The sequence below is a fragment of the Myiozetetes cayanensis genome, unplaced genomic scaffold, assembly GCF_022539395.1.
Source record: "Myiozetetes cayanensis isolate MyiCay16 unplaced genomic scaffold, myiCay2020 scf2-11, whole genome shotgun sequence".
Lineage (NCBI taxonomy): Eukaryota > Metazoa > Chordata > Aves > Passeriformes > Tyrannidae > Myiozetetes > Myiozetetes cayanensis.
The window spans coordinates 91,455,962-91,599,744 of NW_026087411.1; the positions used below are offsets into that span (position 1 = coordinate 91,455,962).

At 42.3% G+C, this 143,783-nt stretch overlaps 3 protein-coding genes, 1 long non-coding RNA gene and 1 other non-coding gene across 6 annotated transcripts in view; 4 read left to right on the top strand and 1 right to left on the bottom strand.

Annotated features, from left to right (window-relative positions):
* Positions 1–8,199: 8,199 nt before the first annotated feature.
* On the top strand, positions 8,200–44,692 carry GCLC (glutamate-cysteine ligase catalytic subunit). Its single transcript, XM_050315300.1, has 16 exons — positions 8,200–8,391; positions 22,824–22,936; positions 24,276–24,458; positions 27,026–27,139; positions 27,901–27,959; positions 28,051–28,187; positions 33,579–33,653; positions 34,557–34,673; positions 35,509–35,647; positions 36,170–36,282; positions 36,957–37,049; positions 37,784–37,888; positions 39,927–40,008; positions 40,105–40,208; positions 40,301–40,421; positions 42,984–44,692. The coding sequence occupies exons 1-16, from the start codon at positions 8,242–8,244 to the stop codon at positions 43,187–43,189; spliced, it is 1,911 nt and encodes a 636-aa protein (XP_050171257.1). The 5' UTR covers positions 8,200–8,241; the 3' UTR covers positions 43,190–44,692.
* Positions 44,693–76,740: 32,048 nt separating this feature from the next.
* Positions 76,741–116,150, top strand: ELOVL5 (ELOVL fatty acid elongase 5). Of its 2 annotated transcripts, none has more exons than XM_050316104.1 (8): positions 76,741–76,812; positions 99,554–99,619; positions 101,583–101,770; positions 108,256–108,333; positions 108,975–109,146; positions 110,680–110,804; positions 112,634–112,768; positions 114,239–116,150. In XM_050316104.1, the coding sequence occupies exons 2-8, from the start codon at positions 99,562–99,564 to the stop codon at positions 114,368–114,370; spliced, it is 888 nt and encodes a 295-aa protein (XP_050172061.1). In that variant the 5' UTR covers positions 76,741–76,812; positions 99,554–99,561; the 3' UTR covers positions 114,371–116,150. The 2 variants fall into 2 exon arrangements, with proteins under 2 accessions (XP_050172061.1, XP_050172062.1); XM_050316105.1 differs by lacking the exon at positions 76,741–76,812 and adding an exon at positions 91,092–91,322.
* Positions 111,641–122,095, bottom strand: LOC126640366 (uncharacterized). Its single transcript, XR_007629011.1, has 3 exons — positions 121,952–122,095; positions 112,551–112,949; positions 111,641–111,968 (listed from the first exon to the last, which is right to left on the bottom strand). It is a non-coding gene; the product is annotated as an uncharacterized LOC126640366 (long non-coding RNA).
* Positions 122,096–131,755: 9,660 nt separating this feature from the next.
* On the top strand, positions 131,756–131,828 carry TRNAD-GUC (transfer RNA aspartic acid (anticodon GUC)). Its single transcript has one exon. It is a non-coding gene; the product is annotated as a tRNA-Asp (tRNA).
* Positions 131,829–137,053: 5,225 nt separating this feature from the next.
* GCM1 (glial cells missing transcription factor 1) overlaps positions 137,054–143,783 on the top strand; it is a 7,919-nt gene continuing 1,189 nt past the window's right edge. Inside the window, exons 1-4 of the mRNA XM_050315724.1 lie at positions 137,054–137,155; positions 138,897–139,149; positions 140,064–140,176; positions 141,171–141,299. Of these exons, the coding sequence (XP_050171681.1) occupies positions 137,054–137,155; positions 138,897–139,149; positions 140,064–140,176; positions 141,171–141,299 (597 nt within the window). The remainder of the gene's footprint in view (positions 137,156–138,896; positions 139,150–140,063; positions 140,177–141,170; positions 141,300–143,783) is intronic.

A 143,783-nucleotide genomic window follows, 5' to 3' on the forward strand; every position in this document is an offset into this window, starting at 1 on the left:
CACACACTTTTTCTACCTCTCCTCTGACCTTCTGTAAAGGAAGATAAGTAGGTCACCATACCTCTCTGAGTCCAGCATCATGGGTTTGCTAGGGAATATACAGCTTGGACCCTCACTAGGTCTGACCTTTTCACAACAGTCCTCTTTGACCCAGTGCTTTCCCCTGCACTTCTCAGTCACTGGTGCTTCTGTATTAAACACCTTTCTGAGTTAGAGCCCACCAAAGACAAAGTTTCATGAGTGCTTAAAGGCTGGCATAGGACAGGGATGCCACTAATCAATTCCTGGCTCTTGTTAGTTACACAGATGTATGCAGAGGGATGAGAGAGAGCAGGACAAGAATACGTGCCTGATGAACCACTGCCCAGTTCACTGCCTGGGGTCCCTGCGGGAAGTGGGGAACAGCAGCAGGTCCCAGCATGGAGGGGAGGTGTGTGCCCTGCCTCCAAAGCACTCTGTATCGCACAGGATGCTGCTCCTCACAGGTAGGCTTGTCACTTTCCACTGTTGGCCTCCATGGCAGGCTGTCACTACTCTGTGGAATTATATATATTATATATCTCACATGAAATTATACAGTAATTCCATGGTAGACTTTATGAGAAACTGAGGCTCTTACCCGAAAGTAACTGTATCAGGGCCTAAAGTGGGGGGTCTACAGGTAAGGTAGGTAATAACTGTTCTAGATACTTAAATTAAACCTTCTGTATCCCACCCAAAGGAGCCTGACATCTCTGATCCTCTGCTGTACACAAGACCTCTTGTTAGTTCCTCAGCAGCACTATAAACAACAACACAAAAGTGCTGTAAGTACCAGACCAGCTTCTAAAATTGTATCAATTAGTCCACCTAGAGAAATTTCACAAGAGGCATTTTCAGTATCTTACATTTAATTTCTCTTTCAAATGGAGTCTCCAAAACATTTCTAACTTGCCTCTAGAAGAGAGACCCTGAGAAGTGCTGACATGGTGGAAACACCTACAAGGTATGACTGGTGATAACAGTTACCTACAAAGAGTATGCCATAGCAAATATTGATTGTCTCTCTAAATGTTCTCTTTTGTCAAGATTTCTTCTTACTATTTTGATTTGCCACTCATCTCTGTCTAAAGTCTTTTGAAAATCAGCAAACAACCAATTTCATTCAGAGACAAGAGGAATGCATTTCCAATAATTTTTAAGTTTTCAGTATGCATTTCCAATAGTTTTCAAGTTTTCAGTGGAACTTTATATTCCATATAAAATTGATTATACACAATATGAAATAGATGAGATGAAAATACTTTGTAATTAAAGATTTGGAGATAAACTTTTAACTGAGGAAGACATAATTGATCTCTGGAGACTGTTCACTGTGTGCTAGTGGACTGTTTTCTCCACTCTGGATATTTAATGCATCCTATTGATTCATCATATAACCCCCCCCCCCCAAAAATAATTTGGTGTCATATTAGCTCTGCAAATAGATTAGTCTTCACTAGCTATCAAAAGCCAGAGGAACTAAGGTGTGGCACTCAGAAATCTGAGATGGCTTTTCACTAGTTTTATAATGGCTATTGCTAACTTGTACTATTAAAGGCCTGTAAGTTATTATTTTTCTTGACATGTGAAGTGTGGGTTAGTTTTAAGGAAAATGATGTTGTGGTTTTTAGAAAAATACCAAAAGTTATTTGCTGACTGCCTCAGTCTTTCTAACTAGATACAGTTCTTGAGGCTAAGCTACTGCTTGGGACTTTGTATTTTAGACAAAAAATTCAATATAAGGAAACTTATATGTAATCTTTTTGTGACCATCCCTGCTTCAAATTGACAAAAAGATTAGGTGTTAAAATCAAGTAAGTTTTTGAGACTCTGGATTTATTTAGGGGATTGCAAAGCTTTCACTATAAGAGTTTTAAAAACTCATCAAATCCTACTCTGCTATCTCATTTTCTTCATGAAGGTTGTTAGCTGCTATGGTTTCATCTAATGTACAAACCCTGTACATATGGACCTTTAAAATGCAAGAGGATTACTCCCATTTGGTTCATTGTTACCTGACCAAAAGCCTACACAATGAGCAATCTTGTAAATGTTGACTACTCCCACCAGGAATTATAACTTGCACTGCAATTCCAATATTGAAGGATGAAAGGAGGCAGAACTGCAACACACAAAAAGCTGCCAGGCAATGACCAAATACACCAAGGAGGTGGGAACAGGTCCTGTCTTGGTATTCCCAACTTTGCAGATTTAATACTGTGGTAGTTTAGTATCTTGACCTGGGCCTGACCTGAAGGTGTGTGGGTATGGAAGAATCAAATTCATATGGGGTATCTACACAGCTATCAGACATCTGCTTTCTCTGACAGGGAGATTTCACTACATTATGGCACATCAAAGTGCTCCCAGAATGGGAAAAGCTTACGGCTCTAGGTTGCTGCCTGGCAGAGGAACATGCCTCCAAGTGGGACCATGAAGCCCAGGCCACCTGCCCTGGTCCACCCCAAGGCAGGAGCACAGGACAGTGCTACGGCCCCTCTGCCTTTCAGTGGCCTGGGGTGTACCTGGCAGATCAGCTCACTGGCTCTGCTTTTATTTCCCAGTCTCAAAACACTCAATGCTGAAGACTGGTGTTAAAAAATATATATAAACTGCTACTAATGTATTTTACTTCGGAAATCTGCTACTTTTTTTACTATTGATCTGTATCTTATTCTTAGCTGCTAAATTTCTCTATGTGAAAAAATATGCTACACCTTGACTGTGGCAAGAAAGATGAGACAGTTGCCAAAGAGAAAAATACGATTTATTTATTCTGCTTTTCAACTAACTTTTGAATGCTCTAACCAATATCCAACTAACATTTGGGGGGTTTATGGATTCTTTTCAGGAGATACTGATGATGAGGACTTTTCAGTGCAAGAAAAGCACACACAGCTACACACCTGCCTGTGGTGGGAAGTCAAGTAACTAAGGAATTCAGTCACTTACTTAAGCTGCACATGTCTGAATTCAGGCCTCGGTAAAGCCTAGTTGTCAACAAAGTCTTTGGAAGGACTTTGCACACAGCCCCTGTTTAAGGTAGTGCCTCTATTATGTTATCTTACCTTATATCTAGAAAGGAATTTCACTGCTTCTGATACTCACAATGAATAAAATGTTGCATTAAAGAAACCAACTCGGCATGTGGACAGGATGAGAAGGTAGTCAGTCTTCTGTTTTGTTATTGAGCACCTGACATTGTTTTATTTTATATTACACAGTTGATATCTACATCCCACAGGTCAGCCTGTGGAAAAGAATATAAAGATAATTCTATAATAAAAGCTCTACAGTTTAGAAGACGCTGGAAAGAAAATAAACTGGGAAATAATTTGGAAGTTCTTATTTTCTTTGGAAGTACTTTGTATCTTGTGGACATCATCAAAGAGCCTCTTTAGGAGATTCAGACACAGTGACAGGTAAATTTGTAGGAGAGGGCACCTCCAGGGAAACTGGTAGTGGCAGGAGAAAAGGTGAACAGGATGCAATGGGTTTCAGTCACCACACCAGACCGCTCTGAGAGGCAGCATCTCAGCAATTTGCAGACAGAATAACTCACACACCACAACCTCTGCTGTTACCTTCACCATTCACGACATGATTAGATATACCAGACTCAATCAAGGCACCATAATCAGGCCCACAGATGCAGCAAAAGATATGTGGGCTACTAAGAAATGAGAAATTCAAGTTCTTTGCAAAAGAAACATGCTCAAGGGTTGGACTTGATGATCTCGGAGATCTCTTCCAACCCAGTTAATTCTATGATTCTATGATTCATACAGACCAAAGTGGTGAAAAAATGTGATGATATTCACTTTTTACATTAACACGTGAAACTATAGACTGAAATGCACAATTCATCCTTACTGAAGTAAGTAAAAAACTCTGATCCTCAAAACCATCTATCAGTGAGAAATTCACAAAAAGAAAATTCTAGAAATACACCACTTAGACTCATGACATTACTTAATTCTACTACAGTCATTTCCACATCAGGTGACAGCAAGAAAATGAAACTTTAAAGCAATACTGACAAGCCACAACAGTGTCTTTCATACACTAATTGAGAAGTTATCAGGACATAACATTATAATTTAGACTGGAATAAGTCTCTGTTAGTCAAATTCCTCACTGCAAAGCAGGAAGATTTGAACTTGAAGATACATCAGAAGATCCTTCATTTGAATCTTTTCAGTGTCCTGACTTCCTTCTCCCCTCAAACAGATTATTCAATCCAAGCTGCTAATCAGCAAGACTTTCTGCATCAAGATCTGTCCAGTGGCTCAGGAAATGCCTGAAGGCCTCCTCACTCAAAAGGAAGCAGTTATTGCATCTGCTGCTCACCTGTGTCAATTGTACTGGGCACAAGTGCACATCACAAATTATAGACCTGGAAGCATAAAGATGTGATCAAAAAAATTATAATGATCTTTTTTTCTACCAAACACGTAATTCCAAAACTTTGAAAGTGGATTGGTTAATCTGAAGTTCTTTTCATTTTACTCAGAGAATAATATAATATTCAGTAATTCCAGCTCAACAGTCACTTTGAACAAAGTTGCTTTAAAATTTTTTTTGCAGATGATTCATGAAGTAAAACAAATCTTTCTTTCTTTCTTCCTTGTAATAACAGCCTCATCACGAGACATCTGCTTTTTACTTATTACTTCTAATGACAGCCAGTAAAAGGATTCTGTAGGAGTGGCCTCACCTATGAGTCTACATATCTTTCATCTCTCCCAGTGTGTATATTCTCAAAGTGCCAAGCTATTCTATTTAGATTTAGTGGCAGCTGATTTGAAGAGCTTTGCAGCTACACAAAACACAAAGTGAGTTATCCTCTGTGGAGAAAGGCAGGAACATGAGAAACAGCTCCTTGCTGTGCAGCTTCCAAGTCACATATTCTCCTCCCACCAATTTACTGTCTCTAAATTAAAAGTACATCAGCCTTTTCCCTTGACTATTCCAACTGTAAAGCATTTCCAGATCCCTACTCACCTTCATCTAAAATCTAACAGCTGATGTCTTTCTAATGGTTTTCAAGGCAAGGATCAGTAATCTCCTTTGATTTTGTAACTTTAGTATATCTTTATTTTTTATAGTATTTTTGTTTCATAGCACAGACATTTCTGGGCACTGTCATGCTGCATCAACACTATCATAAAAAAATAGCTGAATCTCACATGGAAACATTTTTTTCTATCTCTGTAAAAAATAAATAGCATTTGCTTTTTACAACTTGATGCAGAAAATTTGTGTTCCTTTTCATGCAGGGCAAGGCTTCTCCATTAAGGTTCTGTTCTAAAACACAGAAGGGAGGAGAACAAAAAACAAAAGCTTAATTTTTCTTTAGACTGTACAGAGAAACTAGTCAAGTCTTGGGGATGGGAATGTGGGTGTAGAGTAAAGTAATAACATCATCCAAAAAGTAAAGTAATAACAACATCCATACTGCCTGTATGTTTAGAAAAGCTTTTTTTTTTTTTTTCATATTAAGTGTATTGGAAGTAATATATCATTGCACATGATACTCACTGTACTGGAAATAATTATACAACATTATGCATGTAGGCAGATATTATACAATGATGGTTTGTCTTGAAGTCATATTTTGGGTGATGTGCAAATAAATGTTTCTGCAATGATGCTGTCAGCTTTAGAATGGCTTAGTCTCCCCTGTTCCACAGTTTCCTGCAAAGGAAAAAGACTATGGATCACCCCACACCAACGGAACACATTAATTGGAACTGAAGAGAAAAAAAGCTTCAGCTGAAGGTAGTGAACACCTCAGCTTATTTGTCACACTGTTACACTAGAGATTACAATGTAAGAAAAGCGTTTATATCTTGATCAGTTTTACTGGTGCAAAAGGAAAATATTTTGAGTTTCTGTTATAAACAATGTATTAGCTCTATAGTTGATAAGACTAAGCACACAGGACTGGAAACAGAGCAGATATTGGCACTAAAATAACACAAAAATGAGCTGAGTTGAGAATGACGCTTGAGAAAGACACTGAAAATGTGCTGTTGAATTTCAGGTCAAAGAGTAGCATTAGTGGTCAGCTGAAGAGTGCAGACTACATAATAGCAGCCTGCATTACAATAGTAAAGCTGATCTGAGTTTCAATCTTAGTTTCAAAATTTTGTGTATGTCGCTGGAAATGTTTGCAGTCCATTATACATATCAGCACACTCAAAGCAGCTGGGATCATACCAAATACCCAGGTTTTCAAAAAACTTTCTCAGCAACACAGTGCTCTCGCTATCAGCCAAGTGAACTGGGAATATGGATCCTAAATAACCCAGACAGGTTTGCCTGGATTCATAAGACAACAATGTTAAGTTTGATCTGATATAATAAAGTTTGCTCCAAAACCAGGCTCCACTGCCCCAAGAGCAGGAATGGGGCTAACACAGCTGTTAGCTGTGCTCCTTGCTGCTACTTGTCACTGCAGGGGCTCCTCAGGTGCTTCAGCTCTGACTTAAAGCTGTGGAAAACCAGAGGCTGGGTGACAGCACAGTGGCACCATCGTGGAATCTTGATCTTTTGGTGCAACTGCTCAACATGCAACATGCAGGGCAGTGGATGAAGTCTCAGGTCTGAAATAAAATATAGCTTGGCTTTTGCAGCAGTGATACCCCTCACCAGATTCCCATTCCCAAGTATGAGACTTTTGACCTCCTGACTTTTCAAAAATAAAAAAGCTGAGGGATTTTTTCAACTAGAAGAAAAGATTTTCTTCTCCTTCAAACTAACCCAACCAGCCATCTCCAGATCTACAATAGTACCAACAACAACATTGCTTTCAATTAGATCAGCCTTTACAATTTCAGCCCAAACCATGATACTTTTTAAAAAGTCATGAGCCCTTAAGAACAGCACAGTATAAATTAAATGTTTGTCATTTTAATTTTAATGGTCACTGCTTGTTCTTGTTCTGTCAATGCTGCCCTTTCTGTAGAAACTTAGATAATTAAAAAAATATTTTTGAGTGGTTTTACTTTAATATTTGATGTCTTCCACTAATGTGTTTTAGATATATTATTCTAATGTGTTGGGAGCTTTGAGGCACCTCATATTCTGGAAGAAAGACAATTAGGCAGTTCTTGTCAGTATAGTCATTCAGTTAATGAAATATCTAATAATACAGTTCATCCATTAGTGGGCTATACCACAATTTAAACACCTTACTAATTCCCAAAGCTTTAGTTTATCCTAGCCATGCTTGTCCCTGAGGTCTATGAAGAGCTCTGCAAATACAAAATGACAGTCCAGGAGTAATGAATTTTTGCTGCTCAGCAGTGAGAGCCTTTCCCTTCACATTATTGTTCAATGCCTTTTGTCTCTTCATTTTATTAAGAGATAGCACTGATAAGCCTCCCATCTATTTTGTGTGAACACCTTGACATGCTCCTGCATCCTCTTTCCTGAGACAGTGCCATTCTGATCCACTCCAGGACAATTCCCAGGTAACAAACTCATTTTCAGCAACTTCACGAGGCGGGCCTGTGCTTGGCACCACGGGATGTGGGCTCGGCAACCCAAGAATGCAGAGGAGGAGATCTCTGGGAGATGAGGTGTTACCTCTCTGGATGTCACTCCATCCACTCCAATCATAATTTTCTTTGCGATGTGTGCTCTGATCTATACTAAATACACAGCAGCGTTCACACACTGTCCGTGCTTTCACTCAGGATCTTTATTTAGCCGCTTTCAGTGACACAACAGTCTCTTTCCATTCGGACCCCAGCCCTGCCCTGCCCTGCCCTGCCCTGTGCTGCCCGGCCGGGCCGCGCACCCCTCCCGCCGCCATGTCGCCTTGCGCACGAGGGCGACGCCTCCTTCCCCGTGCCCGGGGCGTGCGCGGAGAGAGCGGGGCAGCGGCGCTCGCCAGCGCTGCCGTTCCCCGCATTCGCCGTCCCGAGGGCTCTCCCTCCGCTGCTCCCGCGGCAGCCCCGCACTGAGGGCTCGCCGGGGCCGCCAGGCCGCGCTCAGCCCGCGCTCAGCCCGCGGGGGCGGTGCCTGCCGGCGGAAAGTGCTGAGTCACGGCCTGACGCGCGGCCGCCGTCACGTGCGGCGCCGGGGTTGGGGCGGCCGCGCCGCGGCTCGGAGCGCAGAGCGCACCCGCGGCTCGGAGCGCACCCGCTCCGCTCGCTGCCGCTCCGCTCGCCTGCCCGGCCTCCCCCGCTCCCTCCCTCGCTCCCTGCCGGCATGGGGCTGCTGTCGCAGGGCTCGCCGCTGAGCTGGGAGGAGACGCGGCGGCACGCGGAGCACGTGCGGCGGCACGGCATCCTCCAGTTTCTCCACATCTACCGCGCCCTGCGCGACCGCCACAAGGACGTGCTCAAGTGGGGCGACGAGGTGGGTGAGACCCCGGCCGGGCGCGGCCTCCGCCGCGGCCTCCGCCGCTCGCGCAGGTGGCGGTGGGTGCGGGCCGGGCCGTGCCCGCCGCGGTGCCCGGCAGGGCCCGCCCTCGGCCGCGGCGGCTCTGCGGGAGGGGACGGTGCGGGGCTGCCCGGCGGGGCTTTGTTTACCCCGCACACACACACGCTCGCCGCCTGTCGTTGCGCAGCGCGGCTGCCCCCGTGTTAGCGCTCGTTACCAGCACGGCTGCCCCACTGTTACCCGCCTTTCCGAAACGCTAACACAACTTCCAGTGTTCCCGCCTGGCAACGGTCGGCTGGCCTGGGCAGCCCCTCGGGAGGTGTGCTCCCGGGGCGGCGATGCCCGGCAGCGCTGGCTTCTTCCTCGTTATGTTCTCTGGAGCGAGGTGTGAGTGAAGCATGTGTGTGCCGAGACTCCGCGGCAGCGCCAGCTCAGCCTCTGACTCGGTTTTTAGGAGGCGAGCGAGGGAAGCAGGACCGACGATGTGCGAGTGGCTCTGCAGTGACAGCCCGCTCGCCCCGCAATGTCCCTCCTGGATCCCCGTGGAAAAGGACCTGCTGAGCCTTGTTTTACCCCAGAGTCTCCTGGGCGTCCTGTGCGTGTCAGCCTGCCTTCCGAACAAGGATCAGGATGATTACTTGGGTCATCACTTGAACTTTGTTATAGGTGCTTTGTGCTCAAGCACCGTAACTTTAGCCACAGGTCTTAAAAGTATTGCCTTGTAAACCTGTGCTGAATTGTGCCACAGCCTGACACCACTCTGCAAGGAGCAGAGTCTGCTCTATTGATCCGTAGGATTGGCCGAGGGACCCAGCTTTCCCTGGAGATAGGGAGCAGCGTCACATGTGCTGCACTACAGGCTATCCTTCATCGCAGTGTTGGTGAGGTCCAGCCTTGGTCACTTAGAGGTGTCTGTGATGTGACTGCAGGGAAGTTGGAAGAGCAGAGTAGGATGCAAACAACGTGGGGACTTGGCTATTGCATCTCTGTGTCATGCACAATTCACTTTCTGAAAGGCAAAGGCATTGTGAGAAAACTTTATCCAGGTGGTACCAGTAGCTGTTCACAGACGCTCTTTGCCAGAGGAAAATGCTGTTTGCCATGAGCACCTTGAGTGAACTTGGCTCTTAAAATCTGTACTTCTTTTAAGGAATCCCTGTCACTGTTCACATAACAGCAGGAACTGCTGCTGTGAATGAATGGGGCTTGGCTACTAAAATCTGTTCAGTGAAAGTACGTCTTGTCTACACCACAGGGTTTTGCAGCCTGAGTGGCGTGGACTCAGGAAATTTAAATATACTTCTGTCTCTCCCTGACTGACATCTCTGTGTTCCTACATGTCTTATATGACTGAAATTATGATAACAAAAAAGCCTCACAGCCTTGAGTCCAGAAATATAGGCAGTCTGCACATTGCTCTGAGACTTCGCTTGAGGGGTTTCTCATTAATCTTTAAGATAGGATACTCATTTTTCAATGGGTGTTAGATTTTAGTTGTCTTCTCTTTCTCAGAGTGAGATTTCACAAGATAGCTAAGGCTCATCCATTAGCAAGCTGGTTCAGCTTCCCTCCCAGGCTCCAGGCTTGTGTTTCTGCTGCCTGCCTTGTGTTTTCCGAGTTCAAAAAGTTAACCCAGCGGAAAACTCTTCTCCCATTCAGTTTTTAAGATGGTTTGTTTTCTCAGCAGAGCTTCAGCTCTTTCACTGCTAGATCCAACAAATTCTGCTAATGTGAGGAAAGTAGCAGGAGCACGTGGAGGAAAGGGTCATGCAGAACTGGCCTCTGCAGCACCTGCAGATGGTCCTTTGGTAACCTTAGCTGTATGGTGACACTGGACTCTGGCATCCTCTTTCTTCCTTCAGCTGGCGAACCATACTGAACAAAGTATTTATGCTCAGTAAATAAATAGTGGTGCATTATGTTTAAGGAGATTCACAGTTTTCTTCTGTCATGCCCAGCATGGCAAGAGGCAGAATTTTAAGAGCAGTATCACTAAAGCCATGGTTTTGATGAGAGATAAGAGCCATTTTTATAATGCTTGTGAACATTCAGAGAAGGTCAGGCAACCTCGTTCATTGACTACCTCTTCATTTTAGCAAATGGTAATAAACTCAGGTGTGGCAACTTACCTTTGTTCTACTGTGTTATGCAATTATATATTTTTATGTAACACAGCATTTGGGAGTGTGTTAATGGACCAGGGACTTGTAGCCAGTTTGCTCTTATTGTGCAAACACAAAATCATACCTCTGCCCATAACTTACTTGAGCTGTGCTGTAGATAGGCTAGTGCAGAAAGCAGTAAATTTGTTTTCCATTTTTCCTCTCAAATATCCAATTATTAGAAAGTGGCGCCTCATTTACATGCAGCTTAGATGAATCAACTGACTAATTGGACAGTTTTCATAAAAAGCCTTTTGTGCACTTTGACCTTCATGTATAAAGTCATAGCCTGAGGATGTTTAATTGTTTTAAAAACTGCTTGAAGATAGAAATCAAGAATGTAATGGTAGAGATAAAATTAAAAAAAAAAATTACTTTTGTGTTTAAGAGATGTTTCTGGACAGTGTTTGATGAAAATGTATTTTCTAATTTTTTTTAAGGAATGCTCATTGAGGAAAAAAGCCAGCTTTGTTAGTACATACTGAGTTTGTCTGTCAGGGCATACATGTGAATACTTCAAAGGTTGTCCCTGTCTAGGTGATGCCATTGTGTTGGCTCAGTAGTATAGAGCTAACCTTTACTTTGCTTTTGTTTTCAATAGGACTCCACTTTTCAGTGTGTGTTGTAAAACTCATAAAACTGTGGTGGTCCTTTGGGATCACAGAATATCCTGAGTTGGAAGGGACCCACAAGGATCAGCAAGACCAACTCTTAAGTGAGTGACCCATACAGGGATTAAACCCACAACCCTCGTGTTAGTAGCACCATGCTCTAACCAACTGAGCTTATCTCAAGGATGCTTGTAACCTCCTAGGGCCTCCATTCCCTGACATTCCAGGGGAATGAAACTGGGGAATCATCTTGTACTTTCTGTTTCTTGGGTGCCAGACTAAAGTGTTGAGGCTAAGTGCTAGTGGCTGGTGGCATCTGTTTTGAAGGGAGCAAGACAGCATCACAACTTGCACTGCAGGGTAGCATTCCCTAGTTCTCTCATCTTCTCCTCAGTAAAGAGCTGAAAAGGTCAAAACACTTTCTGCTGCCTCTTGAGAAGTCAGCCCTCTTACTGCTTGCAGGGTTCATAGAACCAAGAGCTGTTATCTCTTTTGAGGTAAGTTCTTTTTTACTCTGTTTTCTGCAACCATGGAGTCTTTGCAATGGTAGAAAAAAAAGCCTACAAAATATGAGTGTAACAGAATAAGACTTGCTTTAAAAAAAGCTTTCTGAAGGTTTCCTTGAGTCTGCATTTGCAGGTAAAGGTCTTTTGCCTCTTAATCATCCTTCTGCCTCATTTAAAACTGACAGTTGGCCTCCCTGTTTATGCTTGACTTCTCCTGACTGTGGGGAATACAAAACGTTGAACTATCTCATTATCCCTCATCAAACCCCACTTTAGTATCCGTGCCTTAATGCTCACAAAAGTTGGGCAACAATTAGATATGCCGAGGAGAGCCTGTCACACTAACAAGTTCGATCTCCTTGTGTTTTTGTCTTCCTCTTCCACGCAATAATGTATTCTAAACTTTGGGTTTGCAGAGTCATGATCATTAAGTTTTATTTCATTTGTTGGTTTTTTTTTCCAGAATCAAAAACCTGCAACTTTTCAGTACTGTGTGTTAGAACTCCAGTAGAGTTAGCAGATACTATGTGAAACAATTAGTTTGTGCAGCTTGGCAGATCTTAGTGGTTTAAACTAGAAGAGTTTAAAGGGTTTTAGACAGTAAGGCAAAGCCTATTCTGCTAATTCCCAGCTTTTGTCCCCAAAAGCTCTCTTCTGTGCTGTTTCGTGCCACTTGTTTGCTGATTGCATTCCTCTAAGTGATGGACATCACTTAAATTTCTCTTTGCAGCTTTATGCAGACACTGGGGTCAGACAAGTGGAATGGCTGGCCCTTGGTTGGGCTCGCTGCTGCTTTGTGCTGCGTGTGCACACAAGTATAGGAGTCTCAGCAGCTCATCCTTAACTACAGATACATGTGTGTTCATACCTGCATGTAGTACTTAGTCTTTGCAGACCATGGAAGACAAGGAGGAGCTGCTTCATCATATGAAAATTTCAAGAAAGGTGTGCTGGAGGGAGATCCCCTCAGAAGGAGGGGATGTAAGAAGCAAGCACGGGCAAAACACGACAATTTTGTTTTAAAGTATATGTGAATCAAATGGGAATCTGACTTGCTCAGCCTTGTTTAGTGAAATTGGACATAATGACCCTTTTGTTGTGTATGAGTCTTGTTCCTGTCAGTGTTTGGACCCAGCACACAATAAACATCTTCAGCTTTTAAAAGCTTGTTTTCTTAATGGAAACTTGAAGTGAAACTTGGAGGCCTTTTAATATGTTTGATAATGATGTGTATGAGGCAGCACGAAAAATGTGCCATTGCACTGCTTGCAAGTTGAAATCTTACTGAGTTAATTCTAGTTTGGTTTTGGGTTTGGTTGTTCGTTTTGTTTTCTTCCTGTTACTTCTTTCTCAGCCCTTTTTAAGCGTCCTTTGGTCTTTCTTCTTTGGTACATTTGATTTATTCCCCTCTTTATCCTTTAGTTTTTTAATTATACCTTGTAAATAAGTTAAATGAGAACTAAAAAGAACATTTGCTAATCAGCACTTCCTCATGTGAGAAGCAAAGCAGCCCTTCTCAGATGCTGCAAGAGGCCAGAGGTTTCTTACCAGAATGTCCCAAAGGTATTGCTCCTGTTTAGAAGATGCAAGACTCTTTAAAGCTTTCTCCTTTTTCCTAATGAAAGGCTGGGCTGTGAAAAGAGCTGCATTTCCTTTTGAGTGATTCTTTCTAGGTAACTAGCAGTTGCATTAATGCCTTGCTACAGTTTATAGCCTATTCTGGTTTTGTTTTTTTTCAGGGCAGTAGCAATGTGTAAGTGATGTGATGAGAGATGTTACTTTACAGTCTGCAGAACTTCAGACTGGTAAAATTATTGCTGCATCTAAAGGAAGTGGATTTGGGTTCAAATGCACACAGTTTGAGGCTCTGGTTTGTCTGTCACCCATTTAAAACCAGGCAAAAAATCTAGGGCGTTTTTTAGCAGTGGTGAATCTAGTTCACCAGCTGCATAAAATAAGTACAACTACTATCTCTAGAATACACAGTTGAAGTTTTAGTCATCTCTTTGCTAAAAGACAATAATGAGGCTTCATGAGAGACACTTGTGCACAAAAATGTTCAAAAAGAGGTAAGAAAGGACCAGAACTGATAAAGAAAGGAGTAGGTTTAGAGAGCATCACAGCGTACAGGAAAGGTGATGTTCTTTTCTCACTTTACAAGAAATTTGGCTAACCTAATAGAACAGAAAAGCAGATGTCCTTTTAAGATAGTTTTTTACTTCACAAAGTCTAGGTATCTTGTGGAACAAGATGACACATGATAGCTTTGAAACTGAGCTAGACTGTTTATTGTGGTTTCTTTAAACTCCACGTGCTACAAGATGTTTGTCCATTTATCCAAACCCTTTAGGTAGTTGCAGGGTTTATCTGTCTTTTTAATTAGGTCCTTGTTGTATATCTTATAAATAAAACAGAATCACAAAAAATAGGTGTTGCATTTTCCTGAATGGCAGTAATAGGGGGTCTTTAAAAAAAATTCAGCCAAATGGTTATACAGATTCATCATCACTGTTATGATGATCTCACGGTCTCATTTCATACAAAGTGCTGCAATATACCAGTGTGCAGAAATTGCTTTGTTTTAAGACTTTTCCTGCAAATCTTCTGTGTATAGTAAAGCTAATATAGCCTAAAGCCTTATGAACTTTTTTTTTATTTGAGTTCTTGTAATTTTAAGACAAATGCTTTTAGTCTTGCCCTCCCCCAGCAAAATTCCCCAAACAGAATGCATTTTTGAATTTCTTTCATGCAGAAATTCTTCGTGATGGCCCCTGCCAAATGTGGCATGTGTGGATGCATCTCAATGGGAGCTGTCTTAATCGATGTGCTCGATGTGGCCGCTTGGGGGGAAGCAGCACTCCAGCGATTTGGTTGTCACATGTCTGCTTGTTCATCCTTTCTCTCTCAGCTTTATTTGGCTAAATAAAGGGACAGTGGAATTATTTGTTTACAGTAAGATTTAGTGCTTCCTTAATACCTTTTGGTATGGATACTTGCTGTTTAAAATAGCAGCATTGCTGGGGCGGGGTCTGAAGATATGATGTTAGTGCATCAGCTCACACTGCGTGACAGCTGTGAGTGTATTTATGCAGTCTCTAAAATGAATGCACGAATGCATGTAAATAAAACTCTTTAAATGTTTACTTGAACAAGATAGGTGGCCTTGAAGAGTCTTCGTGTTTATTCCTTCCCTGTTACTTGGACTGACGGTCACAAAACTACTTTTTCTGACTGGCTTTAATCCTCATGTCAGGGAAAACCTAAACTAAACCCTCTAGCTCTCAAAACATGCACAATGTGTTAACACCCCCAATGGCTGATAATTTTGCTTCATCTCCCTCCTGCTCAGTTCTTCCATGGCTGGGTGGCAAGTTGTGTGTAGGTTGTAGTGCAGCACTAGTGACCTACCGAAGAGTTTTGGTGCTGGATGCACTGCGCATGGGACAGTACAGGACTTACTGTAGCTTATACTGAGATGCTCTTTGAAAAGTTAATTTTGTAATTAATGAAAACCAGTTTGGAGTTTTGGGTTGTTTGGGTTTTTTGTTTGTTTGTTTTTGTTGTGGGGTTTTTGTTTGTCTTTTTTTTTTTATTATTTTTTTTCCCCAAAACAAGCTGCAGTTTGTCATAAATAGTGACCAGCCCCCATGGTAAACATTAATTTCCTCCTTCTCAATCTCAGATTTTTAATAAGAGAAGCTCAAATTACTGACTGGTTTTATATTTCTGACAATGAAATATTCTGTTCACAGTGGACTTCCTTCTGTGGATGTCAAGTGGTGGATTGCTGTGGTTTTATCATCGGATATTTTCTATTGTAATTCCTCTTTTCCCACAGAACCTATTCTTACTGTGCAGATGCCTTATTTTAGTTAACAGTATGAGAAAGGGTGTATCAGAAGGATGAGTACAAGACTTTGTTGTTGATGTTGCATATCTGCATGTATGGTTTTTCTACTCTTGCTTTATGATATGAAAGGCAACTTAGAAGTTTGCCGCATCTTGTTTCACAGCTGAATAAATAAAAAATAAAGTTGTCTTTGCTGCAGAAATCTAAAATTAACGTTATCCCAGTCTTTTTAATAGTATTAACCTCGGGTGTTACAGTCAAAGAACACAAATTTTTCTGTAATGCACCACATCTTACTTCTTTTGAATCATGCAAATATTTATAACTTCTTCATTTTAATTTTCAGTAACCCAGCTTCCTGGTTTGTCGTGTGTGCAACACAGAGCGTTCTCTAGTCATGTTGTGTCATGTGCAGAAGAAAATCTGCAGCCCTGATGTTGGCACACAAGAGGGGAGACAGGCAAGAGTGCTTCACTGGGGCTGGCTCTGTTTACTGAGATGGGAGCCCCTGCATCCTCTTTGGTTTTTTTATCTATGGTCATCTTTATTGTGGTATAGAAGTTCTTACTTTTTTTATTATTGTCAACGTAATGGAAAACGAGTTGTGCTTTGTTTCAGGGACATTATTTCTGTGAGTTGGTTTTGTGTAGAACTGGTGATGGTGCTTTGTTCGTTGGATTGGCCACTTCAAATCTACTTGATCAAAATTTAGCATTTTGGGAATTATATTTGAATCTTGGTTCGTCTGTTTGTGGCAGATTTTTGAAATTATTTCTGTTACAGAGAACATCCTTAGTAATGTCATGAGTGTGGAAATTCCTTGCCTCATGCCGGTGTGCAGTTTTGGGGCTTGCTGGCTAGAAACAGGATAACCAGCCTCTGTGGCACTTCCAGACTTGTTTCTCTCTGAATTTACCTCCCTCGAGGCTTAGACTCACCCTTGGAAGCCAGTAAACCTTTCATTAAAGGTAAATTACCAGCTGGTTATTTCTGTGGCTCCGTGTTTTATCGCAGTAGTAGTAAGAAATTAACTGCATTAAAGAAACCATCTTGAGTATTATGCTCTACATGTATCAGAAGTATTTCTACTTACAGAACATACTTGCTTTTTCCATCTAACACTGTGGCAAAGGTTCTTTAATGAACAGTCAGGTTATTAAAAGTTTGTTCTCTAGACTGTCACTTAATGGTAATGGTATTCTAATGGTACATTAAGTGACCAAATATATGAAGGAACCAATTTTTTTTTCTCCATGTGAGTTGCATAACTAGGTAAAAGGGGTTGTTTCTTTGATGCTCTTGAGAGGAAAGTTTACCTCAATTTTTGTTTTCTACTGTACATATAAATATATGAGGCATACTGCATGCCAATACTTAGGTGTTGGTAGTGACTTTTGGTAGTAGTAAACAAAGCCATGAGACCTCATTGGATGTTTAGCGAAAAATTTCAATTTCTCTTAAAGCTGCATGCCTGAGGGAAGGTTTGTATGAAGAGACTGCTAACAATTTCTCCAAGTATGTGTGGCAATAGCTGCCAAGTGGAAGGAGAAAGAAGCTGTCATTAAGATTGCCATTGAGAAACAGCAGTAGTCCGTGAGTCCCTTGTGATGAGGTTTTTTAGAAGCACAGAATGGTTTGGGTTGGAAGGGACTGTTGAAGATGATCTACTCGAACTCCATGCTGTGGGCAAGGACATCTTCCATTATACCAAGTTGCTCAAAGCACCATCCAAACTGGCCTTGAACACTTGGGGCATCTGAGAAGGACGGTCAAGAGTGTGGTACAAGGCTAATGCAAGGTACTGTTTTTCACAGCTAAAGAGTGTGCAAACTTGCTTTGCTTTTCTCTCAAAAAAACTTCTCTTCAGGTAATTCTTCTAAACTATTTTCATCTCTTCTCTCATCTTCTCAGCACCTTACTTCTGAGCTTACTGAAGTCCAGACTCTGTGCTTTCTTATGTTCTGGTAGGCAGAACTAATTTGTGGCAAATACTTGTTAAAAGAATTTTAACATTAATTCTAGAGCAGAGGTTTTACTCTCAGCCGTTACCTGGCTTTTGTTTACTATGTACTTAGCATGATGGTGTTAAACTGAGTGTGTGAGGAGGGGTTTTGATATTGGCAAGCAGACCACTGCCAAGGCAAGTATTTGGACAGCAATACAGTACTGGTGTCCAGGTGTTAGAAAGATAAATTATTTGTCAGTAGAATTGCCTTGTTAAGGTTTAGGGCTTGACATGCTTCAACAATCTCAGATCTAGGTGGAGACGTTAGTAAATCTTGGGGAGAAGGATATACTACTGATAGTGGGCACAAAGAACACAGAATTTACAAGCCACGAGAACATTTGAAACAACTCCCAAGATAAGGAAGAAACTAACAAAGCCAACTCAGCAACTGTGCTGAGATCGGCTCCAACTGGATAAAAGGTAATTTTCAGCAGAGAGAGGTTCCCAGCACTGACTCACAACCCACCAACTCAAGAAACCCACTGACCCAAAAGAAGAGAAAGACCCAGCATGCAGACTAATTAGCATGGAAAGTGAGAGAGTCATTTAACCAATAGAAGGTAGAATACTAATTAATAAGAGAACTATGTAACTTGTAGTCAGTGAACTGTGATTTCTTCGTTTGCTAAAATGTATAAAGTTGGATGATCAGGTAGCTAGCCTTTTGTGGGTTACCACCTAGCTCCCTAGTTTGTACAAATTAAGAATAAAGCCTTAAGATGAGACAGGAGAGATTCAGATTAGACATTAGAAAAAAGCTTTTCACTTTTTTGTGGTGGTCAGTCATTGGAATAGGGTGCCCAGCAAGGTGGTGGAGTCATCATCCCATGAGGTGCTTAAGAGGCATCTGGATCTAGCAGTGCGTGTTACATTTTAGGGGTTGCAGTGATAGTGCTGAGCTGATGATTGGACTGGATGATCTTAAAGGTCTCTTCCAGCCTTGGCAATTCTATGATTAAATAGAAATACCTTGTCTTGGTGTGTAAATTGGCACTACACACTAGGCAGTGAGCCTGCATTCAGGACAACAGTGTAGCATGTGTGACAATTTTGGTTCTCCTCATTCCTTGGAATTAGTACTAAAGGGTTGTTTGACTGATAGCACCTTCATTTTTAAGAAGCGCACTTTATGCAGAAATAATATATGTGTAGGTATGGTCAAATAATTCAGGCATTCAAATACAATTTCAGACATGCCTACCCATTTCCACAGAACTTTCACTTTGGTACCAGGCCGGACCAGCACAACTGTTTGACTTTAATGAATGGAGAGTGGTTGTGGTTCTCTACAGTTGAGAGGCTTCAAGGTCTCGCTTGTGTTTACAGAGGTGAAAAAGAATTTTCAAAAGCCTGAAATTTTCTTTGTAGCAAACTCAGAGAAATAATCATACTAAGTGCAGTAACACCATTCTAGGGGCTGTTCTGCTAGCAAGCTAATGGTGCATACTGCTCCACTGATTCGGCAGTGGAGTTGAGCTGGCATTGAAGTACTTTGTAGATGCAGTACACTGCAAGCCAGTAGTTGAGAGGAAGGAAACCTGTAAAGAACAGTTTTTCTTTGTGTTGGCTCATGGGTAGTTCTGTTAGCGTATTTGCTCTAGCAAAAAAAATTATTTGCCTTTTTAATGTGTTTAACTGTGAACAATATGTTTTTTTAGGCTTGCTCTGTGTGTGTGTGTGCACGCGTATTTACAGTTTTCCCTTTGCAACTTTGCGGGCCAAGCTGTTGTTCCTTTGCCTGGTAAGGTGTTACAGCACTTCTGAGAACCAGACAGACCTGGGCTTGTCAAGAGGGATTCGTCCACTGAGGCTGCACTGAGCAAGGCTGTCTGCAAGGAGAAGCTGGGAGACCACATCTTCACACAAAATCACACACAGAATATGCTGAGTTGGAAGGGACTCACAAGAATCATCGAGTCCCACTCCTGACCCTGCACAGGACCATCCCTAAGAGTCACACCACGTGCCTGAGAGCATTGTCCAAACATTTCTTGAACTCTGTCAGGTTTGGTGCTGTGACCACTTTCCCAGGGAACCTGTTCCAGTGCCAACCACCCTCTGGGTAAAGAACCTTTTCCTAACATCCAACCTAAACTTCCCCTGACACAACTTCATTCCCTTGGGTTCTGTCTCTGGTTACCACTGAGAAGAGATCAGTAGCTGCCCCTCCTCTTCCCCTCAGGAGAAAGTTGTAACTGCAAGGAGGTTTCCCTTCAGTCTCCTCTTCTCCAGACTGAACAGACCAAGGGACCTCAGCCACTCCTCATATGGCTTCCCCTCAAGGCCCTTCACCATCCTCATTGCCCTCCGTTGGACACTCCCTAATGGCTTAATAGCCTTCTTACATTGTGGTGCCCAAAAGTGCACAAAATATTCGAGGTGAGGCTGCCCCAGTGCAGAGCAGAGCAGGACAATCCCCTCCCTCGTCTGTCTGGCAATGCTTTTCCTGTTGCCCCCCAGGACACGGTTGGCCCTCCTGGCTGCCAGGGCACTGCTGACTCATATTCAACTTGCCATTGACCAGGATCCCCAGGTCCCTTTCCATGGCACTGCTTTCCAGTATCTTGTCCTCAGCAGCCTTGCAGCAGGTGCTGGACAGAGGATAGAGATATGTAGGGTTTGCTGCAGGGTGAGAGCGCTGACTGGGAACTTGGGTCCAAAGTGGCCACCTTCCTTACCACAGCAGTATGCACTGTCCTATCTGGCTCTTAAGTCAGCCATCTGCATCAGTAGTTTGCCCTGATGTGTATTTTGCTGCTTGCTAAGGAGCCTAGTTAAAATTAGAGTGAAAAGTGAACTCTGAAGAGCTTGGCAGAATGATGAATTATGAATGTTGGGTGAAACCCCACATATTTGGTGGCCCTTGGACTCAAATCTCTGCCAGGCATGCTGATTCTCTCAGCTTGCCTGCATTTCTCTGAACTTTATTGTGGATTGAAAACATGTGAGAAGGCTGTGAATGATGAGCTGAAGTTGAATGTAAAAATGTGTGAACTCTGCATTTGTTTCTTTCTTTGTAGCTGTAGGGTAAATCTTTTGATGAACCTAAATTACATTCTTTAAGGATGCCCATTCAGTTGTCAAGATACTCTGTGGGTTACTTGAAACTGTTGGCAGCCGTCTGAAGTTTTTTTTCTTTTCTCATTAAGATTAATGGCAGATCTTCTCTGTGTTAAGACAGCTTTGAAGATTTAGTCAATGTTTCAGGAGGCAACAGTAGTAATTGTTTCTATACCTAGATGCCTAAATACAGTATATTCACTCCTGTACTTGGAACATGAAACACTTATTTCTTTGGGTTTGCCTTCTTGGCTTCAATGTTTCGTTACACTTTTGGCTTATTTTCTTTTGTGATAATTGCATTTATAGAGAAGTACAGTGTTCTCACCAGCAGCTCATTACAGCTACCTTTGGAAGGGGATTTCTAAGGAGGCTGATGGTAGTAGCATATTTTAGCATATTTATGTATTCACCATGCATGCAGTGGGCTTGATGCCCATTCATGTGTCCATCTGTGTGGCTCACGCCTGTGGGCTCGCATACCCCCTCTAGTTTAGGCCAGCTCCTACTGAGAATGATGCTTTTACAAAGCAGAGATGATGTTGAACATGTTGGAGACTGAAAGGTGTGAAAGTCCATTTTTCTTGCCAGTAATCAGAGTCAAGTGTTACTGGAGAGACTGGTGCTAGGTAATAATTAAATCAGTATTGGAATGTGTTCTGGTTGACTGTAGTCTGTAATTATCTCAAGTAGATTATTGTGGCATAGTACACACAAACCACAAAGTACACTACACAAAGAAGTGTTGTCTTGCACAGAAACTAGAAATCATTATTTTTCTTTAGGGAATTAAAATTTGATCTTAAAAAACATATAGCAGATGTGTATAATTGCTGAATGAGTCCCTCCAGAAGTTGTGTCTGATGAGATTCTGTAGAATTACAAACACTCTAGGATAATGCTTCTTGTGATTTAATTGCAAATCCCAACCGCAGATTGTGTTTTTTATCACAGTAGCAAGAAATAACTCTTCCATGGACACTGAAACAACCAAAGAAGATGAAACCTACAAATCCACTTCTAGTGTACTGGAAAACATGGCAAAAGTTCCCTGTCTTTTGGCAAGTTACTTTCCTGTACACATCAGACTTCTATACAAAAACTGAAGTTGCTGTGAGTTGCTATGCTGCAACTTTACCATCAGCATTTTGCATGAATCTGAACTCCTGGGGCTGGAGCAGTCATGTCGGTAAAGTGCAGGCAGATGTGGCTCTAGACCGTGTTGGAAAATGAAACAGAGGAGCACAGTGCAAAACCTCTGACAAGTTCTTTGAAATTGCAACCTGAATTTTTAACTCTAAGTTGGTGTTTGAACTAGATGATTTATGGAAGTCTTGGACGCAGCAGTTTGAGAGCCTCCAACAAAGGCACTGGATATCACCACTGGTCCAGTCAGGGTTTGAAAAGCAGTAACTTTTCCATGTGTGGCTTCTGTTTTTACATGGTAGGCAGTGCATTGCACTTGCGCACTGGTTTGTCTTTCACACTTACCAGAACATCACAAAGCATCCCCTGCCAAATATGTGTTAGGAAATAGAGTGTATCAGTAAGTATTTAAGGGCTGCAAGGTCCAGGAGGCTGTTAGATTGCTGTACTGGGTAGCATTTTAGAAGTCTTTGTGGGAGCTTTGACAGCAGGTGTGCATGGAGATGAGAAAGTTTGAGATGAGGGTGTTCCACGTTTGGCTGCTTTCAGATCATCTCTTTTAGGGAAACAATATTCTCTAGTGCTGAGATGCAACACTGCTGTCATTAGTAGCTTGCTGGATCGAGTGTGGGTTGCATACTGGGGTAGGGACAGGGACAAGGAGGCAAAGGTCTAAGGGAAAGGTACATTGCTGGGCAGGAGCAGAAGAAAATATGGCAGCAAAGCTGCCAAAGGAATCAAGTATCAGGGGAAATCCCTGTCCTGTGCCCAGTGAGGCATCGTGCTAGTCTTTAATAGCTCCAACAATGGGTGTGAATGGATGTCTTGGAGGGAAAGAAATTTCAAGGCTGATTTCAAGGAATTTGGATTCTTTACTCAAGATAAATTAAGCCTGCATACGTCTTTATCAGTGCTGCTTACTGCATTCACAGTTAGTGATGGTTTTTAAGCTTATGTAAAGTTCAGTGTGACATCTTTTATCCACTTGATGCTTAAAACTGTATGCCACTGTGTTTGTCAGAACAAAACTTTACTGTTTAATTGTTTGTTTTTATTATTTACAAGGTGGAATATATGTTAGTAAAATTTGACCATGAGAATAAGAAAGTTCGCCTGGCACTCTGTGGTGAAGAAGTTCTTCAAACACTGCAAGACAAGGGGGAGAAGGTAAACCCGAAGTGAGTAGTTGTTTCCTGTTTCTTTTTTTTTTTTTTTTTAATCCTCCTGTTATGATACTGTACAGAATTTTGTAAACCTGGCTTAACATTCAAATCTGCTGTTGGTAAAACTGTAAACCACAGATACTGATATTTTCAGATAAATCTGGGGTTCAGGAAGTGAAAGATTTTGAGGACACTTGCAGGCAGTCCATGTGCTTTTTGTGTTATGCTTTGAAAAAAAGGAGAATGTAATGGTGAGCCCACAGAAGTTTTAGTTTGGTGTTTTTTGGTCTTGTTCTGCTTTTGTGTTTGTGTGTACACAGTAATCCCTGTCCCATAAAGCATATGTGTGCGTGCACTTGTTCCTGTATCTCTGACTACAGGAGCAAGTGAGGGTTGTATGGGGAAGCCTGTTGTCTGTAGGAGCACTCTCCTGTTTTTGGAAGAATTAGGAATGTAGATGTAAGGTTAGCAGGAGAGTTCTTCCCTATCCTCCCCTGTGGAGTTTTGAGGAATAATTAAAATATGTCCGTATTTCAACTATCCAGAGAACTGTGAATTAGCTTGTAACTGGTGGCAGCAGAGAAATGAGACCAGAGACAGCAAAGTGTTTTGGCTGAAGAGAGCCAAAAGCAGGTCACAGGTTACAGGAGGGTAGAGATGAAAGGCTTTTGTCCCCTGGACCTATCAGCTTCTCTCTATCTACCTTAACCTCCTCTTCCACTAAGGCTTCCCTGCTGTCTTTCTTGGTAGAGGGACTAGTGAAAGCCTACCAGAAGGAACCCCTTTGCTTTTAGCATCAAAAGTGCTCCTATCAGGAGACCAGTAAGAAGTGGCTCTGCCTCTGGTAGGGTGTGCTCCACAGAGTAGGCTTGGCTTCACAAGGGCATGGGAAGGTACTTCTCTTTAGGGGTGATTAGGTGCACTTAAACTACATTTTTATTTCTTAACCTGATAAATTTGTGAAACAGGACAGGCAGTAAAAATAAGAAATGGAACATAACTTTTGTCTATCCTTGCACTGTGAAAGCAGTAGGGTGTTCTGTACTTTCCAGTTTTAGTGAAAACCCCAAGAAACAAAGCTTGAGACAGATCCTAAAGGTGATTGCAATTTGACATAGGCAAATCCTGCTTACTGCACTATACAGCAACACTATTACTAACAAACTGTGCCGTATCTTCTTTGTACTGCCTCCTGGCGGTGAGGTACATTGGAAGGTACATTGTGTTACTCTATCAAATAATCAAATTTAAGACGTTTTCCTTACAAGTGGTGGTGATTCCTGAAATTCTCACAAATAATTCGTGTTTTTAAAAGTTACTGAAATATTTATATGAGGCTATTATTTTATTATAGTCACCCAACACTCTGGAGACCAGAATATGGAAGTTACATGATTGAGGGGACACCTGGGCAGCCATATGGGGGAACCATGTCTGAATTCAACACTGTGCAAGACAACATGAGGAAAAGACGTCAAGAGGCTGCTTCGGTCCTAAAAGAAAATGAGGCTGTTTGCACTGTGACATCATTTCCAAGGTGAGATGGTTACTGAAGTGTAATATCATGTTTCCTATTCTCCTTATACAGTTTTTCTCCTTACTGCATACAGCTAACTGTACAATGAAATAGAGAAAAACATGATTCAGTTGAAGTACTTTGACTTGATGTTCCAGTCATGTTTCCTAAAATTTTCATTGTGACGAGACAAACAAATAAACATCTTTTATATTTTTTGGCTTGCTTCTAACCTGTGATGATTTTGTATTAGGAGAGAATACCTGAATATTCATAACAGAAAGTTTTGTATATAGAGTAGTCTGCCATCTTGAGTTGATACAGCAAACTCGTATATATAAATGTTTCTCTTTACCTATTAATCTTTAATCTTTATAAATAGCAGTTTTGCAAAACATGGCTAACCTTATCTATTTTTTGAGACTATTTTTTCACTGAAGTGCATGTAAGCTTCTGGTAGTTTGGAACACACAGACTTAAGACTTCTGTAATACAATATTGTACTTACTGAATCTAGAAAGGAGAACATCTCTCCTGGGTGGATAACATCCTTACAAAAAAGGGTAGAATTTCTCCTTTTTATTGTCATTAAGAGATTCTTGAAGAAATTAAATTCAAGATGTACTTCATTACCTAGGAGAAACTGTACTTTATGCATTCCTTTCAAACATAATTCTAGGCAGGGATTTATCATGTTCTTTCTAACTAGCCTGATTAGTGAAGTGAATGAAGATAGCTATGCTTATAATAGTAAAAACATTGCTCTGCAGTAGAAGAGAAGCAGCTGACCTTACTGACTAGTTTCTTGGGTAATACAGAATGCAGTGGCTCTAAATTCTTGCTGAGAGCAGGAACAGTACAAAATATGACTTAGCAGTGAAGTTCAGGTGCCAAAAGACCTGCATTAAGTCCCATGAATACTGTTTTCTCTTTATCGGAGCTGTACTATGTGTAATAAGAGCTTATTTAAAGTCCAGTGGTTAACTAGTGTATTACAGATTTGTGGGGGATTTTTTCCCTGAAACCTTATAAATATGTCATTAAATAAATTTTATATACAAACATTTTTTACCCAGTCTTGCAGGGAATAAAGGGAGAGTTCTTCATTGCTTTGTAGATACAGATAGATCACTGTAGGAGCAATATATTGGACTTCAGTAAAAGCCAATAAATAATAAAATGTAGTTTGTTTATTACTTATGCATTTTCCCAAACATAGTTTCATAGCTCAGAGTTGCTCTCCCTGGGCTAGCCTAATTTAGTTTACTTTTTGCACCTTTCACTATTTTGCAATTCAAGGCCTGTTGACTGGAGTCTTACTAATGTATTTCTGAGGTCTCATGAGTTTGGAGTTTTATGCCACATTCTATCTACAACAACATGTACATATACCTTTGTGCATGTACATGTGCGTATAATAAAAAAACCTGTGTATTTGAAAAGACAAAAAAACTTGTCAGAGTGCTGACAGAAGAAAGTTAAAGAAGTAAGTTTATTCAAATTAAAATAACTCAGTTAAAAATGAACAACCTGAAAATGCTTAAATATTAAAAATTTTCTAGCTCAGATGCTAGGTAAATGTCTCTAGTTCATAAATTCATGACTCCCTGCTTCTGGACCAGAAAGTTGTTTTCTGTCTTGAGGACCAGAGGGATGCAGTTTACAACGTAGCACTTTCATAGGTGATGAAACTGGGCTTACAAGTTGTAGGACAACTTGTATACGTAAACCAGGAAAAAGAAAACAATAGTGAAATACATGCTGAGCATAAATAATATTATCAGAAATGTGTTTCTTGCTATTTTGTGTTCTTTGTTTGTAGCTTCATCAGCTAAATTTTTTATCCAACTAAATACTAGAGCCTCTCAAGATAACACAATCTTTGCCCTTTTTACTGGGCAGCATGGAGAAATTAATCTTCTGCTTCTTTACCTCCACCTTGCCAAGTGTTCCTTTGTCTAAGCTGTACTGAAAGCTTATTTTTGTTTCAGGTGACTCTGAAACTTAAATGGAGTTTCCCAAAGGAGAGGGTTGTATTCTGATTAGCTTGCATATCTCTCAATATTTTACACCTAATAGCTGCATTTTTTCTTTGGTTATTACATTCCTCTCATAGGAATTTTCTGAGTTCTGAAATTACAAGCTCCTATGAGACTCAGGATGTATCACTTGAAACTACCTCTGATTCTTAAAGAGTTGATTAGGTGTATATTTTAACAGGGGTAGATTGTTCGGAGCAGAGCTGGATAAATGACGTCGGCAGTCAGCATTAACCTGTATCCTCTAGAGAAACTCTTTAAGGCACAGAATGCAGTTGCATGTCAGTGTTAATGATGAGTGCTGACACGCTCTAACGTGTGTGTATACTCTACATAATTCTGTGAAGTCTCCTGCTTCAGCCATTGAAAATGTCCATAATGGTAGACTAGTGGTTTAAAAAAAAAAAAAAAAAAAAAGGCTGTCTTAACCACCACGAAAGCTGATTGTTGGCTGGTTGTCTACTAGGATCCTAATCTCTGATCATCTGACCATGTTAAAATCACAGTCTGTTTTCATTACAGCTTGGATCTCATTGTTGTGTTACACAGGTTAGGGTGTCCTGGGTTTACAGTGCCAGAATATAAGCCAACACCAGTAGAAGGAGGAGCTTCAAAATCCCTCTTTTTTCCAGATGAAGCCATCAATAAACATCCTAGATTTAGGTAAGAGTATCTGGGGACTCTGATTGAGAAGCTGAATGTCTTTTCTTTGCCTAAATATCTTAGACACAGCTTGCAAATCCTTTACATTACTGGAATAGAGAGCGTTGTGGCTAGTTGCTGCAGATATCATAAGGACTTGGACAGAAATGGTTGTGATGACATGTTTTTTCTTTTCAAAGTGACTTTAAGAAAGTAAACTGTTAAGTTCAAGTATACAATAGTTCATGCTATTATGGGGCAAAAGATTTTGATCTATTGCCAAATTGTTTCTGTTTTGAAATCCTATGGCTAAATGCTTCCATCGTGGTTAATCCAGCTCTCACTTGGGTATGTCACAGCGACATCTCAGTGTACACAGTAACTTGCCCTGGTTACTCTGAAATCGATCATGTTGTACTTCTATAGACTGAGAGGGGTTTTCACTGTAAGGTGAAACTTCGGAGAATGAAAATCATTCTATTTAACAACTAAGCACACCATTTAACTTGCCCTTTTATTCTTCAGGTCTGTAGCCTTTTACTTCATTTTATCAGCTCAGTACTGTGACGTCTATCAAAATAAGACTGACTTCACAGGATAAAAAAATCAGTGTTGTCTACCTTAAACGAGGAAAAGAACCATCCTGAAGGAAAATTCTCAAAATAAATAGAAAGTTGACATTCTGAATTTGCTGACATTCAGAATTGTTGACAAATTCGCTGCAAAAATATTTACATAAAGAGAAAACTTCAGATAATTCAACAAACTTTTTTTTATTGTAGTACACTGACCAGAAACATTCGACACCGAAGAGGAGAGAAGGTTGTGATAAATGTACCAAGTGAGTAAATGCAATCTTTCTTTTTGCTTTTTCAGAATAATTGTTCAGTCTCATGCTCTGAATTATTGAGTTACCTGTATTTTCCACACAGTATTTAAAGATAAGAACACGCCATCACCATTTATTGAAACATTTCCTAATGATGATGGAGAAGCAGCAAAGGCAGCTAAGCCAGACTATATATACATGGATGCTATGGGTTTTGGAATGGGAAACTGTTGTCTCCAGGTAAAGTGCATCTGCTTTCAAGATGTTACTCCATATTTTTTCCCCTAAATGCTTCCCTTTTTAAGACTTGCCTTATGTCTACTTTCTCTTTCTTAATTCAACTGATGTGTTTTCCATCCATGTGGCAAAAGGGGAGATGGAAGAACAAATGTAATGTTATGTCTGATAATCTAGTTTTAAAATCTGGGTATATTGGGTTTGTCTGGCCAGGTTTTGGTCACAGAGGGGCTGAAGGGATGGCTGTTGTGAGAAGTGGCTGGAAGCTTCACCCGGGTCCAAGAGAGCCAGCTGGGTCCAAGGCAGACACAGCACTAACCAAGGCCGAGCCCATCAGTAACAGGGTAGCACCTCTGGGATAATACATTAGAAGGAGGCCTGTGGAAAGCCTGCAGTGGAACAGGTTCCTAGCAGGAGCTGTCACCCCATGCAGCACCCATGCTGGAGCAGTCAGTTCCTGAAGGACTGCACCCTATGGAGCAGTTCAAGAAGGGTAGGCCATGGGAAGGGCTGTCATGGTTTAAACCCACCCAGCAAATGAATACGATATAGTTGCTCCCTCATACACATGTACACCCCCACCCCTGGTTGTGTGAGGAGAGTCAGAAAAAGGTGAAACTCAGGGGTTGGGATAAGAACAGCTTAATAATTGAAATAAACTAGAATATAGTTGTAATAGTAATGAAAATGAGAGGGGGGGGAGTAAAACTCAAGAGAAAAGTGATGCTCAGTGGTACAGTTGCTCACAACCTGCTGCCAAATGCTCAGCCACTCCCTGAGCAGCAATTGGCCCCTCCCAACTAACTCCCCCCAGTTTATGTACTAAGCATGATGTCATATGATATGGGATATCCCTGTGGCCAGTTGGGGTCCTGGCTGTGCTCCCTCCTGGCTTTCTTTGCACCTGCTCACTGACAAGAGCATGGGAAACTGAGAAGTCCTTGATTTAGAGTAAGCCTGCTCAGCAACAACTAAAACATCATTGTGTTATCAGCATTATTCTCATACAATCCAAAACAAAGCACTGTACCAGCCATTAAGAACAAAATTACCTGTCCCAGCTGAAGCCAGGACAAGGACTCCTGTTGGAGCAGTTTATGGAGGACTGTCTCATGGGAAGCACCCCATAATGGAGCAGGGGAAAAGTGTGAGAAGTCCTCCACCTGAGGAGGGAGCAGCAGAGACAACATGTGATGAACTGACCCCCGCTCCCATTCCCTGTCCCCCTGCACTGCTGAGACAGGAGAAGGTAGAGAATTTGGGAGTGAAGCTGAGCCTGGGAAGAAGGGAGGGGTGGGTGTTTTAGTTTTTATTTCTCATTATGCTACTCTGATTTGACTAGTAATTCATTTAATTTCCCCAAGCTAAGCCTGTTTTGCCTGTGATAGTAACTGGTGAATCTCACCTCTCTGAGTTGGGTCAGAGTGTTGATCTGCTGGAGGGTAGGAAGGCCTGCAGAGGGACCTGGACAGGCTGGATGGATGGGCTGAGACAATGGCATGAGGTTCAACATAACCAAGTATCGGGTCCTGAACTGTGGCCACAAAAACCCCAGGCAGCTACAGGCTGGGGCCAGAGTCTGGAAAGCTGCCCAACAGAAAGGGACTTTGGTGTGCTGGCTGACAGCAGCTGAACATGAGCCAGCAGTGTGCCCAGGTGGCCAAGAAGGCCAATGACATCCTGGCCTGTATCAGGAATAGTGTCACCATCAGGACCAGGACAGTGATTCTTCCCATGTACTCAGCACTGGTGAGGCCACATCTCAAGTACTTTGTTCAGTTCTGGGCCCCTCAATTCAGTAAGGACACTGAGGTCTTGGAGCGTGTCCAGAGAAGGGCAGTGAAGCTGGTGAAGGGTCTGGAGCACATGTTCTATGAGGAGAGGCTGAGGGATGTTTATCCTGGAGAAGAGGAGGCTCAGGGGAGGCCTTAACGCTCTCTACAACTACCTGAGAGGAGGTTGTAGCCAGGTGGGGGTCAGCCTCTTCTCCCAGGCAAGTAGTGACAGGACAAGTCTTACACTTCGCCCAGGGGAAGTTTTGGGAAAAACTTCTTTACAGGTGAGGTGATTAGACACTGGAATGGGCTGCCCAGCAAGGTGGTGGAATCATTGTCCCTGGAAGTGTTTAAGGAAAGACTAGACATGGCAGTCATGGTCTAGTTGACTTGGTGGCGCTCAGTCATGGGCTGGACTCAATGATCTCAAGTATTTTCCAAGCTAGTTGATTCTGTGATCTCTCCTTGTCCTTATATCTATCCATGAGCCTTTTATGTTTTTTCTTCCCTGTCCAGCTGAGGAGGCAGAGTGGCTTTGATGGGCACCTGGCATCCAGCCAGGGTCAATCCAACACATCTGGTTTATTTGTTTGCGTTATGTTTATGTCTTGCTGATATTCAGATGTGGTTGGGTGACTTGCTGGAAGGGTTTCTTAAACTGGTCAAACCACATTTGATCAAGCACCTGCTCCTAGAACTCCAGCACTTTCCAAGTGTCAAAGATCATCTTCCATTCTGGTCATCTTTCAGGCGTGACCACAGGACACTGTGAAGATGGAAACTGAGCTGTCTTGTAGGAATGTGAGGGGGTTTTTGGTTATTCATTTTGGGTATTTTTCCTCTTCCATATTCTTAGAACAGCAAAGGAGGGAGTGGGAAGAGGTCATAGGAATATTTTTAAAAATAAGTAGCTTTCTGCTTTTGTATGATTTTATTTTATTTACAAACATCATGAACTCCTGTATAAAGTTTCTCATTCTTGAATATTTTATCTATCTGATAAGGAGTTGTCTTCTCACTGCTTGTACCATGAACCTATCAAATCCACTTGGATAGCTGTCTTCTGTTACTGTGTGCTAGGAGACATTCTTGGTCTGTTTTCTTATTGGCCTGAGTTACTCCTGTCTTACAGTATCTTCCCTTTAAATCCAGATGCTGAATATTGGGAGCACTTTAATCTTTCCAATTTGTGTTTGTTTTAAATGTTTCTCTGTCATAGTAGTCTCATGCTGGGGGCTGGCTGATGCCTTAAGTAGTTGCAGTATATTTGCCTATTGACAAAATGTATCACCACCACCATCTTGGAAACAGAGCTAGGAAGAGGCTAGTGTTAAGTCTATATGGGATTAGAGGAAATTCTCCTGGCTCCTCTTCTTTCATAGCAGTGGCAGAAATAATCCCATAAAAAGCACTTCTGTTTAAGATTGAAAAACTACAAAAGCTGAATAAATAGAAGTTACTGACAGCTGCTAAGTATGGTTTCTTGTCAGTAAGAGCAAGTTAGGGAAGTAAGTGTACAGAATACTGTGTGGTTTTACAAGGTATTAAGTTTGGTGTGGCATATTTTGTACCATCTCTCTCTTATTTCAGACCAAAAAAAGAAATCCAGCTTTATCGTTCAGTCATTGTATGAACTTCAAAAAAAATTAGCAAATTCCTGTTTAAGGAATACTATTTAACTAGTCCCCATTCTTGAAATAATTGGCCAAATTCAAATTTGGTAGTCCTGTTATTATCAAAGGGAGGATGAAAACAAGGCTGGCAGCTGCTTCTGGATCAACTGATAATTCCTGATAACTGACTAGAAGAAAACATGTTTTCCCCACCTATTTTTTATTAGGTAGTTTGCAGTATGCGTACTTCCGCTTGTGTTTTGGGGGTGGTTTTGTTGGTTTGTTTTTTGGTTTGTCCCTTTTTTTCTTACTGTGCACCAAGCTACAACTTTGATGTATTTCCGGGGTTAAAAATAATGTCCTGCTGAGCTCAGCTGGGACAGCCTGCCCTGGCAGTGGGGTGAGAGGTGCTGCCCCTGCAGTGCCTATAGCCCTCCTCTGGAGAAGACAACCGTACCATTTTTCTCTGTAATGGGATGTTTGTCTAGAAACCATGTTGAATCTCATATTTATTGTGGTTTGGATCAAACATAAAAGGGAAGGGGAGGCAAATATCAGTGTCTGGGGAGAGAGTATAGGTGTCAACCCACCTCCACTGCAAGGCTAGCTCCCTAATGCTGAATGTCCCAAGTCAGTGATCAGAAATCGTACTTAGCTGCTTCTCTGCAAGAGAATTAAATATCTTGTCCTTTTAAAGTGTGGGGTTTTGTTTGCTTGGGATTTTTTCTCATAGCCACTTGAAGGATCGACGCAGAAGAAATACATTTTCTACAACACAACCATTTTTTAACTTAGGATGTTTTAGTGAATGTTGGCTGCAGATTTAAAAAGACAAAACAAATAGAAACAAATCCCATATTCCTCCTACACCACCGTTGCCAACACCCCACCACCCCCCCAAAAAACCCACCACTGAGGCACCAGTGAACTCGGGTTTTAGAGGGATTTGCTGTGTTGTTTTTGTTAAGTCTTAACTTGAAGTTGTATTGGTTTTCAGTGGCAGGCTGAGAAGAACATTTATGTTTTGTGGAACTTTTTAATTATTATCTGTGGAATAGGAAAGTCTGTGTTCAGGTGGCATTCTTCAGGACAAGCAGGGATGGTGATCTAGAGCTGAAGTGAAGTATAATGTTATGGTAGTGGTACAGGGGTACACTCCCAACTGAGTTATCATCTGATATGTGAATGTGTAAACTGCTAAGATGAAGAGACTTTTGAGGTGATTGATCACTCTACATTTTTAAAATGCATAAAGTGTTGGTTTGAGAGCTCTAGAGGGTAGGGTCTGCTACTAGAAATATGTCTTGTGTTTGATGCTGCTCTCAGCAAATTTCACAAAAAGGTTACAAAGCAGTTATGTTTTCCAGTGGCCTATATGTGGTAGGACTTCCCCAGTACTAATGGCTTCTGCAAGTAACATTTCTTTTCCATCTTTTGTTGTGTTCTGACCACTAATACATGCAAAGCTGGACTTTTTTTTAAGTTACAGTAGACACACAGATATTTATTTTTTCGCAGTTTTGCAGGATCAAAGGTGTCTTGAAATGTTCTTTAAAACAGGATTAGCGTCACATAAAACAAATGTTAGATCTACAGTAAAGCCTGGCTGTTGTTATAAGTAAGTAGGTTCCTGGCTTATTTCCTGAAGGTGCATTACTAACCCATGTGCATTGTAGATGTTAACTTAGTTTTCTTTGATTCTGGCAACTGTTTGTATATTTAGCCTCACCATGGAAGCATTATGGTCTGAAATCTTTTAATGAACATGGAAACAGCATGGAAAAAAGCTTGTATAAATGCTATTGATAGGTGGGGCAAAAATGTGTCCAAGATGTAGGAGAGGGATCCACACAAAATACCCACCCAAAACCAACCAACCAAACGAAAAAGCCTATAATTTTTGGTATTTAAATCATTTCATTATATAATTGATTTTTAAATTTAGGAAGACTGTGTTTGTGGTATGATTATAGAAATGGTGATAGCAACTGTACTTCTTCCAACAGGTAACATTCCAGGCTTGCAGCATTTCTGAAGCAAGGTATCTCTATGATCAGCTAGCCACAATTTGTCCCATTGTGGTAAGTAATGGACATGTGTCAGATGAACTCTTCCTTAGTGGCAGAAGCCACTACATGTAAAAAAAATAAAATTTAAATTACAAGCTCACAAATTTGGTACTCTGGGAGAAGTGTCAGACTATTTCTAGGTTGTCACATGAATTGTGTTATCTATTTAATGTGCAAATGACACCACAGAACAGATCATACCTGTTCTTTCCTGGTCCTTGTATCTGTTTCTTCTCCTCTGCCCTCACTCCCACATGCACGAGACTCCTGTTGAGTAATTCTAAAAATACCTTTGAGGCAGTTTTTCTTGGAAACAAGGCAAGCTCACTCCTGAAAACAATTTTTAATTTTTCAACTCTGCTCTGGTGTTACAGAGGATTTCAGCTTAAGTTGTTTAAAGCTGTCCCTTTTGTAAGCATGTGGTCATAAACAGATGTTTATAGCAGGTGTTACAGAAATAAAGTATCTCTCTGGTCTGGATGGTGAGAAGATCCTGCCCTGAGTGAGGTATGTTCCAGCTGTGTTGCTAAGGTGCTTGGCCAAACAAAACTAAACAAAATAAAATGCCTGCCAGGTGAACTTGTGAAGTTTCAAAGTGTGCAAACAGAATACTTGCTGATTTGTCACAAAATTGCTTCTGTCTGTATCATTTTTGTGTTCCTTAAATGCTGATCTGTAGAGGTAAATACATTTGGAGAGTGTCAAGTGCCACTTCAGTAACGCAGCCCTCCATCTAAGCATTTTCTGGAGGTAGCAGTTGAGAGATTTTTGGTTATACAGGCTTTGGCTGTACATTACACTGAAGTATACTTGAGTTACTTCTGGACCAGCATGTTTCCCTTTCTAGTGGGGCTGTATTTTGCTTTTGGTTCCTTGGCCTGTCCTTTGTTTTCATATGAGACTGTTTTATTTTAGATGGCATTGAGTGCTGCATCTCCATTCTACAGAGGCTACGTGTCTGATATTGACTGTCGCTGGGGAGTAATCTCTGCATCTGTAGATGATCGAACACGAGAAGAGAGAGGGCTAGAGGTGAGCAATGTTAGGAAGTAGATGTCTGGGTATTTTCAGGCAAAAACTAAATCTCCTTTAGCATCAAATTCTGCTTGTGCTCATCAGAATCCTTAGAGAGGGAATGTGACGGGGTTTTTTGTAAATATAGGAGAGATGGTGTAAACACCTTGGTTGTACAGTTTGTCTTAGCAAATATATATTTTAATTAGGTATGGAATCTCAGTCCTCCACAGCTTGCTGAAAAGGGCCCCCTGTGATGAAACTTCTCAGTTTGTGCTTGAGCCCAAAAGGCAAAAATTGTTCTGGATTAAATAGCAGGTGCTGCCAAGTAATATAAACTAGAACTGTGTGAAGAGAGACAGATGTCAGAACTTGAACCTACAGAGTTTCTCTAAGCAGGAATTTGCATTCAAGGTGCTTACAAAATTGCGTAAAATAAATAGTTTTAAAAATCTACTTGAAATAATTATTGAACTACCCATTTTAAAAGGGTCTCTAACAATGTGCACATAATGAAACTGTGTTGGTATGTGTTGCAATAGTCGTAATAATGCTTTCCAGGTACTTGGGGTAATGGTATATTACATCAGGAAGAGGTTTCCACTGCTAGTGGATGTCTTCTAGTCAATGTGTGATGATTGGGTTCTTGCTCAGATACATACGTCCACAAACAAAATAGTCGTAATTCCAGGACTGCTTTCTATTTAAGACTTGTGCTTTTTAAATAATTTTAATTGAGGCTATAGGGCTTTTTTAAACAGGATAATAATTCTCACGTAAGTGTCATTAGTGAGCAAAACTTAGGTAACATTGTTAACAAGCTGTTAAAATATTGTATTCTTAAATTATATAGCCACTGAAGAACAACCATTATAGAATCAGTAAATCCAGATATGATTCCATAGACAGTTATCTATCTGAATGTGGTGAGAAATACAATGACATTGATTTGACAATAGACAAAGATATCTACGAGCACCTAATAAAGGAAGGTAAGTGCTTGCTTCATTATGAGCAGGTTAAGAATTATGTTTGCAGTGTGTGGGGATATTTTGGTTTTGTTCTTGTTTGTTACAATCGTTGTGCAGCCCTCAGAGTGACTCCTACTCAGGAAGTATCTGTGTAGCGTGGTCTTGAGAGTTTTCTAAAATGGATTCATTTGTAACAGAAACTGTCCCTAATGGATCAACTGAGTTTCTCAAGCTGGAATTAATATTTTATCTTTATGGAGAGAGCAGAACTGCTTTAGGAAACATGTCACAGAGTGCATCAGAAAACAGGAAGAAACAGGCAGCCACACCAATATTCAGCTGCCATTTCCAAACAAGAACTTGTGTTGTTTTTTTTTTCTCTTTAATCATTTCCTTCCTTCCTGAAGTCATCATTTAAACTTGAACAGGATGTGGTGGGTTTAAGGTAGCATTGCAGAGTTGGATGTTTTCAGTCTTGTAAAAAAATTAATTACTTAGAGCCTGTTTTGATATGTGTGAATTGTTTGAATTTTCATTTTGTAGGTATTGACCACCTTTTGGCACAACATATTGCACATTTGTTCATTCGAGACCCATTGACTTTGTTTGAGGAGAGAATACATCTAGATGATGCAAATGAATCCGACCACTTTGAGGTCTGATTTGGAGGAATTTAGTAAATATTTTCATGTATATAATTGTTTATTCTTTATAGTACTGCTTAACTGGAGGATGGCTGTAGTCACTAGGAATTTTTTCATTGCAGTTTCACTTCAATTAGTTCTTTAGCACAACTTTGCAGTTATAAGCATATTATTTCTTTGTTTTATCTTTTATTTAGAAGGTGATAGCTTATACTTTAAACCAAATAAAATATGAACAGCCAAATTATAGCTATGTATATGTGCTAAGGGGAACTGTCTGTTTTTATGACTTCCTAAAAATTGGTTTGCATTTTAGTTATGTAGAAATGTCTCTCTTTTACAGTTTTGTGAGATAATAGCTATGGTGATATTAGGTATTTTTAGTTTGGGATGTGTCAAGCCCTCATAAAAAAAAAAGTCAGCTATATACCAGTACCCTAGTATCTTGTACATAATACTCAAGCAAAATAGCATGAGAAAGTATAAGGTAGGTATTTACTCCTAGAATGGGTACTTGTGGTGAGGCTTTTATGAAGTCATGCCACTTACTTTAGAAGCACTTCTCTAAGTTGATTAGCTGTTCCAAGGAAAATATTAGGACTCCAGTTATCTGCTTATTTTAATCTGGTTATATTATGGAATGATGTGTATCTTGATTGTGACAGATTATTTCACGTGTTTTGCAGAATATTCAGTCTACAAACTGGCAGACAATGAGGTTTAAGCCACCACCTCCCAATTCAGATATTGGATGGAGAGTGGAATTCAGACCTATGGAGGTAAGAAAGATGTCAGTATGCACAGGCGCACATTTCCTTTTAAGTGGAAAAGTACCAGGCATTATGCCATCCAGTATCAGACTCTTATTACTTGTGCTGTGTTTTCTCCCCTCTGAATTGCTAGATGCAAGTGAAGTGGACAGCAGTGTTTAATCAGACGTGAACTGTGGGAATGTAACTGACAGGTGAATCCACTGCAGCACAGCAACGCATGCTAATGGATTTGGGGTGATGGGGAAAAGAATTAGGCTTGTATTAAAGCAGCAGTAAACAAAGCCCCATTTAGCTTCTAGAGACTGTATTTTTCCAGTACATTTCCTGGTATTGAACAATTCTACTGTCATGGTTTTGTTTCTCACAAGTGCTTTAATTCTGTAGCTGTCAGTTTCTGAGCTCTCTGAATTTAATCCCTTTAGAGTGGAAATTTAAAAGCTACTATACATCTGTAATTAGACAGAGAGCCTGAAGGTGCAGGTTCTTAGATAGTCTTTCAAAACACAAGTGTGTTTTGGTGTCGGATTGAAGGTTGAGTTTGTTGAAGCCTGTGTGTGCATTGTGCATTTCAAGCCACTGTTGATGATTCCCGTGTGTGCGTCACCATCTCGGTGAGTAGAGTATGTGTGAATACAAGTGAACATTCGAGCCAAAATGTTTTAAACTGTCCTCCATATTTGACTACTTGCACAAATGTGTTTGCAGTAAAGTAATTGACTCTCTAATTCTTTCATGTCTAGGTCCAGTTAACAGACTTTGAAAACTCTGCATATGTTGTGTTTGTGGTATTGCTAACCAGAGTGATTCTGTCATATAAACTGGATTTTCTCATTCCTTTGTCCAAGGTAGGTGTGAAAGATCAGATCCATTAGAAATAATTGCAATGTATTTGTCTGATTTTTATCCCCTGCAAGCTAGGAAATAGTATTTGTGCACTTACAGAACAGTCATTTTATCTTTCAGTCATTTTTCATCTATAGTACTTTGGATTGATTTCAACTCTACAGTATTAAACAAATATTTTACTGCTGTCTCATGGAATTCAACTTACGGACAAATGCTGTAGGAATTTCTGTGGTGCCTAGCAGTGTCTGACTACTGCAGAAATGTCCAGAAATACCATTGTCACAAGCCTGTTTGGAGCCTGGGAAAAGGGCATGTTTGCATCATTTTTCATGGTGGGGGAAATAACCCGTGGAGGACAAAATAAAAACTTTAGGTGCTTATTGTAGCATCACTGTTGCCTGTATCTCATGCTGTTATTCTCTGTTTTGTTTATATCTGGTGGAGGGGGAAAGGAGGAGTCAGCATGCTTAGTGTTACACAGTATTTGAGTGGAAACAAATACTGCTGATTCTGGTCACAGCTGTAACTCGTGTTTAGACAGATCAGCCATGCAAAATGTGCTTTTGCCTTAATCTTGTCCTCACAATTGCTGAACTGTTTTGTGTGAAACTGTCCCTGCATGTCCTCTTTCTGAGGCCCTTGACCAGAAAATGTCTTTTTAGATGTATATTCCTGCAGTGTTATAGGTAACTTTAAAAAGGGTCTCTATACTGGAAAATCCTGCTGGTGCTGGCTACAGCATAGCTATAGTATCCTGTGGCTTTTCATAGTGTCTTCTAATTAAGATGGAGAAAAACACTGAAGTTGTAAATTTATAGTAATGATACCATACATTTGGTATGACTTCCAAAAGGAGATGTCAGGGAATTCAGACTTCATAAATAATGCAGCTATTAATACCAGCTAAAAAATGCAGCTTTTAACTACCAGTTAAAAGTGAAAAAGAGATCAGGTGCTGAAAGAACCTGAAACAGAACTAGGGGACTGGTAGGCTTAAAATTGCTTGAGCTCACCAAGTAATTTGGCAGGTAATGCAACATAGAATTGCACAACCATTGGTAAGCCTGCCTCTTTCAAGTAAAATAATAGGGAGTTATGGGGCTAATCTCACACTAATCTTTGCTGTCTGACTGAATGTGGTTGAATGCTCATCAGCTGGGACTGGAGTTCTTTCAGACTTTCAAAACAGCCTGTTGTGTAAATAAGTTTCATAATATGAATAAAAATAAACATCTGAAAACAAACCTTTGAAAGGTAATATGTAAAGATTTTGCATTGCCCTTAATTAAAGGTCAGACAAAGAATTCAGCAAATCCATATCCTTTCTTCTGAAGACAATGTGGTAAAGCTGATGTCTGAAAGCTGTACGATGTTAATTCCCTGAGAACATACCAACCACATAAGTTGGACAAAATCTTCCGTCCAGAAAGACAGAGTAATGCTTATGTCATTTGCAGAGCACGTGTACTTTGTCATTTGCAGAACTTTAGAGAAGTCTGCGATTTAGAACTTTTTTACTAGCAATCTTAAGTTTAAATATCTAACAGATGTTTGGGAATGAAATAGATACAATTCCCGTACAAAGTTACTTGAATGCTGTTTCTGAAATTTTGTTTAATACAGTGATAACTCTTCTAAAGGCAGCAGTGATTTTGTTAATAAAAGAAGCAAACTATGGCTAGGGAAATAGAAATTTTCTTCTTCTGTAGTCATTTGAATTGTATTTGAATATGCAAAGCAGTTTGCCACATAATCACAAATGTTCCTGTGTTTTCATCCAAACTTAAATTAGCATAGAATGTCCTAACAGGAAACCATTACCTTTTCTGCTGGAGACCCAGTTTCACAAAACATCATCTCTTTGTGGGTTTGTACTGGACACTGAATGAAATCAAACTTATCTCCACAGCTTGACCTGTGTGATGAAATAATAAGAAACATAGTAGATGTTTCAACTTAGGAAACCAAAATCTGAGAGTTTGGGAATATCCTGCTGCTCTAAAATGTCACTCATCTCTGAAATACTTCTTTTGCCAGGTGGATGAAAACATGAAAGTGGCCCAGAAAAGAGATGCTGTCCGACAGGGAATGTTTTACTTCAGGAAAGACATATGCAAAGGTATCACAACAAGCAACCTGACAAACACTGCTGTCAGTGTTAAGTGCATCTGTTCCCTTCTAACCATTTCTTCCTTTCCCTTTGTCACCCATGAAGGAGGAAATGCTGTTGTGGATGGATGTGGCTCTGCACAGAATGGGACAGGCGCCAACACAGAAGAGTACACCTTGATGAGCATTGATACAATTATCAATGGAAAGGTCACAGCCTCTTCTACCTGGAACACACTTTATTCTGCCCTTCCAGAAACCAGACTGAGTGTGTTTTATGCTGATTCTGTTCTCTTACACAGGAAGGAGTCTTTCCTGGTTTGATCCCAATTTTGAATTCCTATCTTGAAAACATGGAAGTGGATGTGGACACAAGGTGCACCATCCTAAACTACCTGAAGCTAATAAAAAAGAGAGCCTCTGGTATGTTTGACATTTTTGAACAATGATTTTCCTGGCATTTTCCTACTTTCAGTTAGGTAAAACTGATGGCAGTGGTGGCTGTCTGGTTTAAGTGTTGAATCATGAAAGCATAGGACTGGAGTGTGTTCTCTGCCTTTAATCTGATCCTGTTTAATTTTGATTATTAATGTTTAGTGATCCATTTTAGAACTTAAATTAGTGTTGCAATGTTTTTGAAGGCAGGTGGTATAAAGGCTCTTTATTTTTCTTAAAATGCAGCAGTATAATGAGTAAAAGATGTAGGCTAACCTTTAATTCAGAACTGGGTGTTTAGCACAGACTTCAGCAGCTTTTTAACTTTTTCTGTGCAAATCCATTGAACACCTGCCTTGCAGTAAATTTAACTAGATAATTTTAGTCTTGTAATTCAAGACTTCCTCCCCCCAATTTTAAACTTAAATATTGCATTCTTGTGCCATGATGTTTCTCAGTTGTGAGCTTTAGATTATTCCAGTTTACTCTCAATCTTAAATCAAATATTTCTGATCTGCAGCCTGTCTAGCTTGTCATGTTCACAAAGAGTGGCCATTTTTCTGATTTCTCTCCTCAAATGGTGAACACAGCACTTGTGAGTTAAACACTGACACACCTTAGCTGCTGTGGCTGTAACCTTGCCCTGATATCATCCGTCTGAGCTTCAGTTACATCCTCCCTTGCAGCACAGCTGGCTATTGCCCTCCTGGTCTCTGTCTAGGTGGTGTGTGACTGCCACCACACCATGAGACCACGGATTTGGTAGGCAGGCAGAAGGTGCTGACCACCACCAAATATTAATGAGAACATACTGAGATAGCAGCATCAAGCAATCCTTGCCCTGGTGTCCTCTCCTGGCTCCCAGCTGCCTGCAGTGTGGGAGCTCTCTCGGCCGACGCTGGTGCAATAGTCACAGTGCTTGATGAGCATTCACAAATGTGATTTCCATGCTCTTTGCCTTGCCCTTCTTGAAGTAGTTATGCTTTTGGTTCCCATAAAGTCGTACAATAAGAAATGCCACAGTTCTATTATATGCACTTAAAAAAGTAGTTCCTGTAGTTTTGAGTATTTAGTTTAAATGCTCTCCCAGTTATTCCATGATATGACTTCTAGTTCCTGTGTTGTAGGAGCATGTTTTTCTACTCAATTCTCATCAACATTCATAACTGTCCAGACTTCTCCAGTACTTCTGGAACGACTTCAGTTGCTTCTGAGCTTGCGATTCCCTTTGTCTTGTCTCTCCTTGCTTGGAAGTTGTCTCACGCCTTCTGTCAGTCTGTGGCACCTTATCCCTGTATGTTCTTGGAGAGCCCCAGGCTGTGCTGCAGGTTTACACAGTGACAAGGATGGGGAGTGCCTGGGCTGCCTGGCCACTAGGTGTCTGTGTTGGTGTGCGCTTGACTGCTCCGGCTCCTCCTGCACACACAGCCTGTACGGCTTTCAGTCCAGGAATGTGTCTTTTTTTTATGCCTCGCTCTGCTCATCTCCTGGCTCCACTGCTTTTCTTGCAGGCCTCCTGCTTCTCGTTGGTATGAGAAAGTTTTCCTGTGAGTTTTTAGTGTCTTCAGTAAAAAACATTTCTCGTGTCTTGTTTTTTTTCTGCCTTCTTCTTCTATAGAAGTGTAAATTCTGGCTTCATTCTTTGAAACATGACTTCCGGTTTTTGAAGGACATTTTTATTTCTAATAACCTTTATTATTCTGCTTTTCTTTCCTGTATTTTTTGCAATTCTTATGATTTGTGTTCATTTACCTCTGTTAAAAACCACTGCTAGCATATTTTTAAACAGTCTTTGATGCTTTTTATTTTTTATTTGTGTGTTCCTCCGTGCTTTCTCTAACTTGGTTCCTCTTGCTTTTTATAATATTCTTAAACTGAAGACTTCTGTGGTAGAAGCCCTTGACTCTTTCCACTTTCATGAGGAAACTGATGTTCCAGTAGCTAGCCATGAAAGTTTTGCTAGGCTCTTCGAGCATCCCATCAGCCTGTCTTAATATCCCGCTGTCAGTTACCTTAAATTTGTAGTAGTTAAGGTTTGCCTGCATATGCTGCATTCAGGAGCAAGATTTAGCAGCCTGGACACTGGTGTCCAGTTGGCCTCCAGCTGCTACTTTGTAGGAATGTCAGTTCTCCTGCAAGTGGTGTGTGCTCTTCAGTGACCCTGTACAGAAGTGCTGAGGAGCCTTAGGCACTTGCTGACCACCTCAAGAACTGTGTAGTGAAGCAGAGGCAGTGTGTATAAACCAGAAGTTGGTATAATTGGGAACCTGCCTATTTTTTGCTAGAGAAGCTGCCAGAGGGAGAAAGAATAGTAAGCAAAGATCAAAAACTAGCAGCCAACCTGGATGGATGAACTACAAAATTATTTTGTAGTATATAGTTGTGTAGAGGTGTCTGTTGGTTCATCTCAGCCAGATTCTTTGTTAAATGAAATGTTTAGGACATTAGATAGATATTATTATATTAGGACATTGTATTATATATAATATACATATATATTTAGGACATTAGATATCTAAACTGTGACATTTGACTTCCCCTTGCCCACAGGAGAATTAATGACAGTTGCTCGATGGATGAGGGAATTTATCGCACAGCATCCAGCCTACAAGCAAGATAGCGTGATAACTGATGAAATGAATTACAGCCTTATTTGGAAATGCAACCAAATCGCACAAGGCCAGGCAGAGTGTCCTGAACTGTTGGGGGTGGGATTTAATAAGAAACAAAGTGGAAACAAAACTGAGTCTTTGTAATGAATGAATGCTTCTTAAATAAATAAAAATGTTTAAGCCTTTTAGCAAAGCATTAGCAAAGATGCTGTGAATCTGGTACAGTTCATGGTATGAAGACCAAAACAGGGTTACTGCACTATAAAATGGGCTGATCTGCCTAAATATTCGTTTAAGACATCCTGAAATAGACATATTCTTATTGCTAAGGTTTATACAATATACATGTAAATAGTAAAATATTTTTATGATTAACATCAATGTATTTTAATAACATTGTAACTAAAGTTATTGTGAATTAGCTTGTAACTTTTTTATGCTTATTCTAGAAAGAAAAATTGCCCTGAACAGCTTTGTAAATGTAATGGTACTTGTATATTATATGCATTCCAGTTACTGAATGTTTACTGTAATTTTTTTAACCTGGAATGTGCTAAGCAATTTACCTTATTGTGTAAGAAAAAACAATTCTTGTGGATCTACCTGAATCACAGAAACTTCTTCCTTTCATTGGGGTTTTGAAAGTATGTAAGAACAGATAAATGCATGTGCATCCTAATTGTTAATCTTTACAGCAGTTTCTCAGTTGCCACAAGACCTGTGTCTACTTTTAAACTGTAAAACTCAGAGGAACAGATCTGCCTTTATTCAGATAATGCAAATCAGCCTGCCTGCAGATGCATCATTATTTTCTTCCTCTCTGAAATAAATCTGTGTGTTATCACAGTTCAGAAATTTGCCCAATGATTTAACAAAAAAGTAGTAATGGGAAATGTGGTGAAATAGAGGAGGAAATGAGATCTGAGCATAAAGCTCTTTTCACAAAGAAACCAGAGATACCCACTCTGGACTTCAGCATTCCTTGATTCTTGTTTCTCCCACATTGCTGATGTTCCCACAGTCGACAGTGACTGCAGCACAAAACCGAACTCATGTCCATTCTTCCTAAAGGATGAGTTTCCTGTTTTGTCATTCATTATTATAAATATTTTTGTCAGCATGTTGTTTTCCTAAAAGGTACATTATATTGGCAGCTGAGGGTACCTACATAGCTGTAGTTTTGGACAAACTTAATCCCCTCTAGAAAATAGTTATAAAGAGAAACTTTGGAATGCACTAATCCTTTGAATTTGGAGCAGGTGCTGGGAGTGACTGTAAAGTATTTAAAATTTAGCCATTGCAACTGTAAATAAAGCAAACTTAAGGGGCCTTTTTGATTTAGCTTCTTAACTGACTTCTAGATGTGAATTGCATTATGGGTAGATGATGCAAAGCTCAGTGCAAGCATATATAAATACCTGGGGTGTAATGATTTTTTTAAAAGAACTAATGGAGAAACTGCAATGAAGAGGTGCACTAAGAAGAAACTTTTATGTACTGAATTAGACTCTGTTCTGTGTTCACAGGTGTTCTTTAGAGAATAAAAAGAATGCTGTTTTTCTGCAGTGGCGAATTTGTTTTACTTAAGATGTAGGCATATACTGATTTAGTTTCTGTAATAAGGAAATAAAAATAAAATTTGCAGTATGTGTTAGTCACTTGCATGACTTGAGCCCACATTTTCAGATTCAAGAAAGGAGGAGTTGTATACCTGGCAAGTACAACTCATCCAGACTCACTTTCTTCACTGTGGAGCTTCTCAGGATTAATGGCAAATGATCTGCCACCCCTGCAACAGAGAAATCCTTGCCCTTTGTCAAGGTGGCATCTAGCTGATTGCACAGCATGAGCCACTGTGCTTGGAAGACCCCTAAAAATAGTTAGAGTGCTTTCCTGCTGGTGCTGCATCAATACCTGTCCTTATTCCCTTTCAGTTGATATTAAATTACCCTTCTGGTTTCTATGTGTCCTGTGAGAGAACATTTTGTCATGATGCCCTAAAAGTTGTGGCTGGAAGTTTCCCTCATGACTTCTTGTATGCATATTTTCAGAAGGGATGAGAGGCATCAAACACAGAGCTGCTGCTGTTTGTTGAAACATACATGGTTGCAGTATCTAAGCAGTTTACATTCACGACATGAAGAGTTAAGATATGTGCTCCAGCCTGTTTTTTATAGTGTGGCATAGGGAGGGCTCTCACGAGGGCAGACCAGAGTTGCTGCAGGCAGGGGAGGCAAATTGTGCTACTGGTTTTGAATACACCTTGTAGGTGGCTCTGTGGTATCTGCACCCACTCTGAGGTGGGGAAGCAAACCCTAGGACAGGCCTGAAGCTCTGGCTGACCTTTTGCAGAGAACATGAGAAACTCCCTTGAGCTATGAATTTGGAATTTTTTGGTCCTGCAGTCATCAAGTGCTTTCATGGGATTAATGACCTTTCTGACAGTCACCTGAGTAAAAAGGGAGGGGAAGAAGTATCAGGTAGCTGAGGTGAACTGTGATTGATTCCTTGTCCAAATACTTTAGGAGTGCATCAGTCATGGCACTTCCTGTGATTGGTAATGTGTTGGCCCCAGTTCAGCTCCAGTAATATAGTTTCATGCCTTCCACTCAGTTTTCAGCTAAATCCTGTTGTGATTTCCAGAGGTCTTGATGCTATAAACAGTACTCTGATGCCAGTTTTCTCTAGAGAGTCAGAGTACTTATATACAAGTGTACTTATTTCTGGATTATTTTAGCCATGCTTTTATTATGGCCTAAATCCTTAAAACATGGATCCTTCTGTGTGTGCACTGAGCTCTGCAAGCAGCTTCCCCTTCTGGAAGTGGTGCAGCAAGAGCTTCATACAATACTTAGGTCCTGTAAAAGCAACCTGACCTCTGACACTAGCATCGTGCAGCTTGTGGAAGTTGCACTTAAAAGTTTCTTGTTTGCAATTACTTTGTTTGCTGTTTTTAAGGGGATTATATTTGATGCACTGATGTGGTAGGTGGTGTCTTCCTCCTGCACAGGAAGTTGGTCATGGGAGCTGTGACAGCTGAGGTTATTGCAGCATTTATCTAGATGGTGTGAGATGGGTTTCATCAGGAAAGGATTTCTGCAATTCTTTTCCAAGAGCGAGACACAGAGTAGGAAACAGCGATGGCCTTGCCACTGTGCAAGTGCTGCTCAGCAACAGCCCCAGCCCCGTGGGTCACTGACACTGTTTTAGCAACAAGTGGGAAGCAGAGCACCACACAAGCTATTGGGAAGGGAAGGGAAGGGAAGGCAAGGCCAGGGAAGAGAAGGCCAGGGGTCAGCTGACCTCCACAGCTAGGTCGCTTCCCAGTTCTCCCAACTGCTCTCCTACAGCCTGCATAACATCACCGTGAGCAAGAGGGTGGGATATTGGGTTTTCCTCCTCTGACTATGTTTTATATGCTTTACATTTCCTCTATCAGAATTCAATGACCTGCAAAGTAGGAACTGATTTATGGTGTTTTTGGCATATACAGGTCAGGTGGGAAAGGACACTGGTAGCCCCCATGACAGCCACCTCCTGCATCTCCCACTCCTCAGGTGAGGGGAAAGTGGTCCTTAGCTTTTTCTTATGTAAAACATATAATCAAAATACTGTATTGGCATAAAATAACCAAAACACAACATCATGAGACATCAAAGTGCTTTCTGAATTCTGTAGAAGAAACCAGGGAAGAATATGGGGCAATGAGGCAAAGAGAAATTAAACAGCTCTGTTAGGTTGTGCAGTACCAAATAAGTGAAAATCCCTATGCTACAACCCAAACCCTCCTGAAAATTTTGTTATTTCTGAAAACATGCTGGAACATGGGCTTACTCTGGCAAAGGTGGTGCAAGAATTTGGTGCTGGATGGGACTGGCTGCAATGAGAGCCATAGTTGCTTAAAGCTTATACAGAGCTAGAGCTCCAGGGCTATAGCTGGTGAATTTAGGGCAGTAATCCCCAGTGAGAGCATCCAAACTGAGTATTTCTCTGGTTTTGATCCAGTCTCTTCTCCCCACTCATGCAGTGCTCTCTGTACATAGCTATGACAGCAATAGGGATTTCCATGGCTTTTTTCCAGCACTTCATTTAGGAAAAATTTAAAGTGTTATCTGTACCTTCCTTTGAAGGCCACAACAGCTGGGTCAAACAGCTCAGTGAAACTCAAATCCTTGTGAGTGCCATCACACAGCTTTTCGTGGTGGCTGTGGGCCAGTATCGAGATCAGCCCGGGGTTGGTGCGTGGGTGCTTGTCCTTGGTGCCTCCTGGTGGCGGTTCCTGCAGCCACTGAGCAGAGCCGTGGAGCGGCAGCACCAGAACTCGCACCTCTCCCTGCCACTGGGGATAAACCCCACTGACTTCTGCTCTACTGTGCTCTTCCCCAGGGTCTTGAAGTTTATTGTGAATTATGATGTTTGCATTAAAAGCAAGGTGCAGTGTCCCAAGCTTCTGTTCCCAAGCCTCCCTCCTTTTCTGCTACGTATAGTTGTGTGCAATATAAATGCACTGCTGTGCCTCAGTGAACTTACATCACCTCCTCCCAGGCAATTTCTTGGTTTATCTCTGGAGTCCTGAGCTGTAGAACAACATTAAGAATGCCAGTAGAGCTCCAAAGAACTTGAGTAGGCACTAGGAAGCCAGTGGCACCCCCCAACGGATGGGGTTATATGTAGCAGCATATTAAAAATTAATTTATTACCAATCAAAGAAGAGTAGTATAATGAGAAATAAAAACTAAATTTTAAAACTGAGGGCTCCACTGTGGATCCCCTGTGGAGCCACATGTCCTGCCAGGAGCCTGCTCCAGTGTGAGCTTCCTATGGTATCACAGCCTCCTTTGAACATCCATCTGCTTCAGTAGGGTCCTCCAGGAGCTGCGTGTGGGTATCTGCTCCACTGTGGAGCTCCATGGCTGCAGGGGTACAGGCTGCCTCACCATGGTCCTCACCACAAACTGCAGGGAAAGATCTACGTCCACACTTGGAGCACCTCCTCCCCCTCCTTCTCTGACCTTGGTGCCTGCAGAGCTGTGTCTCTCACGTGTTCTTACTCCTCTCTTCTGGCTGCAGTGCTATTGTGCAGTTTTTTTCCCTTCTTAAATATATTTATCCAGAGGTGCTACCACCACTGATGATGAGCTCAGCCGTGGCAGTGTAGGGAGTAGATGTGCTTTCAGAAGAATTTTTAACAGTAAAGCTAGAAACTTGGTTTTGCTTAGGAAGCTTGCAAAGTGCCTTCTCAAGAGGGTTATATGTTGCGTTTCTTTCCCTTCTGCAGTGCAGAGGGGGTTGCAGAGAGAGCTGTGCTATCTCTGCTACGCTGGAGACAGATAACCCTAACAGACATGCACAGAGGCCTTGGAAGATGGGGGAGGATACAGAGAGGATACTAAAGGCCCTGGAGAGGGCAGGAACTTGCCTTTTTCTCCTTGGGGCCCAGTGCTTAACAGCACTGTGAGATATTTGTTAGTTTCTCGAGTTCTGGTCTTCTAAATAAACTTCTGAATTCTTTCCACTGCATTGGCATTATTGGAGACACTTTATTACTTTCTGGGTATCTTACTTCACAGCCAGGTCCATCTTGGAGCCACCTGGTATTGGCTCTGTCACACATAGGGGGAAGCTTTTAGCAGCTTCTCACAGAAGCCATCCCTTATACAAAAACCTTGCCACGCAAACCCAATACGCTATTCACTGGAATAAGACAGAAGTCCACTGTTTTCTGGTAGGACTTTTATCAAATATTTATTCCAACCATATTGGAAAAATTATATTAGAAATTGTTTCCTGAAAATACCCCTGATTTATTTGATTTGCTCCATCCCAACTAGGTTGTGTGAACTAGGGGAGTGTGAAGGCTGTAAGCTGGGTAGCCCTGGAGATGAACCTTGCAGAGCTGCAGGCAGCACTGCTGAGCCACACTCCCCTTGGGGTGTTTCTGGGTCCTTCTTGCTGAGATACCACTGTGCTGAACAGAAATAATGAGGTCTGCCCTAGCACCACACTTGTCTGGAGCCACTGGCAGGTTCCAGGTGCTTGGCAGCAGCCCCACAGAGCGCCCTGCAGCTGGGGTGTCCTGCTGCTGCACCACTCACCCTGCCATCCCTGCTGCAAGGACTTGAGATGGGATTGGCAGCATCCCGTCTCCCTTTGAACAACCCAATGTCTTTCCAGAAGAAAAGTGTAACTGTCCACAGATGCTAGCTACAAGTTGCTGTGTGATGTAATGTGGTTTATGTTAAGCAAGAAATGCCTATACTTTCTCAATCTTAGAAAACAATCTGTTAATTTAGCCCTTGCATTTAGTTATGTATCTCAAAGTTACTCAAAAAAACTACCCCTGTGAGATGGCCCAAAAGGAAATCTAAAATCATGCTGACAGTGAGAAGGTAAAAAGTGAATTTTCCTTCACTTCCCAGTGAAGGAAAGTAAAGGTAATACCCAGAGACAGACACATTGTGCTCAAAAATAGTGCTGGTGCATGATGGCTCCTCATCATTGACTTCTAAGTGTTTGTGTTCTGGCTGGAAAAATGCTAGTTTATAAAATATTTAAGCAACAACTGTTCTTACTCTGGAAAAAGTCCAAGCTGCTATTAAATGCAATTAGATCAAAAGTAAGCAGATTTTTTCCTGATAGTACAGGATGATGGTACAGATTTTGATGGAAGATCTGAAAGAGTGCCTTGTTATCTGACTACAGCCAGTCTGTGGCAGCAAGGAGTTGCTTGCTGTGTGTTGTTCTGGCAGGTCATGTTCGGAAGAGGTGGCTGGGGACAGCGAGGAGGAAAGAATGAAGGAGAGAAGCCATCTCTGAGACGTTCCGTTTTCTTCCCGCTCTTTGATTTGCACTAGGGAAGTATCTGTGCCAAGATGACCTCAAGTTCTCCAACACTTTTCAGTTCGTTTTTTTCTTTCTCTTCAACCATTTTCTATGTTGGACTATGTGCCTTCCCGTCTGTTCCCATCCGTGCATGCACAGACAGAGCTGGACATCTTATCCTTGCCAGCTTACTCACAACATGGGCATTCAGAGGCCAAGAACTTGCCGTGTTTTTCTTGGCAGTGTAAGGGATTAGGACTCCTTGCCCAGAGACCATCACACTGCTGCCTAACGAAAAACAAGAAAGCCTTCCAGAAAAAAACAAAACCTCTCTGCTGAGGAGAAGCAAGGCTTGCCATCACCACATTTCCTACCCTTCATCCCACCGTGCAGCATTCCTGTGCATTACTCATCCCTCTGGTATCAGCTGCAGGGCATCTGATATTACAGTAGGACAGAGGATGGCATGGGATGTTACTGGTGACAGGCCAAGCCAGCAGCCAGCTCTCCAGACCCCGCCCCAGACTGTGGAGAGCAGGAGATGTGGCTGGGCACAAACTGGACCACTGATCACAAACCATTTCTGCCTGTTTCTCACCCGACAGGATGAAACAGAGCAATGTAATATGATCTGCGATGTGATTGATCCCTGAGCTTCGGCGGCGTGAACATCGCCAGCAAAGTGAAATAACCTCGGCAGAGAGAGCAGAAAACCAGGCAGGGTTCTCGCTGAGGTGTGCTCATAGTGCGGGGATGAGGTTGGACGAAGCTCATTGCTAAGCCCGGGGCCAGCCCTAGGTGTCCTCGTAAGGTAAGAGGCAGTGCAGTGAGCTGGAAGAGAAAACAGCTGTTCTAGGGGAAATAAAGGGAGAAAAAGAGCCAGAGCCACAGCGGTATTCCACATCAAAATCCTCTGTGGATTTATGCCCATGAGTTGCTACTCATGGGCTTATCCCTGGCCTGTGCAGCAGGTGGAAACTCCTCACATCCCAGTGTCCCTGTGGGGTGACTCAGTGGAGCAGCCACAGTGACCCCACAACCCTTGCCTGCTGCATTCCCATCGGGAAGGCGTGAAGGGAAGCCGAAGCCAGTGATGAGGCTGCCCGGGGGTCACCCTAGGCGGGAGACCTCCAGGCAGACGTGCTGTGTAGATGCTCTAGACCCTCTGTGTGTGCTTAAAGGCACTCTGTGGCACAGGCTTCAAAACAGACCAGACTGTCCCTTTCCAGCATTTGTTTCAGCCATACAATTGCACTGCTGAGAGCAAAACTACCACAGTCCAAATTAAAATGTGTAATATACCAGTGCTTCTAGACATGACACCTTCTGAACAATCATGTGAGGTGAGGAGGAGAATCCCCCTTTTAAATGGAGCTAGCTCTTGCTCTTAAAATAATCAATTCTAGCAATAAACTTCACTGTTTTAAAAAAATCTGCCCAGGCCTCCACTGAGAGTGGCACAAATCAGCATATTTCAGATTTTTGTCTTTTTCCCTTTATTCACGGTGCAGCCCGACTGGCACACATCCCAGAACTTCTGCAGGGGCAGGAATTCAGCCATTTCCAGAGGCACATGTGAACAGCAGAGCTCAGAAGGGAGTGCCCACATGTCCCTGACTTTCCACTTCCCAGTCATCCCAACACATGTGGTGTCATCAGTGCCTGACCATTCCCACTCAGGCCACAGGGGTGCAAAGAGGTGGCATGGCCAGGAGGGGAGAAGGCAGACTTGCACCCACTTCAGTTCCTCCAGCTGTGACTCTGGCTTCCAGCAACCTGGCATGTCTGGCCTTGCCTTGAGCTGATAAAATGTGTAAAGCCCTGAGTCCCAACCCAGTGCTAGGACAAAGCATTTCTTATCCTACCTTGGAAAAGCGAAATCTACAGAACAGAAAGGAAACTCAGAGGATCCCAACTGTGCAACCATGAGTATCCAAGGAAAAGCTTTGCAGGCTGCCATGTTTCTCACTGTGTGCCTTCTGTGCTTGTAAGTTTGTACAAAGCTCTGTACCGGTTTTCAAGATATACCACAGCAAGCTGTTCTCCAGAGGAGAAGAACACATCCTCCGGGACCATGCTGTCCACAGGGGATCATCTGCCAGGCACATCAGCGGTCAGGATGTCAGCGGAACAGTTTTCTCTTTCTAGCTCTGCTTCCCACCCTGAAAGGGAGGTTTTATCTCCCTTTTGTCTTGATGCAGCCAACAGAGTTTTGTAATGTGAAAGCTTTGGTGCCAAGTTTGCTGTTGCAATGACATGCTACAACACTGACTGCTACAACAGAGCTGAGGTACAGCAACCAGATGCTGTTCGAGACGTGTCCACAGGATGATGTGATGTGGTGAGTCTGATGCTCTCACCGCAGTTGAAGTGAAAAGCATTATTAAAGATTTTGTCATAGAACTGCTCTCTCTTTACAACTTTTCCTCAGCTGTGCCCAGAGTTTGAGAGAGATGACATAGTGACAGCCTATGTACACCCATTTCCTATCTTTTATCATCAGCAAATACAAAGGCTGTATAAACTGGGTCTGTACTAGCTACTTCCTTGTAAACAACTTTTATTGGTGGAGCCCACTGGCTCAAAATCAGCCAGATTTGTGCTCCTCTGGTACCTGTCATGAAAAGACATTGTCATGGGCTGTGTCCTGGAACACCACAGGTGGCATGTACCTCCCAGAGGACATCAGAGACAGTCCTGAAATCAATAAATAGTAATGCTGTGTCTTCATGGCATATCTCCAGTTGGAGATCCCCACAATAGGAGTTGGTGATTTAGCTACTTTCAAAAATGTTTTCAATGGGGCAGGAAACACTGACATAGCACCAAGTTCCCAGTTCTGTGACTTGCCTGATGATTTCTGTGGGGACAGGAATAGAAGAAAAATCTCAATAACATGCACCCATCATATCCCAGCTTTTTTGTCCCAGTGCTCCCATGAGCTCTGCCTGCTCCAAGAAGTAAAGCTAAACCTAGTTGAGAGAAACTGCGAAGATGGTTTCCAGGGGAAAAGGCTAATTTCATCACCATTTCCCTCTTTGCTAGCCTTACTTTCTTCAGGACAACACCCTGCCTCCCTGCTCCTCTCCCCAGGTAGCACATCTCCATGGTTGAATCTCCTGTCCAGCTGCTTCTTTTGCTCCTGCATAAACTCTGCCATCTAACTTTACCCTGTTTACCTGCCTGCCCCTCTGCATCTCCGTGTCAGCAGCCCTGCACCCACAGGATGCAAAGCTGTGCCTGCTTCCATTGCCCAGGTGGTGGAAGAGACACAAAAAACTTGTGAAGGCAGACACAGGCATGAACCACACAACAGTCCCCTAAAAATGCCTCATTACTTGTCATTATGAAGGAAGACTGCAAGACTTGGGCAGCCTAGACATGAGGACTGAGTGTACAAGCTACAAAATTGTGTGTGGCCTTTTTTTGTCCACGGTTAACAGGAAAAAAAAAAAAAAAAGAGAGAGAGAGAAGGAAAAGAGGGAGGTGCTAAAGAGCTCCAGCTTGTCCAAAAGCTCAGGTTTCAGTGTGCGCAGAAGAAGACTGGTCTGGCCTAAAGAGTGAGTAAGCTGTAAATTGTCTGTGAGGAGGCAAGCAAAGGAAATAGTGCTTTTATTCAGAGACAGGAGAATAGACAGCTGAAATGGAGACCTGCAGGACATGTAGGTGTGGTGAGAAGATGAGGATGTTAACCCACCAAAGGGTTAACCCATCTGATAAATTGAGGAGATAATCAGGAGGCAACCCAAGAGTGGGCAGGAAGAGAAGAAAGCCAGGGAACTTGAAGATAATAGGGAGAGTTTGGTAGTGTCTGTGAAGCCTGATGGTTCAAGGGATGTAAGAGGGGCATGTGATTTGGGATGGAAGGCCTTTTTGTGTTTGCAAAATTATATCTTTAAAGGAAAATTCAAAAAAAAAAGCTTCCCTAATTTTGAGCCACTCCTTCCAATTTAGACATTGTTAAGTGATTGCCAAGGAATGCTTTCATATTCTTAGCTCCTTTCTTCAGCATGAAGCAAGGCAGGTAGGAACTTCTCTGGGTCTGGCTACAGTGGAACCGGTTTTGGGTATGCAACTGGCAACTCTTTTCTAGGCTAAAAAAGCCTAGCAATTCCCTCTTCCCAAGAAAAGCTGGAATTTCCATCCTCCCTCTGATTCTTTCTGTGTGGCAGATAGAAACAAACAAACAAAAAAAGAAGCATTTCTGAGGTAAAATGGAAATGGCCTCAGTTGAAATATCCGGAGTTTGGAAGGAAAGCAACAGGCAATCCACAAATTGCAATAGTAGTTACTTTCTGTTTTTTGAGAAGAGCTTAGCTTCAAAGTTCTTATTAGACCCCTGCGTTTAGGGCACTTCTAAAAAGTGGAAGGTCAGATGCACTGCTGCCTCTGAGGGTTCAAGTCCACATATCTCCACACAAAGTACCTAAACCAATTCTTCAACATAGTTTTTAAAGGGCTTCTGGTGGAGAGAGAGGACAGGATTGAAATTCTCCATCCTCTTTATTGGACTTTGATACCACAGAGAACAAAATAGAAGATATTTGTAAACCTATGTATGAATATGCATTGTGCTGACATCTTCACTACTGTATCTTCACTTCTTCCTGCCTAATCTCAAAGCACATGAAAAAGAGAAAAGCAATGGACAAGGCCAAAGGGGAATTTTCAGAAAAATAGAAGGTCTTTCATAGTAAGGGAGACAAAGTAAGTTAAAAAATTGTTGTCCTGGAAAATAGGTGTCTGGTGGGTAAATATGATAGGGGTACATTTAATTAAACCATATAAGTAAATTGCAGAGTTGATCATTGCAAAATATGAAAGGGCTTTCTAGGTGATCAGTCAAATTAATGGAAAAGATGTGGCTACAGTAGCTAGCATAGTGGCTAGTATCACTGTCATTATTATTATTGTTATTATCTGGTTTAATATTCAGAGTTCTGGTTACCATTGTTTGGATGCCGTCTCTGTCCAAGGAAATCCACAAGCACAGGCTGCTGGAACATGGTAAATATGTCAGAGAAGGATCATTTTGCAACGGCTGTTTCTTGTGTTCTTTCCCTAAGCATTCACATCTGCCAGGGAGAAAACATTGGTTCTCTGGTCTGACTGAGTTATGTTCTTACAAAACTCAGTGTTACTTGGGAAGCAGGCATAGGAGAAAGACATTAGGTGGAAGAAAGACATCCAGCTGGAAGCTGGATCAGAATTCAAGCAGTCACTAGTAGACCACAGAAGAAGAGAATACAGGCTACTCAGGAGAGGTCCCCTAGCAGGTGAACTCCCGGTCACCAGCATGCACATGCCCTTCTCTGGTGGGAGCCTAGCCCATGCCTGGTGGCTCCTCTTGTGGTGGCAGTTTGTGGCTGAGCATGCAACTGAATTAGTCTTCAGCTTTCTGGGTGAGCCCTCCAAACACACTAGCACTGCACAGGAGACAGCTAAACCAGGTGCACCTGTGTTACTCTGTTCCTTGACAGCAGAGTGAAGCCTGCCCAGCCCTCACAGGAGCCACACAGAACAGGTAGGTGCTTTGCCTCTTGGGATGACTCAGGGCTCTCACAGGACTACCAAATACCTCTTCAACAACCTTGACTAAGCAGGATATAAGGAAAGCCTCAGTGTTCGCTACTGACTTTGCTATGCTGCAGCATTTTCAACTGTTTTGCTCCATGTTCCTGCTCTAGGTTAACTGAGTCATTCACATCCTTCTCCCTAACTACTCAAGTAATGTATTAATCTATCTCTCCTTGCTCTTTCTCATGCACCAACTACCTTCCCGATCATACCTTATAACTTAATTAATGGGTACAGGCCACATCTTGGGCAACACTGCTTTAACAGCTTGTTAATATTAACTAGCCACTTTGACAGAATTACTGGTTGCTTGGAACTATGGAATAGATACCTAGCTGTACCATTAGGTGGAAAACATTTGATACAGTCCAAGGAAAGCAAACCATCCTGGCTGGTCATATATGCACAAAAAACATACAGTTATCTTATTCCCTGCACGATCCTAGCCTGAGCTGCCCTGCACACTTCAGACTTGACCCAAGAGTCTCAAAGGCAGGCAGGATGCAGCCACACTGCTCAGAAGGGGGGAGAATTTAGCTGTATGGTGTTGTGGTTTAACCAAAGTCAGCAACTAAGTCCCACACAGCTACTTGCTCACTCCCCCACCAGTGGGATGGGGGAGAGAATTGGAAGGGTAAAAGCTAGAAAACTCATGGGTTAAGATAAAGACAGTTTAATAGGGAAAGGAAAAGCCACACACACAAGCAAAACACGGAATTAATTCACTGCTTCCCATGTGCAGGCAGGAGTTCAGCCATCTCCAGGAGAGCAGGGCCCTATCACATGCAACCATTACTTGGGAAGACAAACATCATCACTCCAAATGTCCTCTTCTGCCTCCTTCTTCCCCCTTCTTTATGTACTAAGCATGATGTCATATGGTATGGAATATGCCTTTGATCAGTTTGGGTCACCTGTCCTGGTCGTATCTCCTCCCATCCTCCCATGCACCCTTAATCTCTCTTGCCAGCATGGCAGTACAAAAGCAGAAAAGGCCTTGTGTCTGTGTAAGCCCTACTCAGCAACAACAAAAACATCTCTATATTATCAACCCTGTGTTCAGCACAAATGCTAAACACAGCCCCATACCAGCCACTGTGAAGAAAATTACCCTAGCTGAAACCAGCACATCAGCCCCCTTGGACTGTTTCATTTTCTAGCACAGATGAAGCACATGTGCCTCCCAGCAACTTCCACTGACAAAACCAGGTTATATCCAATTACACAGAATCACATCTTAACTTTCATGTACCCAAATATTTTCTTGGTTTTGCTACCAGACTCTCTACAGAACTAGAGGAATGTTACGCCTTTGTGGTTACATCCAGCAGTACTTGATGGTGCATCACGTACTATACAGGATCAAAGGAGCCCTTCACAGATGAGGAGGCCAGTCGAGCACTTGAAGCTCCAGGCAGTGGCGAAGCCTCAGAAATTTATAATTCAACCTTGTGAAAATGAAGCATCATTTAAGTCTCATATAACAAATGTTCTTTTTACACACACTGTCTTTAATTTCTTGTAAAACATCTGAAAGCTGCATCTTGACTTTGTGTCTGAAATCAGAAACAGATGTTCTCATGCATGGAGAGGGTCTAATATCACTGCCTGTTCCCTGTAGTGCGAGGGAACTGATTTGCTTTCCTGATAAAAGAAAGTGCAGTTCAAACACATATCCGTTTGGAAATTACAGAACAGAAGCACGTAACAGTTGGGGTTGGAAGAGAACTCTGGACATCATTTAGTCTACCCCCTGCCCCACTTCTCAATGCAGGGTCAGCTAGAACAGGCCACCCAAGACTACGTCCCGGTGGCTTTTGAGTATCTCCAGAGATGGAGGATCCAGAATCTCTCCAGGCCATCTGTGCCACCTCACAGTAAAAAGTGTTTTCTTATTTCAGATAGAATTTCCTGTTCTTGAGTATATACCTGTTCCCTCTCTCAGTGTCAGTGGGCACCCCTGAGAAGATACTCTGCCTTCTTCATACCCTCCCATTAGATGTTTATACCCACCAACAAGATGCCCCCTGAGCTTTTTCTTCTCCAGTCTGAACAGTCCCAGCTCTCTCTGCCTTTCCTCATATTACAGATGCTCCTGTCCCTCAGTTGTCTCTCAGACACTTCATGGGATCCACTCCAGTAAGGTCATATCTTTCTTGTCCAGGAGAGCCCAGCAATGGACACAACATGCCAGGTGGTCTCACCAGTGCTGAGCAGAGGGGAAGTGTCACTTCCCTCAACATGCTGTCAACACTTTGTCTAATGCAGCCCAGGATATTATTAGCCTTCTTTGACATGAGGGAGAATTGCTGGCTCATGGTCAGCTTGTTCACCAGGACACTCAGGGCCTTTTTCTGCAATCTTGTTTTCCAGCTGGTTGAGCCCTAGTCTGTACTGGGGCATGGGGTTATTCCTCCCTCCTCCAGGTGTAGGGCTTTGAATTTTGCTTTACTGAGCTTCATGAGATTCTTCTCTGCCCCTTTCTCCAGCCTGTCCAAGTCCCTCTGAATGGCATATGTTACTCCTCACAGTTGTGTATCACCGACAAACTTGCTGAGTTTGTCCCATCACCCAAGTTATTAATGAAGATGTTAAGTAATATTGTCCTTAGCATCCACCCTTGGGTACACCCCTAGTAACTGGCCTCCAGATGAACTTCGTGCTACTGATGACAACCCTCTGAACCTGGGAATTCATCCAGTTTTCTGTCCACTTCATTTTCCACTTATCAAGCCCATACTTCTCTGCTTGTCTATGGGAACGTTACAGGTCTTGAAACCCTGGCTGATGCCAAGAAAAAGAACATCCACTCATCTGCCAAGCTGTTTAACTCATTATAGAAGGCTATGAGGTTGGATAAGCACAATTTCCCCTTCATAAATCCATGTTGACTACTCCAATCACTTTGATGGAGTGAGGCTTCTTCCAGCTACCTGAAGAAGACCGCAGCTATTACTTCTTCTGTACAAGATACCCACAACAATGTAACCCAAGCTGGTCTGTCCACTAGTACAAAGTGAATGATTATTCAGCTTCATGCATGTTTCTAATTTAGTCCAATGGACATGGTTGTGGTAGAGACACACATAGAGAGAGGAAAAGATCAGAAAATGTTGTGTCATGGTTGGTGCAGAGGGTGATGTTGCATTTTGAGATTAGGCAGCCAGAACACTGCGCTGTGTGATGGAGCATCGTAGGCCTGCTCTGAATATCACAGACTAAAAGGGATCTCAGACTAAAACCAGAAAGGGATCTTCTCCAAGCAAAGGTTTGTTGGGCCCTACATATTGCAACCAAAAGTTTGGAGAGGATGTAAGGAGCATGTCCTAATGTCTAGAAGGTGGATATCTCCAGGGAAGGTATCCCTACTCCCAGACTCCCTGCTCCTCTGTTTCTGGGTGTACTCAGGACCCACAAAAAAAGCCAGCACCTCTGGAAAGCTGCAGGGCTGCTAGAAGTTCACACCTTTTACCTCTGGTAGCAACCTGCAGCCAGGGGTAAGAGTGTAGCTGACAGTAGAAAAGCAGATCTTCCTTCCTCTGAAGGCCTGAGGTGGAACGAGTGGTGCAAAGGAGAAACACAGAGAGAGGAAGGAGCACAGAGGGCAGGAGAAAGGACAGAAGACAAAGGAGTTTTAATGGGAGTTACCATGCTTCCTCAAGTTTGTATCATTAAATCTGATTGTATCCATGAATGTTTTGTGGGGTCTTTACCTGTGTCAGATGACAGACAGATAGTCACATCAACAATTTGATTTTAGCTAATTCAGAACAGAGCATTCACATCTCCTTATTTTCTGAATTTTTGATGAGCAATGTCCTCATATCCTCATTTCTCCTGATGCTTGCTTTCATATTCCAGTTTGGTGCCCTTTTCCTAGATCATGTGCAGTACTTGGAGAAACCCTCCTGATATTCTAAGCACAAATGCACTTCCCCTCTTCCTTCACAGGGATTTCCAGAGCAAGACATGTTTCTAATGCTGCTGACCTAATGCTTCGCTCCCCAACTTTGCCCTTATATGGTATTTGTTTAAAAAATATCACACCTCAAAACAGAGATGTGTTACCTATCAAGACTGTGCAGAGCCAAGCAAACCATTGCCTGACAGTAAGGGATGTCCAGAGCATTTTAAATCAACATGAGACAGGCTGCCAAATTTGGGTTCTCTCACCTTTGCTATAAATGCAGAATTACAGCACCGAGGTTACCTCAGCATTACACAGACAATAAGTGACAGCAGAGAGTCATCCAGCAGGAGGGTTTTGCAATTGGAATGGGTAAATAGATTATCTTTTGTTGTTCTTGTCTGCTTATGCATTCCCTGGTGATGTTATATAACCTACACCTGCACTCAGGGTTTGTTTAAATGTATGAAGGCAATATCCTTAAAGTCCTTTGCAAATACACTGAATATATTTTGGGGAAAAGGTTTGTTTAACATTTTTTAAATAGGAAGGCAGACCAAGAGTACAGCATGCTTGCCTGCTGCCCAGTCCTTTCCAGCAGATATTAGTATCAAATATGTGGAGAGAGAAAGCTGTTTCTGAGGAGCATTTGATGTTGCATTTGGATGTTGCATTCAAATTATGCATTTTAAAAGAACAGGGAAAGCAATACAAAAGTCACAAAAAAATCTTAATTTTTATAAAAGCTTCACCAAATCTCAAAAGTACAATAGGTGATTGCATTTAGGCCCTGTCCTCAATAGTCCCTCTCAAAGAAGGTGTAAGAGAATGGCACAAAATTTCAAATTACTGCAACAGAAGGCAGTGGTTACTGCACTACTTACACATCTTTCTGGCAAGGTAAAATAGCCTGCAGTATATTCACATTTTAAAGCCTCTTTAAAGCCAGAGGACACAAAAGTGTAATTAGGTCATAAAGTGCTTTAAGTGGTCTCTCTTAAATTAGTCTCATCTTCTGGTAGTTAAGATTAGCAAACAATTTAAGATATTAAGGTGAAAACTATTCTTTTATGCTGTTTTCATAGCAAACCTAAAACTACCTCTTGCTGCAAGCTAAATTTCTTGTGGATTCTGGAAAAAAGAGTAAGAAATCAAGCACAGGAGTGTGCAGACGTTAGAGCTTGTTCTTGTACTTTCAGTAAAGCCCTATGTGGATGACAAAATATATTTGTAGTTATCATCGTGTGTTTGGCTTCTCCAAGTCCTGCCTGGAAAGAAATATTGCACTAGAATATCCTTGGTAGCATTGTAAAAAATCACAAGAACAGCTCAGAAATATTTCAATGTTAATAATACCTTGTGCTTGTCTAACAGGCTTACTCAGTGCCCTCAGAGCAAGCACTGAACTCTACAGCTAGGAGGGGAAAGTGGAAACATGGCTTTTGGGAGAAATGAAAGCGTGCCCTGGCCACGCCTGGCTGTTTGCCACAGCTGGAGAATGGTTTACTAAAAAGGACGGGTAGTGCCATTGCCATTTTCCCCAGCAGAATATTAAAACCTTTTCTCCCTGCTACCAATGCCACTGTTGTTGAATATGCATTGAAAACAATCTTTTCCTATGGATTTAAAAACATACAGTTTGATTTGTAGATAGCTGGAATAAATCTATTTAGTTTTTCTTCTTTGTTGGACATGGCTCCATTTAGGCTTATGGCCATTCATATTTAAAGCAGAATTGTTTTCCCTTGTGTTTCCCAGGTTTGTTTTTTTTAAAGCAGTTGTTCCTCTCTAACTGGATAGTAGCAGAAGTAAATCAGCTTCCATGTGTTTAGAAACAAAGGAACAATGAAACATTCAGCCAAGCTTGCCCCAACAGATTACTCTTTTTTTATACTTTCAAGGCAATTTGCAACAGGAAAACTGCCCGGGAGCTCAGAAGATTTGGGAGGAGGAGCTCTGAACAGCAACTGTGACTCTCCTGGTAGATTAGGGGCCAGATCCTCCCCTCACCTAATCTCCTGGAAGTTGTGCAACTGCCCAAACAGAGCCAGTAGAAGAATTTGATCCCTTTTCTTGCAGTAGTATGCTCAGGGTAAAGCACTGTGATTAATGAGTTACCATTTGTAGTCTGAAGCTCAGTAACTGGGCACGTGACAGGGGCTCCACATTTCTTACCAGCATAAGCAAAATTCAAGACTGTAGAGACTCTGCTTACGGTCCTGGGGAGAGGTGGAAGAGCAAAGTGGGACCGGGACCCGAGCAGGCAAGTGCCAGGATTTCGGGAGTGAGTGCAGCAGAGGCAGGCTCCCCTGGCTTGCTGCCATGGGCTGCTGCTGGGCCTTGCTTGTAGCATGGATGAGTCCTGCCCTGCCTTTGCCTGTGGCAGTTGTGAGAGAAGACTTGTTATTTACATCCCTCCAGCCAACAGGTTTTACATGATCATCCCGTGGGCTGACAGCAAACAGGCGATGGAAGCTGTCACCTGGGAAGCTGCCAAGGCACTTCTGTCAAATTTCCTGCAGTTACACTTCCTTAAATACTAGGTAGCACTTACATGCAGGGATTTCTTCTGTCTGGAAGCAAATAGCTCTTAATAAGGCTAAATTTTGAACCCTGAAAGCAATTTCCAGTTGTGTGATCTGAAACCACTGCAGCATTATTAACCACCTTGCTCTAAGACACACAAAAACCCCAAACAAACAAACAAACAAACAGAGGTAAAGGGAGGAGGGTATCACCTACATACCTTCAGTCGGGAGCTGCAGTCACGACATGATGTGAAGACATCTCCCCAGCACTCCTAGGACATGCAGAAAGATACCAAATTCAGTTCAAACTGCTGAAGGTAATTTCAGCAGGCACTTTGCAATCAAGTGGGCTGGAAAACCGCCCAGGTGATGATTAGCACCCTACAAAAAAGGCACCAGGGATCAGTAATTATGAGGGCTTTTTGATGAGCTGCTTTTGGGTTTGGAGCACAGGGTACCATGTTTCTCACCATGCTCAGCAGCTCTCCCACCATTTGCCCTTTGCACCGTGACCAGCTGGAGAGCTGAGCAGAAGTGGTGACAGCCTCTGGCATCTTTCCCTTCTGGTCTTTTGCCTTGCTTTGGCAGTAGGAGGATTCAGGTGCTTGGTGAAGCCAGGGAGATGGTTGGCCTTCAGCTGGCTGGACTGCTGGTGCTAGAAAAGGTTTCCAAGAAAATTAAGCTTACAACTTTCGTTGTTGTTTTAAAATAAGATTTGGTTCTGGAGTTTGCCAACAGGGTATTTCAAAAAGAGAATGTTACAATAGATTTTATGTGAATGCCTGTATTCTTTACAGTTCTACAGTTTATTTATACTCTTCAAAATGTCACCTTCTTTTCCAGGCAGCATTCCCTTGCATACTACTGCAATATCTTCAAACCTCACCTGATTTCTTTCTGCTTCTCAGCTTTGCCCTTAAGATAACTTCCTTTTGTTTTCTTTCCAGTGTTCCATCAGCTTTCAGTTTTACTTTCTGACTTTTTTTTGATTCTTTTTCTCAACTAACTAAACCAAAAAGCCAACACCATAAATAATTGTGATTTTAGTGATACCATGTAATGTAAAAAGGAGGGAGGCACAGGAAGGAAGTACATATATTTAGAAGAAAAAGAGGATGTTCTGAAAGTACCTGCAGAGAGAGGACAGCAATGCTGGTATTGGTGTTGAAAACAATTGCATATGCAATGGGGTTTATTATTTTATGATCTGGTTTTATCTGAGGGATCAAACTGCTCTGACAGAGGAACTTTGGTCTTGACCACAGCAATCAGTCTGTTTTTAATTTAAGATGCAAATACAGTGTGCAGAAAGCGACTTCTGTATTCCTCCGGTGAACAAGGCTGTAAGGGTGCACTCAAGAGTCATGGTTAGAAGAGCACAGACAGTTAGACTGGAAGAGGCATCAGTCAGTGGGACAGTCAGTAGGGGTAGAAAATCCCAAGTGGAGATTCATGTTACTAACACAAAACTGACCTGCACACAGGTGAGACCAACAGATTAGGTACTAGACAAGGATGGAGGCAATTTGGGTCCCAAACCTCTATTTGGCTCATGTACATTGAGCCCCAGCCGACTACCCTTTGCAACAGGTAAGAGCAAGTCTGTACAAATACCGTGCTCAGCAGAGGGAGGAGGCTCTGAATAATGCCATGGATTTTCTCCCTTAAGGTCCAGAAGGCTGGCAGAAGTCTCTTAAGATACTTCCTTTTCAGTCTTTTTTTTCCGTTTCAAAACCACGCTCAGAACTTTGCCTCTCCTGTTCATTCCAGGAGCCCTGTGCTGCCTTCACGTCTCCACCATATCTCTCCACCCAGAGAGATACTTGCTGAGCTCTGGCACCTCTTGCCTCGAGCATCTCAGCTAAGGCTAAAGCAATGTGAAGAGGGCATGACATGAATAATTAGTCCCTCCAGATCTGCCTGGATGTTATCAGCAGCTCAAGCTGCACCCTGAGCACCTCCCCAGGCTCTCCCAGAAGAGGAGAGAGCATTGAACCAAGCCAAGCCAAACCTGTTCCTGCCTTTAACCAAAACTTTTGGCCTCACCAGCAAAAAACATGCCTTGAAGTACCTCAGGGAGTGGCCCACAACAGCACATCCTGAGGCAAGAGGCTGTGAGGCAGCACTGACTAAGCTGTGGAAAACAAAACACAGGCTTCCCCTCAAGGGCTGGGCCAAACGCCCGCACCTGAGTCACCGTGGCTGCCCTCCGAGCAGATACCGCCATGGGAGAGCTGCTCCCTGCATCGCCAGTCCACTGGCAAGCACTGACCTACAAAGCCAGAGTGACCCTGTTCCCCAGATATTATTCCTGGTATCTGCAATTTCACTCATCTGCTTACAGTTTTTACAAAATGCAGAAGTGTTGTCTGGTGCATAAAACTGAATTGAGCACAGAATTTGGTTTTTTCCCCTAACAAGGGATGTTTTTCAGATAAAATGGCATTTAAAAGGGGAACATGATAGCTACAGAGTTTTTAATAGCTTTTACCCAGAGTGATGTAATTAGTCATGATCCAAGAACAGTTTGCCACATGAAATCCAATTTCTAGTTGTTGTGTAAATCAATGTGAGGCTCACTTCTTTCTGTCATTAAAATCAATGGCAATTGGAGTTTAAGAAGCAGCTGAGCCCTGATTTTGTAAAAATATAAACCAGACCTTTCCCTCTTGGCCCTGCTTTTTTTACAAAAAGAAACCCATCAAACCTACACCATGTCAGTTTCCCTCTCTTCTAAATATATGTTTCTAAATAAGTTTCAAAAATGCATCGCTCTTTTGACTGAAATGTTTCCTTCATATGACATTACCCATAGAGATGGTTCTGTGATGTTTTAGCAACTGTATATGAATTTCCCAAAGTACATAGGACTGGACAGCTTTCGTGTAGGTGGTGATCTTCCGTAGCTGTATGACTCTGGGGTCTCTTACCCTTTGCATCAGAACAAGCCTCAGGAACGTTCCTGAGACTCTAGGAAGCAGATCCACTGTGTCCCACCACCTGTGGACACACTACAATTTGCAGGGACCAGTTATGGCACTAATTTGCTCTAAGGCTTCGCTGACAAATAGAAAAAACAACTGAGGTGGAAGAGGTCTAGTCAATACAGGCTGTTGTAGAGCTACTTTATTTCAGTTCTAGTTGTACAGGATCTGAGAGCATGGTTTTCTTCCTCCATGAAGATTCAGTCAAAGAAAGAGAACTAGTGTGGAGAAATAAACTGGTGGGGAGGGGGGAAAAGAATACAAAAAAAAAATCAGAAAATTTATTTTCTGTTTTCAAGACATTCTAGGAAATTAAAGCAGAAAAATAAGTCAATATTTTCAAAAGTCTGCCTGAAACAAGAGGTGGAAATGAGAGGTCTAATCCAAGGTAATTTCTAGAAAAGGAGACCATCAGAAGCAGCAAATTGTGGCAAGCATGTATCACCCATACCTGCATCTGCTGTGACAATTGACACGGTGGTTCCATGATCTCTTAATCCAGCACAAGCGCTTACTCAAGCTGGAAAGGATGGTCCAGCCTTCCCCCTGCTCCCAGGCCTCATTCCCATCCTCTCCCTTGAACCCATGCTTGACCTTTAAAAGTCATTTAGTCAACATCCCTGCAGTGAGCAGCAATGTCTTCAACTAGATCAGATTGCTCAGAGCCCCCTCCAACCTGACCTTAAATGTTTCCAGGGATGGAGTATCTACCAGCTCTCAGGGTAACCTGTTCCAGAGTTTTACTTACTCCACAGCCTACAGCCACTTATTCCAGCCCCTTTCAGCCCCTGGTGTCTTTCAGTTACCAGGACACTTGTGGAAGTTGCTAGCGTTCAAGGTAAGCAGCCTATTTTACTGACCTGTGGTCTGCTTGATGCATTCTGGGGTTTACCAGGAATGAAAATTATACACATACAGTCCACCAGGCAAAAACTGAGTTTAAATAGCCAAGCTTCATTTTCTTAGAAGCCTTTACCTCCCTGTTTAAGATAAAACAGGATCTGGACAAGAGGGTCTTTACTGCACCCTACCCAGGCAGGTTGCTGACACAGTTCCACATGTCGCTTTTAGGTGCCCAATGCTGTGCTGTGATCAGGAGCTAGGGATGAGTATTTGAAAAAGCTAATGTTATGCACATCATTCATTTTGGAAGCATAAGCTTCCCCTGCTGATTCATGTCAAATCAATTCTACATATTGTAGAGTACAACAATGCAGTAAGAAACACTGATTAATGTATTAAACACAGACACCAGTCCGTGGTGCTAATTCACACAGAGTAGAGTTCAAAGCCTTCCAGTGCCTGTGTGGCCCATCCTGCCACCCCTGGGGATAGGCATCCTCTTAAGCCCCAGCACTGAGAATGCTAAGCCTCCTCATCAGAGCGATGTTCCCGAAGAAATCAGATGACTGCAGCTTTTAAGTCAGTCTGGCAGACGCTAGGGTTGAGGAAAGGACAGAGGAAAGGCAAGCACCATATCTTGAAATAAAACTCAGGGCCCAAGCATGACAAAGCTATCTGTTGGAAGCAGGAGGAGAGGTTAGTAATCTTGACCCCATGGGAACTCCTTGTGGATTGGACAGGACAAAACTGCAGCTGTCCTCAGCCCACCTTAGGGTCCAGCATTGCTGCTTCAGTGTCAGAGACCAGCCAGCTTTATTAACTGAAACCCACTTTCCTGTTTTCCTTTACAGAAGACAACTCTCCACTATCAAAAGGGGGAGTTGGGCTCAGTTAGTTTACCATTCTGATCTTAATGGACTCCACGCTGCTGCTGTTATTAGACAAGCCTTTACCGTGTGGGTGGAAGCGGAAAGTCTGCCAAGAGCTTCAAAACTATGTGAAGAATGGGTATTTCTGATGAGAGCCTCTGATGATGAATCTCCTGCTACTGCATTTGTGAGAACAGGGCAGATGTCTGACTTCTGAGCTGCCTTTCCTCAGTCGTTAGTGCTCTCATTGCAGGGTTGGAGCAAAAATGCAATGGTTATAAAAAGTGACATGATCAATGATCCATACAAGGGATATAACAACTACCTTGTCAAAATGATATGAGGAGGAGCGGTTATAGCAAAAAACAAATAGTCCTCAATCATACTTTTTTTCCCCATACAAGTAGGTCAAAGAAACCAAGATCTATCAAAGCTGACAGCTCATAGAATTTAGCAGCAGTTCAAAGCTAGGACCTCTTGTCCATGCTGTGCACAGCTTGCACCCACTATCTGCAAAAGCTAAGGAACAAGGATCAGGGATACCTCGCACAGAATAAAGGAGTGAACTGGCTATTCTTCCTGAGTTTCAGAGGATACTCTATGCAGCCTCCAACACAGAAAATACACATATTTAATGAGAATAAAAGATAAAATATGAAATAAAAATGAAATAAAATAAAATAAAACAATCTAACACATAAGGCTGGCAGATAGCATAAAGGAATTATGTAAAAAAAAAATACACTCCATTGAGCCTCTAACACTTATCCTGGTATATAATAAAAAGAGAAGAAGAACTGTTTACAAAGACCATCCATGTGTGTTAAGTTCACATTAAAAAGCTCTGTTCAAGTGAAAGGTGAGGAGGGTATGAGGATATTGCCTATACTGGAGCTGCAGCTTCAAAGTGTTTTTTCTCAGTGATAACAGCATCTGGAACTTAGCGCGTTGCAGCAATAAGTAGGAGCTCAGATGATTTTTAACTTTTCTAATTATAGCATGTTGGTAGCGATGCTATAATTATGAGGACAGAGGTACTCTCATATATATGCCTAGAAGAGTTGTTGGTGCCAAGGAGAGCTGGTAGCAGCAGTAATTGTCCTTGGTATACACCGAACTTAGTTCTTGTTACAATACATGCAAGGGCTCAGATGCCTGCAGCTGACCAACGTCCTTTGCAGGAGCGGGAGCTAAAAGTTCTCAGTCCCCAGCAAAAGCAGAGCATGGTATCTTTGATCTGCAAAGGTTTAGGCTGATATGCTTCATTTCTCATTTCCAACAATTTGATTCTCTGATTGAAGTAATGTAGTAATTATTTGAAGAGAAGTATTTTGGCATTTCTGAGTTCCAGCTGTTTTGTCCTGACACAAGAGAAACCATCCAGGAGATGAAAGGCTCCAGGGACATCCCACAACAACCATTCCCACACAGAGGCTGGGGATAGCAGTGAACAAGTCACAGCAACTTTCAACTTTAGAAAAATTCAGTGCATAAAATTACTCCAACAATATAATAAAAACAGCCTCTAGACCAACCATACCAAATATCTTCCTTTTAAAGGAGAAAGAGACAACCACAAGAATATAAAATGCCTCTAAATTCAATTAGATACAAACTTAGTATTTAAACTTATGAAATCATAACAGCTATTAGAGAGTGATACAGCCAAACCAGAAAAGAAGATGAAGTTCAGACACAGAATCTTTTAAAACAGAAATCACAAAAAAAAAAAAAAAGCAAGTGACAAAACTGTAACAAGGCCCAAAAAGAGGAAATTGCCTCATTTAAAATGGAGTTATGTGAGAGAAATAAGGACAGAAAAAAACCAAGGACTGGATCTCATAATTTCAATACTTTCATGAAAGTGGCTGCTTACAGATGTGGATGTACTAGACTTCTACTCAGGGAAGAAGTCAACACAACCCACATCACAACATCAGCACCCTCCATCTGAATAGGATGGATATGGATGTGAAAAGCCAGTACCTAGTTTCTGACAATACTGTAATCATGCCTTCCACCTTTTCAAATAGACCAATAAATGCAAGAAACCCCAATTATTTTTAGTCAGGCTGTTCAAGTACTGAAATGAAAATTCATGTCAAAGGACTAGAAGCAAAAATTACAGCAGAGAAACAACAAGGTTTTAGCAGACTGCAGCTTGGAAAGGCTATAAATGCAAAAAATTATGAAAGCAGGAATTTGGAACTAAGACTATAGACCAAATTATTTACCAGAGGCACAGGACAAATGTTAGGTGTCATCAAAATAGGTGTAAGGCTTAATTAAGAAAAAAAAAGTAAAACTAAAAGACAGGACTGTAAATTCAAATGCATTCATTTATTCATAAAAGAAGAGTGTTTGGAGAAATGTCACCTCAGCAGCATGAAAAAAAATAGTTTTGGATACAAACTCAAGTATATTAAATATTTTTTCACATTGAAGTTATTGGTAGATACTTTGCTTAAACAGAGTTGCAGGAAGGCAAGGGGCTCAAGAAGAAATGAATAAGACTAACCAGAGCATTGTTTTTAATATAATTTATTTTCTAAAGTGTCAGTCAGGCTTGTTCCTTTGAAGAGCAGCAGTACCCGGCCCCCAGAGACAGCAGCTTCTGCTCAAAGCAAGAACTCCTCTTCTTTCCCAGGACCCCATCACGACCTCCTGTGGACTTTACCATGACTTTGGTTGGCAGGCACAGTCTCAACTCAAATACACTTGGGACATGTTAATCTGTGTGGCTGGGGATGTTCTTTTTGGCTGCTAACCTTGCACAGTAGGAATAGTTCAGTATCTTTGGATATGCCTTGGAAAAATCTCACTAGGCCTAAGGCTGAGGGAATGGATTCAGGCATCTTTAAGACATTTCCATACCCTTCTCCTATCTCCTAAATATTTGAGGTGTACTCTGCATGCACACAGTGGGAAAGAGTCCCTGCCCTAAGTTTACAGTGTAAGTGGTCAAAACAAGCAAAGAACGAGGAGGGAAGAGAGAAATATCCACCATTATTTATCTCAGTGTCTACCTACATCCAGTATTGTTCACAGATGGGAAAAAAACTTATTCCTCGGAGAAAAAAGCCAAGCCAGCCCTCCTTCCTAGGGAATACCAAACTACTTTTCAACTAACAAGAAGTAATCTTATGTTAAAATGCTTCCTACACAAAACCAGACCTGGATTGGTTGCTATATCACTCATCAGACATTATTCCCAATAGCTGGCAGTGTGCTGCTGGCAGCTTACACCTGAGGAACTGACACAGGGTCCCCTCACAGTCCTCCTGAGGACAGCAGCAGAGTTGGAAACATCAACAGCAATCACTGTTTTGGGTGGCTCACTTTTCAGCTGCACATCTGCAGAGGGCTCTCTGAATATGATCAGAGAGAAGGTGAAAAACCCTAAAATGCCAGTTATTTTGAATGTTTAATCTTTATCTTAGCTTTTTTTTTTTCCTCCCAATTGCCTGTAAAATACATTCCCAGCCTTCCTTTTTCCCAGGCCATGTGAGTGGAGGTCCCAAGAAGACTGCAGAGGCCACAAGGCAAAGGAAGGTTCTGCCTTTTCAGGTGAGAGCTGGGACAATCTTTAGAAGTGTGAAAGGATATCTGAACACTTTATATCAGACAAAAAGGTTACTCTTGTCTTAGAACGTGGGCTGAGCAAGCAACAGAGACAGCACTTTGGATTTGCAGGTTCTCCTGGGAAGATGGGCAGTGGAGGGCTCAGTGTTGTGTACCGAGGCTTCAGTATCCTGCAGCCAGGACGGTAGGCTGCAGGCTGGTCTGAGCAGACAGTGATCCTGCAATAAAACAGACTAATAAAATTGTATACAATCGATTTAACTCAGGAGAAATGTCCAGGTATAATGGTTTTCTCAAAATGCAGAAAAGATTTTCTGTGAACACTTAAGGCTGAAAGAGGAAAGGACACGTATCGGGATCTGAGTGCTCTGTAGAGAAACAGCCTTCTCAAAAACACAACTGCAGTGATGACTTAATAACTATATTGACTATCAGGTAAGAGTTGGCACTATGAGGTCCAGCAACAATGCAGTTTGAATGGATTAAGTACTTGAAAAATCCCAGTGTGGAATGACAACCATTCAGATTCATGCACAGGTTTTCAGACAAATCAGAACATTTACAAAAACACTTTCCCACATCTCTTTTTTTTTTGCATTAAGGCAGCATGATTTACTGTGCACCCTAAGCAGTAAGATAATGTTTTCTCTCAACAACAAGATTATCTCAAACAGTTTACAGTGTCTGTGATTAAAGAGAAAAGGATAAGGAGCATGACACATGAAAAGGGATTGCAAATGCTGCCCTTAACTGCTTCTCAAACCAGAACATCTAATACTCTTAGTGGAAATACAGGGTTGTACTCTTACCAGCTCCCTTATACTGAGTAACATGACAGCTCTGAATCCCAGTCCCAACAGTTTTGAGATAAAGCAGAAAATTGGTGACAGGCTGCCATGGACAATGATGGATCTATGACGCTCTGGAAGAACACACTGTTTTGAAGGATTACATGTCATAATCTGTACAGTAAATCAACAAGAAAACCCCATAGCAGGAACAGGCATGGAACAAGCATCCAATTACTAATGCAAAACAATGCAGTTCATACTTTATTCACCTACTGTGATCTCCACTACCTTTTATAAAATCACTCTATTGCAGCAGAAACTGCTTGAAGCGACAATACACTTCCCCTTGAAGAGCTTCTACTCTTAACTGCAGATGCATCCAAATTGTGAGGGGAACACCCAAAAGCAGGAAGGGAAAGAGAGAGTGAGGCCGGGCTCACAGAGCTCTCTGGGGTCACAGCAGAGCAATGGGACAAAAGTGTACCAGAGTGACCTTTACATCCTGCTCCCTCTCCAGCACTCTGCAGCCACCAGCAAGAGCCCAGGGCTAAGGTGGGTTGTGTCTTGCACCTCTACAGGAGGAGAGGTATGGTTTAAGTACAGGGTTATAAACACTACTTATTGTCACTTCTACTGCAGATATTTAAAAAGAGTAGACAGACTGAGGAAACACATGGGCACTACCCACATGAGTTAACCTCTGGATGCCTCTGGGTTAAGTGATCACTTTCTTCATGGCCATTTTGGAATTACCTGGCTCCTTTACTACTTGCCTACGAGCAGGCCCAGCAGTGCCGTAGGGGCAAACCAGCTACTATATAGTGGCAAAATTCCTGGGGATTGTTATTTTCTCAGCTTGGGTAATAAAAGCTTTAGCAGCATTGACAAGGTTGAACTTTTATCACATTTCTCTCTTTGAGATTATGAACAGCACGGTGAGAGAGAACATACTAACACCAATGACAGAGAAAACTCCATAATTATTTGGCAAGAAACAAAGTATTTTGGTCTTGTGGGATACTCTTGGGGTAAATCTGACTCTTAAAATACACTGCAAGTTTGGTGAGTCAGTGCAGGTCTTCAATTCTATTTAATTATTTGCTTACAGTACTGCACACTGCAGGGAGATGTGAGAGGAAGAGGAAATGCAGAAAAGTAACTGCTGTTAATGTAAAATGCATAAAATTGGATTAAAAACATTAGGCTAAAAATTTGCTTCCACTCTAGCTTGTGAGAATTTTGCCCTCAATGGCAGAAAGCAAAATACATCCTCAAAAGTTAACGCCAGTTTGTAACATGATCATACCTCAGAACAGGGGGTGAGTGTGTTCACATCAGCTCTGTGTTGGAATCTCAAAATAGCAGTTTCATCCAGTCACTTGTTTATGAGACCTGCTAAGGACAAAACTGTGAAAACCTCAGTTGGAAGCTTTTTCTATGAAGATCAAGTATTTAAAAGTTAGACGAAGTTGTACACACAGCAGGAAGCATTTGCGGTCTGCACAACAGAAGAAAACACCATATTCAGAAGAGATAGATGCTGAAATTTCAAGCCTGATTCTTTAGTCTACTGATTAAGAAGAACAGTAATCACATCCCACTTATCTAGTTGATAAAGAACATGGAGCTGCCACAAGTCAACTTGGATAGATGCCAAGGTAAACCCAGGCAGAACTGAAAAATCCATCTAAGATGACTGAGTGGTAAATGATGGTTATTTATTCTAACCAATTTGTTAATGTATTTCTGGGAAAAATGGATTAATTTGTTTCTAATCAAAGCAAGGACCTATTCATTACAGGAGGTAGGATTTCTAATAGATTTTTTAAAAAGAAGACAGATTTGGTAGCTTATCCCCAAAAAGAGGACCATTTGGGCTCACTTCCCTGGAACATACACTTCCTACCCCTTTATCCAGGCTGATTTCAAACACCATACCGATGGGCCTTCTACTCCAAGCTCTTTTGTCCTCCCAGTGCTGTAGCCCTCACTAACTCTTCACCCTACATTCAGTTGTTCCAGCTGTTCACTTCCTACCATACTCTCAAACACTGGCATCTAACCTCTTTCCTTTGACTACCATTTAGTGAGAATAATCCTATCTGCTGAGGCCTCTGTCACCTCTGCTGCTGCTGCCTAGGCTGAGTCACTTAGAACTCAACTTTCCACAGTGCTGAGATTCTGCCTCTTCTCTCTCAAAAGGCAGGATTATAGTAGTCATGAGACACAGGTGAAAACTAAATGCCAGATATAACTTATTTTACATCTGCCCTGGCAATCCTTCTGTCTAAATCCCTGATAATGTTTAATTTGCCCTTTTCTGAACTCCAGCCTCATTGATTGCACTCAGATAACGAGGTCTCTGAGGCTCATCCTGAGCAAACATACCAGGAGCAATTACATCAGTGCTCGGTGAATAGGTCAATGGCAATGTCTTCACTCCTGGCAAACCTGCAGATGCTCCAAGAGGACAGGGACAATGCTGGGACTCAGTACATGTGCAGCCCAAAATGACACTGGCCAGCTCCTATCCCTCATTAAATGCTAAACGTTTGGTGCCAAAACATTTGGGATTGTTTGCCTAGTTGTCTCAAATATGTAATTCTCAAATGACATTTCCCATGCTATGACCTTGCTTTTTGTTCTCTTACTGATAACAACATGAGCACTTTGGGGAGGCCAGGAAGTAGAAGAACCAGCAGCCCAGCAGGTGGACAGGGAGTCTCATCCTGGAGCTGGGCTGGCAAGGCCAAAATTCCCCCCAGTCTCATCCTTTTCCCCATCAGCAGCTGTGTCTTACCTCTCCAGTGCCAGCTGCTTGACACCCTGGGCATCCAGAGCCTCACTAAAACCCCACCAACCATGCAAGAAAAGCAAGCTCCACAATGAAGGGAGACACAGCAGGTACGCACCAGCCTCTGGTGGGCTTGGGGCACACTCCCCTGTCTGTGGGACACAGCATGGGGACCAGGAAGCAGCACATCCCTCTCCCACACAGGGTGCTGCTCACTCCTCACCTACTACCAGCCTTTCTCTGCCTACACTCCCTATGTCCTGCTCCATCCCTTTTTCCCTCTCAAGCTCTTATTTTTCCTGTTTAAACAGCCAGATTGAGTCTTAATTATTTAAGCACCTTCCAGATTTAGAAAGCTGTTTTGGCTGTGAAAGTAACACTCAGTGCAATCATCTCTCATCAATAAACCATAGAAACAAATGTGTACTCCTGTTGGGAAGGAACTTTATTTAGAGCACACTGAAAAGTGTTTTAAATAACGTGTGAAAGATGTGAAAAGACCTAATGGTGGTCGTGTTTCAGTGAGGTCAGGACATTTTAGCTCAAGTGAGAAAAAATGGAACTTGTGCCTTATTCCACTAATTTTACTAGGAACAAGGTAGCTTGACTTCCAAAACAATCCTGGGCAAAAGGCTTCCAGAAAGGCAAACTCACTTGAGAGTTGTTCTAGTTTTCACAATTTTTGGTGGGTTTTTTTTGTAAAGCGTTAAAACACACAGGCAGGGACTGTTGTGAGTGCTCACACTTTACTGAAAACTGTTATAAAGCCTCAACTCACAGACACACAAAGCATACAGGTGTTTAGTTCTTCAGGGAAATGGAGATTTGGGCTTTAAAACAAAAAAAAGGGAGGGAAAAAGCGGGCACAGCATCACCAGTCGGTCGAGGGAGGGGATTGTCCCACTCTACTCTGCACTGGGGCAGCCTCACCTTGATTAATGTGTGCACTTCTGGTCATTACAATATAAGAAAGATATTAAGCTCTTAGAGAGTGTCCAAAGGAGGGCAACGAAGATGGTGAAGGGCCTTGAGGGGAAGCCGTATGAGGAGAGGCTGAGGTCACTTCGTCTGTTCAGCCTGGAGGAGACTGATGGGAGACCTCACTGCAGTTACAACTTCCTCATGACGGGAAGAGGAGGGGTAGACACTGATCTCTTCTCTGTAGTGACCAGTGACAGAAGACAAGGGAATGGCCTGAAGTTGTGTCAGGGAAGGTTTAGGCTGGATACTAGAAAAGGCTCCTCACCCAGAGGGTGGTTGGGCACTGGAACAGGCTCCCTGGGGAAGTGATCACAGCACCAAGCCTGACAGAGCTCAAGAAGTGTTTGGACAATACTCTCAGGCACGTGGTGTGACTCTTGGGGATGGTCCCATGCAGGCCCCAGACTCAATGATCCTTGTGGGTCCCTTCCAATTCAGCACATTCTGTGATTGTTTGAAAAAGCTCCAACACAGACCGAACCGCATCCCTGTTAACATCTTACTCTAATAAGTATTTATTTATAAGATTTAAGAACTATGGCATAGCCTAGATGTCTACTTTGGAGAGAGGTTTTTTCTTGTCCTAATAAGAGCTTAAGGAAGATCATTTCTGATCCCAGTGGGAAACACACTGTTTTACTGTGTTGCCCACTTACAGCCCAGCATCACTTCTGGGGAGTCTTTGCATATCGAGCTTCGACCAGGTGAGGTCAGGTTGCAATGCACTGCTTCAGCCAAATGACCATGGACATGGGACCAGTGCATTACTGCTCCAAAGAAGGTACTGGATATTGGACTGGCATAGCTAGTCCTAATGGCTTCACCTATATGCTTCCTTCTATAGCCATGAGAAAGCTTCAGGAAACCTTTTTTACTCCAGCTTTCTAAAACTGCTAACTGCTTCCCATGGAGTGCAGAAACTTGATCCTAAATAAACCCCATGCAAATTGCTGCTTGACTCCTCTCCTTTGCAAAGCAAAGCTGCTCTTTATTTATGTAACATTTTCATTTAATTAGCAAAGAGATGGAACAAACTCTTGGGGGTGGAAAAAATTGAAATGTCACCTTTCACCATGAGAGAGGGAAAGAAAAAGACTACTTTCTTATTGGTGACACTAATGCCAAGGCACCCTCGCTATTGCCCCATTAGGGCCTCGTGGAGGTAATGAAGTGTCTGGAGAGGGTGAACGGGACTTTTCTGCCTTTGCTGAGCATCCCAGCCACTGGAGAGGAGCCAAAGAGCATGCTTTGACATTCCTTCCTCAGACATCCGACACTGTGTGGACAGGCTCAACATACGCATGTAAATTACACAACAAAAACTGTGGGTTTTTAATAGGACCAAGTTAAAATCCTAGCTACTTATTGCAGCCAGAGCTTACATTCAAAAATGCTGTAACGCTGCAAAGCCCGTTACTTCAAAACACAGGAAACAAATCAACTGTTATCTCCCAGGGACCTCTAATGCAGGTCTGCGGCTCACTCATTAGGATAGTCTTTAATTACATGGTCCCATATTGTTTTTCACAGGGGTCCCCTTGCCTCCATGGCCTGGGCTGGAAGCCCTCCCGGCCGGAGGAGCCGCTCGCTGTTCCACGCAAGGACCCGACTTGTTGGACGGGACCCGGAGTGGGTCCCCGGGGGGCGGGAGCCCCGCATGGAGCCGGTCCCGCACGGAGCCGGTCCCGGGGCGGCAGGAATCCCGCATGGAGCCGGACCCGCACGGAGCCGGTCCCAGGGCGGCAGGAATCCCGCACGGAGCCGGACCCGCACGGAGCCGGACCCACACGGAGCCGGACCCACACGGAGCCGGACCCACGGAGCCGGTCCCGGGCGGCCGGAATCCGCCCGGCCCGCTCCCGGCCCTCCTCCCGCCGCCCCACCGGCCCCGGCACCCGTGACGTCACAGCGCCCCCGGCCGCCGCCCGTGCGCCCCCCGCGCCACGCTGACGTCACGGTCAGCCCACGGCCGCCCGGGGGCGGGACCCCCCGCCCCGCGCCCGCCCCGGCCCGGCCCCGCCCCCGCGGCGCCGCAGCAGGACAGACCGGCCGGTGCCGCCCGCCGCCCCCAGCGCCGCCGCCAGCGCAGGTAGGGCCTCGGCCGCGGCGGCTGGGAGGGCAGCGCTGCGACTTCCCGCCCTGTGGCGGGATGCGGCGCGGCCTCCCGGGCCCGCGGGAGGATGCGAAGGACGAGGGTGCCGGGTGGGGGCCGCGGCGGGCGGGGGTCGCCGCTCCGCGGGGCGCGCAACAAGTGCGGCAGCAGCGCTGGCGGAGCGGAGCGAGGGAGGGCTGGCGGCCGGCGGGGAGCGGCGGGGCTGCGGCCGAGGACGGGGCCGGCGGTGGCGGGCGGGCCGGGGGAGGGAGGGGACGGGGCGGCGGAAGGGCCGGGGCTCTCGCCGGGAGCGTTTTTCCCCCGGTGCAGTTCGAGAGCATGATGCAATCCCGCATTGCCATGGATACTGCATCCCGGGCGGCGGCGGCGCCTTCCGCCGTAGCGGGGCACGGGGTGGAGAGAAATAACGGGCAGGAAGGAGGAGACCCCGCACCTCAGCCCCCATCGTCGGCCGTGGGCTGCCTCCCCGTGGAGCTCGGGGAGGGCTGAGCGCTGCCACGGCTCCAGATGGAAGTCCTGGCCCGTTTTTCCGGCGTGGCGGGTGTGCGAGGTGTGCATCCCGCAGCCTGGCCCCGCTGAGGGAGCGCTGCCGGCGGGGGGAGCGGGCGGCGCGGGCAGCCCGGCGGAGAGGGGCAGGGTGTCAGCGGAAGGACCGGTCAGGCTCGGAAGGGACGACTCCTTCTTCTCTCTGCTTCTCCTTCCCTGAGCTCTCGCCCAGCGCCCCTGACCGCGTTGCTGGTTTAGGACTGGAGCGCCGGCGCGGTGGTTCCCGGTCTGTGTGTGGGATAAGGCACACGCCGCGTTAAACCGCGCTGTGGGGACGTGCGGTGCTTCCGAAAGGTGCCGGCCCGTTTGAAAATCTGGATGCTTCAAGGATTCAAACATTACGAAATGAGCGAAAAAGGAAGGGCACGCGATAGTAATGTGTCAGTATGTCAGTAGCCTGTGCGGGGACTTTCTGAAAAACTTTATGACTTTGCTCTTATCTTTTCCGTCTCCTGGAAGCCGTCGGGCACTCGCAGCATTAGAAGTCGGCAGTGCGCGGGTTTATGCGAAGTATTATCTTGGGCAGCTGATAAGTGTTTTCTCCTTCCCTGCCTGCGCTTGCTGCTTTTCTGCCCTCGTTCCCTTCCCCTGATTCCCAAGGGTGCCGCCGCTGAGGACCTGACTCCAGAGAGCTTTCCGGCACCAGTCTGTTCTCTGAGTCTGCAGACAAAAGGCCAGTTTTGCAGACCTGGGCAGGAATAGTAGCACCTTGGCGTGATCAGCAAGAAGGGCTCCTGGCAGATGACAAGAGGCGTTTCTCCCCCGGGCAGCTGGGTGCGGTGCCTGCTCCCTGTCCCAGCCGCGGCTGAACGGCAGTGCCCCACGGCTCATTTGTATTCTCAGTGCTTTGGTGATCTCCGATGCATGGGATTCAGTGCCATGGCAGCGTACTCGTGGCTGTGAGGAAAAGCGCCAGCAAAGAGCTCAGCCGGCTGCCAGCGATGGTGAGGGAGAACAGGGCAGGGGCATGGCTGCAGTTGGGATGCTTCCGATCAGGAAGTCTGCGAAACCGCTCTGTGCAAATGGAAACACGCCCTGCAGCTGAAACCAGATGAGGACAAGCGTGCAGGCGTCTTGGCGGCACAGCCTTTCGCCAGAGTTTTGGGCCAGGTTACTTCCAGGGTGAGGTTATCTCTGCCAGAGCAGCTCCCTGCTGGGGAGCTGCGTGTCTGCCTTAAACCGCCGGCTTAAATTATCGCCGGTGGCCGCGGCTGGGTGGAGGGTTCTGCAGTTGAGAAGTTTTTGTAGGTGCGAGCTGACGGTGCTGCTGCATCAATATTAATCTCCTAGCATAGAAGGAGGGGATTTATTTGGTTTTAATAAGAACTTGTGCGGAGGATTTTTGCAGTGTATTTAATTCTAAACCCTTCTTGTTCGTTCTGTGCAGTCGCAGCCTGCGATTTTTCTTTCTGTTAAAATACTCCATAACTAGAGATAAGTACTGGTGCATTCTCACCTCTGCTAACAGGGGGAGTAAGCCTGTGGCACACGTGATCGTCTGATGCTGTTGAGCAATAAAAGCTGGAGTTTTTTATGAAAGTATTCATGTATTTAGGTTGCACTAGGCACAGTCTGTTTTCAGAGCAGCAAGTAGCCAAGGCATGTACTCTGCCTGGGGGAGCTGTACTTGCATGCACAGAGGGAGGATTTCACCGGAAGACTTGTGGGACCTGGAGGTGGCTAGGGTCAGCTGCATGGAGATCCCTTCTCAGCTTTGTGTGAGCTGAGGAGCATATGAAAAGGACCACTGTGCTGAGTTTGCTGAAGTTAAGAGTGGGTTTGCCCTTGAGGATGTTGCCGGTTGACATGGGTCAAGAGCACTAAAAGACATGCCAGAATTTTGCTTCATTTTACTGAATTTATTACAAGGCACACATTATACATGTCATGTGTGCTGGAAGCCCTGCTTTGTGTTTGTTATTAGTAAGTAGTATCATAAGTGATCTACAGTTAAGTCTCCTGTATTCTGCATTCAAATGCAATCAGAGAGAGCAACAGTGAAATGAATATGCAGTGTGGCTTTGTCTTGCAAGCTGGGAAGAGTCTGGCTGATGGTCTTCCTGCCTCACTCTGCTTTTTAAAAAGCAGTTGCACTTTCTGTGAGTTAGTGCCTTTTACATAGCAGCAGCTGATCAGAGGAGTATCTTTGACTAAAACTCATGCATACTTGGTACTTAAATATAGCATCATTGATGCTACCTAGTTTATGTGCTGTCTGACCAGTCTCTGGGTTTACTTACTGCAATATTTTTAGTAAATTGATGTTGTTTTTGCATTTCTCAGCAAGAATTCTTCTTGTTACATTCCTTGTCTTTTGTTCAGCCAGAATTGAAATAAAGTATTTTGAATTCTCTGGTCTAATCTCTTTCCCTGTTGACCTTCATTTTGTGTTGTTTACAAGAGGAATTAACTTAAAGAAGATAAGCTTAACAGAACAAAAAAATGTAAATTGAAAATACTACTGGAGATCCATCAGGCCTCTGGACAGTTCCTCTGATTGCTCATTCTTTTCTAACTTGCTAGGAGCAGATTTTTGGAAATATGTTTGAAGACTCAGATTTTGGGGAATGATAGTGGAACTGACAGTATTTTAAGATTTCAGGCTGACCTAGTGCTGGAGTCTGATGACCACAGATGGAAAGCTCAGTGCTGAGCATGATCCAGAGCTGCCCCCTTTGGAAAGGCATATTCTTTGTAAGTGACATTCAGTTGGTAATTGGTTAAATGCTCTCAAGTAGTGAGCTGACCTCATTCCTTTACCTTCCTCATTTTTGGGGCAGTAAACATTGCAACATGAAAAGCTTCTGTTTCTGCTGAGCTCAGAAAAAAAAAGACGCCCATACGGAGCACAAGGTTAAAGTGCTTGTCTTCTACCTTCTGGTGGTTCTCAGCAGCCCTTACTCAGTGGCAGATAAAGCAAATCTCCCAGTTAACACTGTCTGCATCCCACCGGAGGCAAATTTTTGGGAGAGGAACAGCAATTGCCTACAGTGCCCTGTTAAAAGTGTCATGCCTTTGTGTACTGTTGTGCTCTCTGTCCCTCTTGGAGTAACCGCTGAAAGGATGTCATTGCCAAGGGGCATTCATGTAACAGGCAGGGCAGGAGCCATGCGGTGGTGCAGGGCAGTGGCTGGGTGGGAGGGTGGGCTCAGCACTACTTTAGGTGCCACTTTGCCACCGGCATGGGAGGGGCCTTAGCGCTCTGGGTCTGGGGTTCCTGACATAGCAGCAGGAAGCCAGAGCCCCCATGCTGTGCACAGAGTTGTCTCCTGGGACAGGTCATGCCAGAAAGGCCCATTTGGACTTGGAAAGCCTTTTGGGGCAGATGGGCTCAAGATGGTGTGGGGTTTATTTCAGACATGAAGGGCTTGTTCTCTGACTTGGAACAAAGAGAGGCAGGGATGTTCTTTCTGCTGAAGAGCAGAGCCTCAAATACCTCTACCTGTTATTTCTCAGCATGTTGATTTACTCCTGTGAGTGGCATGCTGTCTTAAAACGGGTCACAAGCAAAATGTTGAATTTTCACAGCTGCTAAAGCTCTACTTAGTGTTGGTAGCTCTTCATATAATTCATGAAGGCACATAGAGATAATGATGCTGTTTTCTATAACCTCCACTGCATAACTAAACAACTCGTTTGTTTTGTCCTCTTAATCCTCTTTCTTTACCTTCTTTCATTGCCATGTCTTGAATTGGTCATGTAGGTGTTCAGACTTTGGGAGCTCTTGCCTCAATTCTTTGCCGTGATGCTTTTGTTTTCCTCTTTTTATAATGTACAAAATTATGTTCTTCCAGGATGGAGCATAAGCTTTTCAAAGCTGTTTGACTACATAATAGACTGAAGAAATTGATGCTTTCTGCATGACAGTCAGAGCACACTGCTCTGTGTGCATTCAGACACTTCACAAAACCGACAATAATCCTTGTAATCTCTAGCTGTTTTGTCATATGTAATATAGTTGCTAATTTGTGATTCTTAAATGTGTTAAAAATGCAGAAGTACCCTGCAATCCAAACAGTTTATGCACACTGGCATTGGAAATGCTTTTTCCCTTGAATGAAAGAACACCCATAAGGACAAATAAAAAGGGTAATCAATTAATTACACAGAAGTTGGTCTGTTTAAAAACTTATTTCCCAGGTCAGATTGCTTTGCTATGACCTTTCCTAAGGCTTGTTTGAATTTGGTAATGCAGCAATACGGTTAAGAGGGCATTGCTGAAGCTGACATCCCTGCAGTTCATAAGTGCTGACTGGTAAAAGTGATTTATATCTGGATTCCTGAGGGCACTGAAACCTGTCCCCGTTATCCAACAGAACAGCAGTTAGATCTCTGTTTGATGAAGGTAATGCAAACAGTGATGTGAATTGATTTTTTTGATTGACAAATCAAATAAATGCTACCTCCAATCTTACTATGGAAATAACTTGTAGAGTTGTTGTTGACTGTGTACAGACCCTTAGATCTATTAATTGAAATTAATCTCCTGAAATTTAGTGCCTTGATTTCTCTGTGTTTTGGCATTGAGGATACATTATCTTACAAGGTAAATAAGAGCATAAGAGCAGACTTGTCCGAAGTATGTCCTCAGTAAATGTTCTCCTGCTATACTGGATGCATTGGAGAATTACTTAATTTCCTTGGTGAAATGACCTCGTGTGAAACACAAAGCCTTGTGCATTTAGAAAGCACAGGGCCAGACCGCTAAACTCCTTCCCCACGTGCAGAGATTTTAGAAATGCATGCTGCTAAGTGTGGTTGTTGCTGCTCTGTGAACAAATGAACCACACTACTTACACTGATCTCAGTGCTGCAAATTAAGAGTTGGCCTCAGCATCCCATTGCATCTGGGTATTTTTCATGCCCTTATTAAAGGATTATTAGCTGTAGAGGTTGTGCTTCATTAATGGTAGCCTTGTTAATGACCAATGCCCTACTGAGCAGGTAGAAATATTAAAACATTTCATGAACTTGTATTTATGCTAAAGTCTGGATTTAATTGACCTCCATGTCAAAACTTCATACTGAACATTTGCCTGCCAAGTGATGCTTTGGGTGATGATTAAATGTGCTGAGTTGCACTAACATTTACAGGAGATAAAACTTGCTTGTGCAAGGCTACAGCAAACACGGAATAAAGCTTTTTTTCTACATTTTCAAATTCTGCCCTGCTCTTTGATCTTCTCATAACCCTACCCCTTGAGACACTGGCCCAGTTATTTGAACAATAAGTGTTCCTCTGCTCCTCTCCCTCTGTGACCTTGAGAAGACTGTTTCTGCTCTTGCCAGTTGTCTTTGCAGTGTCTGGAGGGTAATTGCTTTCTCCCTATGTGCATGTTCAGGCTCCCTGCTGTAAAACATACACTTGATTTCAAAAAGGAAGTAGTCTTGATTTCAGGTAACACTCCAGCTTTTATGCATCCCGATGATCCATTTTTGTTGGTGTCATCTTAAAGATATTACCAGTGTTAGAAAAAAACTAATAAGTATTAATTTTCAGAATTTAGCTTATTAAACCAAATAATACTCCTCAAAATGTCTTAAGGTCTTAGGCCATATGTTTAGTTAGTTAATTCATAACCAGGCACCTTTGCATTGCTGCCTTTTTTTCTTTTGTTCTTTTTTTCCCCCTCCCTTTACCTTTATGCCTTCTTACCTTAGATGCTGTACGTTTAGGGTTTGGAGCAGATCATAACTTGGTGGAGGAACAGCTCCTCTGTCTCTACTGTTAAAACCATGGCATCCATATTCAAATAGAGATCTTGAAGCTCTTAAAAACGAACAAAAGAAACCTCCTCTCACCTTTGCCATTACTGTATCGATTGTCAGCATAGTGGTCCATACAGAGATCCAGTTCTTGAGCTAGTCCTGTGTCCTCAGGTTTGGTTTGCTTAAGTTAATGACTTGGGAAACTATACACATTTATACCTTAATCTGTATAGGCTTTCCCTTAGATGTGCTATTTCTATGCACATAATTGAATCAGAAAGCGTCTGTTAACCTTTTCTTGAAGGAATATTTCCTGCTCTCAGGTTACTTTTAAAAATACTGGTGTTTTGAATCATCATTTTGAGAATCATTTCCTTGCCAAACAGTAGGGAGAACCTTTGACTTAAATAACAATAATTAAACCTTTAACCAGTTAGAAGGATGACATTCTGCAATGTTTAATCTCGCCCTGCGCTCTAGAAAATGAAACTTGAGAAAGCTTTTTCACTTCTTGAAGTTCAAATGGCACATGCTAGTTTCGGTGCACGACGTGTGCTTACCAGAAAACATCTACAGGTTCAGGTCATTCATGTGGCTACTTGCATGCTCTTGGGCAAGAACTTGTGTGGTGGCTGCAGGACAGTGTTGGTAGAGGCACACGGATCGGGATTTGCCTTTGAAGGACGCAATACCAGTTGTGCTTGTATTTTTATGTGTACGCGTCTGTGGATTGTGGGGTAGCAGATGCTTATGGTGAGTGTTTGGTTGTGGTTTGCAGTACTGGCATGGAGAGGTTGGTCTTAGCTGATCACAGACCCTATGAATTGGTGCAAACCCTCAGCTGGTTGTCCTAAATTAGAGTCATGCATTTATCCCTTGCATCATACACTTATCCCTCAGTTCACTCATGTACAGTGGCCTTTGGTGTGTTGTTAAGGTTTACATTAGTCTTGTGAGCTTGACTTATTGCATGCATGAAGCCTCATTAATGGGGAAAATACCTGCACTTGTAATGCGGTGTGGAATGTTCTTTTTTTGTTAACATATTTGATACACTGTCAGAAAATAAGCTGCCAGTCCCGCAGGCCTGGTTACTTACAGGTTTTTCTCTACCTCTGTAACAGGCCTAAGCAGAAAAGCCTCTTGCAAAAGATTTGAGCAGATTTTTTAATATTTTATTGAATTCTGGCTTATGTGCCACCCAGAAGGCACAGCTCAGACCATGGTCGCTACTGCAGCCCCCTGTTTGCTTGCAATAGAAGCTATAGAAGCGGTGGACCGGGAAGTTTTGGGTGAGTGTTCCCGTAACCTTCTGCAAGAGGTTGAAATACAGTGTAAGGGCTAGAGGAAAACACAAGTGCAAGGGAACAACCCCAGCAATATATAGGGTGGCAGACCCATTATGTAGGGACTGAGAGAGACAGCACCAAGTCAGTCAGGAGTACTGAGTTTGTCCGTCCAGTTACAAATGAGGAGCAAATAGTAATACAGGTAGTGACAGAAAGGCCACTGTGTTTCAGTGTAGATCATTGCCCTGAGTGCGTGAGTTGCTGCTGCTGCCTCTACTTGTTTATAGGTAAAAATTGTGCATGGCCATAAACCATTTTTATAGTCGATAGTGTCAGACCACTTGTCATGTTAGTTAAAGTAGTAGTAACTCTGTGTCCTGGTTTTGGCTGGAATAGAGTTAATTTTCTTCCTAGTAGCTGGGTGCAGTGCTGTGTTTTGGATTTAGTATGAAAATAATGTTAGTGCACTGATGTTTTAGGTGTAGGGCTTACTCTAAATCAAGGACTTCTCAATGTCCCATGCTCTGCCAGTGAGCGGGTACATAAGAAGCCAAGAGGGAGCTGGACAGCCTGGACAGCAGACCCAAAGGGATATTCCATACCAGAGAGTATCATGCCCAGTATATAAACTGGGGGAATTGGCTGGGAGGCTCTGATTGCTGCTTGGGGGACTGGCTGGGCATCAGTCAGAAGTTGGTTTCTTACTTGGGTTTTATTCCTGCCTCTGTCTTTTTGTTATCTTTGTTTTCATCATCATCGGTGGGGGTGGTGGTGGTACTGTGGTGGTGATGTGGGTTTTGTTGGTGTTTTGTTGTGGTGGTGTTGGTAATGATGATGAGGATGATTAACTTAAGAACAGTTTAATAAATGAACTAACCTCAACCCACAAGGCTTTACCTCTTTCTGATTCTGTCCCCATCCCACCAGGTCTGCATAGGGGTGAGCAAGTGGCTGGAGGATATTAGTTGCCAGGTAGGGTCAAACCATGGCACTGTCCTCTGGTTTTGCAGCCTTCATTAAGTTCTCTGGTAACTCTCCAGAGGCCGTACTCAATCCACCTTTATTTGACGGGTTCCTGGAACCTCTAACTTCCCGATGGTTTTTTTTTAGGTCTTTCAAAACCACCATCATCTCCCTTTGAAGCACACAAAGGCAGGCTGCAAGTCTAGCCATACCTTGCAGAACAAAAATAATATCCTTTGGTACTTCTTTGTATTGATTCCTTGTTCTATCACCACTGCTAAGTGGCTCACATTACAGTACAGGAGGGACTGCTAATGCTGTTTTCAGAGGTTTTTCTTGCATTTTTTAAAGTCATCTTAATTGACTCATTTCTTCTAAATTCAGTGTTGAACTTGTTTAGATCAAATATTCAGATTTAAACTCTAGTTGAACAATTACAGATCTGTAATGAATTTGAGTTGTACAGACTGAATAGTTCTTGGTTTCACAAAACGTGTCAGGCTCACACAATGCACCAATGCAGGTATCAGTTGCATATAGCACAGTGCAGTTTTCTGAGTGTTTGTGGAGTTTGACTTTGTGTCTTAAAATACACATTTATGAAGCTGGGAAATAGAGATATGAGTCCTCAAGGATGTACTTGGTGAGAACACATGGGTGAATCCAGGTTTTAACCACTGTTTATGGTGTATGAAAAATTATCATTTTGGAGTGAGTGCTTTATTTATATCCTTTAGGACTGTATTGCCTCCAAAGGAGAGAAGCACGGCCTTGGGAGGAGATGACTGTCTTTGAATCTGCAGTGACAGGGACTGTGAGTTTCCAGTTGCACGTGTGAAGGAGCTTAGCAATGAAGCTAAGGAGTTTTCCACCCCCCTCCTCACTTTGTTTTTCTTTCCTGCTCCTTTTCACACTTTCATGTTTCTGTTTGCATCTGTTTTTCAGGCTTTGCTTTTTAAAAATCTTACTCATCCAGTGCCCTGAGAGGTTGTTTTGCAGTACAGAGGGGCAGGGCTGGGTTTTGTGCTGAACCAGTGAAGAAGCCCTTACATGAAGAAGCCTTAATCAGGCATTGGAGGCTCTTGACACCTCCTCTCTTGCAGCATCATTGCCCTTCTGAGACCCTCACCCAATTCCCACCTAAGCTGTCAGTCCTTAGTGTGAGAGAAGAATGTTAAAAAAATCTGGGGAGGTTGGTGGTTTGTTTTTATTTCTTCTCCTATTCCTCCACCACATACCCGTTACTGTGTGGGGATTTGAGGTTGAGCATTTAGCTTCCCTGGTTCAGAGTAACAGATCCCTTTAAATGAAGAGTCCCTTTGCTGCTGTTTATTCTAGAGATGACACATCTGTGTGGAGGGCTTGTATTACAGGGAGTTAAAACATTGTGGAATAACCTGCAACCATTGGAATTGTCTTTGATACTTGAAAAATTGGTTCATGGAAGAGTTTTTTGCACAAAATCATGTTTTGCTTTTAGCATACAGTAAAAATAGAGCTGTGGTGGTGTTGAGATTCCAGAGGGGAAAACTTTCAGAGAGCTGCCAAAATGAATAAGCAGTCTGATTGCCTGAAGCGTAATTTTGTATCCTACACAATCTGTACAAAACATGTATGAGATAGGTGCACTCAGAATGTAAAAATTTGGGTTTACCTGCTGAGCAACTTTTAAGATGTTGTCACCTCTATAATTATTGTGCACAGTCTTACTATAGAGGCTGAAGAGCTTGTTTTTTGCCTAGAGTTTGAAGAGTTGCTTTACAAGTGTGCTGATGAAGTACATCTTAATTCTGTCCTGTCTTTCACTCCTGACAAAATATGAGCACTCATAAAATACACTTTAAGTTAGATTTTCACTTTGCTGCAATGAACATAGTAATGGGAAAAGTTTTGTTTTCTGTGTGTGAATCACTATCTAGTTTCATAGCAATGTGTTTTTCTCATAGAACAAATTTAATTATAAGCTTTGGGCATTAAGTAAAAAATGTTGGGTATTATCAGAAAGTCAAACCTCCCATTGAAATTTAGTTTTGGGCTGCTGTGCTCAAGATGTGTCTCAAATCACTAGTAAGGTGGTTGTTTGTTGTTTCTTACAGTATAACGTGCTGTAAGGCTGAGAATTAAAAGGGATTCTTCCCCTCTGTCCTCAAGGCTCTCAGCTGCAGGCTGGTCAGCATGTAGTAAGAATTTTTGGTTATAGTCACTGTCTGTTTAACTTTGTGTTTCAATATTTTTCTGTGTATCTATTTTCATTACCTCTGTTTCTGTTGGAATAGTTTTGCTTTGTTTAGACTTAATAAAACATTCATGTTGCCTTTTTTTTAAAAAGGAACCAAACTTGTTGTTGATCTCTCTCTGTTGAGTCTCTCAATGGTTAACCTTCTTCTCCTGTCCTTTCTTCCTCTTTCCTTTTTACATCTGACCTGCCCTGATATTTCAGGGATGGGGGCTTTTTTTGTTGTTTGCTCTTTACAGTACAGTAATCTACCAGTTCATAGATTGTACCAGCTGCTACAATTACATTTAAGAAATCTCTGGAAGTTAGCTTTGATATACTCTGTATGATCTTTTCTTATTTCTTGTTATATTTTTTCTGCAATTCTTGTACTTTTCACTAGTACCATTCCTTTATGTTAAATGATGCTCGTGCAGTGCATTTTTTGGCCTTTTCTTAATAGCTTTTTAGAATTCTGCTTTAAACATTCTACGTCTTCCTCCTTGTCTATCTTTTTTTTTAATTTACCTTTCTTTTTGCCTCAGTTCTTGCTGGGTGCAATGCTAGGACTTTGCTCAGCTGCAGTCAGGTAAGACCTCTTTGTCACCTACATGCCTGCCTCGTGCCAGTGCTTCTCCTGCAGTAGATCAGGCGGTGGGATGGACCCAGCTGAAAGCTGATCTTCTTGCTTGGTTGGTTTCTTTGGGGTTGCCTCAGTTTTTCCAGGTTCCCCCCACCCAGGCAGGGTGGAGAGTAGGGAAGGAATGAAAGCAGCAGTGTCAGATCCATTCTTGGTTGCTCCTTGTCACGCCACACACCCTGGGTATGGTTTTATAGAATCATAGAATCACAGAATTAACTGGGTTGGAAGAGACCTCCGAGATCATCAAGTCCAACCCTTGATCCAACCCCACTGTGATTACTAGATCATGGCACTCAGTGCCACATCCAGCCTCGTGTTAAAAACTTCCAGCAATGGTGAATCCACCACCTCTCTGGGCAGGCCGTTCCAATGCCTGATCACTCTCTCTGTAAAGAACTTCTTTCCAATATCCAACCTAAACCTCCCCTGGCAGAGCTTAAGCCCGTGCCCTCTTGTCCTGCTGCTGATTGCCTGGGAGAAGAGACCAACACCCACCTGGCTACAACCTCCTCTCAGGTAGTTGTAGAGAGTGATGAGGTCACCCCTGAGCCTCCTCTTCTCCAGACTAAACAACCCCAGCTCCTTCAGCCTCTCCTCATAGGACTTGTGCTCAAGTCCCTTCACCAGCCTCATTGCTCTTCTGTGGACCTGCTCCAGCACCTCAATGTCTTTCCTGAACTGAGGGGCCCAGAACTGAACACAATACTCAAGGTGTGGCCTCACCAGCGCTGAGTACAGGGGAAGGATCACTTCCCTGCTTTACTGCTACAGTATTTCCTTTTAATTGGTTGTTTGGTCTTTCTGCCCTTAGAACAAAGAGTAAAATACAAGAAACTGCAGTACTTGCCTCCTGGAGCAGAGTCTTATGATGAAGTAACATTTAGGAAAGTGCTGCCAAAATCAAACCAAGTAAATGTACAGGCAGAAATACTTTCTTTCCTAATAACTCCAGGTGTCAGTCCTCTTTTTCAGGGTCCCTTGTAACAGAATAATTTGGTACCCCAGAATTTACTGATTCTTAGCAGAAGCTGGTTTGGCAGAGGTTTGGTGCAGGCAAAGATATTCAGCTCCTCAGGACCCAACAGGGTTTTCAGCCCTGAGCTTCTGTAACAGAAATGCCATCAGCTGGCTGTATGGTTTTGGCAACAATTTGTTTACAGATGTGCAAAGTGTTGTATAAGAAGGGAAGGGTGGAGGGGAATGATCTGACTAAGGCATCTGTAAGAAATCTCCTTTCTCATTGTTGTCTGTCCCTATGCCAGAACCTGACATCTTAACTTTCAGTACTCCTTGTGAGTCCTGGGCAGGAACAGGGTCAAAATCTTGCCTTGCAGAGTGTTGACACCTTTATCCTTTGGAAAGGAGATTTGATTTTAAAGACAGTTGATTTTTCTGAATGATTCACCTATTGTTTCTATACTGTTTCGAAGGCAGGGGTGCCTAGTGGCAGGGTTTTGTCCTGAGCAGCAGTGATACCATGGCATAACACTTGTACCTGAAGTAATTTTATTTTTTTTTTGTCTTAGTTCTCAGAATGGTGGGAAAAGGAAAACTTTTTGTAGCTTTTTCTGTTTGAATCTAGCAATCATGAGCAGTAGTCAGGATGGATTCACCAAGGGGAAGTCATGCTTGACCAATTTGATAGCCTTCTATGATGACATGGCAGGATGGGTTGATGAGGGGAGAATAGTGGATGTTATCTACCTTGAATTCAGCAAGGCTCCTGACACTGTCTCCCATTACATCCTCATAGGTAAGCTCAGAAAATGTGAGTCAGAGGAATAGACAGTAAGGTGGGTCAAGAACTGTTAAATGGCAGAGCTCAGAGGGTCATGGTCAGTGGAGCAGAACCCAGTTGGAAGCTTGTAATCAGTGGCATTCCCCAGGGATCAGGGTCCAGTTCTATTCAATTTGATTATTAACAACGTGGATGAAGGGATAAAATGTACCTTTCAGCGACCTCAAGGACGCTGATAGGCTGGAGAGTAAGGTACTGCACCTGGAGAGGAATAACCCCAAGTACCGGTATGGGTTAGGGGCTGACCTACTAGAGAGCAGCTCTGGAGAGAAGGATCTGGAAGTTTTGGTGGATGAGACATTGTCCATGAGCCGGCAGTGTGTCCATGCAGCCACGAGGGCTAGTGGTATCCTGGGGTGCATGGGAAGAGCATGGCCAGCAGGTTGAGGGAGGTGATCCTCGCTCATTGCTCTGCCCTAGTGAGGATGCAGCATGAGTTCTGGGCTCCTCAGTACAAGAAAAACAAGGAACTGCTGGAAGGGGTCCAACAGAGGCCACAGAGGTGATGAGGAGTCTGGAGCATGTCTCTTATGAGGAGAGACTGGGGAGAGCTCGGCCAATTTAACCCAGAAAAGAGAGGGCTGAGAGGGAATCTCACTAATACATGTAAATACCTCAAAGGTGGGTGCCAAGAGGATCATGCCAGACTCTTTTCTATGGTGCCCAGCGATAGGACAAGAAACAATGGCCATAAACTAAAACACAAGAAATTTCACCTCAACATGAGGAAGAACTTCTTACATTGAGGGTTGCAGAGCACTGGAACAGGCTGCCCAGGAGTCTCCCTTTCTGGAGATATTCAAAACCCACCTGGACATGTTCCTGTTGTCACCTGCTCTCAGTGATCCTCCCTTGGCAGGGGGGTTGGAGGATGATCTCTAGAGGTCCCTTCCAAGCCTAACGATTCTGTGATTCTGTTACTCATACTTAGGCCTGACTTTCTGTTAGTATTGTTCACTATGTATGGTGGTACTGTCCGGCGTGATGTTTAGCATCTTAAAATGGAGGCACCAAGTATTAGAACAGCTGCAGCCATGCAGGATTAACTCATCTGATGGGGGTACAGCAGGAAAATAGAAAAGTTTCAAGATTGGCTTCTCGTAGTGCAGCTGGCCATGTGATGAAACAGCAGCAAGGCAAGCACGTGCATGTACAGTTGTCAGTATGTGTCTTTTCTTCCTTTAAGTGTAGAAATTCATTTTTATTGAAGAATGTAACTAACTCAGTGTATTACATGTAATTTTTTGTGTGTTAGGGCCCATCAGAGAATTTCACTTCTCCCATAGCGTTCCAGGTACCACCCCACATGCTTTGGAAATACGAGTAAGTACACAAATAAATACTTAACATACTGTTACTTGCCTGAGAGTGACGTGTGCTTTTTCAGTTGTAGTTTCATATCTTAGCAGGGCGTCTTAATTCAGGTTTTATGTCACTCTTCTGCCTGTACTAGTCAGATTTGCATGGTGTAGCATTACTTTTCTGTCACCCCAGCTTTCATGATCTTCTTCTGATTTCTCCACTTTTTATTGGATTGCTGTATCTAGTCATCACGTGAACCGCAGATAACTTTTTTAATATCTAAACCTTTTTTACTGGATAGCTGCATGCAGGCATATTTTGCTTTGTACAGTGTTTCACACGTACAGAAGAATTTTAAGTACTTTTTTGGGATAGAAAGCAGCCTGTCATGTGTCAAACTATTGAATGCAAAGAAGGTAACCAAGAATTATGTATCTGTCCTATACCTCCAGTTTTATTCTTGAGATGTCCCCTGGGTTCAGAGCTCGATGCAGCAAGATTTTGGCAGAAGGAGGGGGCAGGCTGGTGACAAAGGCTCTCTCGGTACTTGAATTTGGTGCTGCAGCTGCAGCATGTTGGAGGAAATGAGGGTTCACGTGGAGGGACAGTCCCACTTGTAACTCTTTTTTTTTTTTCCTACTTCTTGCTTTTTAAATATTATTATGCAATTATGAGATGTGGGCATTTAAAGAAAAGGTAAATTGAAACTTACTGTCTTGAAGGTACACAGTGCTCTTGAACTCTGCTCTTAATAATGGCCATGCTTTGGTCCTGCTGCTGTGTTCTCATCAGCTCTGTTAGAAAATGCAGCCTTATGACCAAGAAGGCTCATTAAAATAGGCTTTAGGGACTGTAACTTTATTTTTCTCCTGTGGAAGCATAAAGTTGGTTTGAGTGAAGTACACAGACAGAGATTATAGGAGTCCCTTTATTAAAGGGGAGTACAGTTTTTCAGACCTTCTTGCAGGTGGCAATTGAATAAGAGAAATGAGACCGGAAATGAAAACCAATGTCTTTGTGGCCCTTTGGACTTAGCTTTTGACTCCTATCTTCTGAGCTCTCTTTAGTTTCCCTGGGTTCCTGAGGCCAATTTTCCACTGTGAGTTGCAATAAAAAGAGGGAGCTTCAGATTCAAAGAGTAGCTGTTAATAAACACTGCCATACTGCTTGGGGAGGTTGGAGCAAAGCTATCTAGCACATGCTGTGCTTTGGCCTTCCTTTCAAAAAAGTCAACTTGTCGCTGTTGTGCCACATACATATTCTCCCTGTTTCCATCTCACCTAGTTTGCTACAGATCCTCTCTTCTGTTCCTTTCCCATAAAAAAAAAAAAAAGGCAGTTTTTTAACCCTAGCCAGGAGTTGTCTGTGCAGTGTCCTTGCACATGTTGTAATTGCAAGCTATTACAGACACAGCAGTTGAATAACCCTGTGTGCTTTGACTTTTCTCCCTCCACATTTTATTTCTGTAAATACTTTTGCACTCTGCACTGTGTTGCTCTAACAGCACCAGGGGCATAAGCTGGCAGCGGTCAACAAGTTTCCATCACTGCAGTGCTGGACTCCGAGAGCAGTGACTGGGCACAGAATACACCCCTGAACTCTTTATTCCAGGAAAATGCAGGCTGTTGAGAAAACTGTAGTGCTGAGGTGTGCCAGACCTGCTGCTGTTAAGGTGGGCTTTGCAGCATGAGAGATCCTTATTTGTAGGTGGATGCTGGATGCATCCTTCTGGGATGGAGAGGCAGTGGTGAGCCTTTTTTCACTGTTTAGTACTTCTCTGGGTGTCTTTGTGTGGTTGCTTCCAACATGCTCTTCCTGCTTGGCCATTGCCCTTGGTGTTTTCCCTCTGCCTGAAATAATCCCTTGCCATATCAAGAGCTGTTGACTTCAAGGGGATGAATTTTGTGTGAATATCCTAATCCTAGGATGCTCAGATCCTAATTCAGGCTAGTTTAGATCTGCTGAAAGTGTGAATAAAACTGCAAAAACCTATGATTTTTCTTAACTCTTCTATATGAAGATCATTAGACTCTGATTTAATGAGGTGTTGGGTATTGAGCACAATTATTTACTCTGTTTTGCAGTATCCTTTTCTTGTATTTGTTTCTGTTTTGTAAAATACTTTAATTACCACAACTGTGTTTAAGTATGAAGGTAGCTATTACTGAAGGATTTGAGGAGGGAGGTGGAATGACAGGAAAAGTAATGACATGAAATTACCCCCCTATAGTTCACTGGTCAAAATCTTCCTTTACCCCCTACATTTCCAAATGGTTTGAAATGCCATTGAGGTTAAACTGTTTGAAACTAGCTTCTCTCCTTTGTCCTGCATTTTTTTACGCTTCCCTGAATTTTATACAAATTATTTATGTCTAAGCTTCCTTATGCTGGTGCTGCCAGGGAGTGTGAAAGCTCAGCACTGTGGGTCCTGATGTGTCAGCAGCAAGCTGGAGGGTTTGCTGCTGATGCTGGGGGACCAAAAATGTGCATCACTTTGCTAGAGATACAGATGCAAAGGAAAGTTTAAAATAGTTTCTTGTATTTTAATAAAACTGAAGTGCAAAATCTGCAGCACTTACGCTTCACCTGGTTTCCCATAAAATAAACGTACATACACTTTCAGGTCAATAGGGACTATCATTTATTCTGAGCTCCTTTTTACTGCTAATGTTAAGCATGCTTGGGACCTAAGAGGGTATTCAGAAAGGGGGGAAAAGGGTAATCTTGGGTTCGGAGGAAGCTGAAAGGCAATACATGCAAGGGGTGGTTAAGGCTTTGAGAATGGAAAAGAGAAACTGGGCAGCTTTGGCAAATGGACAGAAAATGGTTAACAGCTTTGATTATCAATACTGTCTTCCAGCTCTCAAGCAACCAAGCATTTTCAGTTCCAGTACATCTACAAAAGCAAAAAACAGTGTGATTGTTGGGTTTTTGGATGAGGGATAGTTTGTACTTCTGGAGGAAGAAAAAGAGGAGTCACCTCTGCAGTGGCAGGGACTGTGAAACATCACTTACAAGAAAACACAAATCAAGATTTCCAAAAGCAAGTGCCTAAAATTAGGCTTCGAAGTCCTAATTTAAGCATGACGAAAGTGGCTGTTTTCCAAGAAGGCTGAGCAGCAAGGCTTGACAACGGATTGCTCTCAGAAGCCAGCACAATTATTTAGATGCCTATTTTGGGAATTTTTTTTGGAACTCAAGTTCAGACACTTAGATGTGAAAACTGGGATCTGTTTCAGGGAGTTCTTGAGCAGCAGGATGAGAGATGAAGACTCCCAGTGCTTTGGGCTTTCAGCTCAAAATATTTTTTTGCTGCTGTTTGATTTGCTTAAAAGGGTGCCATGGGACAGAGGGCAAACCTTTATATTTTTGTGCATCATCTTTGCACCTCGAAATTTACTCCAAGAAAAAACTCAAGAAACAACATTAAAATGTGACCAAGAATTCTTAAATTACTTTTTCGCATAAACCCCCCAGAACGTGTTTGCAGTGCAAAGCATAGGAGAGAATTTCACTTTGAAAGGTAGGTAGGAGCTGGTTGAAATGCTTCAGGATTTAGTATCCCTTTCCTCAGAGAGTAACAATGTGCACTAGAAGACTATGTTGTCAATGTTTGTAGCCTGTATGAAACACTTTTTATAAATAAACTTAGAAAACATATACTGCAAGAAAAGGCTTTGCGCTGTATTTTTGATTGTCACGCTGAGAAGCACCAGGGCCATCCATACCTGGACTGAGCGGCAGAGCAGAGCTGATATTTTCTGCCCAGACACGTGGCTGGCTGCTGGAGCATGGTGCTTGTCTCAGCTCATAGTGTCAGAAGTGAAACAAGGATGCAAAATGACCTGTGGAGGTCCAAAGAAACCTGTCAAAATCCAAAGGATTATTGAAAAAGTGGGGCTTGATTGTGTTGGAGCAAGGTACAAGTTTAGCCTTTGTTATGTTTGTGTTGCAGAATTGAAGTCCAGTAATCTTCTTTTGTTTAAAACATCAGATAGGTTTTCTCTGGGTTAGATACTTGGACTTGAAGGAGTAAAATCTTTCAGATTGTAAGCCTGAGTGCTTCCAGACTCTGATCCAAATTGCCCTAGTGTTCAGGGGCCTCACTGCAATGGTAAAATTTGGTAGCAGAGAGGATGATTTTTTTTCCTGTCCATTGTAGAAACTCAAGAAAAAATAACCAGTGTATATAGAGGTACATGTTTAAAAAAGGATTGTCTAGCATAATTGGGCCTTTTTTTTTTTTTTTTCTTTTCCCCCTGACTGTAGGCACTGAATAAGGCTACAGGTGTCATCTGTCTGGTCTTCTATAAGGCCTTTGACATGTGCCCCCACAAGATCCTTCTCTCTGAGTTGGAGAGATGCAGATTTGATGGGTGGACTGTTCAGTGGATAAGCAATTAGTTGGATGATCACATCCAGAGGGTAGTGGTCAGCAGCTCAGAGTCCTGATGGACAGGTGGTGTCCCTCAGGGGTCCATATGGGACTAGTACTGTTTAATGTCTCCATCAGTGACATGGACAGAGGATCGAGTGCACCTGCAGCAAGTTTTGCAACATCACCCAGATGAGTGGTGTGGTTGACATGCCTGGGGTGCTGTCCCAAGGGACCCAGACAGGCTCAAGAAGTAGGCCCTTGGGAACCTCATGAGGTTCAACAAGGCCAAGGATAAGGTCCTGCACCTGGGTTGGGGCAATCCATGGCATCAGTATGGTTTGGGGGATGAAGGAATTGAAAGCATCCCTACTAGGAAGGTCTTGGGCTGCTCAGAGCCCAGAAAGCCAGTTGCACCCTGGGCTGCATCAAAAGGAATGTGGCCAGCAGGTCAAGGGTCGTGATTCTGCCCCTCTGCTCTTCTGAGACCTCACCTGGAGTACTGCATTCAGCTCTGGAGGTCCCCAGGCAAGAAAGACCTGAACATGTTAGAGTGGGTCCAGAGGAGATCAGAGGGCTAGAGCACCTCTGCTATGGAGGCAGGCTGAGAGAGTTGGGGCTGGTCAGCCTTGAGAAGAGAAAGCTCCAGGGAGACCTTATTGTGGCGTTCTAGTACCTAAAAGGGGGCCCACAGGAAAAATGGGGACTAAACTTTTTAATAGGGTCTGTAGTGATAGGACAAGGGGCAATGGTTTTAAACTAAAAAGAGGGCAGATTTGGCCTAGAGGTAAAGAAGACGGTTTTTTACAGTGAGGGTGTTGAAACACTGGAACAGGCTGCCCAGAAAAGTGGTAGATGCCCCATCCCTGAAAACATTCAAACTCGGGTCGGATGGTGCTCTGAGCAACCTGATGCAGTGGAAGATGTCTCACCCATTGTAGAGGTGGTTGGACTGGATGACCTCTAAAGGTCCCTTCCAACCCAAACCGTTCTGTGACTCTGTGAATAGCGTGCCTTGCCCTGGGATGCCTTCCAGGTAAAGGAGCATTGCTGCTGATCTGCTTGTGTATGTGGCCAGCTGCAGAATTTGCTTACTTTCAGTATTAGGAAACATGCCGATTGCAGTGTTTCAAATGGCCACTGGTTTAATTTTTCTGGGAGTCGATGTTCCTCTGAATTGGTTAACTATTCTAATTAAAAAAGAACCCTTGTAGTTGCTGCTGTTGAAGCAGTGTTTAATGTTGTGTGGCTGTTGGCAGGAGACTTGATGCATTTTCACATGACCCCCTCTGGAACAAAAGCAGATTGTTTCCTTCTGTTTTTCTGTTACACAAATGAGTTCCTTTTGAAACCATTTCTTTTTCTGCAGATTCTGGAAATCAACACCAGGAGTAGTTTTTCCTTTGCTGTGCCTATTTTAATATGCTGTCTGATAATGCTGGCTCAAAAAGCTGCTTTGGGGTACCAGCCCAAAAAAACTGAGACCTCTGCAGAAAGACTCCTCTTCTTGGAGAATGAGTTTTTCTTCCAATTTTATGGAAGGGTTGAACATGGAGTTTCATTTCTTCCTATCTTTGCTATAGCTAGGCAGAGTTTGTTTCTGCTTTCCTAGTTGTTTCTGCATTTTTATTGTCAAGCAAACAACAATATGTAGCAAGTCAGTTCTGAATTAAACTTTTTTTTGTATATTTTTGGGTAATGAACCCTTATTTTTGAAACAAGCTCTCCCCTCTGAAGCCTTCCCCTGTGAGGAGGAGAGCTGAAGTCAGACACAGTTGAGGGTTATTGGCTGATGCAGTGCTGCTTAAGTAGATAAATCAGTACTGGATCAAAGGAGCAACAGACAAATTGAGTAAGTGGGGATTTCAAGCAACAAAATGAGTTATCCGCCAGGCAGTGCTTTTCCTGGTGATATTTAATAGCTCACAGATTGGGGAAAAAAAAAAAAGAGCTGGGGTGAAAAAAATGCTTTCTCTCATCATCTTTCTTCTCCTTGGAATTATATACTCATTTATCACAGCCTTCCCAATGCTCATGCTTCTGATGACATAGCATAGGCTTTCTCACATTTCCTTAATCCTAGGACATCAGTGTGCCAGTGCTGTGGGCATGTACACAAATGCTCAGTTTGTGTACCATAGCTGGTGAAGTGATGTAATCCCAAAAATGCACTTTCTTGTGAAGTGTTTGCTTACTTGGGCTGGGCTTCTTCAGTCAGAAAATAAAACCAGTATGAATTGTGACTACAAAATACTTGTAACACTTCTGCTTATTTTGATCAAGCTCTTTCTTTGCGCCTGGTGACCAGATTCCAGGGATGTTTCTGTGGCTTTGTGTAGTCCAAAGCGGTTCAACACAGAGGGGAAAGTCTTATTTTTGTGTCCCCAAGAGCCCTGCAGGGAACGATGGTTTGTGGTGCTGCCAGAAGTCCTTGGTGAACGAATCAGCCTCCTGCCTGGGGCTGTGGTGGAAGGGATGTGGACTTCTGTAGAAGACCACACAATGTAAATGTATTTATCTAAGCCCCCTGTATTTTCTTGGTCCCAAGGGAAGTCAAAGCCCCTGTGGTTGCTGGGTGCCTCCCTGTCCTGCTTACCGGGGAGAGAGCATTGTTTGCATCCTGCTTGGCTTTTCTTGCAGGACCCGGAAGAAATGGAGGTTTCAGTCTCAGCTGACTAAAACCAGAGGGCGTACTATTAATTTTACTTGCATATATCAGAACCCCTCTAGAGGTGAAGTTTTCACAGGTGGAAGAGAAGTGTTTGTTTAGCTAGAACTGAAAAAAAAATTGAGATTAACTTTTTTGTTGTTATCAACTACGTGTAAGCTTGTCTGATGGTTTCGGTTTGTGCTGTGAGTATGCTGACAGCTTGTGTTGCTTATGTTATTTCCCCAAAACTAAAAATTGCTGCTAATATTAGTACTTTAATGAAGGAGAAACATCAAACAGTGAAAAACATCCTGTTAAAAACTGGTAAAATTTTATTAGTGAAAGCTCAGTGCAGTTCTGGGTAGAAAAGAGGAAATTTTTTCTTAATGAGGAAGAAAATCACTTCCTCTTCTTTTGAGAACAGCTTCATGCACAGTTTTCCCTGCTCATGGAAAGTGTTGCTGGTTTCCTGCTTTAACCTTAGGGAGGTACAGCAATTACATACCCCAGTGTATTGATCAGGTGCTACCAATAATTAGTGGCCATGAGAGGAGTTGACAGATGACATTTGAATTCATTCTACTAATGTTGGATGAGTTTTATCTGGTAATGTTTTACTAGTAGCAGTTTCTGGAACTGGAGATGCTCATGCCATGAACTGCAGTGTTTCCTCCCTGGCCTATGCAGCCCTCTCTGTCACTCTGTGACTGTTGATCTTTTGGTTTTATGGGCTGTTAATCAGGGCTGTAATCAGTCACCTATCTGCAAGTGATAGCAGAGCCAGTTTTCACTTTTTCCCCTTTGCTTTCTTCTCCCCAGCTAGCATTGCCAGCTATTGCACTCTCTTTGTTAAAAGAGCTTCATAGTGTATATTTGAACATTTCACTGTTGCTGGCTTTCTCAAAAGTCCAAAATCTTAGGGATTTTGCAAGATTCCATGTACAAAATACAGAATTAAAAAGAACTTCAGCTTAATCTGAACTCGTTACTTTAAGCTTCTGTGCATCTAGATCTCTGATGAAATACTTCAGTGGGAAATACAGCTCATACACCAGTGACTCTGAGAATAAAATAAGCTTTCTAGAATTTGTATCTGCTGAGAAATTCCAGTATGTTTGCTGGAATTTTCCTTGTTATTTTCCTAGTTAGTGTAGTATTTCCCTTGTTAGCCCTAAGAGATGGTGTTTTCATGAGCTAACTTTGTCCTCTTCTTTTCCATTTCAATAGGTTGTAGAATGGAAGTTCTGGATAAAACAATCAATAGTTACTTTGATGTTTGGCTTGGACCCAGAGGTAAGATTTCTCAAAAGTTAAATACATAAATAAAACTCATCTTACTAGAACATAAGAAACAGCTTCTCTCTAATTTGACATTGACAGGTGACTACTTTCCTAAGGATTGTAAAGCATCAAAATGTATGACAGTGTAATAAACAAAAGCCTTGTTTATTATATCAATGCTTCTGATATTTTGATCTGAAGAGCTGCTAATTTTTCAGCTGTGACCATTATAGGTCCTGTTCTTCTCACTATCAGTTTAGGTCCTGTTGTTCATCTTACTGACTGACTTACTGACTTGCCTCACTCAGATCTTTGCTGCTTTTTTTCCTTTTTTTTTTGCCCCCCCAGAATTTAATAATAGCTTTTATTAAAAAGAAAAACCTTTTAAATTTGCATTTAATAAAAAAAATTAATAATTAATTGAAGAAATAAATCTTGCCCTCATAACTGGAGCTGCTTTGGAATTTTTCACTACAAATATCTGTAGCTTTTGGAAAGCATTGCTGCTTTGAAACAATTCTGTTTTAAAGAGATAATGTTCTTGGTAGGTTTCTCATTGGGAAAAAGTTTGCAGGTGGAGAACAGCAGTTCTGGTCAGCATGAGGAAGGGAGAGGCAGCGGGACCAGGACAGGCAGTGGCCTCATGCTGAGGGCATGGGTAGGGATGGCTCCATTCCACCTCATTCTGACCAGGAGGGATTAAATGTCAGCATCTCGTGTGCATTGTGCATAGCAGTGCTGCACAATAGCCCGTGTTTTCTTCCTCTGAGTGCTGCAGTAACACCTTTTCTGCCTCTTTCTTTGTCCCAGTGAGGCTCCGGTGGTGGTGCCACTGCTTCGCAGGACAAAGTCCACAGGAGGTGAAACAAGCCTCTGATTCTTCAAAGTGTGTCTTCTATTTACTTTTATTAGTATCTTTGGTGTCTGTGTTACCCCTTTCTTCATACTAAGCCTGTTTAAATTAGTCTGGATTTTCTGACATAACTTATTGTGAGTGCTGGCATATGGCCTGTATTTGCTTTGTGTTAAGAATAATGAACCATAAAGGTGGCAAATCAAGACAATGCCCCAACTTGCTTACTTACTTCCCAACCTACATTTTAAGACTTCATTTCGTACATTCAGGATCCACATATGAGTCCTTTAAAATTAAGTCAAGACTGTGAATGCTAGCAATACTTGAATTGTTCATTTATAGTTTGGTAAACTTGGTTTCAGTACTTTGGGCCGATTTTAGTGAGAGGAGTGAAATACTGTGCTGTTGCTGGGCATGGACAACACAGTTGTGGTTCAGAAGGATCACACAATTGTTCCAGGTCTTCTGAAATCCTCTTGTTCCATGTGGTTTGTTTGCTTTTCCTGAGAAGTCAATGCGTTGCCAGAGGGACTGGTTAGTCAGACTGGACTGACTGCTCTGTGTTTCATTGCTCATGCAAGGTCTCCAACATTTAATTCTTTTAAATAGCACATGCGTAAGTCTAATTGTGTTAATACTGATTAGAAAATAATTATCAGGATCATCCTCTGATAACCACAAAGGGATCTGCTTCACTCCTAAGTTTACTGACTCTGTAGGAGGTAAGGTGTGCACCATCGGGAAGGGTTGGCTTGAGAAAATTAGGGGAAGAGATTTGTTGAAGCTTTTCATTATAGTTTAAGCTCATCTGTGGTATTCAAATGGATGACAATTCTGAATGGTAATGAGTATTTAAAATAATAGTAATAAATTAAGGTAATAAAAATATTTTTGCCTTAGGAAGAGAATTATTTCTACTTTGTTTAACAACTGTAGAACTAAAACCTTGTTGTTTGTAATTAGCAATGTGGCCCTTAGTAAAAGGGCTTGCTGCGCTTCCTTCATCTTTCTCTGGTATTCCTGCACTGGATGCATTTTGGGTACAGCTATTTTTGTGTGCTTTGAATTCTTCCCCTTACAAAATCCAAGTGTTCGTATGTTTTTGTTTGTTCATTTCAGACCCCAGAGTAAAAGGATGGCTTCTTCTGGAAAACTATACACCTACCTTTATCTTCTCAGCCTTGTACTTACTAATTGTTTGGCTAGGACCGAAGTACATGCGGAACAAGCAGCCGTTCTCATGCAGGGGTATTCTAGTGGTCTACAACCTTGGACTTACACTGCTTTCTCTGTATATGTTTTATGAGGTAAGAGAAAAGGGATTGGGTCGGGCTTATTTTGCAGTATCTGTTTTAATTATATTGCCTTATGTTGAAAATTATCTCTGAGGACAGTGCTCCTAAAATTGGGGAAGTATTTGCAGAAGTGTTGCGACCGTTTTCAATGTCACTTCTGTGGGGAGAAAATTGTGCTTGTAATGTTACCTCTAAGGATAGTGTGAAACAAACCTTGCCTTAAACATCCTTGCTGACCTTCATTAGCAATGTTTCAAATGCACTTTTCTCAGTGGAAATGAAGGCCTGATCTTTCATTGTGAACCTGGCTACTTTTTCAGTAACTTCTTCTTGCTTAGATTGTGCTGGTGGATTGTGCAAAGTACTTCAAAGCTAAACTTTGGCTTGATCTAGATGGGAAAATGTGTTTTATTTACTTGTATTTAATCATGCACACACTCCTCACATCTGTTTCTGTAAGCTTGCAATAGCTTCTTTTGCATGCTTCTTGTTTTGCTGGGAAAAAAAAAAGTTGCTGAAACAATGTTGTCATGATTCATCTGTTTCTTGGAACTTAAAATCTAAATATACAAATATATTTCAAACTGAATTGAACTTTCTGTGGACGTATTTTCTTTCATAAAAATGCAAAGATTTAGGCAGTGTAAAGTTTTCCATGTCCCAGAGAGCCCTTTAGCTGCTTTTACTCAGAACTCTATGTTCTTATTCGAGTGAAAATGAAGAACTATGGTAGTCTAAATAACAACGCAGTTAGAAAATGACTGTGTCACTTTAACATACAGGATACTCTGGCTTGCTTTTAACCAAAGTATTTCTCCTTTCTGTAAGGAGACATTTCATTGTCAACATCCTCTTTTCAATTCTTTCAATATGTTCTTTTCAAATACAAGCTAGGGCTAAAACTACTAATCTTTTTTTTTTTTTGCCTGTATATACAAGCTGTAATTTTCCTTTAAGTTTGTAGTTAATTCTACAGTGTTTTACAAGGTGAGTGTTTAGAGACGAAGCGATATAAATGTAATGTTATTTCTCTTATGGAGTGAATTGTCTAGTCAAAAATTACTGAGTTGGGTTTATTAGGAACTTAGATACTTAATTGTTCAGTTGGGAGCAGTTTTGGATTCTGTAGGTGCTTGGAACAACTTGTGTTCTTGATGTGCTTACATTTCTAACCTCCCTGTCAGGATGTTATAATCCAGAAAAAATTGTGTGTTGATCTATTTAACTTGTATATTTTTAGTGTTGATGTGGACTTCAATGTACATTTGCATTATTTTATGCAGATATTATTTACAATTATATAATGATCTATTGTTTTAACCTCTTGTTTATTGAAAGTCTACAAGTGTAGACTTTCCCTCAGTTGTACCAAGTGTGGATAAAATTCTCAGGATAGCCAGTCTTTTTTCCTTGAGTATTTGGAATAATGCTTATAGTTTCCAAATTACTGTAACATTCTGCCATGTTACAAAACCTGCTGATAAATTTAAACAAGAGAAAATAGCTGAACTGTTGGTCTTATAAAAGCCTTTTTTTTGCTAACAATGAACTTGGTTACCAAGAAAGGACTGTTTATTATTATACACCAAAGTCCTCATACTTGTAACCAGATGAATGACTTCTATAATGTGAAGCAATGAGGCAACTAAAATACAGTGAATATTAAGGATCCTCCTTCCTGTATAATGAAACGCTTTACATCAAAGTGAGTGTTGCTCTTAATTTAACATTATCCATATGGAAGTGTTCATTAGTATTGTTCTCCTTATAAATGGGCATACATGAAGCTAGAGCATTATGAAGACTATTAAGCTCATGAGAGTTGCAATGAAATGGGGTTGGCAGCACTTGCTGCCCATGTGAGGGCAAGCGATGCTCTGCAGCGAGGTACCGATCCCCTAAAAATGCTGCAAAGCAGGGTCTTGTGCTGACAGAACACCACGCTGCTTGATGTTTGCAGGGAGAGAGCCAAAGGCTGTAGGGAAAAAATCGTGTCGTTGCACCTCGAGGTACGTTCTCAAGCTGAAGTGTTTATGCAGTTACCTCTGTTGGTGCATGGCATGTGATACCCTTGCTTGGATCTCTTCCATCTTGGAAATTTGGGTTTAAAGGATTAGCCATGTGTCAGTAGGACTGTATAGTACACTTACTCGCTTTTAAGATAAGATGGTGATGAGAGCATTCAAAAAATTTATATAACTCCCTGTTCTCTTCTTCTTGTCATTTTGAGTTTCAGTTGGATTAAATTTTTTTCAGTCCTACTGTGAGGAAGGTCATAAATGAACTTGTTTACTAGCCTGTCTGAAAAGAAGTTTCTTTAGTAGCTTGTATACAATACACCTGAAACCCTGCTTTGGAGTTTTTCCTGAGTTATAGCTGCAGTGATTCAGGTCATGAATCATAGCATCACAGCTTAATTTACATATTATATGACCAAAACAAGACGCTAAAGTGGGGCATCCTCCCATCTAGGATGAAAAGGATAAGCTGCTTGGTTTTCTGACCTTTACCTCTGAGTGTTGGTAAACAGTAACATGAGGAAATTTTGCATTATAGGATTTGTGTAATTCTAGGTATTGCGTTGTACTATTTGGCCTACTGATGTAAAATAATTCAACCTTGTTCTCAAATCACTAGAAATCTTAGACCTCTTATTTGGAATTCCTAGTAGTTTCTGTGTGTACTTGCTATAACTTATTTGGATATTTAATGAGCCGGTTTTGATACTAGCAGAGCAGAGTAGTTGGACTGCACTTGTCCCAGACAGTATAAAAGGCAAGGCAGATCTAGAGCAGGGAGAGTTTTCTCCAGGCTGACTTGTCGCTCCTGTACTACTGGTCAGTGATGAGGGCTCACTTTCTTAAGGGATCTCTTTGCTGTCTTTTTTTCTTCATCTGAAAAATTAATTCCCTCTGAATCAATCTGTGAAATGCCTTGGATTTTCCTGATGAGGGAGGTTTGCATATCTCATATAAAAAGCATCCTAAGATCTTCACCCTGTTTTAGGAAGGAGGGGACTCTGTGAAGAAGTGCTGTGGCATGTGAGCCACAGGTGGCAGCTAGGCTGCTCTTTCCTCTCCCCTTTCTTTCTCTACCATCCTGAAGCCCTTGTCTCTGTCCTGGAGTGACTGCCTTCATGTAAAGATAAAATTCCGTATCTCTGCAGGCATTTGCTTTCTTTGATCAGAGATGTGAACTTTGTTTCTCCTCACTGTAATACAAGCTGTATTTTGAAGCTTGTAAACCCATCACGCCTTAACAGCATGATGCAGTGCTGAGCACCTTATCTCCCCCACTCCAGTGAGTGTCAGACTTTATTTTTATCACAAGAAAAAACAAAATCCTCCCCAGTAGCATCTCTCATACAGCCCAGTTAGGCTGGTGTTACTGTGCTGGTGTTGGTGTGTTGGTTTATTTTGATAGCAGAGTTGATAGAAATAGCATGTGCCCACAGTGTTTTAAAGAATTCTGCAATGGAATTACAAAATGAAAGCCATATGAAAAAAAGATTTCAGTGCAGGGGAAGAAAGTGTGAGTTGCCTGAGCACAAAAGCGACCTCAAGCTGCAGGGGTTTCCCCTGAGCTGAGGGACTTAACATTGAGTGCCATATTAATTGGCTTATTAAGGAGCTGTCTCTTTTTATTCTATTTAGAAACCATGCACTCTGCTGAAAAGAGTTATAGTTGGCCTTTTCCAGACAAGTTAATTTCTTGAGAGAAGATGTGCCTGTGGTTGTGCATCAGTGGTGCCATTAGCAAGCCTGGACTCCTGCCAACCTGGAGATGAAGGACTTCCTTGGGACAGCAGGCAGGGAAAGGTTGTCTCAAGGCTGAGTTGGCTGAGGAGCCACCAGTCTGTTGCTGGACAAGTTTCAGACTTGCTGGACAAGTTTCAGACCTGCTGTACAGTGGCTGTAAGAAGGGCTTGGAAATTACGGCCATCCAGGGACCAGACCACAATAAGCATGAGCAAGGACTTGAATGCACTAGCCGGCAATTTCTGACCCCTCTTCTGACCCTGCTTCTGTGGTGGCCGGGAAGCAGCTCCCTGAGGCTGTGCATAATGGAGCCATCTGGGGACCATTCAGGATCAGGTCTCAGAGTGACCCATTGGTTTTGTTTTCTGAACCTTCCAGCATGTGCTGCAAGGTATTATGGGTGCAAGAAATAGTGGTGCCAGGCAAAGGAGCAGCTAGGTAACTGGGGAAAAGGATTATTTACATGTTGCACGTTGCACTGACCAAGGTTTATGGGCAGTACCAGCAGTTCGTGGGCAGCTGTAGCAGCTTTAGCAGCTTTTTACCAATTAGTTCCTTCTGCAAAGGGAGGATTAAGTTATTTTTGTAACTATACTGACTATTTATATGATAAAAGATGTTAGCACTTTCTACAAATGTTGCTTTGCTTCTTTTAAACCCCCATGGCTGTGAGAGTTTTACAGCTCCCAGCATATAACATGTTCTTTTGGAAACAAGGGAGTGTTCAGGTTTAGCTGAAGCTGTTGCCTATAGCCATACTTATGCCATTCCCTTCCAAGAGGTGGGATCCCTGCAGACACCTGTGGTTGCATTACGCTTTGGGTGGTGAACCTGTATTGTTTGCTGGAAAGCTCTTTGGGTTTCACTATGCTCCCTTTACTTGGGAGAAGTTTATGGAGTGCAGCTTTAGTGATGGATGCTGTTTGGTTTAATTACAATATAAACATTGTGATTATCCTTCTTCGTAACACTTCCTTGAACTATGAGAACTGTTTGAAAACATCTGTAAGCTCTTAACAACACAATCACAGCACTATGTGGTCTTCTGTCTGAGGGATGGGTGGGCACTTGCAAGGCCACAGTGGTTCCCTCAGTGCCCTGAGAGTGATGCAGAGCTTGTTCCAGGACGTAGCTGGTCCTTTAGCAAGGTACCACTCTTAAACTGGTGTCCTTTGCACAGCCATGCCTGCCTTATGGCTGGAAGAGGAGTCCTACCATGGCTGCCTCCCTTTGCTGCTTGGGTACAGAAACTGGCTGGGTTGTTGATGTGCATAGCTGCCTGCTCTGGCTGTGGCTGGGTGCTATTGATTTATCTCTAATACTGGAGATAATTCCAAGTCTATATGTTATGATATAATTAGATGTAATTTTTCTCCCCCTAAATAGGGGTAATAATTTTATCTCAGAAGGTCAAAAATAATGACCTAGGCTAACTGGGTATTTTAAAAGCTAATTTAGGGGGAAAATGAGGCATGAAAGAAATAACATTAGGGAAAGGTAGATCATTTAAGTGATAATCTTTATTGCACCTTTTAAAATTAGATTCCTATTCACAGTTCTGAGCAGCATTTAGTCATAGCAGTTTTTGTAGTCCTTTAATCAAGTGATCATTTAAAATGACTTATGGTACAAGGTGTTTCCACAGTAGCTTTGCAAAGGTGTTTTTTATCCTGCAGGAGAATAGATAAGGCCAAAAACGAACAGCTTGCTTATGCAGGATATCTGTCCCTGCCCAGCCTATCTGTCTCTGCCTTTCAGATGTTCTTTTTGGGATACCTAGCAATTCTTTTTTTCACTTAGGAGTTATCTAAAGTTGTTACTCCTCTCTTCATTCTATTCAAAAGAGGAAAAACATCTTTATAAACAATGTCCAGTGATCCTTTCTGCTGAGATATTAAAGGGAGTTTGCTTGTTTCCTTCCACCTGCTCCCTCGTCTTATTCCACCCTCAACCTGTCCCTCCGTCTCCCACCCATGAAAGGATGAGATGTGAACAAGCTTGCATCTTGCTTCTCTGGGGATTTCAGCCAGCCCCACTGGAGCAGGCACCTCGTCATCCTCTCATGACTAATAGCTGGTCGTTACTCTTATTTAAAATAATTCCATTTTGTTTGAGGTGTTATTTGTTATGCCAGGAAGTCAGGCAGGCAGTGACATATCCTGCAGAGGAAGTCACTTATACTGGGAAGGAGAAGTCACTTACACGGGGGAAGAATGTAATGTGCTTGGCATGAATGAATTGCTCAAAAAGATCTTGAAGAATCACAGTGCAGTGAAACATCCATTGTCGGCTGTTAAACATAGCAAAGCTGAAGATTTGCTGTTACATGGTTTAAAAAATTATAGTCTCATCTCTGTGTATAAAATTTCTTAAAAATATATCTTTTTATTTCCAAAAATAATCAGAAGATATGTATATGTACTTCACTTTGATTGTTTGCTTTCTCCAACAATGAGATCATCAGCCCAGAAGGAGAATTCTTGAGACTCTGTATGGGATAAGTGGGCATAAGATGCTACCTCCTGTTTTTATTCTGGTATACATCAATAGGAAGAATTTGTTAATTCACCCCCCACTGTGATTGTATCACTGGTTGGAACTTGAGTTCAGCCTGGTGCCACGTTGTGCCCGTGAATCTCTCAACACCAGATGTCTGGGCAGAGCTGCAGTGGAGGTTTATAGGTGCCATGGGGCTCAGCCTTCTCCCCAAATAACATTTTATTTTTTTTATTTGCTCAGCTGGTGACAGGAGTGTTGGAAGGAGGATACAATTTCTTCTGTCAGGATACGCACAGTGGTGGAGAAGCTGATATGAAGGTACCATAATCCAGACTTAGAGCTGGTAATATTTCAAACTCTCTACTTTAGTGTAAGTGAAGAGCAGAACAGTATTGATTATGCTTGAACTATATGCTTTTTTTCCTCCTTTTGCAGTATAATGGACAGTGCACTGTCAAACATAATAGTTAATATTACAATAATCATACAATATATTCATGGTTGGTATTTTGGTAAGTAATTATGTGTAAATTTTCAAGTGTTCCCAGGTCAAGAAACAAGGACCTGGTCTTCAGACTGTGTCCAGCTGTGTGTTGTGACTCCCCTTCTCTTTCTGAGATGTGATGACTTCTTCTGGTCACACTTCTGACCTCTCCTTTACAGAGAGCACTGTAGCACCAGCTCTGGTTAAATATTTTCTTGTTTCTCCCAGGACACTCCAGGTGCACAGCAACAGCCTCATAAAACAGTCTTTGTCATCCTGTTTTCAGCTGTAGCTATGGGTTTTTACCTGGATCTCCTACAGGGAGACCTGAGTCAGAAGAATTATGGAAGATCCTAGCAGTGTCTTCAATCCAAGTAGTGCAGGACAGAATCTGGATTTTAATTACTTAGGTAGCAGAAGGGTTGAAAGCCCCCACAATGTGCAATGCTTCTAAAACTTGTTTCCTCCTTTCTAGATCATACGTGTCCTCTGGTGGTACTATTTCTCCAAACTCATTGAGTTCATGGATACCTTCTTTTTCATTTTGAGGAAAAATAATCATCAGATCACTGTTCTGCATGTCTACCACCATGCAACAATGCTGAACATCTGGTGGTTTGTTATGAACTGGGTGCCTTGTGGTCACTGTAAGTACTGGGTTATGGTGGGGAACATTTGCAATGCGGGCGTCATTTTGGTTTTCTTTTAGTCAAACCAAACATCTCTGGTCCCTTCAGCTGCAGGATTTGTTCTGTCCCATATTAAGCTGCTTTGCTGAATCGCAGCTATTGCAGATAGTTTCAGGAATTAAACTGCCAGCACAGCATCTAGAAAAGGAATGTCTTGTGTAGTTTAAAGAATTTGTGTGGCAGGGTGGCCTTTATGAGCTGCAGTAGCCCAGGTCAGATATCTGTCAACCTTGCTCTCTCTGTTTTTGTGATAGTTGCAGACCCTCTAAAGAAACAATACTCTTTTTGAAGTCAGGACCAGAAGCTTGTTTCAGCTGCAAGATGACTAATAGTGACTCTTGTCCTTGCATCTGTCAAGTTCACTTGAGATGTTCCTTTCTTAATCTCATTATACCACTAGCGATAACAAATGATTTCAATTAAAATCTTGTTCCCTTAGCACTAGTGAACATGACCAAATGCAGTTTAAGTTGAAGATTTTCATGTTTCTCTTGTCTAAATCCTGCTAACCTCTGGGAATCTGGCTTTGATTCTCTACTTTCATTCTGTTTAGCTGGTACCTAGTTTCCTAACTGCATTAGCATTACCTACCTGTGGTTCAGATTTGCAGTTTAGAGATACTGACTGTTGAACACTCCCTCCAAGAGAAACCTTTTCAAATCCAATGGCTGTGAACTACTGGCAGTGCAGACCAAGAGGCTGCATTCCTCAGGAATCTGCTCTCTGAGCCAAACGACATAGAAACCTGTATTTGTTTTGTGTTGTCAGCACAACAGTGAGTAATGCTGAACTTATAAAAAGTGTGCATCTGGAAACATATTCTGCTTCAAGGAAGTCAATCCCTGTTTATATAGCAGTCAAAAATGCAGACACTTAAGAGTCTATCTTGTGTTTTTGTGGTCTTGAAAATACTTTTGTGCTACTTCTAGTCATCTGTTTTTCTTCCAAACTTTTTGTTCTGCTTGGTCATCACAGTTCTGTGCAGTTCAGTGTTAAGCTAAAAGTTTTTTTTAATGACTAAAGTTGCTGTAAACAAGGACCACTAAAATGGCTAACTTGACGTTTCTGAAGATACCTGTTGCTTTTGGCTATAAATGGCAAAATAGACTTCTGTCTGGAAGGAATGAAATAAGCCTAAAAGTAGATGGGTGAAGTTGTCAATTCTTGGGTATGTGAGTGTGCCTCCTTTTTATCAGCTTCTCTTGAGAAACCATAATGTAGATGTGAAAAAGAGTGACTTGAGGAAACAAACCAGAAGACTGGTATAAAGTGCACAACTGCAAAGCAGCTCAGCTACTATATTGGGTGAGCAGAATAAAAATCAAAGTGGAAAAAAAAACAAACCTAAGCCTTCTTGCTTTTCTTCTAAGAGAAATCATATTTTAAATAGTAACATTTTGAACTTGTTATTTTGGTAGGTTCCATGAAACAGCATGTTCCTTCCTGATAATGCAGTGTACTTACTTTCTTTTTCCCTTGCCCTTTTTTTAGCTTACTTTGGTGCCACACTGAACAGCTTTATCCATGTCCTCATGTACTCCTACTACGGACTGTCTGCTGTTCCAGCAATGCGTCCTTATCTGTGGTGGAAGAAGTACATCACTCAGGGGCAGCTGGTGAGTGATTTGCTCTTCAGTGCTTCAGCAGGCTCTTGTCTTTTTGTCTTTACTGAGTTAGGAAATTTTGGAAGGGAGTAGAAGAAGGGATAATGAGGGCTCGTACCTCCTGCATCCTGTAGTGCTTAAATCGCCGTAGAAATCCAGTTCCTGCACGTTCATTTGCTCTGTTTTCAGGACCATGGGGAGCTGGGGACTGGCTGAGATCGGTGGGGTCTTCACCTCACCATGTTGTATGGCTAGATGTATTTGGGAGTTGTGGTGCTGGGTTTTCTGGGACTCAGTAGCCAGGGAGGAGGGAGAAGTTTTTCTTCCAAGGCCCCTTGAGCTAATGTCCTCTCCCCTGTGCTTGGTTGGTCAGGCTGATGACAGACCAGAAACTGAGTGCAATGCAGTCCACAACTAACAAGGCCCATTCTAGTCCTGTGGGACAATGCCTTTCCTGTCTCACTTTTGCATGCAGTTGCAAATGGTTTATTAAAAACTATTCAATATTTCTGCTCTCTTTCTGCACTTTACATGGGCAGATTTTTTTCTCTTGTAGTTCTGTGTTGGACTCCTTGTATCCATTTGCATTGTTTCCCGTGTGTACAGTGATGAAGCCTGAATGCTGTGTACTGGAGCTGAAAAGAGCAGTGAAATTAAGCACTGTGGCACATGTTGTAGTGATAGTGCACGAGAACCAGGTTTTCATGTGTACAATGTGTCAGAATACCACAAGGAAATGTGCAGTGGTGCTGTGTTTTCTCCATTTTTATAGGGGAGGAAACTGAAGCTGAGAGATAGACTTTTCTGTTATCTTCCTCCCACCCATCCTCCCTTAGCACCCTCTCAGAGTTGTGAATAGTTTTAATAACATTCCTGGTGATGATTAATAACATTTGCTGCCAGCAATTCAAGTGTTGATTCTTAACATCTTTATTCTCTCCTTCCTGAAGGATGGCCAAGTGTTGTAGCTGTGGGCTCATTTTTTTCCTGGGACAGATGGGCAGTTGCCTTGGTTTGGGGTTTGTTTTTGTTTTTCCTTCCAGATTTAGGCTGTATTCTTCATCCTGGTTGTTCAAGTGCTACAGAGTGCAGTGTCTCAGTGCTTTGGTTGCTCTCCTGGCTATTGTCAAAGCTGCTTTCACTTCCTTGCCTGCTCTTCATGCATAGCTGTTAGAGCTGCAAAATAGCAGAGCAGAACAAACAGCATTTCCCTTTTTAAATAAACATTCCCTAATCTGGTAGCCTTCATGTAAGGATGAATTTTGCTTAAGGCCCTCTGCAGCACTTACGCCCAAACTCTGTTTTTCCAAAAGAGATAATTGTAGATAAATGAATCCCAATCCTCCTTCCTGACTGACTCCCCAGCTTCCCTGCAGTCTTTTACCACAAAATTTCTTCCACTGGAGCCATATGCCAGACAATTCCTGTCTGTGGGAGAGATTTGCACTGTCTGTGTGTAGACCAAGTGACCCCAGATCTTTTGCAACTGAAGCAGTGAGATGCAGATCTACTTTGTTAGAATAGTAGAGTCAAACCCCATTAAGTTGTCACTAGGAAGGCGGTGGTCTTGTTCCTTATGATATCTATAAGTCAATTCTACATTACTTACTCTACTGTTCTAAAATGGAACAATATAAATAAAATAAACAGGCTTAAAAAACAGAATACCACAACCAGAATGTCTGCTAACTCAGGTTTACAGAGAAGGTAAACTTGTTAAATGCAGTATTACATATTTTTTACTTGATTTAGAAACACCTTTTGAGATCTTGGTCACTGTAAAATTTTTTCCCTCCTTCCATTAATGTAGTCCATTTCTCTTTTTTTTTTTCTCTCCCCAGATTCAGTTCGTCCTGACAATCTTCCAGACCAGCTGTGGTGTTGTTTGGCCATGTGCATTTCCTCAGGGGTGGCTGTATTTTCAGATTTCTTATATGATTTCTTTGATTATCCTCTTCACAAATTTCTATATTCAGGTAAAAGTAATATTTGTCAACTCTTTCTGGCATTCTGCTGGCAGTATCTCTCTGGAAAGCTGTTTACAGAAAGATATGCTTGAAATGTCCTTTTGCTATCTTCCACTAACATGCACATGGTTCCTAAAGTATTGCACTTGTTGATCTGCTCTTCACTTTCAGATCTTCTGATGTTTTGTATCTGCAATTCAGAATGATTAGTAATTTCAGCAAGCAGAGTGGCACACAAAAGTGGCTTACTAGTGCAATTTTAACTGCAGACAGGGAGAGGAAGAGCTTAATGTAAGAAGCAGCTTTCCACTCCGAAATAAACCCATAGCATGTGAACCTGTGAAGCACCTGAAGGAATTGTTCATTACTGCTTTTACAAGGGGAAGTTCTTGGTTTATATCCAGGGAAACTTCCTAAACTCCCAACATAAAGAAATCTGGTTCTGCTTCACCTTTACAGGCATTTGTTTGTATTTTGGAATTTTCATATGGAAAATTAGTGTTCTGAGTTGTGTTTCTACAAAGCTGATTTCATGTCTGAACAGATCCAGACTTGGTATGTGTTGTTCTGAGCAGTTCATAAATGGGCTCTGTACAAAGATGCACCCATATTCAGAAAATCAAACCAACACAGCCTGCCATCCCCAAACAAGCAAACTCTGCTGCATGCTCTAAATGTCTTTTGAGATATTTGAGCATTGTGGTTCTGGTAAGAATGATTCACGGAGGGAAACACTGCAGGCTTTCCTGTCTGATCTTTTGCTACTACTTAAAATCAGTCCCATGATTCCTATCACTTGCTGCATATGAACATGCTAATTAAACATTAGAGTATATTCCAAATATTATTCAACCTTTTTCATAAATTTTACTCATATTGTAACTTTTAACCTTTTAACTTCCTTTCACACACAGAAATTCTGGGAAATGTGCTCTTGTCAGGCAACTGAGTCCCTCTGAGAAAACTAATTAATGTATATATTTTCTCTATTTTGTTTAGACAGAGTCCCCCATATCCTGTTAGATTTTTGATTCTCATGTTGGCCAGTGGAAAGTCCTTTCCCATTTCGTCTCTGAACTTCCCTCATTGTTCTTGTTTACCTACTTCTTGCTCTGTTCAATGTACTGTCACCTGCAGTGCCTCAAACCTCCTTCCTCACTACTTGTTTTGAGTATATTCTTGTGCCGCAGTCTGCTCATAAATTCGCTTCCCTTGTTCCTAATTTACAATTAACATAACACTAGCATCATACTGCCAAGCGTTTTTCTTTTCAAGTGAACTAATTCTTTTGCTGTGATGAATGAAGGCATAGTATAGTTTCATACACAAGAAGTGGTAGAGCTTGTTAGACTCTACCACCGGCACAAGGTCTTAAAAAATGATGAATGCGAGTTTACTTTTCTGTTTCTAGAGTTATTCTGAAGAAGTGGTTATTTATATCTAATTAAGCAAAACCATGTGTCTTTCCCTATATTCTAGACTTACAACAAGAAGGCATCCTCGAGGAGGAAAGAGTATCAGAACGGCTCTACCGCCACTGCAAACGGGTACACAAACAGCTTTTCTTCCCTTGAGAACAATGTGAAACAAAGGAAACAAAGGAAGGATTGAAGACCAAACTGAAAAACCATTTTGATAACCCCAACAACAAAATCATCTGATTGTAAGCACAATGAGAGTTGTGCACTAATACTCTAATGGCTACTGTAACTATTCCTGCCTAGAATAGTGTGATTTATGTAGGACTTAACCAGTGCAAACACCCTAGAAACTGTATACAGAACATAAAAGTAGGTTAAAGTTTAAAAATAATTCTGGGCTGTCACTGACCCTGCTATAGACTGTGGAAGGGAGTATTACCATATTATCCAACACTGCTGTTGCCTTACTAGTCAATATGATAGGTGCTGAATTATGATTCACAATTCGAAACACTGTAATCTAAACCTCCATTTTTTTTTTACAATAGATCATGCATGTGATTGTAGAGGTAATTTGTATGATGCTGGTTTCAGTAGATAAACACACATGCCTTAAATTAAAAAGCAGGGCCCAAAGCTTATTACTGGTTTAAAAATTAGGGTTTCAACTTTTCAGTTGACTGACTTTTTATTAAAAAGTCATTTAGAAGAATCCATTGATCATTTTACTGTTCTGTATGTGATACACAATGTTACGTATCTCTTACTCGATACAGTGAAATTGAAAATGGCACATTTAGTTTTGTATATTTGGCTTTGACTAAACAGTCACAAACCAGATGGAAAAGTTATTTTACCTTTTTAATAGATCTTATTTTTTTATTTGAAGTATGTCACTGATGTAAAAGTAATTGGCGCTTACACAGTCCAGTAAGATTGTCTCTAAGGTTTAGAGCATATACAGGGTGGACCCATCTATTCTTTTCACTTTTTTTTTTTCTTTTTTTTCCCCTCCTTTCTTATTTCTGAGAATTCTTAAATGCTAAATGAAGAGTGATTTTTAATATGAAACTGGCAGAGTTTCAAGTGTTATTACCATAGCCATATCCACGTTTTAGCAGCTACTGTTGAAGTCTGTGACGTATCCAAAGGCGTATTTAAAAGAGGAGACAGAAAGATGCTTTTCTGATGGAATTGTCTGTATTTAAGTTGGTATCTGAACTGTTCTTCATGTAGCATATGTTCACTTTTAAAATGTGCCTAACACAAAGGTGTTATTTTTCCCAAACAAGCAAGTTTAAACAGTTTAAGTCATACCTAATGTTTTTTAAATGTTACTGAAATGTGCTGGAAATGTCTGTTTCTGTAATGTGAGTTGTGTATATCACTGGTAAAGTTTTGGCTTGTTATCTGAGGATTTGGTTTGAGTGCTGGTTAAAGTTCCTCCTTCTTGTAAAATCTTGCCTTGCACATATGAGGAGTGAGTTGCAAAGCCAGTATCTGTTGCTGGTATTCTGATATCTGCCACGGTGGAGTTTGGCTTATGAGTATTTTATTCATTAAGCTCTGAAAAACTGAATTGTGCAAGACATTCTGCTGGTCATTGCTCAAGTTTAACTATTTGTTTTTTTGATATTTATATAAATGCCAGGTTTAACATGTTTAATTGTTTTTAAATCTTTTTTAAAATTTTTGCACATCTCTTAAGGAATTAATAAGTTCTACTAGCCTTGTGGGTTTTCATTCCTTGTTTTGAAGGAGACAGTGTCTTTTATGTTTACATTATCAAAGCTTGTGCGTGTGTCTTCATTTCTAGGTACTGGTTTGCAGAGTCTTTACATAGCTCAGTACAGCAGCTATAATGTTCAAAATAGGCTGTCTAAATGTGTTAGAAATAAACCCTTGGCTCGTCTGAATATACTTCATTGTTAATGTTTGACATGGTTTAATCATTAAAACACTTTTGATGATCTCTGCCTGAATTCTGTGGGTTTGTATAGATTTAATGCATTGCCCCATCCTGTGTCAGGCCAAGGAGGAGTCACCAGGATGAAGAACAGCTGCAGATATTCAGAGACGTTTAGAGCACCACAAATTTGGTACAAATTCTTTACAGAAACCCTTAGCTCTTACTGAATACTGTTCCCTTGCCTGGCTGTGGAAATACTGGTCCGTGTGATGAATTAAACCTCCTGCTGGGATTACTGACTCATTGAATGCAGAGCAGCCCAAATAGTTCCAAGATGATGAGTGCCAGGTGCAAAGCTCGATGTGTCTGAGAGGGACTTTCTGCCTCAGCTGTCCTGTCTATAAAATGGGAATAATACCTCTCTCCAGAATGGGAGTGTTTTTGCAATTTCCCTGTAGCTCCCCTTGGCCTTAAGTGATTGTTTTGGAGCCCTCTCCAACTTGAGTGTTTAATCAGGACACCGCAACAATCTCAGATAGGCTGGTGATGGACTTGGTAAAACAGAACTACTTATGTAGCTGTCTGCTTCTCACTTGCAGGCTCTTAAAACAAGACCTGTAGACCAGGAAAAAGGGTTTTACACTTCATGTGAAGGGCTCAGAGGTTTCACGCTAGGCTGGTCTCCTCTGGGAGGGTGCTCTGAATGCCTGAGATGGTTGCTAAGACAGTTTCCTCTTCTTCACATGCCAATTCAGCTTTGAAATTGAGTGTTTTTCTAAGCGAGGTTCAGTAAGGTGCTGTTCTTTAGATGATAAGCCAAATCTAGAGGAAATACCTGGAAGGCAGAAGCCACAGCACCAAGCTGGCCTTCCCCAGTGTGCCAGAGGAGACGGGGCTGCTGCCTCCAAACCTCGCCTTCAAGGTCAGTGCTGAAACATGATGGCTTTATCGTTATTTTGCACCACGTAGACCCACCAACTTCAGCCAAAACTGGCAGGAGGTGTGATCTTGGGAACATGTAGTGTTCACACCTGCACAGGAAAGATTGTGGCTCTTGGCTACTCTTCTACACACTCAGCAGCAACTGAAAACAGTGTCTGAGATGGGTCTGTTGGGTTAGATCAGACATCACCGTACCATAACTGATGGACCAAGGCTGGAGCTTTGGGTCACCTGGTTGAGCTTCCAGTGCATTACCTGACCTGGAGTTAGTAACAGCCTGAGCACCTGCAGTTTTCCTAACAGATACAGCTGTGATTGGTGCTTGGGATTATGAAAGACTCCTCAGAAAGGACTTTCTGTGTTGTAAAGCCTGTAGAGATGAAAAAAGACCAACTGATGACAAAGGGGTTGAAAAGCTTTCGGGTAAAGTCAGCTGAGGAGAAGAGGTAGTTCAGTAGCTATTTCCAGGGTGAATGACTGAGTTTCAAACTGTGCAGCTCATGAGCTGAGCAAATCCCTCCCTGTACTCAGGCCCTACAGCCTGAGGGACGGAGAGAGGTGTTAAGCTTTTATTAAGCTTATCTATCCCATCCACAGCCTAAAGGCCCAGAACAGAGCTTTTCCTAGGGTGGTCCTGGTGTGAAGACCCCAAGTGCTGTGTCACAGATGTGCGAGCCACCCCGGGGCCTGTATCACTCAGGCACTGGGATTCCTGACTTGGCAGGAAGAAGAAAAGCAGAGAAAACTCTGGGAGTCTTTGCGGTTGATTGTGTATTTTACTTGATGCAAGGCAGGTGCTAAGTAAGTGTTGTAGCTTCTGGTAGGACTTTACCACCAAAACTGGGGCAAAGAAAGCCCCAAAGCCCCAAACCTAATGGAGAGCTGTTCTGGGGGCTGCTTCTGCCTTTGATATTTGGTAGCTGTACTGAGGTGTAAGTTGATAAAATGTGTGTCTCTTGCATGAGACTGGAATGTATATTGTTAAAAGGTATGCATTATTAAAAAAAGGGATGTAAAGTAAGCTGGATGCTGAAGAGAAGTATAAATAAAATTGGAGGTTAAATTACTTTGAATGTGGGTTCTGCTGGGAATCCCCTCAAGGCAGTGCAGAGATGATAAAATATAGATAGAGATCTGTTGTTAGAGAAATGTGGCTTAGAGTTGCATTGATACAGAAGTTTAACTTATACTGTCACTGTCATCCTCTTGCCAAGAATTACTGAACCAACTAAGGTGATTAGTTGTATTCATCAGGATGTTTCAAGAACTAACTTATAAAAGCAAACTTGAATTCAATTTTTGACTTTTAATCCATTTCATTTAAATAGATGGATATACAAAAAGGGGTCTGTAAGTTTCTCAGTTTCAGTACAGCACATTGGGATGAGCAGGGGACACTGGGTGTGGTGACCAGCAACAGAATTCATGGACAAGCAAGGTCAAACTGATGAGCAGTTGCTTTGTCTCAATGCTTTCAGCCTGAACAGAACCTATTATAAATGTCTTAAGACAGAACCTGGTATGAAAAGTAGAACTGTTTGTGATATTTGGAGATGACAACATCAGGAAGCACTGTCAATGCCAAGGAAGATTACAAACCCTACAGCAACAACTGCATGACCTTGATGGCTGGAATAAGAGATGGGATTAGTGTAAATCCCCCTTAGGCACAAGTAACAGAAATTGAACTGTTTCCACTGGAGTTTTAGTTGGACGTGACTGAAGAGGAGAGAAAAAAAGATATTTGAGAACCATGTGTTCAACAACTTATAGCTGCTACTATCAAAAAAAAAAAGGGGGGGGGGAAGTCTTATTTGTTAATTGGTCCGTTTTTAGTAGAAGGAGGAATGTGCTAGAGTGGGAGAATGAGGATGAGGCTCTGGTGGGACTTACTTTTGAGGAATACACCTGCTCTCAAAAAATCTGCTTCTAAAAGATGTGCTGTACAGAAGAGTTACGGGGGCAGGCAGAGAAATGCAGAAGTCCTGCAAAATGGGTATTTAGCAAGACCAGGAAGGAAGGAATGTAGTCATACCCAGCAGAGACATCATGACAGCAGACAGCATGAAGGAAAATGAACTATTTTAAGTGTGTGACACAAAAAAAATGGGTAAAAGCTACCCAAGAGTCAACCTAGGCCAGAAACAGGGAGAGGGCCTTTGTTAGTGTAATATGGCTCTGCAGCGTTTTTGCTGTGCGTAGGGTGAAGGTCTGGGGGATTGCTTGAAGACGGGGCACTTGGCCACTTCTAAAGCTTGTAGGACCACAGGGTGTCCTGCTCAGCAGAGAGAGGAGTGAGGACAAAAGTGTGAGAAACAGCCCTGCAGACACCAAGGTGGGAGAGGAAGGATGGGGAGGAGGTGATCTGGCTGCCAGAGGAGATTCCCCTGCAGTCTGTGCAGGAGACCACATCAAAGCAGATATCCCCACTGCAGCCCATGGATGACTGCTTGGTGGAGCAAGTGGACATGTTCTGAAGGAATTGCAGCTTATGGAGAGCCCACACCAGAGCAAGTTTATCCCAAGGGACTTCAGCCCATGGGAAGGACCCATGCTCGAGCATGAGTAGGAAGGAGCAGAGAGGAGCTGCTATGGACTGACCACAGCTACCCCCACACTACTTGGAGCAGGGGGGAGGTAGAGGGATCAGGAATGCACCAGTAAAACAGCCTTGGAAAAAGGGGATAGGAAGATGTTTTGGTTTTTGTCTTTGTATCTCACTATTCAATTCTATTTTAAGTGGATAAATTAAAGTATTTTTTCCAGAACCTGTTTGGGCCATGATGATTATTGCTGAGTGACCTTCCTGTCTTTATCTCAAACCTCAAGCTTTTCATCTTATTTCCGCTCCCAATCCTGTTGAGGGGGAGAGAGAGCAGCAGCTGAGTGGCTGTCTGGCAGGTGGCCAAGGTCACCCCACGCCACCTGGGCACTTTGTCTGCTTACAAATCCAAGAGTTTGGGCAGAAAGCAGCTTCCTTGATTATAAGGAAGATCTACGAAAGGCCGTGAGATACCACGGCACCAGAAAACCTGAAGTCCTGATACAGCTGGAACTCTTCTAGTCTGAGAAAATATGCCCCCTGGAGTGAAGCAATCACTTTTAAAAAAGAATTTATCTTGTTTTTTCCAAGTCTAATACATATTAAAGCAGCATTTCCAGGAAACTAGCCTTAATTCTTGGAAAGTTTTTAAAGGCAGTAGAGGAACCTCCTGTTTGTTACAGGAAGGTAAAGCAGTGGCACAGTGTGTGAAGGAAGCCCATGTTCAGCAGAAAGGTGCTGAATTTCCTCAGGAGAGGAATTGCCTCACACCCTTCAGAGGCAGCTGGAGCCCCAGCTTTTCAAACAGGGATGGTCCAGCCATGCAACAGCAAGAAATGGAAAATTGTACTGTTTGCATTTCATTTGGAAACAGGTGAGGCTTCAGGGGATCTGAATCTGTTGACATAAACATGCAATCCCATATGAGTTGTCTACACCTGTGCATTTGCTGCTCCTGAGCTGGTGTAATGGGGAATGCACAACCCCTGTGGCACAATTGCACTTTTACTGCCTCAGACTTGTCTAAGTCAATATTCACAGTGTTTCCACTAGAATTAGCCAGCTCCAGAGATAATGCTGTGTGGTGATAAACTACCTGGTAAAAGTATTTGAAGTGAAGCCAAATGAAATTTCTTCCACACTCAATAATCCACTTCCAATACTCAAGCAAGGTATTGTGGTACTCGTGTAATTGATTAGACACACAGTGTCTCCATCCCGTTAAGCAAGCGAGAAACGTGTCTTCATCAACTGTTCTGTCTGCCATGGGAAGCTAAATGTTTACTAAATGCTACTAATTCAATTTTACCAGCTGTTGTAGGAAATCAGAATCTCAGCTCACTAAGCAGAAATATGAGCTTTTTTTAAAATAAAATTTAAAAGACAAAAGAGAAATCTGCAGCCTGTGCAGTTACCTAATTGCCTTGCTTCCTTTAAAATCAATAGCATCTCAGTGCCTCAGGGCCTTTCTAGGTCTAACACCTTTCTGTATATTTAGAAGGGATTGCCTCTCTGAAAGGTCTTCTGTTAATTTATCAATTTGCTTTGCTTCCCACAGCACTTGGGGTTGGAAGGGAGTGTGAGAGTGGCTCTTGGTGTGCTGAGCTAGTAGGGACTTGAGACATCGATGCAAATGCACTTTTGCTCAGTGGAATAGTGATGAGTTTGCCGAAAAGACCAGGAAATACTCCCATGCATACAGATGGCATAACTATTATCAGCTAGCTATTATCAGCTGTGTTTCCTTTTAAAATTGTTTGTACAGATTTTGGTAAATCATCATGAAAAAGACCCTTCTGTTCTCAGAAGTTTAAATAAAGAGCTAAGAAGTCATCTTTACATCTGACTCTGGTTTCCATGTGAAGTAGATTGGAAGAATTGCTGGCCAATGCTGCTGTTATAAAGCTGTACAAGTAGATTTTGAAATGCGTGGGAACTCCTGAAACCAGACCTGGCAATTTGGTGATGGGTGCTCTGCTTAGTTTCTCAGCATTTTTTCAATATGCAGTATTTGCCTTGAGAAACAGGAAAATCGGAATAATTAAAAACTAACTCACATTTGGTCAAAAAGGAGCAACATACAAGGTTTCAGAAACCTCCAAAAATATGGGGCCAACTACCTGGCTCCATCTGGCCAGTAAAAATGATAGTCAGTGTGAGATTTTACTTTATGAAGTATAAGTAAAAAAGTCCCAAATCCAACAGAACAAATACCTCCCCCTTAATCCTCTCACAAACAAAACCCATCCATCCCACCCTGCCAGAAAAATACTGAAACAAAACAAACAAAAAACCCAAACAAAACTATGTTCAGTTTTGCCTTTTGGCCTCAAAATTGGAGAGAGCAGCTCTGAGCAGCATCTGCAGAGGTGACTTACCTCTTGCACAGATGATTTTAAGGAAGTTTAAGAATGGTGTAAGCAAGCACTGGGATTTTAGACCAAATCCTCCAATTGTCAGGTCTGGTTAAACCCAGGACTGACGTCCCTTTCCGGCTGAGAGGGAGAAGCACAGGAGGTGGTTGTGAGTCCCGGTAGGCGCGGTGAGCACCCAGGACCAGAAGCCGGGTGGGGGGATAGTTGAGGGATGCGCTGTGAGCCGATGCCCTCTCCTGGCGGCACCTGAGAGGTGACAGCTGGGAACAGGCTGCTGCTGGCACCCTGGAAGCAGGAGGATTTTATAGAAGACTGATACCGGTGACAAATATAAGAGCAATTAGTACAAGCGAGGATGGTAGATCAGTATTTATATCATGATACAGACTTCACAGTCAGAGACTTTTTACTTGCAATTGCACTGAAATATGTTCTTCAAAGACCATGTTTAGACCCTTCTTAAAAGAGGAAGATGGGGCAGAAAGGTAAGTGTTAAACAGTGTTTCCTGACTTATATTGGAAACATCTGCACAGTAGTTTCTAGTAGTAGCACAGATGATCAGAGTATAATTGATTTTGATTAGCAGAAGAATAAAGAAGCATGTTGTCTTTTATTTCACGGTTGCAAAGACTCTGCAATCAAGAGCATTTCCTAGTGTGGAAACAGGGGTCATAAAGGACGAGGAGATTAAAAGCAAGCATATCCTACATAATAGCTTTTATGATGCACCTGACCTTGATTGCACAAATAACCTTGGGAACGTTGGCTTTTGGGGAAAAGCAAGAGCTCTTTTTTTTTTTTTTAATTATCAGGATGCAGATCTGTGTTCCCTGATACCCAGGACTGTTTCAGAGCTTTTTATGGGTAGAGGTGAATTTATATGTTTTAAGTAGGGAAGAAAAAAGGTAAACACTCAAATTCAGCCAAAATCTCAAATCAAATGTATTTTTACATTAAAGCTTAGCCTGTAATGGTTATTAACATAATACATCATCAGCTGTTCAGCACATACAATTGGCTGGCAATTATTTAATAGCATTCAGTATTTATCATCCTTTATACTAGATAAATTTAGGTGAGCAAACCCCAAAATGTCTGGCCTTGGAAGAGGACCATGAAGGGTGGTGCTAGGACAGCAGCTCCTCTATATTATAGAAGAAAGCATCCTCCTGGCTCTGACACCTCAGAATAACAGGAGGCTAATTAGGAAAAAATGAGGAAATACAGTTCAGAGAAAAACATTTACAGTAAGCAGAACACACACAAACTGACAGAAGAAAAAGTTAATGAGAGGAGAGACTCTAGCAGGCAAGAAAGAAGGATGCTCTTGTGGCAGTTTTGAGAAGAGGGGCAGGAAGAGAAACTTGAGAATGTGAACTGAATTGCTCTCATTTTCAGCAAGGCAAGGGAGATTCTACACAGATGAGAAAAACACACCACCAGATCAGAATTCTGATTGGCTGTAGTTACTGTCTGTCTCAGCAGTGTTTGATGAACACCCAAACCCATCCCTCCTCTCTGCAGAGCAGTCACAGCTCAGGCTTGATGGGTAGGTTTCCTTCAAGCAGCACCAAGAAATGTTTTCTCTGTCTTTACTCCATTCTTTCTTTGGCCTTATGTCAAATAGCCACTTCCATCATCTAGGCATGGTTTTGCTTCTCAGGATGGTAGTCTGGGTCAGATGATTACCAGTTCTGCTGCTCTCCTCTTCCTGTCTGTTCAGAAACCTGGTGCTGGACTTCCACCACATTCACTGATGTTTGCTACGAGCTGTTTGCTGGGAGCAGCTTCTGGAGTCTGCTACCTGGTAATGCTTTGTTTACTGAAAGCTCTTCTGCATTTTATAACCCTTGTCTCCAGTCTTGATGGCTCTTGTTGAGTAGAATCATTTAAATATCTATAGATGGAGAAACAGGTTGTCATCAGAGCAGCACAAATAGCACCCCAATACTACTGTTGAAAAAAAAGTGTCATGTATTAACCCTTGATGCCTTTAGGACGGTGCAGTTTGGCCAGCTGTGGGTTGTGTGGGAACACCTCTCTCCTGGCATCTGGCCTCTGTCCTGGGCAATGGGAGCTCAGCACAAGCTGAGACTAATCCTGGGGGAAATTGAAATATTGTGGAGTATGGGGGCAATGGAAGAGGAAGGAAATGGGTTGCTGGTCTTCCTCCTTCCCTCAGTCCCACCGATCTTCCTGGGCTCATCCTCAGCACTATGTTTGGCTGGATCACCCCCCAGGGAAGTGAAGATGGCCAGGATTTGGGGGCAAGTTTTCAGTCTCTCTCCTCCATGATGCTTCTGCATTAATATGCTGTCCCTTCAGATGCGCTCACTGCAATGGTCTGACAAGTTCCCTGGGAACTCGTCCCCTAGGGAATACCATACCTGTTGCCTGAACACCAGGTGTCACTGAGGCTTAAAGACAACATTTCCTTGCTCTTTATTTTAGCTGACATTTTTCAGTTATTTTGTTGAAAAGACGGGGGTTTTCCCTATGGAAAAAATACATCTCCATTTCTGTCAAAGTAATCTATAGAGAAACACAACACAAAAATACTCCTACAAGCAGTGCTACTACATAAATTTTAAAAAAACCCACACAGTCTTAAGTGTCCAGAAGTCTGTTTGATATTTGTCATACAAAGCAAATACAAACAAGCCTTGTCACTACTAAAAGATCAAATCGCTTCAGTGAAGCAACATTTTCTCAAAATAATCAAAATATTTATGATTGGACTAGAAGTGTATTTTTATTGCAGAACTGTAATAACTTTGCTGACTGTTGAGATGCAGGTTCCTCTCAAGGGAGAGCTTATACGTTAATCATTGCTGGTATAATGTGAAGAAACAAGGTCATAAGGACACTGAACACATTCTAAAAATAATGTAATCTGATGGGGAGATGAAGAGGTCTGCAAGATGCAAAATTAGAGGACACTGGCTTGACTCTTTTGTCCCCTGAAACTGAAGATCCCAGATCAAATCATACCTGTGTCTTTAGCAGCACCAGACTGCAATATGTACAGGCAGCATCCCATGCTTAACTTTTAATTGGGTGAGGCTGGATACCCAGCCCACTAATGTTCAGAGGGGGTGACCTGTTTATCTGGCTCCACTGGGCTGTCAGGCAGTTTGAGATATTTGGAAGCAGCTTGTTTATACTTAAGATGTCTGAAATCTCAATTGTCCTCACTTTTCAAGGATGCCTGTGTTTCTGGGTCTTGTGTCTACCAGAGAGCATCGAGATTCAGGGAGCTGCAGAGTAAAGTGGGGGGTGGGGGACAGCTCACTGCTGTCTTCAGCTGCCTGAGGGTGAGGAGGAGGAGGAGTAGAATCTCCTTTGAGGGGCATAGCAGAAGATCAAGAGGTACAATGAAAGAACAAATGCGTAAGTTGCAGCAAGGGAGATTCAGGTTAAATGTAAGGAAAGAAATCCTTCACAATGAGAGCAAAGGCTGGCACAGGCTTTCCAGAGAGGCTGTGGGATTTCCATATGGAGATGTTCAACTGTTCAGATCCTGAGCATCCTGCTGTAACTTTGAAGTTAGCCTTGATGTGAGGTAGGTGATCTCCAGAGGGATCCTTTATCCCAAATTATTCTGTGATTGTGGCAGTGCTGAGAGCCAGAGGAGACAGACATGTGAGGTCTAGTTTACAGGGGGAAGCAGCTGCGATAACTTTGCTACACCAAAAAATTGGAATGCAGTACCTTGGACTCAGCCCAAGCCAAACACACCCAAACGGGAGTGCTGTAATGGAAAGCCAGTGACAGCTTTGTAGCATAGGAACTTTGCGTAGATGAACTCTGAGAGTGACTGAGAGGCAGCCTGGTTTGTGATCAGCACTACTTAACTACCCCATTAGTAACCCTGTGGTGCTTATTTATTCTCATATCCTGCAAGGATTCAGTCTAATAGAGGACTGAGCTTTACAGGAAGGCAAGTTATAAAGATGAAATAGAAAACAAAGCTGGAAGAGAAATGTCTTGCAAACTTGGTGATAAGGGAAGAAAATGTTGACTAGGGCTTGCAAGTAATGTTTTTGGAATTTGTTTCTCCAAGGGAACAGCCTGCTATCTCCTATTGAGGGAAATAAAGGCATTTATTCAAGATTTGTTGGTCTTCTTCATCCATGCTGTTGAATCACAGCTGGGATATACTGCCACTCTGTGTGACAGAACCGTGACTGATGGGACCTACAATTCCTTCTGTTACTGATTACATGGACGGCTAAACCATGCATGTCAACCACTCCTACCTGGAACACCTTTCAGTCCTGACTGTCAATACTTGCTGTTTCCAAGCTTCAGGTAGTGTGGAAGACAGCTTAGTTCCTGCCCCGGGACACTTTGTCCTTCTGCTCTGTCACAGCCCTGAGGGAATATTGTTGACTCCTTCCTGTAATTGCCTCCAAATGGCAAAGACTCCCAAGATCAGGGAGCCTGAATCATGCTTGGTGGGGTTTTTGCCTTTTTTTTGGTCTATTCTCAATCTGTCCACAGACTGTAAAGTACACAGATCTCTATCAGTTTAATGCTGTTATGAAAGTAAAAGGACATGAAGGAAGACAAAGAAAACAAAATGGCCAGGGCAGAGGGCAGGTTGGGTGTGGTGCACGCTCAACCATGAGCACAGGGATTGAAGTGACTCACTGATACAGCAACATGGAGGCACACGGAGCCTCTCCAACATTTCCAGCTAGAGAGATCATTTATTGTAGTGAAATGATTCAGTGACCTTAAGAAGCAGCCAGAGGCTTTCTCTGGAGACTGCTGGAGAGGCAAAGCAACCTAATAGATGGGAAACTGCACTGAATAGCTTTTTTCTTGGTCTTGTTAATGATCTCAGCACACAGCCCATTTCAGCTCTCTGAAAATAGCTGGCAAGTTGTTCTTGAGATTTTCCAATCATTTTAGGGCTGGTACTCAATTACCACTGAAGAGTATAAAGCATATTTTAGCTGTGTAGTGTTTATTTTCCAATGTAATTTTTGAGACCTTTTGTAACATAGGTGTCCACTTCTTATTTATTAAGGTCATTACAGAGAACTTTCCTCTAAAAAAATAAAACATCCACAAAGGCAAAACTGAAAAAACACTGTGTATTTGGGCACAAACTGCACACAGCTTGGAGTAGAAAGAAGCAATTCAGACAAGCAGCGTTTAGTTGAGTTTCCAAGTTTGTTACTCCCAGCTTTACAATTCTGGAACATTTGTTAAATTTCACGTATCTGTGCTAAATATGAAGGTACACCCAGAACAAGCAGACAGTGTCTGTCCACAAAACAATCTGAGCACCTTATACACATCCTTTTCAGACTTGTGGTTAGTGATTGTTGCTTCCAGTTCCTACTCGGTTCAAATGGGAATTTGCCCTTTACGCAGCTTAGGTGACACGGCGATTCCTGAAGTTAAGCTGGAGCACTTCCAGCACTGTAGGGCTCTCTGTGTCATCTCTGTGGAAACTGCTGATTTCTCAAGATCCTGAAAGTTAGTCCAAGTCTTCTGCTGCCTGCAGACTACAGCAAAGCTCTGTTTTCATACTAACAAAGGCACAATATCAAGAAAGAAAGGAAAGCAGGAAAACTGACACCAGCAGCTGATTGCCCCACTGGATTTTAACCAGTGATCCTTACAGGCACTGTTTAGCCAAGGAAGGGTTTGAAGATGGTTGGAAGTAATTTTAGATTGTGAACGATCTCCATAGGTTGTCAAAGACAGTGACAGAAAATGGACCAGAGCATGCTGAGCATCTTGCACCTGCACAAAGTCCTTTCCCATCTTGTCGTCTGTTTTCCCTTGGTGTTGTGTAACATGCTAGGTATGATATTAACAGTGGATGTTTATCCCAAATCCAGCCATTTATTTTATTATTTTCCCTAAGAAGGTGTTTGTTCTGAATGAGATGACTGATTCAACTTTTTTTTCCTTTTGAAGAATTTGCTGAATGGGAGTGAAAGAGGCAGCTTTCCCTGAATGCTTAACCACTTAAACTTTGCATTCCAAGAAGTTTCATGGGTTTGCCTTTTTTTTTTTTCTTCTGTTATGTGACTAATAGATGTTGTAGTGATTGCTGTAGTCATATCTGAAAAGCCCCTTTGCACAAGTTCTTTACATATAAATAAGTGAGTTTCATGGCTTAAAAAAGAACCTTGGCAAGCTCAGCCATTGCTGACAGCAGCAGTCTCCACCTCTGGGATGGTCACTCAGAAAGCCCCAATACCCAGTCCCAGTCCTCCCTTTCCACATGTGCCCCAGAGAAGCTGCATGACCAAGTTTTTATGCCAGTAGCCAGTATGGCCCTTTTCTTCATGTTACTTTTTTCTGGTTTTCTGTACAAAAACTTCTTGGGATTAATTTCTGTGATTCAACTGCCTTAAGGGTCAATGCATGACAGAAATTTTATGTGCCCCCAAATATGCACAATAGCAGCAAGATTAGAAAACATCATCTTTATGTGGAAGGTAATTTATAAGATCATCTCTTGCCTGTACCTACTTAAAACTTGTATATTTCAAGTATTTTTCATGAGGAGAAAGGTCAGCAAAATGAGGCAGGTGAACAGCAGCTAAGAATGGAAATCATTGTTTGCAAAGCCAGAGGATTAAAGTGTAGTCAATCCATGTGGAAAGGAGAGAGGGGTGAAGAGGGGGTAGTGGAAATTTGTTTCTGACCAGAGTGCAGGCATAGACTTTTGAAGAAGGAATCAAAACTGCTGCCTGTTGGAGCACTAGGACACCACTATTTTAGAAGCACTCTTGAAGTTGTAATTTTTCATATGGAGCTTCCCAGATTAATTTGCTGCCTCTTTCAAGGTGAATTAGAGTCATGCACATTCTGTGGAAGGAACAGACAAGAACATCCTGACTTTCTTTGTCTTTATCACTTTGTAAGAATTTCTGCCTAGCAGCCTTGAAGGTAATTGGGAAGGGAGAAGGGTGTAAAAAGCAATTTTCACTTGTGTATCACCAACAATAAAAATAACTTTTTGCCATAAAATTAGATGATCCCCAAAGAATGACCTATCTAAAACCCAGCTAGAAGATAGGTAATTCAGAAAACAGCAGTAAAATTATTTTGGTATCAGAGCTTTGTAGTGAGCTCTACAGTATCACGGGTCCATTGTTTCCATAAGGTTAATATATATAAATAACACCACATAATCAGTAAGGCTTCCTGCCATACCCAGGCTGTGTCCCCACAGGCTTCTGCCCAAACACACCGGTTCCCTGTCTGCTGCCACCTCTCATTCATTGTCTTCCTGCTCCTGGTGGTCTCACAGAGGGGAACTGGTGCCAAGGTTTGGGATTTCAGGAAAGCTGATGACAACTTGCATTTGCTCAATGCACACTGTGCCGTAGCTTCTGTCCTTGATCTCTGCTGTCCTATGTCAGTGCCAGTAGCAATGTCTCTGGCTCTGTGGGACCAGGACCATGCTTCACAGTGCCCTCCTCACTGCTGTCACAGATACAAGTCTGGAGGCTTTAATTCAGTAACAGCCTGTGCAGAAAAAGCTGCTGGGCTTTGTCTTCATGAAGGACAAATGGACAAGCAAAATGCAGAGACAGGGAAAGACAGGCTTGTCCTTCTGTGCTGGTAGGAGCATGAGGTGTAAGGAAACCCAATGGTGCTTATCAAACTCCTGCTGCAGTTTGTGCCACAGCATGACAGTGCCTACGCAGGCAGTCACTGGAGTGTGTCATCAAATTACCTGAAAATTGCTGCACCGTGTTATTAGATATGCTGAAAACTGTACTGTATCTGGTTTCAAACGCAGAGTCCATCTTCTGAGAGGGCAGCAGTTTGTTTGGAGCAGACACAGAACAACCTGCAATCCCATGCCACTCATGTGGGTGGGCTTTTAGAGCAAGGCTGGCCTGATGCTCGTCAAACTGAGCAGAAAGACAGAAAGAAATTCTCCTGTCATGATGTAGTGCCAGACAGAAAAACTACAGCCAGCAGAGCTAAGTAACCTCGGCACAGCAACCTGGTAATGCAGCTGCACAGCTTCCAGTACCTAACCAGCTACCTTGCTTTATTAGAGACATACCCAGATTTTGGTGAGCTTGGGGTTCAGGTTGCAGGAATGCCTGACAAGTTAGTCAGTCATTCTGCAAACATGACTCAATCAAGGCAAAAGAGGGGAGGTCAGCCTCAGAACTAAGGAACAAAGCAGCCATCCTAAGCTACTAGTTTTGCTGCCTATTATTCTATATGTAAAAACAACTTGGAAAGGCTGTAGGTGCTGTGGACACTGCACTGTGCACTCTCCAGCTAACTGGGGGATAGGTGAATGTGAGTGAAGAAAGCAAGCAGGGCAAGGGACATGACATGGGGAACAATGCTGCTGTCATCACTTCTAGAAAATTCATCTGTTGGCATGTGAGGACCTTAGCTGCAGAGGATTTTTAGAGAACAGGGTGTTGTCTTGCGCCACTGGATTACATGACTGGAGTTACAGGTGTCCTGATATGAATCTGTGCTGCAAAGTGGCTACCACAGCTAGAACCGGGAGAAAATACAGGAAGGGTTCATAAGCCTTTTGTAGAGGGAAGCAAACGTGGGAGTGAATTCCTTCCTGTGGGGATATTGTGCTTGTCAGACACGAGCTCAGAAGACTGAGAAACTCAGTTGGGCCCCCAGCTCCTGGGGTAGATACAATAGCAAGAACAGACAAAACTTACAAGAAAGCAGAGGTGTTTTTTTTCAAGCCAGTCTTGAGAAAGAGACAGCTTAGAAGTGCACTAATGTGATAGATGGACATTGAATGAGAAAAGTTCATGTTGGCCATAATGCTGACAAAGAAAGAGGCAATAATTATCACCTGATCAGTACTGTCAGGGACTGCCCATGTGGGTGGAACATATCTGTCCGGATCTGGCTTGTTTCCAGTTCCCATAAGGCAGAAGCGCAGCTGGCCTTCACAAGTTTTGCTGAGTAACTACAGAAATAGTTGCTGGGAACTGCTGTGAAGGCCAAGGAGAAAATGGTTGCAAAGAGGATACTGGAGCAGCTTTTGTTCGGTTGTAGTAGATGAGGCCAGTGGCATGTGAGGAATTCCAGGGTGTGACAGAAGCAATCTCAGGAAGCTATGCCAGACTGCCAAACCTAGGCTTATAGCTGGGATTCCTCTCTCCTAAAGCAACACAGATAGCACCTGGAATCAAAAAGATAATCAAGCATAATCTGGCATTCCCCAGACTGATCTTGTGTCACTGTTAACATTTCCACCAATCCCTTGGATACTGAGCCCAGTAGCTATGATTTCTCAGGAGTAAAGCAAGCTATGCCCTGTTGCAAAGTAAGCAACTAGAACAAAAACTCGGTTTCTCCCACACAATAGGAGTTGCCCAGGCTGTGGGAAAGTTCCTCTCATTCTTGAAAGTGTGGCAGACCAAACTAGCTAAAGTTTTATAATTCTACCTGAACACTTGAATCTGTGAGATAATGTAGTCTATAGAAAGGGGAACACATATAGGATCTCCCCAGCAGCTGATTATACCAGAAACAGTGGTTCTGAAGTTAGGGCATGATTAACTGATAGGAATTTATTTTGGAATTACCTGCAGCTGAGGATGAATTCAGTAGATATTATACTCCACCTGACCATGGAGAAAAGCAGCACGTGCTGTCAGAGGTACCAGAAATGAATCAGTTCCTACAACACAAAAATTAGAATGCATATTGCAACGAGAGAGTGGGAACAAGGAAAACAATAATCATAGTGAAATACCAAGTTTCTGTTGTGAAGCAGATGGACATGAAAGAAAACTCATTTAGCAATTACATATTGTTTAAATTAGGGAGCCCTGGTGGTCTAGTGGTTAAGGGCGTGGCGCTGTCACCGCCGAGGCCCGGGTTCGATTCCCGGTCAGGGCCACTCCCGGGCAGGTGGGGCTCGTTAGCCCTTAAAGGCAACCCATCTACGTCCTGAGGACCTCGCTGCCACCGTCCAAGCTTGCTTGGCCCCAGCAGATGAACCTTAGGATTAAAGGGTGGGCTCAGTTCCGCGCACACTGTGTCTCACCTAAAAAATCCAATGCGCAGGCTGGAAGGTGGAAAGACCTTCCCCGGATCTTCGCTCGCGAAGACTGGCCATTATTCTTTAAATTACAACAGGTAAAATTATAGAATACCAAGGAAGAGAAAAGGAAGTGTCAATCCACAGGATGGGATTTTGCATGCATGTGATGTTCGTGCCAGAGAGAACTGCAAAATTAAATGTATTTGCACCAGATGCAAAACCAAGATGAGAAATGGTATGTCAGATCAAGAAACAAAATGGGTGAATGCACTAGGCTTTGAAAACTAGCGAAATAAGAAAGCAGAATGGCCATAAATTAAAGTAATTTTTAAATTATATCATAATACTGTCACTAAGAGATTGTATTAGTTAAGTAGATGACCCATAAAAAGCATTCCAACTAAAATTTTAGATAATCCATAGAAGGCAGTGATTTCAGCGAAAGCATGTGAGTTTATGATCTCACTGAAAAGAACAAACAAACAAAAAAAGCCACACAAAGCCGAAACCAAAAATCCACCAATATATATGGTTTATACAATCAGTAAGATCACAGAATCACAGAATCACAGACTATTCTGAGTTGGAAGGGACCCACAAGGATCTTCAAGTCCAAATCTAAAGTGAATGGCCCATATGGGGATCAAACCCACGTTTTGCAAAGTGTCCGATGTGTTAAGAGAAAAAACTTAAAGAGATCAATAAAGTGAATAAAAGGTAGGCTTCACTGCCAAAGCATTAGAGCTTGAGCTTTAATAAAGAGCTGCCAAGAAATAAAGTAAATATGTATTTGCATACACTCAAGCATCCAAACAGATGATTAAAAAGAGCTCAGGTCCCAAACCTTTCACCTGGAGCTATGTTCTTCACATGGAAGGAAAAGATACATTCATAGCAGTTGATGCTAAAACACTGCCTTGCAGAAAGAGAGGGGAAAAAAAAGAGCTTTCAAGGGATTATTGACAGCATTCTGTTCCAGAGTAAGTCATTCAACTACCAGGCTACCAGCTGAGAACACTGCTTGGGAGATAAAGTGGAGGAACATTAGTTTCCTCGAGAAGAGGGACTGACAGGCCTGGAAGAGATATTTACTCTATGTGATACGAGTCGGTGGACGTGAATTTCATGTGGCAGAGCCTCTGAGTCCCCAGCTGCATCTCTCAGCAGCAAAGCTAGAAGAACTACAGTACCTGCTACTGACTTCTTATCTAGAGCAGTCCAGAATTCAGAAATATGGTAACTGAACAAAAATATGAGATCACCAGCTGGTTCTAATCTCAAGGGCCAGTTTTGAGAAAAGAATTAAAGAGAAACAAAGGATAAACAAAACCAACCAAGGATTTAAAAGTACTTCCATCTACAAATACATCCATCTTTCTTTCAAAGAGCCAGACCACAGGGCAGAAGCTTTCACTTTTGGATACTGAATGGTGAAGATATCGTATACCAAATGATGTTTAATATAGGGGTAGCCAACTTGAGGATACATCAGGGCAACCTGGGAACAAAAGTTTGTCTCCAGAAAATGAGCAGCACCCCCAGTGCATTTTTCCACAGGAAGAATCTTTCTTCTCATTACAAATGATGTGCCTATTTGTAGTGAGTTTATGCTCCACATTTGGGAGATAATCATATTGCTTCATCCTACTGCTTAAGTTGATCAAATAGTAAGGCTGAACTGGAAGATAAAATTGTTACTTTTAATTTTACAGAATGTTTTTTTTGGGGTGGGGGAGGGGGAAGAGAGGCTAAACTGGAGAAATATTCCTTAAGGAGTATCAGCAGCACCTTGGTATAAGACTTGTAGTCCAAACGTGCTTGTTCCTTGGTTCCTGTGGTGCTGCACGATGAAACACTGCAGTAATGAAAGTGGGGCCAAAGAAGGATGAGAAGCATGCAAAGACAAACACCTGCAGTGGAGGAGAGGCAGGAGAGCTCCCACCAGCAGGGAGAAACTTTCAGTGTCAGGGAAAATCATGAAGGCAAGGTCAAAGCAGCCATAGAAGATAGTGCAATATAGGCTGTTGGCAGGACAGGTAACTCAGCTCATGTACAGGTTCACTGACTGCACCTGAGGTTGTCATTGCTGAAAGCTGACACCAAAGAGCAGAAGAAAGACTGATGGGAGCACTGACAAAAGCACCTTCTTCGTGTGGTGGTATAAAAATACAAGAAAGGAGCCTGACTGCTCTGTGACAGGTGACATCCACGTGTTCCTGGTGCCAGCCCCTGTCCTTCAGCAGAGCTGAGCAGCCAGACACCAGAGGGCAACCCCTGCAGCAACAGCTGCTTTCCTCAGTGCTGCTCTGCGGGGTTTGCACAACCCTCTCCAGAGCAGGAGCCTGAATGCAAGAGGATTTTCACAGCTCCAGGGCTTTTTCCAGTCCTTGATCTCCATGTAGATGGCTGCTGAAGAACTCCTGACACCTATCTGTGGTTATGGTCTGCCAGACTGTTCTTCCAAATAAGAGCATGCAGATTATATTGAATTGATTTAACTTGTAAGCTCATGCACATTGGTAATATATGTAATTTCTTTTAAAAATTCATAATCCTTTTCCTAAATGGTCAACACAAAGTACTTCTAAGGAAAATAGAAGAAATCTTCCTAATCCTTGCTAGTTGAAGATTTTCGAAAGTCATAAAATACAAGGCTTAATATCTCTTTTTAAATGTATTTCTCAGTGTATTATAACATATTTCAGATGTTATACTGATTAAGTAGCAGATCTTCAAATATTATTTCTTTCCTATGTTTTTTATTTTGTCTAGTGTTAAGCCTTCATGACATACTAGAGCAACACTAGTAGTAATGCTGTAGCATAAGAGTCTAAAAAAATAAGTGCAAGGCTTGTAGGGAGAAGGAAATAATCTTCATTAGACAAACCAATACTAATTATATAGTGATCAAAAAGTGCATTTATTTGCCTAGTTTTTGAATTTACCAGTCGTTTTCACTCTGTGTGCCTGGGCTCTTAGGCAGTTAAATGAGAATCACTTCCTGCTCCCTCTATACCCTTCTGTATTTTAGGAAGGGGAGAGGGGAGGGGAGCAAAAAACTGTATTTCAGACCTAAGAAGTTATAAAGCTGCTACATTTTGGTAATAGTTAAAGATACACAAATAACAATCAGAAATTTTATATGTTATATCATCCTGCAATTAGTGTTCAAATTTTTTGTTACTATTTCAGCCTTAGCCTGCAAGTAGCTAAATATGTATGATTCTCTCTAACTTTGTGTGTGTGTGTGTGTGTTATTATGCAGTTTATTATCTGTATTATTATGCAGTTATCCATTAATCTTTAAGGTAATATTTAATTATTGTTTTATCTCTATCAATATTGTATAAAGAAGAAACACTCCATTTTCTCTAATGAAGAAAATTAGAAATCAATTTCTAAGTCATCTCATTTTGAAAAGTATTGTTAAAATCAATGAGACTATAATTTTGGATTGTGTAACAAATCATTTCGTGTTTTACAGCACACAGTAATCAAGGGTCATTTGCTTAGCAAATTCAACTAGTTTTCTGATGTTGTCCTGACTTTACTAATCTCCATCTTCCTTGTAGCACAATATGAAAATTCATGAAGACCTGATGTTTCTCAAAGCTGTTAATATTTCTGAGTGGCTGTGTTCCCTTCTCTTCTGGTGTAAAATCTCACTTGAGTCTGTGAGCTGCCCTCCAGAACTGGCCTCAGTTCATATTCCTGAGCACACTGGTCCTGACTACCAGGCACCCCTCTGGTGGGATCTTTTTCCATTAAGGGTGTTTTGCTTCTTTCTCCCCCACTGCCACAGTCTGGGCCACAATGTGGGGCAGGGGGGCTCTGACTGTGCTACCAGAGCACCATACAGCCAAGTGTTTCAAGTGTTCTGCAAATATCCACAAACTCTTCCTTTAGAGGTGATAATATCACAGGTATTTTACAAATAGGTCAACTAAGGACATAGCTGAATCACTTTCCAAGGACCAAGAAACAACAATAAAATAAATTATTCCTAATAAAGTCTATGAAATAGAATTGCATTAAGTAGATTTTACTTCTACCACTACTCAGTAGTCTTTAATATATCCTTAAGTGGCGTAACTGCAATAACCCTCCTGAAAACATTGAAACTTTCCCAGTTTCCAAGACAAGAAAATTGATTTGCCTTTTCTCTCCTTAGCAAAAGGAACAAAATTTTTCATGCATGGGATCCCTGAGGATCAAATCCCAAAACATCACTATATTATCAGCCCTGTGTTCAGCACAGATCAAAAACACAGCCCCCATACTAACCACTGTGAAGAAAATTAACTCTATCCCAGACAAAACCAGCACAACAGGTTATTAAGCTAGGCTGGTACTGAAATTCAGAATAAGGCAGGCATTTGCCCTATAATACTTCAGGCAAAACCTGTTATTTTTAACAAACATACCTTGGCAGTTTGTTTTTTTTTTCTTCAGTCTGCTATTGAGACAGGAAAATGCAGGTAGCCCAACCTCCTTTGCTACACTCCCCTCATGCAATTGGTAATCTCTCAGAGATACCAACAATATGTTAAATGATTGAGCACTACTTCATCAGAAGTGATGAAGCGGACCCCTCTTGTTGCTTGTTTTTGTCACATGCAGTGCACAAAATATCTAATGGGTAAGCAGCGACTCAAAGACCACTTAACAACTGCTGAGCCATTCAAACAGTTTGGCTCTGGAAATATTGAGCCAGAGTTGAATCAGATGTACAAAGAGCCTGTGTGCAGTTACATGACTATAAACTTGGTATGACAGAAGATCGAGCAAAGCAAAACAGATGACACAGGCACAATTTGCTTACTGCAATTGATGTGTCTGTAACATCACATGCTATCTCTAAGCTATATTTTCCACTGCCTTGTTGGCTTACAAAACTTTTAATGGAACAAGTTTTTCTGGCAGAAGAACACTGATTTTTATCTTTAATGAACAGCCTCTGTATCATTTAGCTTCAGGAAACAGCTTCCTGGTTGTAAACTGCTTGGGAGTGCTGACAGCCAGGCAACTTCAAAAGCAGTCAGGAGAGACTTTCGCACTAACTTTGGGAAGGAATTCAAAAATGCTGAAAGGTGCAGATGAAGCCGTAGTGGAGCAGGAGGACTCTGCTTCCCAACATGGAGAAATGACAAGTTGGGATATCAATGACATCAAACTTCCCCAGGTATGTGTCTGTGATTAGAATTTTATTTTGTTCTGACCAATCATCTCCACTACTGATCTTAAGTGCTTTCTCAGTCACCTATGCCTCATTGCCTTTATTCTCTTTGTCACTTTGAGGTATGGGGCAGAGTTTTACTGAAAAACATGCATTTTTCCTTAAAAGTATTATTGAAAGAGCTGTTGATGCATGAAAAATAGCAATGATGAAGATACATTGCTTTTCTAGCCCACTGGTGGATGAGGTGCAGAGAAAGCAGGGGGAAAAAAGTTAGCTTCTGCTGTGGGCATTCAATCAGAGATGTCCAGAACTTGCTTTTTGCCCTGGGTAGTACTTTATGAGAAGGGAACACAGCACCCACAACTGCCTTGCAACTGTGGGTGCTTGGTCTCACTTCAGATTGGGCTCCAGGCAAACAGGCTGTCTTCCCAAATGGAGGCAACAGTCTTTCATGAGCACCCAGGAAAACCTTGCTTAGTGTTTGCAGAGATTTGCTGAGAGGCAGAATAGTGATCTTCCCCTCCCTCTGTCCTTTTCTAGTTCTCTTATCTAAAAGTTTCAACCATGCTCTCCATTGAAAGCCCACACACACTGCACACAATATCACCTCCCTGTCCCTCACCTCAGCATTGTCTGCCAGATTTCTCCTGCTGCAGTCCTTCAACATCCAGCTCTACCTTTCACCTCCCAACCTGTCTTCTTACTGGATCCCAGCCTCTTCCATACTATACCAGTGCTGTTTGCCCAAAGCCTCAATGTTCCAGGATGTCTCCTTCCCTGACCTTCACCCCAAGGTCACCTTCACCTGCATTTCAGTCTGGAGGCTTCCTTGAAGCCCTTTACTACACTATCCAGTGGCTACCAGGAGAGCATGGGAGTTGTTTGATATTCTTACTGCTGTCATGGATCTCAGTGACTGGGACTAGCAATTCAAAGGAAATTCCTACTAAGCTTTTCTACTCCTTACAAGACCTTTTCCCTCAAAACCATCAGCAGGTATGTTAGCTGCTTTAGGGCTTACTGCGTTTTACTGTGTTGACTGTACCCACTGAGATGATGTGTGTTCGGTCCTTTGGGGTTTTTTCCAGTTTTATTTTTATTGTTCCTTATCATGTTGTCCTTTGGTTTTTTAGTAATTTTAGCAGTGAAAATAAAACCTGACCAGGATGTAAGCTTTCTTTGTTTTGGACTTCAGAAAAATCCCTGTGTAAGTCTTTGATGGCAGTTAGGCCAAAATGAATTGAAATTCAGAACTGAAGTCTTACAAATATGGGCGTAGTCTCAAACTGATTCAGTTTTTGCCCTTTTTCCAGAAAGCTGAGCCAAATCAAGCCAAATGATTCAGCATAACACTGCTTTGAACTGACTGAAAGGCAGAGCAGGATCTCTGCCATGAAAGCTAACAGAAGTTAACCAGGCAGTGACAGCTGCCTACAAGGAAAGTCTCTGCTATTTTCCACCAAGCACCTCCCCTTCCTCTCCCGAGGAGGTCCTGCACTGAGCTGGAACCATGGATGAGTGAGAACAACCTCCTGGCCAGGCCTTCCTGATGCTCTGGGGCTTGTGGGGAGCCACAGGGAACTGTGCTTTTTCTGTCTTCCCTCCTGACAACCAGCATCACCTGCTGGGGTGCTGGAGTTACCCAGGCTAGAGGACACCCAGCAGGGGACCAGCTCTGCTTGGCTCTTGCACAAGCTCTTCTCTTCCCCAGCCTAAAACGTGGCTTGCTTTGGTCTTTCCACAGGATGTAAGACAGATAGACTGGTTTCAAGAATGGCCAGATTCGTATGTAAAACATATCTATAGCTCAGAGGATAAAAATGCCCAGAGGCACCACAGCAGCTGGGCAATGAGAAACACCAACAACCACAACTCTCGCATCTTAAAAAAGTCCTGCCTTGGGGTGGTGGTTTGTGGCAACGACTGCTCAACTTTGGATGGAAGGAAGATCTACCTAAGACCAGCCATTTGTGATAAAGCCAGGCAAAAACAACAGCGTGAGTATGAACACAGCTGTTCATTATATGGGCAGTGCATAAGTGAACACAACATAAAAGAAATCCAAGTATTGGATACTCTTTGGATTATCCAGCCTTCCTTCTGCCATTGCTTATATTCCTAATATTGATTTGGAGCAATGCATTTTACATTTCTTACTGTTGGGGAGTAGTTGTCTGCTTGTTTATTTTATTTTTTCATCTCTAATCCTTTTTTCATCCCTGTTTCTATTAGTTAGGGATTCTTCTTAGGCCCATGAGGGAGGCTACTGAGAAAGCCGTGCAGTGCAGGCAGCTTCCTGCTGTGCTGTTCTTGCCGACCTGAGTGTTGACTTCATTATTGCACTGGCCCAGGAGTAACTCAGGAGGCAAATACTGCAGGAAAGAAGCTGCTCATAAACCATGATGACTGGAAAACTGGCCTCAGAGTCACATCATTGGCACAAGACAATGCAAATAGAAAACACGAGCCACACGCACCTTTTTTTAATGAGACCGTTCCAAACAATTGTGATTGCTCAGTAGAACTAGCACATACTGATTTCTGGATCTGATGTACATTTTGGCCAAAGAAAGGTATTACTCATGCACTCACTGAGGCCATAATGATGTCCTCTAGAAAAGTCAAGACAAGAACACATATGACATTCCAAACACTGACAAGAGAAAAACTGACCATGATAATAAATAATAGAATTGCAATAAATCTGTAAGAGAAACAATTGTTGACAGTTATATTTAATAATTGGCAGAATAAAGGCAATTATTGGTTTGTTTATACTGATTTTTGAAAGTTTTTTGCATAGTTTTTCTCAGTGTAATTTCTGAGCCCCACCACCAATGAACCATTGTATCACATGAGATTCATCTGATCACTGTCGTATAGAAAACGTTTCCCACCCTCTTTGCTCCAGGGAAATGCTGTCCAAACTGCAATGGACCTCTGCGACTCCTTTCCTGCCGAGGCCATGGTGGTTACCCAGTTACCAACTTCTGGAGGCATGAAGGCCAATTTATATTTTTTCAGGTTGGTATAAAATTACCTAACATTACGCAAGTTAATTTTAAAGACTGTTTTTGTAAGTTTTATTAAGGATTTTTTTTGTTCCAGCAAATAAGAGTCATTGAATATGGCAAGGTCAAATGACTGTAAGGAGAAAGATTTTCACAAAGTCCTAAGCAACCTGATCTAACTCTGAAATTAATTCTGCCTGAGCAGGAGGCTGAGCTAGACCTCCAGAAGTCCCTTTCCAGCCTAAATTAGACTATACTACTATGATTTTACAGCATAGTATATTTTTTATTTAGGCTCCTGGGAAAACCTGTTGATTTTGAAGCATATTGCCCCAGGTACATAGGAACCAACAAGTCCTCAGAAAGCCAGAAATACCATGTTATCTCTTCTTTTCTGCAAGGCCCCGTGCATAAGCATGAGGCTATCTTGGAACAGGAAATGCAGGTACCCAAGGGATTGTCTATGGAAAATGCCATCTGTGCTTTATATGTAATTTATATCTGGAAAACAGTGTATGCAAGTGTTTAAATAATAGGCAATGTTTTTGGAAGCTTTAGTCCTAGTTTAGTACCATAACCACTGAACTGCCTCCTGTTTCCAGTCTTTCACTTGTGTACAGGCTAAATAAAGTTAATTCTCTATGGAAGCTAATGGAAATTAACATTCTGGTAAACATGTCTAAAGTGTGAGAAGAATGGAAATAACTGCAGGGACACTCTAGCCAAGCTGCAGAAGACCTCGTGGCTTCAGCTGGGGCTCTAGAGTGGGGAGTGTCTTCTGCACATAAATGTGGTGCACTAGTTTTATGATTTCAGAGTATTTCTACCCCATCCCACTTTATCTGAGATATGGTTGTTACCTGAGCTCACATTAAATAATTCCTGTTAAATACAAAGCATTACATTAGGCCATAAGTGTGGTTTTGGCCTGTGCTACAAATTTTACTCCCTTAAGATTAGTAACAAGGTTGTCTCTAACTTTAACATACCATAATTACTTTCTAAAGTCCAAAGGAGCTCATGACCATCCACGTCCAGAAACAAAACTAGAAGCAGAAGCAAGAAGATCAATCCACAAAGCACAGACAGCTTTTTCTGCATCTTCTCTAAGATTAAAAAGAATACAGGAGATTGAGGTAACTCTTGTTATTGATCAGTGACATTTTGAGGTCAAAGATCTGTGGTTCAAGCCATGGTGGAGGCTACCTGGGCTTCGGGTCTGGGTGGTAGTAGCATTTACGTCTCCACATTCTGCCTCCCCATGATCAGGCCAAGAGGGACCAGGGCTGTCCTGAGCATCATTACCTCCTCAGCACTGCCATCCACTGCCAGGTCCCCCTCTCTAGAGCCAATTTTGGCCTGATTGACAGCCGGAGATTACATCTATACTAGCAAACAAAGCAGGGCTGGAGGGCAGGCTCAGTCATGTCACTATTCATGTGGTCCCTGATGTGGATTTGGTCAGTACTAACTCATGCTCACAGACAAAATGCTCTAGCATAGGTCAGGAGGAGAGTATGTGCCAGACACCATTCCCTGGCAGAATTTTTGACAAGGTTAAGTCAGGTTTGGGTCCCTTCACTGTACCCAGCTGGCTTTGAACCTACCTGTGTGCCCCTACGTGCCATCATGGTACAAGACACAGACAATTAAGAATCTCAGGCTGGTGCTGTGAAAAACAGTCCTTAGTGGGCTGCAACACAGCTCTTGCATCATTTCACATCAGGTCCAGAAGTTGCCCAAGGCCAGGAGGTAGTCTGGACACTGACAGGCCATGCTTTTGGGTCCTTGTTACCAATGACAGTCCTCAGTCTTATTTCATTTAGCAGCATGGACATAGCTTTAGAGCACCAGCTCTTTCCTCTTTTAAGTGCAAGAGTTACCTTTAGAAAAATTTTTTTTAGAAAAGTTCTCTGTTAATACTGCTCCATAAATAAAATTAATTGCAAAGAAATCTAGGAATAAAGTAATTAGATATTTAATCAGTATTGACATTGAAGGAGAACATTAGCAGCTTTTTATTGAATTTAACTTACAGTATTGATTGCACCACCTCTTGAGAAAATTGTAACAAATAAACACTTGAAAACTGGGAAATACTTTTGGCAATACCTGAACTCAGGAGGAAGATTTGTGTGTGTGTATACATATACACACAGACATAAACTGTTTACTCTCTGAGTCCATTGAGGGCAACAAAGATGATTAGGGGACTGGAGGATCCCTCTTACAAGGATAGGCCGAGGGAGTTAGGTCTGTTCACCCTTGAGAAGGGATGACTGAGAGGGGACCCCATCAATGTCTACAAGTATTTGAAGAGGGGGTGTCAAGAGGATGGAGCCAGGCTCCTCTCAGTGGTGTCAAGCAACAGGACAAGAGGCAATGGGCAGAAACTGATGCACAGGACATTGCACCTGAACATGAAGAAGAATTTCTTTGCTGTGCAGTGACTGTGCACTGCAACAGATTGGTCAGAGAGGCCATGGAGTCTCCCTCACTGGAGATATTCAAGAACTGTCTGGATGCAATTCTGTGCAATGGGCCCCAGAATGACTCTGCTCAAGCAGGGAGGTTGGACCAGATATCCCACTGTGGTCCCCTCCAACCTGATCCATTCTGTATTTCTGTGAAAAAGGGTTTTATTACAGAATGCAATATATAGCATTACCTATAGGATATGCCTGTTATATACTGTGTATGGTATCTTGACAAAAAACCCTTATAATTAACAAGGCAAAATCAGAAATCCTTACTTCTTCCCCCAATCTCCATCCATTACTTAAGAAAACCCAGTTACTTCAGTAGCAAGCCTGGATTGCTTTATTCACAGACAGTGTCCATCAGTGAGAGAGATGCTCTCCTGCAGGACAGCTGCCCCTGAGCAGGATTTGGCCACCTGCAGACCATCAAGGGCTGTGAGGACACCCTCAGATGCAGAAGGCACTGCCCCACTCTTGGACAGACAGTAGGAAGTCGTGTTTTCTCCACACTTGGACATGTGTCCCAAGGTCCTCCACCAACATGGAGAAGGTGCTGCAGAAAAGTGAGGGCACCCCTCCACCTCCGCTTATTCCCCTTGGGTTTTTCCAGGTTTGAAATGGTCAGGTTATACTATTAACCCTCAGTTGGCCTTCCAATTCATGGCTCTTCATTAGGTTTTCCTTGGGAATAACCCATCATATCCATGTTCTGTCAAAACTGGCTGTGATACAACCAATTCAGGAATCTGATTTCACACACAGAGCCTGTGTCACTCAATCTGTGAAAATGTATTCTGAGAGGATTAAATTTTAATGTGCTCACAAGAGACTGGGAAGGAGAACTTTAGAAGAAGGTATGAGATGAGCCCAAAATAGAGCAAGTGATATACAGGATGTTCTCTGTGTGGCATCAACGGGTCTTTTGTTGAAGGTGGGCTGGGTCCTATACCAGATTGTTGGCATTTCTTCTCACGGTGAGTGGAGAACAGGAGAAAGGAGGTTTGCTACTCTGTAGTCAGAAAAATGACTATAATTAAATGCATGAAAAACCAGAATTATAAAGAAGAAAGACCTGCAAGTACTCATCAGAAATGAAAGTACAAATGAGTGTTCTGAAAGGAATTGAAGTTTGCATAATTA

Excerpts from the sequence above, each read along its gene's own strand:
- GCLC (XM_050315300.1), top strand. The coding sequence starts at position 8,242 with ATGGGGCTGCTGTCGCAGGGCTCGCCGCTGAGCTGGGAGGAGACGCGG. Across the intron at positions 24,459-27,025 it reads ACTGTGACATCATTTCCAAG|GTTAGGGTGTCCTGGGTTTA; the intron begins GTGAGATGGTTA and ends TGTGTTACACAG. Across the intron at positions 27,960-28,050 it reads GGTTGTGATAAATGTACCAA|TATTTAAAGATAAGAACACG; the intron begins GTGAGTAAATGC and ends TTTTCCACACAG.
- ELOVL5 (XM_050316104.1), top strand. The coding sequence starts at position 99,562 with ATGGAAGTTCTGGATAAAACAATCAATAGTTACTTTGATGTTTGGCTT. Across the intron at positions 108,334-108,974 it reads GTGGAGAAGCTGATATGAAG|ATCATACGTGTCCTCTGGTG; the intron begins GTACCATAATCC and ends CCTCCTTTCTAG. Across the intron at positions 110,805-112,633 it reads ACATCACTCAGGGGCAGCTG|ATTCAGTTCGTCCTGACAAT; the intron begins GTGAGTGATTTG and ends TTCTCTCCCCAG.